At 38.2% G+C, this 127880-nt stretch overlaps 5 protein-coding genes across 7 annotated transcripts; 1 reads left to right on the forward strand and 4 right to left on the reverse strand.

The window, feature by feature from the left end:
- Positions 1-2773: 2773 nt before the first annotated feature.
- On the forward strand, positions 2774-4725 carry LOC131683326 (uncharacterized). 3 transcript variants are annotated; one of them, XM_058965204.1, is made up of 4 exons: positions 2774-3124; positions 3185-3316; positions 3456-3527; positions 3590-4725. In XM_058965204.1, the coding sequence occupies exons 1-4, from the start codon at positions 3079-3081 to the stop codon at positions 3607-3609; spliced, it is 270 nt and encodes an 89-aa protein (XP_058821187.1). In that variant the 5' UTR covers positions 2774-3078; the 3' UTR covers positions 3610-4725. The 3 variants fall into 3 exon arrangements, with proteins under 3 accessions (XP_058821187.1, XP_058821185.1, XP_058821184.1); XM_058965202.1 differs by having other exon boundaries at positions 3594-4725; XM_058965201.1 differs by having other exon boundaries at positions 3456-4725.
- A 1550-nt stretch (positions 4726-6275) lies between these two features.
- LOC131680474 (uncharacterized) lies at positions 6276-80543 on the reverse strand. The gene is made up of 2 exons (XM_058961185.1): positions 80066-80543; positions 6276-6563 (listed from the first exon to the last, which is right to left on the reverse strand). The coding sequence occupies exons 1-2, from the start codon at positions 80096-80098 to the stop codon at positions 6276-6278; spliced, it is 321 nt and encodes a 106-aa protein (XP_058817168.1). The 5' UTR covers positions 80099-80543.
- A 1344-nt stretch (positions 80544-81887) lies between these two features.
- LOC131680475 (uncharacterized) lies at positions 81888-82607 on the reverse strand. The gene has a single exon (XM_058961186.1). The coding sequence runs from the start codon at positions 82605-82607 to the stop codon at positions 81888-81890; it is 720 nt and encodes a 239-aa protein (XP_058817169.1).
- A 456-nt stretch (positions 82608-83063) lies between these two features.
- LOC131680476 (uncharacterized) lies at positions 83064-84477 on the reverse strand. The gene is made up of 2 exons (XM_058961187.1): positions 84390-84477; positions 83064-84160 (listed from the first exon to the last, which is right to left on the reverse strand). Exons 1-2 carry the CDS (start codon positions 84475-84477, stop codon positions 83064-83066), a joined length of 1185 nt encoding a protein of 394 aa, XP_058817170.1.
- A 3788-nt stretch (positions 84478-88265) lies between these two features.
- LOC131680477 (uncharacterized) lies at positions 88266-90366 on the reverse strand. Its single transcript, XM_058961188.1, has 2 exons — positions 89964-90366; positions 88266-89911 (listed from the first exon to the last, which is right to left on the reverse strand). The coding sequence occupies exons 1-2, from the start codon at positions 90364-90366 to the stop codon at positions 88266-88268; spliced, it is 2049 nt and encodes a 682-aa protein (XP_058817171.1).
- Between the last annotated feature and the right edge of the window lie 37514 nt (positions 90367-127880).

Below are 127880 nucleotides of genomic sequence, written 5' to 3' on the forward strand. Positions count from 1 at the left end.
TGAACGCATAACTTGAATATTAGTAATAATTTCATGTCTGTGCCATACATGTAGTTATTGAGAATCGCTAGAATTGAAAATCTCGCAAACTAAGGGAAGATTTGCATCAACGAGGCAACTGTTTTAGACAGAGCCGTCAATATGAAGCAGCTAAGTGGCTCAATCATACAGAAAAAGTTATAAATATAGATGTGCCGGGTGTCTGTTTGAATTGGTTGTTGCTCTTATGCCATACGAGCAACATCATGGCTATAGTGTCTGTACGGAATAATAAACGGGATTTTCGGCAGTAACTGGCACACAGTTAAACTGTGCACAAATTTTTCGGGTACTAGAACGGTGTCACAGGATGATTTGCAAAGTGGGTGGGTGGGGTGTTTTGGATTTAGTACCATACTGCAGGGTGCGACCTGTGTACTGCTTGAGTTTGCGTTTGAAAAATATATATTTTTGTGCTTATGTGTGCGTTAGACTGACGATGTTTTCGGCAGTTTAAATATTTAGATATATGTGACACGTTTTTATCGTTGAGGAATGACAACATGCTTCTGTAGATATTTCTAAAGCATGGGCGGACGTAATTGGATTTGCGTCTACAGAAAGGCGGGCGCTGGTTGGAGATTTTGCTGGGCGAGGAGACTGAATTATGTTAGAGCAGTGTTACTTCTGATTTGTTTTCCAATGTTGCGAAATAATCTATAGCGATTTTTGGTAGTCAACCCAAAAGTAATGCCATTTGACCCAGAGAAAGTACTGATTGGTTTTATCATAGGCTTGCATTATTATTTTATGTCGATTGAATTCTTTAGGGCATGTTCAGCAGCGTAGTATTTTATATGAGAGTTTCAAAGTGGAATTAGAACGGCCACAATCATATTCCCAGCAGAGCTTCTTTATTGTTGATTCGAACAGTTTTGTTTCGAACTGTATAACTGGTATGCTGCCGTTCTTTTTGTTGCTTCATTTGAAATACATTTGAAGCAGTTTTTAATATATAAAGCGTATTCAGCACATACACTCCATAAATTGGAGAAAAGTATTTCGAGTCAAGTAACGACCTACGGACACGGGAGTGGTTCAGTTGTAGTGTCATATTTTTTACGGATCTATAATACAAGACTAAAAATTTTAAAACTAGTGCTTACTCTTCCAGCAGCACTTTGAGGCGGGTCATAGCAACAAGTTTAGAAATATATATTTTGATTGTGTAACTGACTAGGAACTGTGCTAGTTTGCACAGATAATCGAGCAAATTGCACAATAATTATCGTGTCCTCCCGGTACGAAGCAGTTCTTCTTTGCAACATCTATAACAATTGTGCGCCTAATATATGTAGCACAAGTAATTTAACAAGTTTTGTTGGAAATAAGAATTTAAGTTACAATTGTGCAATTGACGGGAAACTTGTATGTTCTACAAACAGTCCAACAAATTTTACAGTAATTCCTAGTTTTTCATTCTATTTGACAACTTCCAAACGTTCAAATGGCCAGTGACAATAATTGGGCTAAAATAAAAAGAAGTGGTGCTTTTCAGAAGAAAAAAGGATTATGATAAAGCAGGCAGTTAGTTATATCGTGAAGAAGCACAGCGAGCATGATGAATTAAATATCAGTGCAAGCAAAGAACCATCAACTTCTGAAATGCAAGAGAGGAACAATCAATCGTTTACAGATTTCGATCAAATATTGCACGAAAAACAAGAAATCGAAAGTAGTATCCAAGACGAATACTAGAAGATCGACGACTTTAACTCATCCAAAAACAACATGTACGAATTCAGAGAAGATCTCAAAACATGGGTCATCGATCATCAGATAAAACATACAGCGGTAAACTCGCTTCTCAAAATCTTGAAGTCGAATGTTCCGGATAATGTGCTTCCGATCGATGCAAGAACCCTCATTGAAACACGTCGTACGTGGTACTTATTGGCATTATGGATTGCATCAGGCGCTAAATGTGCTAAACAGGAGCAAAGACCAAAATTTAGAAAAGATTTTCTTAAATGTAAATATTGACGGTCTACCAACAAAGTAGTTTGCCCACGAGGCGACAGGACATACGCCACAAAAAATATTCACTATTGGCGATTCTACGTTGAAACCGCTCACAGATAGCGCAGGAAGCAAAGTGTTGCTGATTTCATTCTGTTCTGTCATAGTGCATATATTTTCTGTAAACATTGGTAAAAAATAACTTTTAAACACCAAATCACCGAACAATTTGTTGATAATTGTTTATGAAAAAGAAGGAAAACCATCAATTTATAAGATGAAGAGTAAACATCTTGCGAAAAGAGTGTAAAACGTGATGATTTCTAATATTATTCACAAAGCTATATGTGTGCTGTTCCGAAATGTAAATTGTTGAGCACCGTAGCCGCCGCAACATCATTTCCCATTCCTCGTAAGTTAAGCTAAACCTTTATAAGATGGTGTAAATTCATGAAACTCCCCAGATCACGCGAGGAAAAATATATCCGGCTAATAGGAGCTTTGTATCATACACAGCCGATCCTTCTCTCTGGTAGTCTTCACTGAATCTCCTACGTAGTCCAAAATATGAAGGAGTTTGGCATTGGAACTGATTGGGTCTCGGTTTCGAGTTGGAACTCTATTTACAGAACGATTTTTTATAACCACAATAATACCCCTATTACATTTCGAAGAAATGTATGAGCCAAATAGTTGCAAATGGCTGTTATTTCAGAATAGTTGCAAATAAAACTAAATTTCTTACTCGTTTCATTCATATTTTGGCAGTGGTAAGCTTTTTCCGAAAAGAAAATGAAGTTTTAGTAGTAAGCTACGACTCACTTGCGGGTGAAAAAAGCAAACTGTATCACTTTGCCAGTTCATGAGCTGAATCATAGGTGTCGCATGACTAATTTTGGTTTTGCTGCAAATCGCCAATAGATTTTGTTCTACCTATTCCAACGCTGTTGCTGTTGCCGCGTTGAAAGAGGTAGAACAAAATCCATAGTGAATACTTTTTGTTGCGTGTGTCCTATCGCCGCGTACGGCTCAAGTAAAAGTTCGACATCATTCTGGCCAATTCTCGTTAATATTCATGAGATGGAGAGAATTTCTCCGCAGATTGTAGGAATATTCAATGGATCATGTAGGAATAGGTTATGTAAGCAAATCAAATAAATGAAATGACGATTTCTTATCTTTTCAGCTAAGCCAAAAAGCGTGAATGCATTTTTGTTGAACATTGTATTACAACGAGGAATACAAACAAATAACCGCAAAATTCAGGTAGCCTTGAGATGGTTCATTTGCGATACACCAGCTCGAGCAATGTTGAGAGGTAACTTTTATAATAATATACCTATAAATTACGAACATTTGATTTTGCGAACTTGATCAATCGGGCTATAACTTTAGTTGTCGAAACCTTTCATATTTTGAACAAATATATTTTTTATTTTGCAATTTTTTTTAACTAGGTGTTATTGGGCATAATGCTTACGCATCTTGTTTGAAATATACCACTGACGGTGAATACTCCCATGCATTCGGTAAGATGATTTTCCTTGAGTTAGATGCACCTTTGAGAAACGATTTGGTGTTTCGTTCTAAGATAGACGAAGGTCACCATAAAACTACCAGTGTTCTTGAAGATATAGATGGACTGGACATGATAAAGGATTTTCCAATTGGGGATGCTCTTCATTTAATCGATCTTGGCATCATGAAGAGCTTTTTAATTGAATGGAAGACAGGCACGCTGAACAACACTAATGCCAAGTGGTCCGCATTCCAAGCGCAACAAATAAGTGATTACATGACATCGTGCAAAATGCCCGTGGAAATTCGGTGACCCATGTGCGGACTAGAACATCTGGCACGATGGAAAGGCACAGAATATAGAACGTTGCTTTTACATGTAAGCATAATAGTTGTAAATAAGTATTTTGATTCTAAAGAGATATATGAAATTTTTTAACATTTCTATTGTGCCATCCAAATTTGTTTGCGTCAAAATCAAATTGATGCTGATTATCATATAGCTAGAGCTTTGCTAAAAGAATTCCTCGGTGGAGTAAAAATGTTGTATGGAGTGCAAATGTTCTGCAGCAACATGCACAGTCTATTTCATTTGATAGATGATGTGGAAAGATTTGGACCATTGGGCTCATTTGATGCATACCCTTTCGAATCTAAGCTTTATAGTATCAAAAGATTGATCACAACTGGTAATCTACCACTTTCCCAAGTTGCTAAACGAATCACTGAAATGCAGCAAAACTTGCATAATAAGACACTCTTTGATTCTGTAATAGAAAACAATGAACCTCTTCTAAAAAGAAGCTAGATACAAAGGCAGCTCCAAGCGAATTACTCAATTACATCTTGAAAAAAGCAGTTCGATTTATACGCAGCATTAACATTTTTTCATTAATACTAATTCCAAAGCAGATTGTTGGATTCTTACAAAACAACACGAAGTATTAAAGTTGACTTTTATTTTGCACGATACTGCATCAGGAAAAATTATTCTATATGGTAATTCTCTTCAAAATCAGTTCGATTACTTTACAAAACCCATTAAATCGTCAGCTCTCCAAATTTACGCGTCAGATTCAAGTTTGAGCATTTCCAAAATTGTATCGTTAGATTAATTATACTCGAAAATGGTACTCGTAGAAACGAAAGGCAAAAATCTACCAACTTATGTATTCCTACCGTTAATTCATACTTTAAAATAAAACCGATGTGCACAGTACAAACAACGACTACCAATAAAATCAATTACATATTCAAAATGTTTAGTATGGAAATCAAAAAATAAATTAATCAAGTATAAGCATCCAAGCGTCTCCTCCGATCATTCCAATGCCATGCATCGATTTTTCATCCTTCCAACCAAATGAAGCACCGTTCTTCTCCATATATCTGATGAGTGAACACTTAACAAATTGTATTATACTAGTCCAATATGATTTATTTCTAAAGGATTCTCTTGAATACAATACAACCATTAGTCTTCTTATATATAGTTATGTAACACAAAACAATATTGAATCAATCTTCACGTTTTACGAAACTATTCGGTATTTGAATAATAATCTGAATTGGATTCAGATGCATCTTCAATGTTGCTATCGTCGGTGTGATTCAATTACACAATTTCCTTTGAATTATTTGAATTTTTGTTAGTTTGTAGTTTTTATTTTCCAGTATCTTGTTTTTGTCTTACTTTGGCCGCTGAATTGCCATCGCCCACATTACCAACGCCTTTATGTTTTCTTATGAAACTAGCCCACCGTTGCTTATTGCCTGATGAGAATCTTTGTAGCTCAACATTCTTCATACGCAAAAAAGAAGCAAAAGATTTTTCATTGCTTTCCTGGGTACCTAAATTGAAAATCGGCTAAGCGAACAACATTGAAAACAAAACGAATAAAGTTTAGGAAATTATCGCGGAAGCTTTCATTGTGGCCGACAACACTTCCGTCAGAATTTTTCTTCAGTCGAGGTATTCCTTGCCAATAATACGGTTGAAGTACAGCTGGGGGGATAACCTTACGTAAAAATGTTTTGAAGAAAGGTACCCCTTCACGTTTTCCGGTCAGTTCAAATACTGTTTTATAATGCTGGAGTAAACGGGCTTGAAATTTCTCGTCTTTCAACATGCCTTCGAGCAACACTAAATTCTTCACATATGAAATTGTTAGCAGTTTCTTGCACTGCTCCGAGTGCTCCGGAAGAAGGTTTTCTATGGGGTTGGCACAGCTGGTTTTGGTTATAAACTTTTCAATATTGGTCATGAAATCAAAAATTTTTGTAATTATTTTTTTTTCTTTTTTTATTTCGACTATGTTAGTCACATTTTCTTTTTTAAATTTTAATGACATTCATTTAGCTAGAGATTGCTGCGTAGGGAAAGTTATGAAAATTAGAGCCATACTACTCAAGTGAGAGCAAGGATGTGAAGTAAACAGATCGGAAAACTAGAAGTGGCAGGGTCATTATAATAGGCTTAATATCGTACGGGCTTAATCTTTGTAATTAATCCTTTGACGGCGCTTAGTTCGACCTGCATTGAACCGAGGCTTGTGCGAATTTTATCCAATTCAGTAATATGCAGCAACGTACCGTCTTCCAGTTGTATATAGGTGGTGACACTACCTCCATTGTTGAACTGGAATTAAAAATAAGGTAACATTTTTATAGAATGAAATTCAAAGAAAATATTCACCTGCAACTGGGTACCCTTCAATGAACTGCCTTGATTGGAAGTCATCGAATGACCAACACTCAATCTATGACCGGGAACCGGGATTTTTTCCTCCGATAGGACGGACATTGGTCCTACCTGACCGTCTGATATGTTGTTCTCTTGAAGATCTGAGATCGTTTTCACCGATGAATCGAATCAATATTTGACCTTGGTTCGAAATGAAGATCATCAGTGCAGCGAGCATCCATTGAGCAGGACCTACAGTTGTGGCCATCGATGCAGCAATAGTCGATTCTACCTTTGGCTGATTCGAGGGACCAGGAATCTGCAATTCCGAAACGGATTGTACAGCATCGATCCCGTGCTGCTTCTGAAGAGAAAAAATAAGTCAACATTTTAAATAGAATTATATGTTTGTTGTATATTACCTCTGCATGTATTTCATAATATTATTACTAAATACTATTCTTGACCAAAAATGACTTATTGATAAGGTGTTATATTAAATGAAAATAGTGCACTTATAGCCCAAGATATGTAGAGAGAAATAACTTATGGAGGAAAAACCTAAAGTAGATTTGAAACTAGTGTAACCAAAAGCCTTTATTTTCAAAAATCTGTAAATATCTGCAACCAAACCAAAAAATCTGTAAATATCTGCAACCAAACTAAAAAATCTGCAAATATCTACGTAATCGAAAAAAACTGCTGCTAAAACTAATGTGGTTTTTGTTTGAGGCGAAACTGAGTCAGTTCCTAACCCCAACTGCTGTCAAAATGTATGAACTGACAGCGGTTGGGGTTAGAACCTGACTCAGTTTCAGGTTCAAGCGAAATCGTCATAAGTCTGCGAATTTGCAGACATGTCTGCAAATCTGGCATCTCTGCACGACACACGCAACGCAAATTACACGGAAACGAAAAACTACCTAAAATTGAGTTCCTTTGACTCAATCTCGTGGTATCGTGGGGGAACTTAAAATTAGGTAAACCGTGTTGAAGGTAGTTTCCATTTAACCACGGCAAAAATTACAACTCATTGATAGGTTTTTTATACTCAAATTTAAGTTGAATTCACCTAATTTTGAGTATACCCCAAACAACTCAAAAGTACCTTCCTCCACGGAAGACCTCGACTGAGTCGAATCTCTCGTTTTGTTTTTGACAACACTAATAAGTGCGAAAGCGGCGCACAACTCAAAAGTAAGTTAAAAAACTTATTCTGCAGGTTGTTTTATTTAACCGTGTAGAAAAATGTCAATGGCGTCAACAACCTAGCAGTGTGTGCAGTTTCATTTGTTTTGTTAGCGATTGGAATTTCTAATATATAAATAAAACACTTTGTACAATTGTTAGAATTTCTATAATAATAACTTTTGTAACCGAACGAATACATTTCGATTCTTTGAGATTTTCTTAATAAAAATGCAGACATTAATGTTTTGCAAAGAATATTGCTTCTACTCTTATTTTGGTGTATGGCGGTGCAAGATATTTTCTACATATGTACATGAGAGTGAGACATCATTTTTCATCCATTTTCCTAAATTTATTTAGGGAAAAAGTTCTATCTCAGTTGCATTCAAGTGTTTGTGTTACTGCTTATACGATTTGCTTGTGTAACTCATGTTTAGTGAAAAAAATGATGTTCTATCTTTGCTGCATTCTATGGATTATGATACCGCTAATGAAACTTATTTGTGGATCTCAATGTCTGAAGTGAATATTATTCTATTGAAATACTACTCAAATGCAAAGTTTTTAGAAATAGGTTAATGGTTAACATTTTACTATGACATGTATATACATGTAAACAGTACTAGCAAACTGTTAAAGATGTAAGTTGAGTTCATTTACGACATAAAGTTGCCATTGAGTTTTACAATATGCCGTTACCAATGAACTTGCGATGAATAAAGTTTATGCTTAACAATTGAATACTTTACGGTGACGTCACAAATTAACTCGAGTGTTCGTCACAAAAGAAGTTGAGTGTTTATTTTTGTTACTTATACTGTTTACATGGATTTAGAAAAATTCTTTGCGATTTGCTTCGAGCAAATCTAGTCGTCCACCAAATTTTTCTAAGGCCATGTAAAGTAATAGTGAACTGCCAAGAAAAGTGAGGTTAATTGTATCAGCAAAGAACCTAATTGCCTCCCAGGCTTCAAGTTAATGAGTGCATAGTTAAGGTTACCATATCCTTTACTAATGCTGTTTTGCTTAACCCCAAAACGGAGTCAGGGTGCAACTCCAACCACTGTCAGTTCATACATTTTGATAGCAGAGGTTGGAACCAAATTATATGACCAATCATGAAAATCCATGAAAATGATTGAATCGTTATGAGTTTTCGTACAAGAATGGTAATTTAAGTCAGTGGAACAAAATGTTGCTGATTATACGAATAAACACTTCATTTGCCGGAAACCTAGGATAGCATAGCTAAAAAGCTTTACTAAACGATATAATTTTTCTAGCATAGCATAGCATGAATTCCGACGTCAATCGGGTGAGAGATTTCCGATTTTGCTTATCTGAAGGGTTACTGATTTGTACTGTTCAAAAAATGTGGATTAGTTGTGTCGTGTTGAACTCGGATACTCACTACACTATTTATTTCGGTATGCTTTGTAAGGTTTCATCCTTATGAATTGGTACAGGCACAAATCGTAGGATGGAGTTGCAGAATTGAGCATATCCATTGTCATATCAGACTTCGCCACAATCTACAATGACGTAGACCCGCTCAACTCCACACACTTGGCCACGTCCTTACAAGCGATTTTATTTCATAATAGTCCTATCACCTACTTAAGGAAAACGCTCGGAACCGAAACAGTTTTCATAGATGACGGAGATTTCAAAAAGGCGAAAAAATGTGATCTGGAGATTATATAAATATGTTACCAATACTTACTATTCTCATGTTGGTTTGGGTGGCGTTATGATGAATATAAAGAACTAGCTAATACACATCGAGCGTTGCTGCGATTTTCAATGAAATAGGAGGAAAACATAATTTGTTCCAAAGTGTCATCTGGCGGGCAGATAATCTCCAACTAATAGCACACAAACACGCCCCATACCAAATACCTACTGTGTGCAAATTTTTACGGAAATCGGTTAAGCCGTTTGGGAGTCTATAAATCATATACATACAAACATTGACTTTTATATATATACTAGCTAATACCCATCGCGCGTTGCTGCGACTTTCAACGAAATAGGAGAAAAACACAATTTGTTCCGAAGCGCCATCTGGCGGGCAGGTAATCCCTAACCAATAGCACACAAACACTCTCCATAACAAATGCCTACTATGTATGAATTTTTACGGCAATCGGTTAAGCCGTTTGGGAGTCCATAAATCATATACATACAAACATTCACTTTTATATATATATATATATATATATATATATATATATATATATATATATATATATATATATATATATATATATATATATATATATATATATATATATATATATATATATATATATATATATATATATATATATATATATATATATATATATATATATATATATATATATATATATATATATATATATATATATATATATATATATATATATATATATATATATATATATATATATATATATATATATATATATATATAGATAGATAGATAGATAGATAGATAGATATGATGTATATAAAGAATATGATAATAAAATATTATTTTAATGTCGACTGGCATGTACCAATTCATAAGAATGAAACCTTACAAAGCATACCGAAATAAATAGTGTAGTGAGTATCCGAGTTCAACACGACACAACTAATCCACATTTTTTTAACAGTACAAATCAGTAACCCTGCAGATAAGCAAAATCGGAAAGCTCTCACCCGATTGACGTCGGAATTATTCCCTCGGTAACTTTACTAAACGATATAATTTTTCTCTCCTAAAATTTACTTTGATTAGGGATAATGTGTTTTTTGTCAGATTTTCCGACAAAATTTAATAATTTTCGCGAGAAAAAAATTGTTGTTTTATTAGGTGTCACTTTTAACATGGAGGGGCAGATCACTTGTGATGCATTTTTAAAAATCAGCGAAATTAAATGCATTTATTTCCATCAAAATAGAAATTCATAATGTATTTTGCGTTGCGCGCAATGTTTTTGCGTTGCGTGTAAGACGTCAAAACTCTACAGAAAAACTAGCCCTACATTTAACAAAACGTCGAACAAAGTGGATCAGCGTAGGACGTTTGTTAAACAAACTTTTCTGCGAGGGAGTGCAAAGGTGATGCAAAAATGGAAATTAAATGCATTTTTTCTAATTTGATGCAAATTTGTTATACATTCTTAGAGTGATCTGCTCCTAGGAGCACACTGTTGATGTGTAAACCACGTTGGAAAGGAAAAAAAATACTTCAAAAGATTTATTATTCATATAATTCAAGCAATACTCAATGTAAATATCACAATATTGGCTGTAATATTTGTGAAAATATTTCGTATGATTTGTATTATATTTAATTCAACAGAATATTACGATAAATTGATCAAAAAAAATTATGGAATCATAGCATAATAATAATATTGCAATTTATCAATGGCGCATGAAAATTTCATAGGTAAAATCATATGTTTTACAATAAAATTGCAGTTCATTGTGAACTAATTGTTCATAAAGTTAAAAAAAAAAAACAATTTTTATTTTCCTTTTGCAATATGATACTTGATAAACGTTTTTCTTAAAGAACATGCGAAATTTTTCTAAGGTGTATATTTTTCCAGCAATCGTGGAACATTTTCTTTGGAAATTAAGTCCGATTTGTTTTTGTCAATATTACACCGGGGAGTCAAACAAACTAAATCGGTTTTTCCAGCACGCATGCTCAATAAAGCATATTTTTATGAGTTGCAAATTCGATTTTCATGTGGCAAATGTTCCTACTTGTGGGTCATGTTCAATACATATTATTAAAGCTAGGACATATTGATGAGTTGCTCATATTAAAGCTAGGATATATGTATTGATGAGTTGCTCATGAAGTTTCGACAAGCAAATGTTACCTCTTTGCAATATATCAAACTTCTCAAGATGTTTAACAAGTTGCACACGTATTTGAAGAAATTAGTACCATGTTTCATATCATACAAACCTGTTACGCTTTTTCCGTGACACAGTAGTTATTAAAAGTGTTACACCAGATTACTAGATGTGTTTCACAATCAATTAGGAATATAACAGAGTAACAAAGTGTGCTACTTGGGACCATAAGCGTTACTCGACTCAAAATTGTTTGCCCAGTTTATCCAGTCTGAGCATCTGTTCTGCTTACTGGTACTTAACACACAGTTATAAACGTGTCTTAAATTAAGCAACAAATAGAACGGCGGCGTATACTAATTTAAATTTTAAAATAAATATTGTAAGAATTATAAAACAAACCGCAATACTAGGGATGTAACTGTTTCAGTTCTAGTTTCACGTTGAAACACTAATATAAAATAAAACGCTGCAGAACACGCTCCTTTTTCATTGTTTTAGTTTCAAACTGGAACCGGCTTAATAAAGCTGCTATTTTTTAAATAATTTCATTATTTTGGTCGTTAGTCGATTAAGAAGTACATAATCTAAATATTGTTTACCTAAGTTCATTATTGAAAATTTAATTGGAAGATAAAATTTCGTATTTCGCGCAAGATCAAAATATTTCCTTTGGTATGAGTCAGATTGCTCATCACAGTCCTCAATATGCAGCTATTCGTTTTATTTTTTCTAGACAGACCAGCCTATTTTTGTCAGCTGGTTCAGCTAAATAATACCAATCAGCTGGAAACTGGGTGTTGAAGCGACCATTTTATTTCAAGAATGAAACAAAATAAAAAAAAATAATAAAGGCTTTAATTTTTTTTTTGGGTTTCTGAACGTTTTCAATTCAACTTATCACGACATTGAAGAAATCTGACACTATCGGTGTTGCTTGACAGCGAAGAAACCATAGACCTAAGGTTTTGTGACAGCATCTTTAACGTTGTATCGGAAGAGTTAAAATACTTTACAAGGTAAAATAACCAATGTGAAAATATGTAGAATGTTGCATTGATTTAGGTGAATTCCGATATTCTTTGACATTTGGGTCATTCTACCAGTTATGGAACATCGTAAAAATAGTTATCAATTTTAATATTTTGAACCTGGAAAACATTTGTTATAATTATTCCATTTCCGCAGTATTGGCAACACTGCTTTGATTATCTAACTCAAGCCGATGCATATTCCGATCCCTCCCGACTGTGCGTGTTGCAGAGATTTGTTCGGACCTCGTGACTTTACAATGTGTGTTTCCTGTTCGTTTCCTGCATTTGATCTGGAATCGAAACACGTGGAAGGTATTCAAGCTGATGGCATTATTAATACGGTTTCGGTTATTGCATTTGGCTATGGTTTGGATACTGGTCTAAGCTTTGAGGGCGAAATTTTGTTATACAATCGAGAACACTTAGTGCTTAATTAATATGCGAACAGGCGGATTCAGTATGCATTATTTAGTTTATAACAATAATCAATAATCATTCAACTACGGACAAATGAAATATAGATGAAAGAAGAACAAATGCGATACGCAATACGGCTAGGTGACCGTAACTTGGCGATTAATCATTTTTTTTTCATTATTTGCATCCTTTATGTAAAACTCGTGAGCTAAGGAAGATTTTTATTAGATAGGTTTTTTTGCAGCACTGCAGCTAAACGTCGCGTGTATTTTTTTTCACTTCGGTTTTCGGGCACTTTTCCGTTGGAAAACCGTCGGTTCCACCTAGTTTTCGTACCTTCTCGATAAGAAAATTGTCCGCGTCCGCTTTTTTTTCAAATTTTCGAGCAAAGTTCCGATCGGTCGCGAAGTTCTAACGTTTTTCTTCAATTGTTACACATAGGGGAGACTGAGGAGACTTGATCCCCTTTTTTATTTTTCAATCCTACTCCGTGGAATGATACAAAAACTATGTATTTTTTGTAGTTTTATATTGTTCCTAGGGTTGACTGATAATCATAAAAAAAATTACATGGAAATATTATACTGGACATGAGCTATGAGCATTTTTGGAAAACAACAAAAAACTGGAAAATTCTTTGACTAGTAGAGACTCGATCCCTAATTTGGGGACACTTGATTATTTTTTGAAAACGTGTTTAAAAGAGCATGTAGGGTAATAAGCCTATTTTTACCCTTTTCTATTATCATCCTACCCATCTGAAGCCTTTGGTTAGAGCAGCGTCTGCCATCTTTGCTCAACGCATTGGCTCCAATGGTGTGCAATTGGGGTACTCGATTAGAGTTTTTGCTGCGCTCAAACAGAAGATTTTCACCATTCTCAAGTCAATTTTGTTATTATATTGGCTCTTAATAAGAGGCGAATGACCTTAAGGCTAAAACCTCTATAATCAAAATAAAAAAATGGCTCATACTAACAAATCAAAGAAGCTGAAATAACAAAATTAATAATGAAATAATGTGGTACCCTCCCTAATAGGACAAAAATAGGTACCTAACCCCATTCAATGTTATAAATGTATTGTGGTATTGATTAAATTGTTGTGATTACATATTACTATTTTTGTTACTACATATTACGCATCTCTCACAAGATTTTTTTACGAATTCCCCATATCTCTGTGCAATTATTTGAAAGCTGTCGTTATTATGGTTGAGGAACGTCAAATGTGGGATGCATGCTTGCTACGTATGCTGTAGTAAACAATTACAGTTAAGTTTCTGTACGATGAAGCGTTCATTTTTGACAGTATTTTTTATTATTTTATGGCAACAATGACTTCAATTGTTCTGGTGTGAATTTGGTTATTTTCAGTGGTGTGTATGAAGCATGGCGAAGGGGATCAAATCTCCACAAATTTGAAGGGATCAAGTGAACCCATAGCATCTATTTCAGCAAACTTTAGTACAAGTATAGTTGAACAAAAAAATCAGCTCAATCATAACGTATTCATATAATTGACATTCTCCTGTAATTCTGTATGCAAAAGTATAGTATGTAGTGGGTGACTTTATCAATTGTATAAAAGTTTGAAAATTTAGAAAATAAATCTTCTTCAGTTCTTCTGAGATTTTTTTCTTTGAATCGGTAAAAATTCGGTAACACATGTCCAATTTATTTTTTTGTGTTAAAGAAACTTATGTTTAGATAAAACTGCGCAACTTTCTAGTATATACGATTAATGTATTCTGATCCGCCTTTGAGTTACAATGATGGGATCAAGTCTCCCCGGGGATCAAGTATCCTCAGTCTCCCCTAACCTCTTTTCGGATACAGGCAAAGCGCTAGCCGAACTGTAAAATTTTTGGAATACGTCAGGCATAGTAACTTTATCATAACATGGCCAAGGACATTTGTTCTGCCTGTGGACAAGAAAATCCACCAACGAGAAGATGTAAAACGGGAAAAAAATCAGCGATTGGATGGGTGTGCTGTGATGACTGCAGCGAATGGTTTCACGCAACCTGCGTTCGGATCGGAGCCTCACTTCTAGCACAGGCAGAAAACTTCTGGTTCTTCTGCGAGAAGTGTACCGTTAAAGGTTGCCTGATGTGGAAGCAATCTGCGGACATCGTCCCTATCAATCCAGTCAGCCCATCCAAAACAGACGCACAGATTTCGGAGTTGACATCTCTTATTCAAAAGCTGCAGGTAGGGTTGGACACGCTCAGATCCCAACACAAGAAGTCTATCGATCGTCTCCAGAACAAACTCAGCGAAGCTGAACAACAAGACGAAAAGTGCACATCGCACTTGCAGGCGCCAACACAAATTGAGGAAAAAACCGAAACCATCCAATCCGGATCTAAGCTGGCAAACATCTATTCACAGACCGTAAACGGATTTCGTATTTCAATTAACAAAGTTCCTTTTCGCTAAGGGGAGAATGTATGGGAACTCGTGCGAAACTTTCTCAATTTCCTCGATGCTCCTGATGCGATGCTACAAGTAACAAAATGCTTTCGCCTCGACGGTAGAAAATCAAAGTGGACGGATCGAACGCTTACTCCTGCCATCATAGTGGTCTTTGACTCCGTCAAAAAAAGAGGCAGTGCTTCGGCTTTACTTCGAAAAACACAAAGCAGTGACCCTTTGTACACTTAAATCCAATTTTTCATTACCGCTACACAGTGAACGAAGTCCTGTTCATTTAAGCCTTCAGGATCCGGAACTTCGCGCTTCGAATGAAAATTAAACACCAAATATCATCCGTGTACGTCAAGAATGATCGCGTATCAATCAAACTTCCAGGACATATACGCTACACCCCCGTGAAAGACCTACACCATCTTCTCGCTTTGGTTGGACCCGAACCTGCTGGAAACGAATCTTCAGTATTTTTCGACGCCGAATCTTCGGGTTTCGCCTCCTCTGAATAATCAATCCCGCCACTATGCCGCTGACGTAACTATCCAAATATGACAAGCAACTATCTAAACAAACTCCGCATTGGATACTTAAATGTTCGAGGATTGGAACGCCATATAGATGGCGTGAAAATCATACTGGATCAGACCACTTATCACTTCTTCGGACTATCAGAAACAAAATTGAAAGGATCATCTCCCGTAGGACCTATTCACATTCCCGGATACAATTTTGTCCGACACTCGCTTCCATCTAAAGGCGGACGCGGTGCAAAAACCTGCGGAGGCGTTGGACTGTATATTCGGAAAGGAATCAAAGCTACGACCATCCTGAAATCTGCATTTTATCCCAACCTTCCTATCGCCAATCGTGTTGAGTATCTGGCAGTGCGGGCGAAACTTAATGATCTGAGCATCTGCATAGTTGTGCTCTACAACCCTACAGCCAGCAATCAACAATTTGCTCAATGCTACGAACGCCTTCTGCTTGACCTGCAAGACTTCACACCTGACCGTCTGTTTATCGTCGGTGATTTCAACATCAATGTGGCAGCAACACAGCAGAGTCCAAACTTGACGGCTCTCAATCAAATCCATCAGGCTTTTGACTTAGCAGTGCTCCCCACATCAGCAACTCGAATTACTGAACGCAGCGCAACGACCATAGATCTAATGATCACAAACGCCCCTGATACAATCACGACCTGTCGAACTTCTTGTGCCAGCACAATCTCCGACCATGAAGCGATCTATCTGATCTCGAACGTGAGAGTCCCCAAACCTGAACAACAAAAACTCAAAATACACAATCTACGCCGCATCAATCCTATACGGCTTCCGGCTGATTTCATCAGTAGAGACAGAACGGACTTTTACCACTGTAGTAACGTAGATGCAAAGACTGAAATGTTAACCAGAGAACTGCGAACACTCCTCGACAGTCATGCACCGGAAAAAACTATAACTGTTCGAGATAAGCGCACACCGTGGATCACAAACGAGATAGAGCAAGCCATCAAAACCAGAGATCTCGCCTACGTACTCTATGCTCGAAATCCCAACAGGCTAAAGGGCGATCCACAGTGGAACGACTATCAACAGAAACGCAGCAGAGCAGCAACCCTCATTTCTTCGGCTAAAAGGAGATATGGACAACGGTACTTCAGTCCTGATCTACCCGCACAGCAGTTGTGGAACAACCTTCGTAGGGAGGGAATCCACAATAAGAGCAAAACCAACATCAACTGTGATCTGAACGTCGGCGAACTCAATAAGTTTTTTGCCGAAGGACATCGCCAACTTGGTAACAACAGAGCCCAACCGACACAAACCATACAGGCCTCATCCCATCCAAATTCAGCCGCTGAGCCTAACAAAGTACAGTTCCATTTTCGTGACGTGGATGCAAGTGAAGTTAATCGGCGTTTGCATGAAACAGAGTCCAACACTGTAGGCAAAAATCTGCGAAAATGTAGTCGTTTTCAAGATATTTTAAATTTTGTTTAGACAAAAAGTAATAATTCGTTAAATTACGCCCTTTTCATAAGTTATTCGCGTTTCTCCACTTCTCACCAAAATATGTTACAAACTCATCAACTGGTTTGACGAGTGTTTCTAGATTACATCTATCGGTAGCAACCCATTGTTCGAAAGTTATTTCTCCAACACAACGTTCCTCCAATTCTTCCGAAAAATTGTGTTCAAACATTGAAAGATTTGGACAGCGGTCACATTCACGAAGATAACAATCTTTTGATCTTGACGATGCACTACACAACATTTTTTCGAAATACAACTTGTAATCTTTTTCGAAAGAATATTTTTGTAGACTATGGAGCATTAAAATAATATTCTCGTGAATCGTACAAACACAAATGTTATGAGAACCTGAACTTCCTAATAGCTTGCAATTCTTCGGTCTCAATGATGCAAATGAACTAAATCCAATAGTAAATTCACTAATTTCCTTAAACCTATTAAAAGCCTCTTTCAATGGACAAATTAACAGACGTTTTTGTACATGTTGACGCTTACCATCCTTTTTCACAGAAACATAGTCGTTTAGCCCAGACATGGCTTTGCTAATCTGGTCGCTATCATAGAACTCCAACACCGTGTTTTTTGTTTGTGAATCCAAAGTATGAACCATCTTTTCGTTGTTGTTGTTCTTGTTGTGATGTTTTCCTTCTGCTAACAACCTAGCTTGCAATACAATGTGTTTGTTTGCATGAAATTCATCCATTATCTTTTGATTTGACCAACATTTTGGTAAAATAGACAATAACCTCACTTGATCGTTTCTTGAACATCCTGAATCTGCAAATCTCTCTTTCAGTTGAGAAATTATATCATCAAGGTCAGCAGCTTTCGTTTTTAATTAATCCAGCTCATCATTTTCTACATTAAACCCGAATAAATGTTTTCGTATTCCATGTGAAATATTCGAATATTTACTATTGGAATAATTGACTTGTTGAAGCTTGTTTATTGCTATTGGTGAAACGTTGATTCCCAGGACTCCTTTATTGAATATTTCAATGTTATGTATTCTGGAATAATCCTGCACATCGCTTTCCTGAGTAGATTGATGAAACCGATGGTATGTCTACCGGATCATATCCTGAAGGTGATGATTGTGGTTCTGTAGTGTAGATGCTCGGTAACTGCAGATATTTTATATTGTCAGAATTGCATGCCTGCAACCTGCAAGTATCACATATAAAAACAGACTCATCCAATTGAATTTTACACTCTGTGGATTTTAAAATTCCAATAATTTTTTGCGTTACTTTGCGAAGCTTCGATGAACACCGTTTACTAGGAAATGGCTTACAACACCTTACTTTATTGATATCCATAATAATTTGCTCTTGTTGACACCAAAACACCGTACTGACTAAGTCTCTTTAATGTGTTAACCTATTTCAATGTAAAATATAGGTAAGTTTTAATACATGGTTCATACAGGTATCAACTATTTTGCTTCAGAAAACATTGGCAGGTAACATCTATATCCTCCTATGGTTTCTCCAGAATAAAGAGTAATTCTCAAATGTGCGACTTAAATAACGTATAAATTGAACTAATATCCGAATATTATCAGCTTGGCGCTGAAATCATTTTTAGAGAATTCAATTTCTATGTAGTCAAATAATTTTTTTTAATATTTTCCTGTAGTTTTTTAATGGTTCGTTATACCGTCATGGTGTAAAGAGGAAAGTTGTAGAATGTATTATGACTATTACGAAAATCGTACGATTGTTGATGGAGAAACACGAATAACTTATGAAAAGGGCGTAATTTAACGAATTATTACTTTTTGTCGAAACAAACTTTAAAATACCTTGAAAACGACTACATTTTCGAAGATTTCTGTAAAGAGCATTTTCATTTGAAATGACATTTAGAATCACAATCGATAAAAAAATATATTTTTGTCTGTAAAATAGTACAGAATTGAAGAACATGTACAAAGTTATTGTTAGAAAAACTTTTTTATTGATAACTTCTCCAAAATGAAATTTGACTTAAAATGTTTCTTTTTTATTTAGGTTTTCGCTGGCAGAAAATAAAAAATTAAAAAAAGGGTTTTTTTAATTTCAATTTTTAATATAAATTATAAATTTTTTGAAAATCGGTGCATTTTTTTCGATGTCTAGAAGAGCAACACCAGTGGAATAGCCCTCTGAGATATTTGCCTTTATCATGTTAGTTACTCTCACAAGTTGATGAGTAGTTGAATGTCCAATACGAAATCCAAACTGCTCAGGAAGAAAAATAGATTTCTCATTGACATGTGACATCGTTCTAGATAGGATGATTTTTTCAAATAATTTACTAATAGAAGAGAGTAAGCTAATTGGTCGATAGCTAGATGCTTCTGCTGGGTTTTTATCTGGCTACAAAATAGGAATAATCTTGGCATTTTTCCATCTTTCAGGGAAGTATGCTAATTCAAAACATTTGTTGAATATTTTGACCAAGTATCTCATGGTGATTTCGGGAAGGTTTTTAAGAAGAATGTTGAAAATTCCATCATAACCTGGAGCTTTCATATTTTTTAACTTTTTCATGATGGATTTGATCTCATCATAGTTTGTTTCAACAATATCGTCTAGAGACAATACTTGATTTGAAACGTTTTCAAATTTTTGTAAGACATCGGTTTCAATAGGACTCACAACGTTGAGATTAAAATTATGGACGCTTTCAAACTGCTGAGCAAGTTTTTGAGCTTTTTCTTCGTTTGTTAGAAGTATGTGGTCACCTTTCTTCAAAGCTGGAATTGGTTTCTGAGGTTTCTTAAGAACCTTAGAAAGTTTCCAGGAAAGTTTAGAATTTGGCTTGATTTGTTCAACCTCTTTCGCGAAATTTTCAGTTCTTAAGAGTGTGAATCTATGCTTAATTTCATTTTGTAGATCCTGATAGATACATTTCATAGCAGGATCACGAGAACGTTGATATTGACGTCTTCGAACATTCTTCAAGCGAATCAGAAGTTGAAGATCGTTGTCAATGATAGGAGTATTAAATTTTGTCTGTGTTGTTGGTACTGATAAATTTCTAGCATCAACTATAGATATACTTAAATTTTGTAATGCCGTATCAATGTCAGGTTTATTTTGTAAATCAAGGTCATGATTAAAATTATTCTCAATATAAGTTTTGTACCTTTCCCAATTCGCTTTGTGATAATTGAACACTGAGCTAATGGGATTGGAAACAGCTTCTTGAGAAAGTGAAAAAGTTACTGGAAGATGATCAGAATCAAAGTCAGCATGTGTAATCAATTCGCTATAAAGGTGACTTTGATCTGTCAAAACCAAATCAATTGTTGATGAATTCCTTACAGATGAATAGCATGTAGGACGATTCGGGAACAAAATTGAATAATAACCAGCAGAGCAATCATTGAAAAGTAGTTTACCGTTGGAATTGCTTTGAGCATTATTCCAGGCTCGGTGTTTGGCGTTACAATCACCGATTATGAAGAATTTCGACGGATTTCTTGTAAGTTTTTGTAGGTCTCTTTTCAAGAAATTAATTTGCTCGCCAGTGCACTGAAAAGGCAAATAGGCTGCAGCAATAAAAATGATATCAAGATCAGTTTCAACTTCGATACCCAAACTCTCGATCACCTTGGTGTCAAGAGACGGCGTAACGGAATGTTTGATCCTGCGATTAACCGCTATTGCGATTCCTCCGCCGAATCCAACAATTCGATCAAATCGATGAATAACAAAATTAGAGTTACTCTTCAATTTAATATTTGGTTTTAAAAAAGTTTCGGTCACAACGGCTATATGCACATTATGTATCCTCAAGAAGTTGAAAAATTCATCTTCGCACGTTGTTAATGAACGAGCATTCCAATTTAATAAATTTAAATGATTATTTAAAGTCATTATTAAACTTTAATTTCATTACAATTTTGTTAGCAAATTCCCAACCCGCTTGAAAAGCTTCAAACATGGAGGTAGAATTTAACATGGCAATCATCATAGGTAACATAGACTCCTGTAGGTATATTAATTTTTCTTCCGATGCGCTACCTAGATCCATTGGACTAAAGGAAGCGTTGGGTGCAAACGAGATTGAGGGCGTGGTAGTTGTAGCCGTTATTTTGGCATTGCTACCTGCCACTAAAGCATAAGATGACACACCATTGTAGGATGGTGTGACGAAGGTAGAAGAATCTAATCTATTTTGAATCGGACTAGTACGTTTGGGCGTGTTTTCTTGAAGTGTACTTGAAGAAGTAGGTACATTTTTTATTTGTTTTTGTTGTCTTGAAAGAAAATTTATAATTTTTTCTCGAACAGGACAACCCCAGAAATTCGATTTATGATTTTCGCTACAATTAGCGCTTTTGAAACTTTTTGTGGTTTTTTTCACCGGACAAGTATCTTTCGTGTGCGATTTATCACCACAGATTATACATTTGGAATCCAAATGACAATTTTTTGTGCCGTGCCCAAAGCCTTGGCATCTACGACACTGGGTCAGATTTTGAATTCTGCCCCCATGTCTTCTATAATGTTCCCACTTTACTCGCACGTGGAACATAAAACGTGCTTTTTTCAAATACTTTCAAATTATTAACCTCATTACGGTTAAAATGAATTAAGTATAGCTCCTGGATAATTCCTGAGCGTACTGGCATGTCATCGCCGGTAGCCTTTCTCTTCATAAGAATAACTTGTGAAGGAGAAAAGCCAAGTAAATTATTCAATTCGTTGGATATTTCATCCAAACTTTGACCTTGAAGTAGCCCTTTCAAGACAGCCTTGAATGGTATAGCTGTCTTGAAATCATATGAATAAAATTTATATAACTTCTCCGTAAGATACTGGAGTAGTCGTTTGTGGCCAATCAATTCTTCCGCTGTATTTCGACATTCTCTTCTTCGGCCAATCTGAAAAGAGACTTTCACGTCTGGAAGGAACGTCGAAAGCTCAGTTCGAAAGGCTTTGAAGTCGGAGATCATCACTGTTATAGGCGGAGGCGATTGCGTTTTCTTCTCATTGGCATGGTTTAGCTTTAATTTTTGGCACACGGCCTTTCTGGGAGGACCCAGGCATGTTGGAAGAATTAAATATTTCTTTAGGCTGAATTGTTCTTGAAAAATGTTTTAGTCTTGAAAAACACTGATTGAGTAGAAAAAGTAGGTAGTCTTGAAAAAGACTAATTGTCGAAAAAATATAGGTAGTCTTGAGAAAGACTGATCGTGCGAAAATATAGGTAGCCTTGAGAAAGACTGTTGCTGTTGAAAAACTCTAGGTAAACCAGGAGCTATCAAGATTTGTGACCGGTTCGAACGAAGGTTCAAGCCGGTATGAGCTTTCAATTCGGTGATACATCCTTTACTTCATACCAAGCTGCGCCAGTGAATTTAACCCTCTAGTGCCCAAATTTTTTTTGGCTTGAAAAAACTTTTGGAGGTGGGCCTCGTGATGAGAAAAACAAAAATAATGTTGAAAATTCTTGGAAGTAATGGGTTTTTCATTAAGACCTTAAAATAAGTAGGCCGCCTAGAGGCGGTGTTGGGCACCTGGGCGAATAAAAAGCAAAAACTTCTTTTTCTTCTAGTTACTTCAACATAAGCGAATACAGATGGTTTCTTATATTTTGGACTCCATCAGAACGCAAAATACCTAAACTGTAAGGAGTATTTCTCTAGTGATTTGGTTGTTTAATTATTGACTTCTAATTTGTAGTAGGGGAGTCCAGGGTCTGCTGGCGATGGTTTCACTTATCATGTTTTATGTTTTTAATTTAAGAAGATCGTGTAAAAGTGAATGCGTTGCATAAAAGAGCGGACTGTTGTCTGCATTACAGAATTTTAAATATGTGACGCGGAAATCTCGCCAATTTACGACTATACGCACAATGATGCCACCTGGCCACTTTTGATGATAAAGTATGGATCGCGTGAGATGTTTTTTGAATAAAACTGCAAATCAATGATACTTGTTATTATTTTTCAGCCTCAATGCTCGTGCATTTTAATTTCGGCGCACAATTTGTATTCAAAAGCTAAATTTTCGAAATTTTTCAGGTGAAGTTCCGAAGTAAACAAACAAAAAAAACAAATTTTACTTGTGGTTACGTATATTACATATACCGAGGAAAGTTCCATTCGCGCGCTATCGAAAAATCTAGACATTCGTGGAATAGCTTTGAACTCGCCCTAAATAACAAAAATGTTGAAATTTAAGAACGTTACTTAGGGTAACGAGTTAGAGCGGCGTTAGCCATCTTTATTAGACGTATTGGTTCAAATGGCGATTTTTGATATCATAATGGTTCATAAGAAGAAAGCAAATATATTGATGCCAATTCATACGCATTACATCAATTGTATTCCGAGTAATTAATGAAATTGTGAGGCACCCTTCCTAATACGAGTAAAGTAGGCTCTTCACTCTAATACGCTCGAAAACTCAATATCACTTACAACGTGTACGAAACAGAATTTAATGCAACATAAACACATTGGAGAATGGATTAAACAGTACTTGAAGTTCAGAACTAGAGACAGCGCCATATGTCTAATACAAAAGGAGAAAAAAAGATTCTCTCAACTAGCCCAAGACTCCCCTAAATATTATTAAATGATAAGAATATCCATATTCTAACTGCAACATTCACCCAAAGTTTTCAAAACATGAGTTTTTTCAGCTAAAATTGCACATAATACTGGTTTCGGTACGATAAGTAATCACTAAAAACTAAAAAAAATTTCGCTCAGTGCCCAACACCGCCTCTAGGCGGGCAAAGTATTTTACCAAAAAACCTAAACTTCCGAATTATTCCACTAAACCAATTCACATCTACAGTGAAATGCTAGTAACAGGCTACTCAAAAATTTTTTTTTTAGTTGTTGAAATTTCCAAGAACAGTTAAAATTTGTTTAATGAAGATTACTACTAAACACAAATAGTTTTTTTCCACGTTTTCCTCGATGGATGGACTATTCCCCAACCCCAAAAAAACGCAAGCCATAATCTTCAATAGAGAAGAACTATCTCCCAATTCGGACATAGTGTTTTGTGGCGAAGCGATTCAACTTTCGGAAGCGGTAACTAACCTTGGCCAACAATTTGACACCAAACTTAAAAGGACAAAACAAGCCGTCACTATAAAAAATTTCAACACTGTGCGTGTTTTTCAACGCTTCTCACCAGTTCTTGCTGTGGAGACGAGAAGGAAATTGATCCAAGCAGTAGTGATGCCAATCCTTACCTACGGTGATGTTATTTTTTATCCTGGAATATCGACAGCGCAAAAAAAATCAGCTGCATCGCTGGTTTAAAGCGGCCATCCGTTTCGTCCACGGATTACGATCCAGAGACTCCACGCAAAACCTCAGAAATACAATTATGGGATGCGACCTCCATCAATACTTCCAACTTCGAGTCTGTTGTTTCATGTGGCAGGGCTACCACGGACAGCTTCCCGAATATCTACAACAGCATCTGCAGCGAGGAAGAATGGAGCGAGCCAAAACCTTCGTAATTCCACAACATGCATCGAACACTAGGAGAAGCGTGCTGAGGTGCTTCTCTGTGGAATCGTCTGCCGCTTGCCGTTAAATCGATGCCTTCAGCAACAAGCTTCAAGAAAGCAGTTAAGAGAATAAGCAACTAATCTATACTTATTCAACGTTTGTTGTACACCTTGTTTTCCACTGTCATATTATCCTTTATTTTTCCTTGACCTGAATCAATGTTAATATAACAACAGGTTACCGTGTACAATATAGTTAACAATAAATTACAAATGTTTATAGTTTAAGATGTGAAGGTTAGGTTTTCATTTTAAAATACAGTGATTGAAATTCATATTCGTACACCTCTAGTGTATTTATTTAATGTTGTTTTTTTCCTTTTTTATTCACGACTTATAGTGAGTCAATCTTTTTCCTTTTTTATATTGTAACGACATATAATTAGCAAGAGACTGGAAGGTGAAGTATTTTTCAAATATTAAGAGCCATAGTACTCAAGGGAGAGCAAGGATTTGAAGTAAGAAAGTTTAGAAAAGCGTGGAGTAGGGTCAATGAACAAGCTTAGAGTTTCCCGGTTACTTAGCTTTTTGTCTTCTGCAGCGCAGGAGTCAGGATCTTTTGGCATTAAATGCGAATCACCTGAGTCTGCGGCATGTCCGGACAAGCGTAAAGTAAATTTAATGACTTATGCTGTCGGAGCCGAGCATCGTTGTTTCATAACTACTTGCGCATTCGAGTAGAGGTATTGTTTGTAAATATGATAATGAAACCACCTTATGGTACTTTTTTCATTTGTAATCCAAATTGTGAAAGTGTCCGTATACTACACATAAAAAATAATTATTTAAAAAAAATTTAAGTCCTGTATTCTATTTTTTTTTTGTTTTGCTTTGCAAAATATATGTTATACTACAGAAAAGCGTTCATTTGCACAGTTTCCTCTACGTCAATTTAAGAAATTCCCTTAAAATTTCGCAATGGGTAGAAAGGGTATACTAATTGTCATTACGGAGCGGAAAGTAATGAACACTCATCAACATGAAATCTTTCAAATTGTTGAAAGGCTGCGTCCGACTTTCCAACAAGTTGGTAAAAGGATCGATGTGGTGGAACGTAGAGCAGATATTTCGAAACCAATTTACGTTGAGGAATGAATGATTTTTATTTAGAAAAAAATGAGAAAATCGAGAAATTAATGTTTATATAAGCCAGGGGTTAGTTGGCGGTTGGAGTAAGTTGACGGAATCCCATTTTCTCCGTTTCTAATAGACATAAAACGCTGTCTCTCGTTGTGAACCTCAAGTAATGTGAAACGCATTATCCAATGTGTTTTTGTTGCAAAACATTTTGGTTAGTAGAAGCTGTGGTTGATATTGTGATTTTGAGCTTTCAGTTTCCGCCTATCTATAGACAAAAGTATTTTTTAAATCCTTTTTCATAAAACATGCTGCTGGGGTAAGCTGGCGCTGACGCACAGGGGGCAAGTTGGCGGTACTATTTACAGTGCAAAAATAGTCATCGAATATTTTCATTTCTAGAATTCCCTCCAAAGTAAGGGAAACCTTTTCTTGTGTCTCTCGTCAATGCAGGGGACAATCATTTCGGACAATCGACTGAATAACTTCGAAAACTTGCTTTTGAATATGGAGTGCGCGTCGAAGTCAAAATAACGGGGTATTGAGACTGAAATATAATAAAAAGTGTCGAATAATATACAGTTTTATTGAAAAGACAATTGTAACATTTCATAAGAACCACTGATGTAATCGGCTTTACATTTGATTGCTTATTTTCCGGTATTCCGCCAACTTACCCCATACATACCGCTAACTTACCCCGGGGCTGGAGTAAGTTGGCGGCTTTTCCGCGTCATATATTTTTGTCTCTAGAAATTAAGACAACGTATCAATCATTTTCACAAAATTCAGAGATGTTGCCATGTTGTTAATGTAACATGTTCTATTTTGCAAGATATATCAAAATGAAAGCGGTAAAAAATGAAAACTGAAAACACCACCAACTAGCCCCAGTCTTCCCTACATTCCAATGGGTTACATACATTTTTGTGCGCGAAATGTCAAGAAAGTTTGAATTTACGTAAAGACATAAAGCATTGATTTCCTTACATCAAACTTATAGTATTTTGGTAGCACATTTTTCAGTGAAACAAATAAGCATAAGCTTATTAAAATATAATTGATAATTTGATGAGATCTACAACCTATACTAGGTCTCTTGAAAAGTACAAAATCACTGTAGCACCGTGTAATTAGTTTTTTTTGCTAAACAACATTAAAACACTATCAGAATATTGGAAAGATTGTAAACTTTGTCTACAAGTCCAAATTCAACATCCTTGACTCAAATGGTCGTTTTTGGATAGAGAAAGCTCAGACCGGAATGTAAAAAGCCATAAGCGGACCCTACAGGAGACCGGAATATTGTCAATAAAAACTATTGACAAGACAGCATCAATACGTCAATCCAATTTGAATTCTACAGGATCAATATTTTCAAAACGGCTTTACACGATCAATACATTGATCAATAATAGATTTATTGCCAATATTGCGCATAGGGTTTGCTATATAACAGCAGCTACGCGCAAGGACAGTGGAGTAATGGTATGGGGTATTCAGGGCCGCAGAGAGAAAATACGGGCCCGGGGGGTCCAACGTACGGGCCCCCACCACTATGAATAGCCTAAGTATAAAAAAGTTAATGTTTGAAATCTATTGGAGTTTACTGATATTATGTATACTACACTGAAATTTTATATTTATGTACCAGTTTTTTCTCTAGTTTTTTTTCTAGTGCCAATGAAGGACAAAAACGTAGTTTTTTATACTTTGGGAGTTTTTCAATACCTCTTCGACAGTTTTGGTGACTTTGGAAAGCGCTATTTTTGTCAATAGTATTTATGAAAGTAGGGAAATGGAAAGATTAAAAATATAGTGATTACAAAAATTAAAAATATCTAAACGGCGATCAACGGCAAGAGATAAAAACAATAGGAAAACTAAACATTAAAAGAATGTACAGAAGAGCTAAAAACAACAAAATCAACCAAATAAACAAACTAATGTCAATTGTCAAAAAACGTACAATCGAGAAAAACCAAAGCAAAACCTATAAAAAATTGATTAAATAAAACAAGAAACTAGAAAACATATTGCGAAGATTAAAGAAGTCGAACATTATTGAACAAATGGTGAAAACAATGAAAACAATGAAAAATAGATAGGAAAGTAGGAAAACTTTAAGAATCAATGAAAACGGAAAAAATACTAAAAAGAATACAAACATTAACATAAAAAATGCATAAATCTGAAAAACTCGCTGATTCCAGAATTACAAAATGTATTTAACATTAAAAACAAGACATATTTAAAGCAATAGAAAAAGTAAATAAACCGTTAAGAATGCATAAAATTAGAGGAGTATATATAAAAGACAAGAATAAAATATCCATAGAGAAATTAAAAAAAAATGGACGAGCCGGAAAATTTTGAAAAACTGGAAAATTTGAATGATAAAAAGACGAAAAAGTAAAGAAAATTGGAAGTATTGAACAAAAACGGAGCAAATAGACAAAATGGAAAACAAAAAATAGTAGAAAAAGCCAACGTGGTATACTATAGAAACACAAAAAATGGAGAAATTAATACGAAAAAAATGAATAAAATGGATTAAATTATTTAAAGAATAGAAAAAAAAAGACTAGAAATGGAATTTGAAATAAATTCAAACAACGAACTAAATGTAAAATGAAGAAAAAGTGCTCATAGTGTCAAAAAAGATAGATTAAATGTTTTTTTTGCGAAAATAAAAAAAAATCAATGTAGACGTATAGAAAAATAATCAGCAGAAAAAGTACTTTCAAAATAGGTTAAATGGAAAAAATGATGAAATAACAATAACGAATTAAATCTTAAGAAAAAGGTATAAAAATAAATAAAATTATATTAAATGAACAATTGGAAAAAATTAAACTACGAAAAACGGAAAACTAAAAACTAGAAAATAAGGAAGAAAATAGAAGAAAGTTAAAAAATATAAACAATAAGGCAAATTGGAAAGAATTTGAATAAGTAAAATTGCTTTTGGAAATGCAAAAAAATATGAAAAAAGGAAGTAGAAAAAAGTTATGATAAGATTAGATGGAATGACAAAAGAAACAAATAAAAAGCAGGGTATTAAAATATGAAACAATAAGAAAAATAAAATAAGGAAAGCAGAATTTTCTCGAAAAATGGCTGAATTCGTCTATTTTCAACCATCAAAGACAGCGGTCACGATACTCAGTGTGCTCCTGCTTCTGTCCGAGCCAGTGCAAAGCGAACGAAAAAAACAGTTACTTGTGTGCATTGTTTGAAGAACAAAGGATACCGTTATTTGTATTCTTGGGTGATTTTTTAAGATGACTGAGTCTCATCAACAAAACGTAATTATTCGGCCTAACACAGTGGCGATTGACTTCAGGTCTTTTCGCATAAGAACAAGTATTCGTGATGTGGAACATCTGCTGAAGGTGAAAATGCAGCTTCGGTTTTCGGAAGTCACCTCCATACAGCTCGAACGCGTAAGGCATGCGGTGCTGATAACCTTCAACCAATTTACCCAGGCGAAAAGATTTATTTCGCAGAACCACTTGAAACACGTGCTTGTTTGTGACAACGTTGAAATCATAATCTCTATATACATGGATAATAGAAATATTGAAGTTACATTATATGATTTATCTCCACTTACTTGCAAAGCAGCAATTAAAAAATTCATGTCGAATTTCGGAGCAGTGGAATCTATTACGGAGGACACATGGAGAAACTACTTCCCAGGTATTTCAAATGGTGTCTTTGTGGTGAGAATGCGGGTGGACCAACCCATTCCCTCCTACCTTACCCTGCAGTACAAAACAGAAGGGAGTGATACAATTACACAGCGAACTCTTTGTATATATCAAGGACAAACGAATACGTGCCAGTTCTGTGAACAAAAGGCACACTACGGACAACCCTGCCCAGAAACCGCTGAGGAAAGCTCACCTGCAGAAAGAAATGCCAACACCCAAGCTCCAATATCTTCACCTGAACCGCAAACGGTTGCCAAATTTGTGGCTACTGTTCATGCAATAATGACAACTGTAAAAGCTGCGTCAAGTACTTCAAACTTAACAACTAATACCACCAGTGAAGAAACCACCACCAAGGATGGACTGTTCACATTCGGGAACCGCAAGGGCAAGAAGCCAGGAAGAACATCTGATCACGAGCATCAAGGCAGTAATCAAGAGAGACATGGATAACCCCGAAATTGGCGAGAGAAGGAATATCTTCCCGACGCGAAAAAAGATCTCCGCTCGCAATAGCAAGTTGCGCGCACGGGATCTTACAGGCTCAAAATAAAATTTATTGATATTTTTAATGTTTACATATTGTAAATATATAATGGCTCCTCTAAGCTAACGCATTGAGTCGCGTCAAATAAACGAATTAAAAAAATGCGAATAAAATGAAATAACAGAGAAAAAACTATAAATTAAAATAAGTGATAGCGATAGCAATAGAAAAAAAGCTAAAGTAAGGAACGTAAAAAAGATAGATAAAATAAAAGTATGGAAATAGATAAAAAGGCAGAATCTTAAAATTGTAGAAATACAAATACAATCCACAACTTTAAAAAATAGATCAATGAAATTTTACCAAAATAAAAAAAATCCATGTAGAAATAAAAAAATGGAAAAAATGAGAAACATGGATCCAATTTCAAATAAGGGTTGTGGTTGGATTTTACGCTATGCTGGTTTCGAAAACACCCATAATCCTATAAAAACATGAATTATTCTTAAAATATTTTACAAGAATGATGCAACTGATTTCTAGTAAATAGTTCAAAAATAAAAATAAAATCGTTTCGTTCAGGAAGCGACGTTCAAAATCACTCCTCCAAAGCGAAAAGATTTTTTATGCGGATTTAACTTGCTACATTTGTTAGCTAATCTTGCTAACTAGTTGATTTAGTTTGGTAGCAGAGTTAAATTCGAAATCAATCAAACACAATTTAGTAATTTAGTTGAACGTATGCTTCTTAGAATCATTGGCAGCTGCCGGATAGTGAACTGAGAGATCTTCTTTTCATGCTCTATGACATATAAAATTCAAAGTAAAACTATTAACACTATACTCGTCATGAAAAGGGCTTGTTGTGTACGCAATTTGCTGTTAAAATGAAAATGGTTGTAAAAGGTCTTATTTGAAAGAATTGTGAAACGTATTTTTTCCATCCCTAGCCTCTTTGCAATGATCGTATCTGAATATTATTTTTTATGGATTTTGTAACAACGAACGGTAAACCAAATATATTTAATTTTAAAGTTTTGGATTAATTTCGAATTCTTTTGGTATATTAAGAGTTTTTGATGACTCATTTGACCAATTGAGCTCTCAAATAGAGGTAGTGTTATCACCTCTAGTGGTACTTTGATCAGCAGAGTTTTACTGAGCAGGGGTAGACTTCAAGAGACACATGGGTATGCGTTGAAATCAATTAGAATTTCGAATTAAAGTAATCACTCTACAGAATTTTGGAGCGCTTCCATTGCTTTTTATTGTATAAACCGCTTAAAACAAATAAATATGCACTGTTTTATTTCTTATGTTGCTCGTAGCACTAGGAGGAAAAATATCTTATTTTCTTCACATTTACCGTAGAGTGCAATGTTTGGGTAAAGCACTCCACCTTTCTGTGCCGTTCACATTTAGTTGTATGTTTTTGCATTTGTTAACAGTTTTATTGATTTAGTTAGGTGTAGTACTTCGTTTCCTCGGACATTCACAAAGAATCTAAAAGCACCAGCCACTCTCGCTATGAAGGATAACCCGAGCGAGCTTTGCTCTGCTCCTCAATAAACAAACACGGGGTGTGAAATCACACTTCAGTTTCTTTCGAGAATCTTTGTGAGGAAAATTGATCCATTGGAGCAAAGGTTCAATGGGGTAAAGTAAACCCAAATAGCACTTTTAAAATAATATTTGTCAACGCCAAGAGGGGCCCTCCTTAACAATTAGGGCCTACAAGCTGAGGATGATGTTTGTGAGGACTGGGTGCTGGGCGATTCCTGATAGAAAAACGCTTTTAATCCACCTAACAGTGTGATGAGACATTTCTTATAACTCTTATCACTCTCTTCGGATATTATATCGTTTGAGAACATTTAGAACTTGATGCTTCGCGATGTTTTTGATAACACATACTACATGGGATAGTGGCAGGACTCAGAGAATCGCTCACATCAGCATAGGACAACATCAGTGCTAGAAATCTCAAACCAAATCAATGGAAAAGCGAAAAAATGGCCCATAAAATAGACATACAAACAAATTATTGCTAATGCTCTGTTAATAAAATATCTAAATTCCTCAATCAATGCATTGTGGTGGGAGAACTGAATTTTCTTAAAGGGGTTATGTATATTGTACTGAGCCAAAAAATCGATTTTTGTTTTTGAATCGAAATAAAGTTTATACTTTACTCAAATTTCCAACACGACTGAGACCTAAAAATCAACGCTTTTTCTGGAAAAAAGCGATACTAGCAGTGACACCATTCAAAGAAAATCAACAGTGAATATTTCCAGACTTGGTTTTATTACCTATTTAAGAACTATTGTGTTTTTTACATCCTAGATTGCATGATTCAGTGATCGAAACCCAAAACTTCATGAGGTATTTGAAATAATTAAATTAAAATTTGTGTTTGCCATTGAAATTGACAAAATGATAGTATCGCCCCTTTGACGATTGTTTACTTTTTCGGTCCCACCTATCAGCATTGAAGTATCGCCCTTGCGTTTTTTTACAATACCAATTTTACAATTGTTGGGGGTTTGGTGAAAATCGATCTTACTGTCCAAACGGCATTTTTCCGAAATCTCAATTTTTGAAGTTTTAAAATTATGCAGAATTAATTTTTCAGAAAATAGTAACAGAGTTCGTGTTTTTAGCGAATTTGTTGAGACTTTATTGTAGTCATGAATATTAACCTGAGAAAATTCACCATAAATACTTCTTGGACGATATACCGTCAAAATTATTTTATCAAATGATGCGCTGTTTAACGTTTGTAAAACTCATCGAAGATACTAAACTTCCGAAATTGGCGGTTTCAAAATGATGTTATCTTGACCTTAAATTACTGTTTTAAACATTTGATCTATACATATAATTGGTCATACAACAAAAATCAAATTCTCATCAAATCGATCAGGACCTGCTGGAGTCGAATGGAAATCGTCATTTCTCATAAATTTCTCTCTACATTCGGAAAGTGTTATCCTGGATATTAATCATATTACGTTTTCGTCTCAACTCGACGCATTCCCAAAATAAAAACCTGTTTTAATCCACCTAGTGGTGCAATTGTGCTTTTCTCATTTGTTCAGACTACGATTCCATGGCGGGTTATGTTCAATACAATGGTGGAAATGAATATTACATGTTCAGTACGATTTGCACATACGTACAATGGATCGACAGCCACGATCTTGAGATACTATGTGATACTGAAACATCGCTTGACCGCCGCTGGTTTCAAGCGATGTTTCAGTATCACATAGTAAGATCCGGGAAGTACGGGTCCTGCCGAAAATTTTCAACTTGTTAAGAAATTTTAAACTAGTTTTAATTTTAAAGTGAGGGATCACTGCATACTCCCTCCGGGCCGGTATGATTGACGATTTTTAGAGTGATTGCATAACCTTTCTATATGAGAAAGGCAAAAATGTACCAAAGTCCAAAAAAATCAATTTTTGTCAAACATTATTTTTTTCGAGTTTACATCAAATCTCGATGTTTCATGCATTATAAAGTCATTTGGCATCAAAAATACAAATTTGATTTTGAAAATTTTTCATTTCAGTTTATATGGGAATTTGCTGTGTGATTGCACTCTTCAACTCGTAACTCCGGAACCGAAAGTCCAATCAATAAAAAAATCAATTGCAGCCGATGGGAAGGTTGTACCTTTCATTTGAGACTAACTTTGTGCAAATCGATCCAGCCATCTCTGATTAATAGAGGTCACATTTTTTTTCCACATACACCCACATACATACACACACAGACATTTTCCGATCTCGACGAACTGAGTCGATTGGCATATGACACTCGGCCCTCCCGGTCGGGATTAGATTGACGAATTTTAGGGTGAATGAGAAAGGCAAAAACATTTTTGCAAATGTTGAAAGTTATGCATTTTTTGGTGCGCAGTTCTATGTTTCATAGACATTAAATCAATTTTAACTTCGCTTCCAATTAAATAAAGACCCTTATTACAGTACATCTCTACAAAAACGAGCTCAATTTGAAAAGAAATCTGAGGATTATGATTGATTACAGAACTCTGGAATTTTCTATTGGAATGTTTTCAGGCAGGATTTTGATATTGATGCAATTAGACAACTGTGAAATCAAGACCAATAGATCAGTTACATATCAGGACCCCATTCCGACAATTTGTCAAAAGTCCTCATTATGTTTACAACAACAGGATATCAATGCACGGATCAGATAATTGTTATTGTAAAATTGAATTAAATCAGTCTGCAGCAATAAATTTTCAACTTCAATCCAATATTTTTTTTTTGGGTGTGGTGGAGGGGTGGGGGGGGGGGGTTGTATGGTGTTAAACCCCAAAACCTTCTCTTGGCTACGCCGTTGCTTGGAGTTATTTATTTCGCTTTTCATTTTCCGATATGTTTCAGATCGATCCGATGGTCATGAGTTAGAAAAATTGCAGTCAGAAAGTTCGCACAAATGAACATTTTTGCACTGATAAGTTATCAAGTTCCTTCCAGACAACTTGGAAGTGTTCGGTGATTATTTCTAGCGGTTGTAGATAGTAAAATGAAATACAAAATTCGTTTTATCGAAATAATGTTTGGCTTATTGCAATGGATTATTACTATATTGAACAATAAATAGGCGACAAAGAGTAATCCACAAACAACAAGCCATAACTTTTAAAGTATTCAAAATAGATCTTTGAAGTCTTCAGTAAAGTTATTCGCAAAAGTAAGAGCTACAAATTTGCTGAAGACATCATTTTGATATAATCACTTCCAAGAAAATTTATGAAAATATCTCACTCATAGGGGGATTAATCAGCAAAAGCGCAATACCAAAAGAAAGGGCATATTGCCTCCATTAAATTCACCGAAGATACTATTGACCTAAAATAAGCCGTTTCGGCGTTAAAAATAGATTACATGTTTTTGGTCATATTTCTGGCAATGGGAAATGATAAAAATCTTTCGTCCGCATTTAATGTTAAATATCTCTTTTGATAATAGTCCGATTTCAACAATCTATAGCTTGTTCGAAAGGTATTCGTTGAAGCTATCTAAAAATATATAAATTGTTAATCTATGTTGTCAATTTCGGCAGATAATTCAAAAAAACTGCAAAAAACGCCATTTTTACGCATTCAAACATTCATATCTTGAAAACTAAACATCAGAATCAAAAACAAATTAATAGCGTTCATACTGTTTTTTAGTTCTTTCATTTAAAATTGGTTTGGATAAGATCGGTTCAGCCATTGCTGAGAAACACGAATGAGAATTTGTCCGTTACATACACACACACACACACAGACACACACACACACACACACAGACATTGTCCCAAATCGTCGAGCTGAGTCGATTGGTATATAAGACTCGGCCCTCCGGGCCTCGGAAAAAATCTTGAAAGTTTGAGCGAATTCTATACATTTCTTTTATAAGAAATGTAAAAAGGGCAACGCAAAATTGCAAAATAATCCAATGGATTCTTCCGGGCGAATTCGGATGTACCTGAACGAAGACACGGAATTCGCCTCCAAAAACCGATGTGGCAACCCTAAGCAGGGTTTTTTTTTTCGATAATTACTTTCGATACTAATCCAGCGCTTTCGAAGAATGGAAATTCAATAAATCAAAAAAACCGATTTCATATTGGCGAAATTTGAACACAACCTTATGACTTCTAATCAATCCATTTAATTGTTTATCCCTTACAAGTCTGATCATATTTTTGTTTCGATTATAGACATTTCAACCTTAAGGTCATTCGCTTCTTCATTCAGGTTAGAAATTTTCCTATAAAAAAATTGTATTCCTGTGTGCGGGGTTGGGATTCGAACCCAGGTGAGCTGCGTACATGACATTGAATGTACAAATTCCGCTATGCCCGCTCGAGTCTGATCTTGTTTCGATGCGAGAATTAGGTTGGTATAAACATAATTGATATCAAATATGCAGTTGTTTAGAATATTTGCTATTCTAGTTACCTCATACACAATATATTGAATTTTTAATTGCATTCCCAAATAAATCTTTGTCGAAAAAGTATTTGTCAAAATTTTTGTTTCTGTTAAAAATCCGGGCCCCCTTCAGAACTCCGGACCCGGGGTGAAACACCCCGGTCCCCCCCCCCTCTCGGCGGCCGCAAAGAGATGCCGCACATTTCTAAAAATCGATCCTGCATCAAAGTAAACCATAATTTTTATTAATTGTGACAAGTTTCCAAAATACTGTGAAATGGTTTTTGTCATGAAAAAAAACTTTAAATTGCAAAAGAAAAGGTTATTGCGGGAGAAATGCCGTATGTGCGGGTGAGACGCCGCACCGTGGACACAAACTGAAAAATGATGAACAAAAGTATTTTTAGCTCTCGTTGATGCTTTTGTGATTAGGGTGGGTGCTCCTATAGTTGAGGTGTACCAATAGTTGCAGTAGTGGGTTATACGCCTAACTAAGATACCAACCATCAACAAATATTTTTTTATCGATTCATCGCACTAAAATTATGCGACAATAAAACTGTTATCCTTGAAATTTGCTCAAATAACTATTGAAAAAAATTATTTTCTTAGAATTTTGAGCTCCCTTGCACCTATAGTTGATGTAGTGTACCTATAGTTGCAAGTCCCATAAGAAAGCAATGGGATTTGCAACAATAGGAACCGAAATTAGCGATTGCACCACTATTGATACATGTGTTCCTATAGTGGTACAAGCGGTTTTGAATACATAAATTGGTTACTAAGCCATCTTTATATTTTTCCTATGAAGTAGGGACTGAAAGCTTTCGTTTAATGTAATTACATTGCCCATAGGTCTATTAATCGATTTTTTATCAAAAGTTTTCCTTAAGCATGCGACTATTGGTACATCCACCCTAGGTGTGTTGAGCTGAGTTTCACGAAGTTTGATTACACCTATAAATCGGCTAGCACCTTCACTTTTTAAAGGGGTACTACCATTTCAATTTCATTTTTTATTCAATTTTTTAAAAATATTTTTCTTTCGTTACCTTGTGTAACGGTTCAGTTAGAGTAACTTAATTACAGGTACTACATGTGTACGAGCGATATATGACGAAAATCGTATTCCGAGTTGGCAACACCCTCTCAGCTTTTAAAGAAACTTTCTGTACATGAAGACTTTGTCACAAAAAGCCACTTTGCATACTTTGTTTTTCCAAATATGATCTAGACTGTCTTTTGAAAAGGGTCAAACTTTTTTACCAATTTTTTTCAAATAGCTATAGTCTGAAAATGACAAATCCTATAAAAAATGTTGTAGAAGTGGTTTTTAGTCAAATTTTCGAATAAAAATATTGAAAAAATTCTTCATTGACTCCTATACTGAAAAAAATCGATTTTAAAAATTTAAAGTCGATTTACAAAAAGAGCCCATTTTTGATTTGGATAAAATTTTGTTCCAAGATAGATAGTTATGTTCCCTACCTACTATCAAAAATTCAAGTTGGGCACTTTCAAGGAAAAAAAAGTTATTTGAAAAAAACTTTTCCTTGTCCAAACTGAATTTTTTTCTTCAGTGTATTTTTATCGAAAACTAAACCAATGAAAGTCATAATCAGCTCAATCAATTAAACTCAGATTGTGAGAAGATATTGTCTAATTTAGCAACTAAGCATATTTTTATTAAGGGCTTAATACTTTTTCATTTTTCATAAGATCGAAATTTTTTTATTACTTTATCTGAAAGTACAACTCCTTGAGAATGTTTTCCCAAATTTTTATAAAGATCCGAGAAATAGTTCGAAAGTTACAGCGCTTTCAAGCGCGCTTCGTTTACCAAGAGCAGTAGTAGTTTGAAATTTTATACTCGCTTATCTTGAAATGTCGTCTTACTAAAAATGGTTTTTCCGTGATTACGATTGCCGAAAAACTACTCAATAAATTTCCTAAATTTTTTTTTCAATTATTCGTAATTAATTTTTATCGTACGATTCCGTTTTTAATCATAAATTTTTGCTTCATGGATAAGAATTTTTTAATACAATTTTTAGAGCTTAAAACAGCGACTTTTTACTAAAAACGTTCTCGAATGCAGGAAAAAATTATTTTTTATTCAACTAATCGTTAAGGTACGAGGAATACTCATATACTAATGGATTTTTTTTTTAATTTTGGGATTTTAGATGATCTATTGGTCTTCAATCGTGATCACCGCAAACCTCCTAAATATAAAATAGTTTCGGGGAAAAAGCCATAACTCCGCCAATTATCAATTTATTTTCATAAACTTATGCTTATTTATTTCACTGAAAAAATACTACTAAAATATTATAAGTTTGATGTAATGAAATCATTATTTCTTTATTTAAATTCAAACTTTCTTGACATTTCTTTCATTTGAATTTTACATAATTATTCATTTATTTTTATATGTAACATTTGTCTTAAAAATATCTTCATGCATGCTATTTTGTATTATTTCTATACAAGGAAAATATTTCGGGTTCATCTTCTGAATTAGAATACCCTTTCGTCTCTACTTTGCCACCAGGAATAGGCACAAAACTATGGAATTATTGAGTTTCAGATATTGTTTTGGCGTTATTATACAGCTCTTCGAGTTCTTCTGACATTTTGTTGTACTGTTCAGTGAATATGTGACAGCAAATTCATTTTGTGATATTTTTATCAGTTTGTTCAACGCCTATTTATATAACTCTCGGGGAGTAGTTATGGTATTTCCATAGTCGCGAGCAGGACTGGCTGGTTTTGCCATTCGCTTGAGAGTGCCACTAATAGCATCACAGAGTCCTTTTCCATGGGATGCTGCAACAAAATGCCATCCTGCGCTTAACTCATACTTTAACAGGAATCTACACAAGCTTGCGAAGTTTTCCTTATTTTTGTATTGTGCTGCTGCTCCATCAGACATAAAATAAATTTTAGAAAAGTTTGTCAATTGTTTCATAAAATCTATCAGTTATGGAATGATTTTTGTTTGGGTGAAAACAGAGATATTTTCGAGACACACCACTTTTTTGCGGTATGAGCGTACGGGGCTATTCGGACCCCCTATTCCGTCAACCACAGTTCGGCGGTTTGCGGCTGCGCACACCATTGCACACGCTACAGCAAAGAAATACATGGGCCGCCAATCGACAGCTGTGACATACCAGATTAAGTTTTTGTAAGGCAATTTTTTTACCTCTTAAGGAGTATCTCTTGTAACTAATTCATAAGTAAACATAATTCCATTGTAAAAAAATTAAAGAAGAATTGTGGTCTAAATTGTCTGAAAAAAAAAGTTTGTTGTGTCTCTGACTTGCTTGTTTGTGATCTGAGCTGCTGTCGATTATCGTTTAAAATCATTGCGTAATCGCTCTCTACTTTGTACTTAGTTATCTTTTCTTGACTCCAGGTGGAGTGCACTCTTTCCGGATCAAATATTTGCATAATCGGTAGTATTTGATGATAAAAATTTTCTGCGTTGTAAAACGAACGATCGATGTTTGCTGCCATTTGACACTACTACATCTATACGGTGATACAATTAGACACTACAGAACGTAAGTCGTCACCCGCCTAGTATTGGACAAGTCGTGCTAGCTGAAGATGTTTTGTTGTAAATGTGCTCTGCCTATTGCGGCCGGTGACGAGATGATTGCCTGCGATGGATTCTGCTCGGATCAATATCATGCCAAATGTGCTACACTAACAATAGCAGAGGTAAGAAGCTGCAATAAGCACAGGAATATCTGGTGGATGTGTAGCCCCTGTACAACGATCCTGGTCGATGTTCGCAAGATTCAAACTTTTCGAGATAAACGTGAAACGATCGCCGATGCCGCTTCACTTACCCCTGCTAGTGCTGCTACTGTGTCTGTTAATGTAGACACTCAAACAGGAAAACCCAGTGCTGGGGTGGCATTACGCATCTCGATTCGACCAAAATTCTATCGACTCGACCTTGTTTCGCATTATGTATTTCGAACCGAGCTCAAAAGTAAATTTTTGTTCGAGTTCGCTCGAAGAAGTACTAGATTATCGAGAAGTGTTGGCATTATGGAACCAAAACAATTGAACTCGAAAGCGACTCGAGTCGAACGTATTTGCTCGATAGTTTTATTGCTGTCGACTGTCGTTCGAGATTATGATGTGTTTTTATTTCACGTCACTCTTTAAATTGGTTAACAATCGGAATACTTAGAGGATATAAAATTACCAAAAGGTGTGAAAAGCTCCCACGTACTTTGAGCTACTTTATGTTATATCTATTTTCACCATCAGGAACATACTTTTTTTTGGAAAAAGTAATACTAAATATTGCTAAGAAATTATCCTACACCAAGTAATAACAAAAAAGTGTTAAAACAAATCGAGGGAGCAAAGTGAAGACACCTTTACTTGTCTAATCGTTATATGATAGATGTAAAGAATCACAATCATTCTTGATTTCAAAGTGGTGATTTAAACAATTTTATATTCTAATTGATGCATTTGTTACCGACTATACCTCAATTGTTTTCAATATCACAATATAGCCTTGAATTCAATGCCATAATGTACGTTTTATACACCAACAGAATTAGGTGTTATATCGTTAATGCATGAAAATACAGAATATTATCTTATATAGCAAAGAACTTTGAATCAAATTGAATTACTAACCGATTTGAATGCATCAACTGATTAAAAATTATATCATCTACGATTTCTGGAAACACTTCATTTTGATTGTGTTCTCCCCATCTCTATAGTTGTGTACTATAACATAGGGTTACCAACCGTCCTTATTTTAATGGACATGTCCTTAATTTCGATGATTTGGGAAAGCGTCCTTAATTTTACTTCAAATGTCCTTAGTTTTAACCTCAATCCATGTTATATTTGAAATCAATTAGATTAAATTACTCAAGCAAATGAAACGTTTTACTCGCCATTTTCGTTGTTCACTTCTTTATAGTCTTTTCATTTGTTATGTTCAGATTAATTATTCAAAAACATTGATTAATTTTAGAAGAAAAATTACAAACTAATAGTTTTCATGTTTCTCATCTTGTTGAGCGCTGACAGAAAAAAAACTACAAGGGGCAGCCCTATGGGGTTGCACGAGCTGTAGACGTAAGACTATACTACTTAATATAAAATATTTATTTTCTTAGTACGTTTATAGTAATAACAAATAAAACATATTTCTTACGATTGTTTTAATCACAACCAATCAACATCGAATGTTACATATTGAACCAAACCTTCTTGGTTATTAGGTCATTTCATTTGTAGTAGGTGATTGAATCCGACTAAACTTATTTAAGATGATCTGAAGAAAGAAGACAGAAAACTGTGACCGAACTAGCATAAGATTAGCTTGTAAAAACTTTTCGGTTGTGTGTGGTAAAAAAGCCGGACCAGTGAAGAAATATCAAAATTTAGACAATATAATCACATTTCATGTATAGACCAAGCATTCTAGTTATATTTTGCCATTATTGTAACTTTCCCAAAGTACGCATAAAAATATAGCGAATGCAGTTGTCTTAATCATATATCGAAACTATAAATATACAAGAATAGAAAACAATTTTATATATGGACAAGATGCGTTTTTGCAACGGATTTTCAAGTAGCAGTGTATTCATTCATAAATAGGTTTTGTAGTATGTACCTATTAGTAAAATCAAAATACTATAGGCTGAGTGGAAATGAATCACGTGATGGGGAAATGAATTGATCGAGCGTAGTTAATTAGCTTTCGTTGTGCACTTTAGTAACAAATTAGATCTACCTACCTACACATTCGCCTCAAACATTAAACCCAAGCACACAAAGCAAAATGAATGAACGCTGATGATGATTGGTAGAGCGAAAGAGACAACTAATACCACGACAATATGTTAACCGTGTTTGCAAATGGAGCTCGCGTGTACAAACTATTTTGTGTACGAATAATTATACATAAAAGTGTGCTGGAGACGAGCACAACACAAAAGATAGCGTAGTGTTTGAATGGACAAGCTCAGTTGCATTCACTGGGTAGCGTACCTCCACAGGCAGTGAAACGGACTTCTAACTGAGCTACACTGGCTGTGAAAACACACAGCGCAGTGATCTGCTTCGCCTGTCGCTCAACAGGCAACTGAGCGTGTTCTGCAAAATCCATCCGTTTACATAGTCGATGATGACGTCATTTATATAAGCGTAGCGTGCTAGGTACACAAATCTGGCGTGCTGGACTAGGGAAGCGCTATCTTCTGTGTGTAAATGCGCGATATTTTGACTAGGATGTACATTATTTAAATTTTTAATGCCATGATATCAAAAACCTTTGGGTTTATCTATTGGAATCTATTCTTAGAAGTATTTCGGGGCGATATGCGCAAACAATTTGAAAATTTATCGTGAGATGGCTGAATTATATACGTTTAAATTGGACCATTTTTCTTTACATATCATTTTTGTAGAATTTGCAACGTGCACCTCTATATCGAAAACAAAGACGTAGTCTTACGTCAAAAAAAAACGATTTGTCCTCTAATTCGAACCATCGAATTTTAAACAGCTATCACTTTCTAGCACAGTCGGCAAGTATCTTAGTTACTTCATGGACTTTAATCAATAAGTTCTATACTTAAGGAAAAACTTTGATTTTTGGAAATGAAAATGAAATAGGAATTCTCGTACTAATATCCATACCAATTTCAAATGTAACACGGGAAGCCACGACCTAATATTCTGCATAGTTTCTTAGGACCCCAGAAGAACAAAAAAGCGCTGTTCTAAAAAATATTGGCAATCTTTTCTTAACACAACTCAACCAAACACATTTTAGTCAAAGACGAGTCAAATTTGTTAGTCTCGGTCAAAATTCAAGATGTCCTTATTTCGCTTTCAACCCATTTGGTAACCCTATATAACAAAATAATTAACTAACAAGTACACGGAAAACCTCGCAAACACGAAAACGAATTTTTATCTTGACTATTTCAATTAAAAATGGCTATTTTAACGAACTAGTTTTGTAATTTTTTGCGTCATCAATAGCTGAAAAAATTGTTGCTTTTGGAAGCTATCAGTTTCCTGAAAAAACCCTGAAAACCAAAACTTTCAAGCAAAATTAGCCATTTTTATTGAAAAGGGCGGTTTGCTCGCTATGATTATTTTCCAAAAGATTTGATAAAAGCGATTTCTGCAGATAATACATTCCATCATGCGACTGAGGTCCGAATAAGAGACACTACCAACTAGGCATTACGATGTTTCGGTACTTCAACTTAAACAGTCAAACAGATATAGGGTAAAAGGGTATAATACGCCCCACCGGGGCTAAATTCCCCTCTTCGATTCCCAGGATTCCTGAATTATCTAAAAAGTAAAAATGATTGATAACAGTATCGTTTCATGAAATCAACGTACTAAGTTAGTTTGGTATTTTCAATATGTTGCAAAACAACAATATACGCAAAAGTTTTAAAAGAGCTACTTATATGTAAGTTTCCCCTTTTTCCAACAGCATTACAACCAATTATAAACAGTCGAATTCGATAGAACTATTTCAAGTAGTTTACTAGAATATTATAGTTACTATCAGTTTTTAGCTTGGCTTAAAACTATGTGTGTGTGTAGAATTATTCATGTATTCACAACAGCTCATCACCGGCCAAAACGCCCCACCCATTGTGGTTGGGCATACTCACCGATTGCTGTGGGGCATACCGTCCTCTTGTTTTGAGGCATATTACACTTTCACCGGGGGCATTTTGCCCTGGGTGAAAGAAAAAACTAGAATTTAGGCATCTTTGAAAAATGTTTAATAGTACTTGTATCAGGATGTTTTTAATAAGAAATGAAACGGGTACTAATTTCTAACTAATATAACAATGAATTAGAGTCGTTAGTGAGAAGATCATAGCGTCGAATGGTGAAATATAGCTATTTTTCTTTAAGGGGGGCGTATTAGACCTGTTTACCCTACTAAAATTTTGTGGTAAGAAGTTCAAGAATACAGTTACATCGAACTAAAATAATGCCCAAGCATTGAAAAAGGTGGTGAGGGTGAGTGACGTGAACAAATTATGAACATGTTTGGGTCAATTTATTTACCACTATCACTATTTTTATTCTGTGAAACAAAACAAACTGCAATTTTGTTTACACTGAAAAAAATTCTTAGGTGGAATTAAAATTATCATACGATGAACAAAATCATTTTCTGCAACGAAACATTTTCGTGCATCTTAAATAGTTCGTTTCGTCTAATTCACGAGCTGAAAAAATGGCTTCTAGATGAACGAAAAGTTGAGTAGTTTTACATATTTAATGTACGGGTCACGTCAAATTAACAACTACAATTCTAATTCCTACCAAAAAAATTTCTTTCATTCTTAGCACAAAATAATTGATATCTATTTTTTTCAAGTTATGAGTTTTTGAATTTTATGAATTGGACCATTTTTCAACCACTGATAACTCGGAAACTTTTAGTTGTACGGAAAAATTTATTAATAATAAAAAGTGCGTTTTCGAATGAGCTCACCAATAAAAGTCTGATATAGTTTTTTGTTATTCTGCAAATGTTAGAAAAATATTGATAAAACAAGCTTGGACTAATAAGTTTTTTATTCTATCAAAACCTTTATAATTATATTGAGAACCTTATTACTTTACGAGATATTTCAATAAAGGCTGGCCCATAACATAGCATTTAATGTGAAATTGCCCTTTTTAATGTTATAATTGTTTTATCTCGCAAAACATTTTGAGATCCGCTGCAAAATTTTTGCACAATATTTTTAACATGATTTTTATTATTAAAAAATAAGCAAAAAAATTGATCCAACTATAAAAAATATTCTCAATTTTTCCGGCAAGCTCGGGCGAAAATGTAACTTTTTAAATTTAATATTTTTTCCTTACATCAAATACTTTTCGAGCTACCAGCGATTGAAAAATGTTCAATTTTTCTAACTTCAAAAGTTGAAAGCTCATACCTTGAAGTAAATATTATATTCAGCCATAACAAAAATACCCGTCAAATATTTTTAGCTAAAGAATGCAAGAAAAAAATTTGGAATGAACAAAAATTTTATTTGTAAATCTGACGTTGATTGGCCCGTACGGCGCATAAAAGTTATCATCGATGTCTAAACTATTTTTCATGAATGAAACGAAATGATTCGTTTTTTGTCAATTGTTTTATATAGTATATTTATTTTTACATAGTAAATTTATTTTTCGTACATAAAAGGAAAAAAAAAACGTATTTCTATATCACATCGGATCTTTTTGGATCGATGTTTGACAACATCGATTTTATTTCAAAGTTCTCACCCCTATTGTGTACTAAAAAAAATGTTATATTTGCGAAACTTATTTATATATATTTCGATAACAATCAACTAAAAACTAAATAAATTAAAACAATTCTTAAATTTTACCAAAGTCGGTTTTAAGAAACTTATTCGTAGCAGAATTAAAAATAAATTTTCTCAGTGTATACTCTTATTTGACAGCTTGTGCTCGATCAGGCAGTCGAAATCTAGTACTGCAATCTAACAAGCTCGAACGCTTGGTCGAATGCGATACGTAATGCTGCAATTTAGTCGAAACGACTTCAAAACGTTTCGAATCGAGTTACTCGAATCGAGATGCGGAATTCCACCCCTGATTTTATTGAAGAAGTGTCGAATATGAAATATGCAATAACTGCTATTCAAGAATCGATAGCCGAAAGTACCCGCTCGCGCGATGATAGATTTTTATTCGCTGAAGAAATTTCACCACTGGCTCAATCAATACCGCAGATGTCGTCTACTCGTTTACAACAAGGGTGTAGGGTTGTTCGTGAAATGACCAATGCTTCGGAATCGAGCAATCTTTGCTGGTTATTCTTCACTCGCGTCAAAAATACAGCGAATGAAAGAGATATTTCAACCTTGGTTGCCGAATCGCTTGGGACAAATAATGCAATCGTGAAAAAGCTAGTACCTGAATGGAAGGATCAGTCATCGATGCCATACATTTCATTCAAGGTAGGAATCGACGCGAGATTGAAAAACGCTGCATTATCTCCATCGACGTGGCCAAAAGGAATCTGTTTCCGAGATTTTTACGAGAAATTCGAAATTTGGGAGCCGCCGCAACGCTGAATTTTGTTATAAATTTTACTATGAAATATTGCTTAATGTTGTGTAGTGTTGTTTCTTTATTTGTTTTATTATTATTTGTAATCAAGTAGAGTTAGACTAGTTTAAGAAACAGTTTGTGTGGCACAAAGAGTCAAAGACGAAGAAAATATATAAATAAAGGACTTTTGACCGGTAACTTTTTTCACATCTATCCACCTAAAAGAGCGATTTGCTTAAGTAGATCCGAATAGCCCCGGGTTCCCTTATATATATATATATATATATATATATATATATATATATATATATATATATATATATATATATATATATATATATATATATATATATATATATATATATATATATATATATATATATATATATATATATATATATATATATATATATATATATATATATATATATATATATATATATATATATATATATATATATATATATATATATATATATTAGGGTGACAATAAAACGACCATTTTTGAAATCACTAACCTAGCGTCGTTCCAAATCATGAAAAAATGACACTGTCCAAATTTGAGCGAAATCGGTTAACCCTAACCCCTCCCCCAAAGAGCTTAAAGTTTGTATGGGATTTTTGGCCAAAATGTATGGGGAAACCCTCGCACTTCACAAAATCGCCGCTAGAGGTCGCTGTAAACTTCCGATCACTTACCTAGGAAGAAGTTAAGCTTTTGAAGATATGCTGAACAAGTTTGTCGAAGACTGCAAGACAATCCAACCAACCGTTAAAGAGTTATTAACGTTTAAAGTTGGATACTGCTGCTTAACATTCGCAAAGGGCGTACTCCGTTTATCTCATGTATGTGAACCACGAGTGAAGGTGGGACAAAGCTAGGAAAAACTCATATATCTCTGAAATGTTGAGAGATAGAAAGCTATGGTGTTCCACAAAGTTGTAGAGGAATAAAAGGACTTTTTGGTTTCACTAGAAAGTTTCAGGATTTCTCCGCAAGGTGGCGGTAGTGAGCCAAGCAATTTAAAGGGAATACTCTTATCTGTACAACGGTAAGAGATGGAGCATTTGAATGTTCTACAAAGTTGTAGAGTAGAGTTCGTTTAATTTACCAACTTAAGTCCCGCTTCCGCAGGGACTGTTAAAACTAGAAGAAAGCTGAACTGTGGAATAGGCCCGCACCCTATTCCACTAACTGGACGTGATAGAAAATTGACTTATCACGTCGACCACAGAACAAGAACTAACCTTTATTTATCCAAATAATCTTACAGAGTTGCGTTTATGATTGGTGCAGTGTGCACCGCCTCATGGCCAGTCCCTCTTGGTGCCGAGTGCACCAGGATCGCTGACTAAGCGGGCGTCGGATGACGCCGCTCACCATTTAGACTGCTACACAACGTTTGGATTTAGGCGAGCTCGCCTCGTCGCGTCCTCCAATTCCTGGATTCTTTTGGCGTTTCGCCTCCATCGCCAAATGATGATGGCAATAATCACTGCCAGCACCAGTAGGCCGTCTATAGTGTATCCGGCCGCTTCGTGTGTGGATATTTCGTTCTCCACAGTGATATCTGAGCTCGATCCGAATGGCCACATTGTTGTTGGTTGATGTTGCTATGAATGGCACCGCATTGCCGCGGTACAATCGAAGTAGACTCTGGGGTCGGATTCAAATAGTTGAGTACGCATTTCTCACCGACCATGCGCTCGAATCGTTGCTGGGTGGTGCCTGCTTGCTGACAATGCTCGGGAGGGCACATTTTCCGCTGAGCTGGGCCTTCTTGTCCAGCATTTCGTCGTTGGGTTCGATTATAGCGAAGTTGGGATTGCTGACTTCTATTCGTGTCATGCAGCAACTAATGGATTTTGCAATTGGCTACTTCCATTTTCTCCCCCCTTTGGGGCGAAGGCGTAGGCGACCGTCCCAAATGGCTTGAGGTAGAAGGTCTTCTTCGTGCTCTGATATTTGGTTGACTGGCCTTCGTTCGATGCTGATGTCGGCTTCTGGTAATTCGAGTGGTAGTGGAGCCAATAGCCGAATATTGCGCTTGTACACGTTGGGTCCCACGCGAACCGTGGCGACTCGAACGATTCCGTCTGCACCCGGATGGGTACTAGTGACTATCCCCATAGGCCACTTTGCTACGGGGTTGTTGTCGTCTCCTATGAGGACAATTTGTCCAATTTCTAAATTAGGCTGCCGTTTGGTCCACTTGGCTACGCAGCGCAGGTGTTGCAAGTATTCATCTTGCCACTTGTTCCAGAATTGCAGGGTTTGGCGCTGAATGCGCTTCCAGCGTATTGAAAGGTTCCCGTTTTCGATCAGTTTGATTGGTATGGGTAGAGCCGTCATGGGTCTCCCGATGAGAAAGTGACCTGGGGTTAGCGGCTGTGGCACGCTGGGGTCCGACCAGACCGCGGTTAAAGGACGAGAGTTCATTATGGCCGCAACCTGGTACAGCACAGTCTGCAACTCCAAAATGTTGAAACAGGCTCCACGGGCTGCTGCGGCAAACAAGCGCTTCGCGACTTTGATATTACCCTCCCAGAGCCCTCCAAAATTGGGGCTTCTAGGTGGAATGAAGGAGAAGTTTATTCCCTTGTCAGCTGCAGTTTCAACCAATTGGTTCTGGAAATTCTCATCATTGTAGATTTTTCGGAGTTCAGTGAGCTCTCTGCTCGCTCCGACGAAGTTTCTCCCGTTATCGGAGTAGATTACCTCTGGCCTGCCGCGCAACGAAGTAAATCTCATTAATGCTGATATGAACGCATCGGCGGATTGGTTTTCCACCACTTCTAGATGCACTGCTTTTGTAGAAAAGCATATGAATATGCATACGTATACCGTCATCCTCGTCTTAGCCCGTGGGCTTGGTAAAACCTGGAACGGGCCGCATAGATCGACTCCGGTATGTGCAAAGGTAGGTGATGGAGTCACCCTTGCTCTGGGTAATTGGGCCATTTGTTGTTGAAGTTTCCGGGGCCTAGCACGTGCGCATAAGATGCACTTGTTGATAACAGCTTTGGCTGTTTTTCTGAGGTTTCGCATCCAGTAATACTGCTGGAAATCTGCAATGATAGTATCCATTCCTGCATGGAGGTTTCGCCTATGAATGTGGTCCAACACAATTTTCCCGAAGAAGTGTTCTCGAGGGATCAGGATTGGACTTCGTTGATTTTGGGGCAGATCAGCGAGGCTAAGTCTTCCCACGATCCGAATCAGTCCATCTTTGATGACAGGACAGAGATGTTGAAGAGGGCCTTGTTTGGTAGGAACCCCTTTATCTTCAAGGTGAGCGAATTCTTCCGGATAGCTGAGACGTTGAAGATGCTTGATGATCAGGCGTTCGCCAGCTTCTAACTCACTGGCAGTTATGGGTCCGTTTGAGAACTCCCTGATGATACCGCGGCCCCGGATAATTGCAGATTTGGCCATGAAATTATTCAAAGTCCGCTGAAGGAAGGCAAAGTGCTTTCGCGTTCGTCGAAATGAATTGTGATGAGGATACCTTGCTATTAGGTCCTCGGCTTCGATGATGATGTTGTCGTTGGCAGAAGAACTAACGGTAGTCATTGGCAAAGCTACGAGTAGCTCGGCGGGTTGGCGATTTTGCAACACGTAGGGGGTGGCATGCAACCACATTTCTCTTTTCATGTTCAGTAATTTTCTCACAGAGATGCCTCTGGAGACTATATCCGCGGGGTTCTGATCTGTAGGAATGTAGTGCCAGTCTCTGGAATTAGTGAGGGACTGGATCACGTTGATCCTGTTTCGCACGTATACTTCGTTGTGGGGAGCATTCGAGTGGATCCAAGCTAATACGATTTGTGAGTCGCAGCAAGTGTTTGTGGCACGAGATGGTACAATTTTGATGATTCGGGTCATCAGCTCTGCTAACAGTTTCGCGCCTAAGAGCTCTTTTCGTGGATGTGTGACGTCCTTCAGTGGAGCCACGCGCGATTTTGCACACAATAAATTCATGGATTCTTTTCCTTGCTCATCCTGGGCGTAAGCATAGATCGCACACCCATAGGCCAGGTTGGATGCATTGGAAAACCCGTGCAGTTCCAAGTGCACTGGATTACTAGGAATTACTTGGCGTGGTAGCTCCAAGTCAGACAATTTCGGCAGCGTTTTCTTAAGCTGCAGCCATTGATGTAGTGATTCAGAAGGAATTTTGTCGTCCCATTTTAACTTAACTTTCCAAAGTCCTTGGAGAAGTATTTTAGCGGTGATGATTATCGGTTGCATGATGCCTAATGGATCGTACAGCCTCAATATCTCTGAGGCTAGTTGCCGTTTCGTCATGCTTTCTATTGTATTTACCTGATTATCTGCGATACAGCGGAATGTGTCGTCCTTTGGCGACCAAGCAACGCCCAGGGTTTTTATGACGTCATGATCTCCGATTCGTATTTTCTTCTCTAGATCCTCGTTCGACACGTCGGCGAGAATGTTGACATCATTGGATGCCCACTTTCGCAGGGGAAAACCTCGCTTCATCAAGGCTGATTCTACAGCTTTTCGTTTTTCTAGTAAATCGATTGTAGAATCTCCCCCCATCATAAGATTGTCCACATAGAAACATTGCTGAATGATGTCTGCAATTTCAGGCTGTTCAGGTCGAATTTCCTGTCCGACCTCGTGAAGTGCTCGGCATGCTAGGAAAGATGATGCCGCTTCCCCGTATGTTACCGTTTTCAACCGGTATGCTTGAATTTCCTCAGACGGCGATTCCCGCCAAAGGATGCATTGCAACCATGAGTCCTCCTCGTGAATGTTCACCTGACGATACATCTTTGCTATGTCTGCGGTAACTACCTTGTCGTGGCATCGGAAATCCAAAAGCAGATCAAATAATTCACGCTGAATCACGGGTCCACTGTGTTGGATATCATTAAGTGATAATTGTGTTGACGTTTTTGCGCTAGCATCAAAAACTACCCGCAACTTGGTTGAGGTGGAATCTGGCTTAATCACGCAGGAATGTGGTATGTAGTACCCGATGCGGGAAGTGTCTCTAGGGTGAACAGTTTCCATGTGATTCATCGAGAGATATTCCGCAAGAAATGCTCGATATTGCTCGTAAATTTCTGGGTGATAGGCTAGGCGATTCTCCAGCGAAAGCAGTCGCCTTTTTGCCTGTTCGAAAGAATGGCCTAATAACTGCGCCTCGCGCTTTAGGGGTAAGCGTACTACAAATTTTCCATCTGGCCCTATGGTTGTATTTTTTCGAAAATGGTTTTCGCAAATATTCACGCTGTAGCAGGGCTTCGCTTCCGCAGAAGTCACCTCTTCCAGCGTCCAAAATTTCCTGAATAGAACTTCTAGGTTCTCACCGTCGTCATTGGCCTCCGGTATCGATTCGACATTTGGCATCTTTGTTGTATTCGGGTTGGCTGTAACAATCGCCACGGTAGCCTGCCGAGGAGCTTGCAAAGAGGCTAATCCGCCAACTAGCCATCCAAGCGCAGATTCCTGAAATATGGGTCCGCTGCCGAGGTTAATAGATCTAGGTCCCATAATTTGAAAGAAGACTCGGGATCCGAGTAGAATTTCCACTGGTTGCTTCCGATAAAAAACGGGGTCTGCTAATTCAATGCCTGCTGGGACTTCTATGTCCTGCTTGCGCAATGTGATACTAGGCTGGTCCTGCAAGAGACGAGGGACCACCATCATATCTATGATTGTGGCGAAGTTGCCACCTCTGGATGATATCGAGGTCGATACCTTTCGTTGTGCGGTTATGCCTCCGTTTATTCCATTTATGGCCAATAATGTCTCTTCATACGGTAAGTTGAGGATTAGGGCAGCATCCTCAGTTATGGTTTCGACCTGACTACCGGAATCTAGCAGGCACCTAATTTGGTACCATGCGTTTGCTCCCTTCACTTTTATGGTCGCGGTAGCCAGGAACACGTAATTATGTAGTCAATTCGAAGTGCTGGTTGAAGCCGTGGCCTGAGTAGTCGATCCGTCGGTGATACTCTGCTTTTGATCTAGAGCTTTCTCTGTGCTCTCTAGGTGTAGTAGAGTGTGGTGCCGTGCACCACATTCTTTGCAATTGACGTTAGAGGAACACTTTTGTACATGGTGTCCCCACGAAAGACAGTTGTAGCACCGCCTCGCTGCCGTGGTAGCCTCCCACCGTTGTTTGATGGACAACTTGTTGAAAGGGACACAGTAGAAAATGCTGTGCCCTTTGCCGCCACAAGAGAAGCAATTAGGTTGTTCCTTTTGGGTTGGAGCCTTTGTGGCTGAATCCTTCTTTGTGTTAGCTGTGATCACTGCTGCAGTCTTTTGAGGGCGGGGCTTCTGCGAAGAATCTTCGAAATTTTGGCAGGCGAGTTGGTTGGCCCGCTTCTCTAACTCGGCCTTGAAATCTATCCATGTATATATTTTTTGAAGATCCAAGCTCTCTTCGAGCTTGGATAACGTGGAAGCGTCTAGCTTACCTTTGACGGTTGCGATGATTAATCCGTTTGCGACGCAATCCAATACGTGGTTGCGCCCTCCGGTGATTTGATGAGCGGCATGGACTGTGGTGTCCACCGCGTCAATTAGTGCCAATATTCCCTTGGCACTGGGATTTGTAATGCTCTTTACTCGCAGTAGTTTTGTGAAATAACCTTCGAAGGCTATTCTGCGTTTGTAGAAACGCGCTTCTAACTTTTGCCAGGCATCGGCAAAGGAACTTCTCGAATTTTCCAATGCTTCGATGGAATTTTTTGCGGGTTCGAAATGCTCGAGACACTTGCATAAGAATGCGAATTTATCCGCATCCTCGCTCAGCGCAGATATGCGCTTTTCAAACCGGCTCTTGAATGAGAGCCATTCGGTCGGCGATCCATTAAACCGTGGTAAGTCGATTCTTGGTAGATGGTCTGATCGACCAGGAGGCTGCTGAATTGTCTGATCCAGCAGAACGTTAGGCTGGTTTCCTGGGGGAGCTGGTCTCAATGCCTCAGCCAATTCTTCCAATGCTATCTTAGCGCCAAGGTAAATGGCCATTAGGGGCTCCCTTCGAGGTTGCGCGCGCGGACCTTCTAGTCCTTCCAGTTTTAGCAGGACACCAGAGGCCTGGTCATACAGGCCGTCCAACATCCCGATGGTTGTCTTCACCTGCACCAAAGAGTGGGGCAGCTCTTTTAGTTTCTTTGCGTCGCTCGCTATGTTTTTCAAGCTATTTTCCAATGTACACAACTGATTTTTAGTGGTTTCCACCAACTCCAACACCTCTTCTTCTTTTCGCGGCATTTTGTTCTGTTTTTCACTCGTCTCCGCACGGGCGGCACTTGAAAACTTTTACACTTTACCGCGCACCAATGTTAAATGCCCGGGAAGTTATTTTTCAGCCTCGTCTAATTATTTTGCGCTCTATTTACCCAGCACGGGGCCACTGCACTTGAGACAGACGGGCTTACAACTTTGTTTTGTTCAATTAATTATGATTGATCCACCGCACACGGGTGGGAGCGTTCTTCGTTCAATTTACTTTCCACAACCGCTGCCTACGGGTGGCAGTAGGATTGATTTTTACGACTCTTTTTGCTCTCTTGGGTAATGCTCACAACACGCATGGTTCGAGCCAACTGCAATTAGATACACTTTTTCTGGTTCACTACACTTTTCGCGTCGAATTGAACGAATTTGCACTTGACTTCTATCTGCGCAAATAAGGAGTGATCAGCCGGTGCTGATCACGTCGGGGTCACCAAAAATGTTCGTTTAATTTACCAACTTAAGTCCCGCTTCCGCAGGGACTGTTAAAACTAGAAGAAAGCTGAACTGTGGAATAGGCCCGCACCCTATTCCACTAACTGGACGTGATAGAAAATTGACTTATCACGTCGACCACAGAACAAGAACTAACCTTTATTTATCCAAATAATCTTACAGAGTTGCGTTTATGATTGGTGCAGTGTGCACCGCCTCATGGCCAGTCCCTCTTGGTGCCGAGTGCACCAGGATCGCTGACTAAGCGGGCGTCGGATGACGCCGCTCACCATTTAGACTGCTACACAACGTTTGGATTTAGGCGAGCTCGCCTCGTCGCGTCCTCCAATTCCTGGATTCTTTTGGCGTTTCGCCTCCATCGCCAAATGATGATGGCAATAATCACTGCCAGCACCAGTAGGCCGTCTATAGTGTATCCGGCCGCTTCGTGTGTGGATATTTCGTTCTCCACAGTGATATCTGAGCTCGATCCGAATGGCCACATTGTTGTTGGTTGATGTTGCTATGAATGGCACCGCATTGCCGCGGTACAATCGAAGTAGACTCTGGGGTCGGATTCAAATAGTTGAGTACGCATTTCTCACCGACCATGCGCTCGAATCGTTGCTGGGTGGTGCCTGCTTGCTGACAATGCTCGGGAGGGCACATTTTCCGCTGAGCTGGGCCTTCTTGTCCAGCATTTCGTCGTTGGGTTCGATTATAGCGAAGTTGGGATTGCTGACTTCTATTCGTGTCATGCAGCAACTAATGGATTTTGCAATTGGCTACTTCCAAGTAGCAAAAAATATTTTCTTTTCTCATTTGAAAAATGAAGAATTCTACCACATGGTGGCGCCAGTGATCAAAATTAATTCAAGGTAATACTCCTATCCATACAATGGTAAGAGCTAGTGTAATCTGATGTTCTGCGAAGTTATACAGTATTTCAAAGGCTTTCGTGTCTCGTTATTAAAATTGGAATAAGGACGCATATATACTGTGTGTATGAAGCTTAAGGGGTTACATACCTTTTTTATTTTTCAAAAGATCGAATTTTTTTATTACTTTATCTGGGAGTACAACTCCTTAAGAATATTTTTCCAAATTTTTATAGAGATCCGAGAAATGGATCGAAAGTTACAGTGTTTCCAAGCGTGCTTCGTCTGCCAAGCGCAGTGGTAATTTTAAACTCGATTATCTCGAAATACCGATTTTAAAAAATGGTTTTCCCGTGATCACGATTCCTGAAATACCACTCAACCGATTGTCTTTATTTTTTAAATTGATCGTAATTAATTTTTCTCATACCTTAACAATTCCTTTTTTATGTTTGTTTTGTAGATGAGAATTTTTTAATACAATTTTAAAAGCCTAAAACAGCGATTTATTAGGAAAAACGTTCACGAATGCAGGAAATATGTTGAAATGTAGTCTGCGGTTATTCAACTAGGTCGACTAATAGAAACCGACTAAAATTACAATTATTTTGTTCAAGATGTGTGGTTCGGTGCACGAAATTAGCGGTAACCAATCACGAACTGGTTTTAGTTGGATGTTGTAAAATCCGTTTTTTTCGGCTTGGTGCATGAAGTTAGCAGTAAAGAATGACGAACTGGTTTAGGGCGGGTGATTAAAATCCGGTTTTTCGTCGTGCATGCTACTCTCTAACTATCAGAAATGAAAATAATTTCCTCTGCTGATTCATCCACCAGCCGTGAACAGTTCACAAAAAAAAAATTCCCGGTATTGTGCAGCCCTTGGAGAACCCTGTACGCTCTAAACAGCTCTACACAAAAAATTGAAATAAAACTGTAGCGGACCCACATTTAAAATTTCTCATCATTTCAGTGTCCGCTTGGTGTATCATATTGAAGGCTCTGACCGAGATGAGCTGAAACTTTTCCCCATTTCCAAGTAGTTTTTTTCGAAAGATTTTTCAAAACAGGTTTTCGTTATTAATGCATGTCATACATACCTCAAAATTTTATACAACATTGTTGAGCTTATTTTCGACAAATTCCGAAAATTGATTAATTCCATGCAGTATGATATGAAAAGATATGAGCGTTCCAAACCTTATACGATTTTCATCCCGAAATTTTGAAAAGGGCCCGTATATTGAGTGATAAGTCGTTAGCCACGACAAAAACGGAACAGCACTTCATAGTATGATGGGTTCCGCAGCGGTACAATTTTCGAAAAAGTACACTTTTATTGGCTTACTTTGGGGTCCTAGAAATAATGTCACTGTTGAGTTACTTAGTACTTTGGAATGGACAGGGATCCAGAATGTAAATTTAGCAGGAATTTTATCTTTTTGCTAAAATTAAATGATTTAGCCTTACAAAATGTTTGGCAAAGTTGTTGTACTTTACAAGCCCTTTATTTTGCTTTAAACAGAAGCTAGGGTGGTTCTAACTTTAGAAATATTTAAAATGAAACTTTTGAACGGTTCGAGACAGAGTTTGACTATTATCGATGAAGTTGTAGAACAACACATTTTAGCCAAATTTGCTGAAGACACGCAGGCTCTAGCTTTTATACTTTCCATTGCCCGACAAATCCAAATGTAAGCTGTAAGATGTTCCTTAAAAACGGTTTTATTTCTGTAAAAAGTTTTCATTTTACACTAAAGTACCCTATGGACAAGAGTACAAGATTATTTTAAGGTGCATAATTTTCTTTAAAACTCCAGCTACCAAAAAATTTTCGTTTGAAAGGTATGAGAACTTTTTTATAAAAAAAATATAACTTTTTCATATAGCATTATCTTCGATTAGGACACTTAACATTAAATACCGTTGTTGTCATATGATATAGCATGATTTGTAGTATAGATCGCAAAAAATGGCAATACAATATTTTTTACGTCTTGCAATATTTACTCATAAAAGAGTTTATTTTTAGTAAAAAGTATATATAACTTTCTAACGAGAGATGCTAGAGGTTCGGTGCATTGAGACAAAATGCTCTCCTTCAAAATATCTGAAAGTTTTTCTTACGTGATGCTTATGAAAAATTAAAACTGCAAAAGTTATATAAAGAAAACCATTTATTAAGAACATCCTATTTTTTGGTAAATTTCTTGTAAAATGGAAAATACACGACATAGAGTTCCAGTATCTTCGACCAAGTTTTTTAAAATTTTATTTTCTACGAAGCTCTATCTTGAACAATTTAAAAGTTAATTTTAAGATTTTAAAAAATTAGAACCACCCACATTAAAACGCTAGTTTCTATTATTCAAAAGATATAAGAACTTATAATATCAAAAATAGAATTTTTGTAACCAACTTTATGAACTTTTAGAAAATAACGTATTCGTTGTTTTTTGCTCAATTATAACTGTAGTAATGACCTTAGTTATACTAGAAAAAGAATTATTATTTGTTTGCCCCAATGAGTGATATTGTTATTGTTGGCGAAAAAGTGCTCACAACTCATCAGCAAAAATAGTTAGATATAGTAGTTGCCATGAAACAGGTATAAATAGTTGCCATGAAACAAGTTATTTTTCTTAAAACAATCTTAAAGTTGTCTGTAGACTACTTCACTTTTAAATCAATACCGCAAAAGTTATTTGACTAAAACAGTTTTTCTGATAAACACTAACAAACACCCTAACCTTCAATATTAAAATAAAAGTATAAGTTGTAAAATGAAAAGTATGATAGGTAGAGCTCACATGTCTTCAGCAAACTTTTCCAAGATTTGTCGTTCTACAACTTCGCTGTAGGTTATTTGGCTCTAGCTGGAATAATTAAGAAGTTATTTTTTTGATCTTGGTACAATTACCCTATCTGTTTTTACATATCTTACAAAAGAAATGCATTGGATTCGCTCCAACTTTGAAAATTTTTTCCGAGGCCGGAGGGCCGAGTCTCATATACCAATCGACTCAGCTCGACAAATTGAGACAATGTCTGTATGTGTGTGTGTATGTGTGTATGTATGTATGTACAAAATGTCATGTAATTATCTCAGCAATGGCTGAACCGATCTTAATGTAACTAGTTTCAAATGAAAGGCCTAACATTGCCATTTGACACTATTATTTTTGATTTTCGATATGTTGTTTATTTTCTGAGATATGGGCGATTTTGTTAAAACTCAGCAGGTTTTTTGCAAATAACTTTTGAACAATGCAATATTGTCCCACAATCTGCACACACACTGGTGTTCTAAGGGTAAAACTAAACCGATTTTGAATATCGGGGCATGAAAACACATCTACGTGATTCAAGGAATTCGATGTTGAGAACATTTTGTGAATTACCTTTATAATAAATTAACTTTTTCTCAAAAATCAATATATAAGTTCACTTCAAAGACAAAATAATGTGTTGACAAAAAAACAGTGAGTTCTAGTATTTATCCCTTGGATTAGGTATTACGTTCAATCATGAGGTAAATGTTGCCCAGCAAACCAGCAATCGTATATAAAAGTTTACAATAAATTACAAATAATGACAGACTAAATCAAAATTACAAATAGCGCAAGCAAAAATTATGTTTTGTTGTAAAAAGTTCACATAAAATGCAAATCTGTGATCGAAATACAATGTTGACTTGAAGTTATTTATTAGTCCACTACAAAAAATTGTACATGCGGAATAATAATGTATAGAAATTAATTTCCAATTGGATTAAACTGCAAAATCGTTCAAAAAATAGTCACCTCCTTATAGCACTTCGCGAATTCTCTGCCAGACTAGTTCAATATTTGAGCAATAAAAAATGGCTTGAGTACAGAATGTGAGTTGTGGTTTGACAGGTATAGAAGGTATCGTTGGAGTGCCATATTTAGGTTGGATAATGGTATTTTTAGATCGTAATCACAAAACGATAAAAATGATCAAATATAATCGTTGCTTGACAGTGTATAAATAAATGAGTACATAGCCGCTATGCTGGGAATACGAAGATCTCAGGTTCGAAACTGGAAGTAAATCGTAGCAGGTAATTTTAATAATTGATGTTCCAGTAACTCCAACCTCACCCATGAAAAACATATCTACCAGTGTGGGCGTAATTGTGTCTTATAACAGAATTATGGAAATTTCATCCTGATTTTTTATTTTCATAATATTATTTTTAAAAAAATACTTCTTGTTACCACATTGTGGACCTTAAGCTGCATAAACCTTCATGTGTGATTGTAAAGTTGATCATATATAAACTCAAAATGATAAGCTAGATGATTGTATAATGCTTCTGATGAGATCAAAATCCGTCGTAAATCACATAGTTCTACTATACCGAATTGTTGTACGTATATGGCCTCCACTTTTGTTCACATAGAAGAGATCTGTGCATTTTATACAATCAATTCATATCGTTGAAGAGTACAGTTAATCAAATTGCAACTTATTAAAGTGAATCAAAATGTTGGCTGGGTGGATATCAATATACGGATCAACAAGTTATTCACCTAGTAGTGAGATAAAAGATTTCTCATATAATTGTACTCGTGGTGTCACCAAAAGCAATTGTATGTTTGAAGCCCAAAAATCTAGCGAAAATTTAGCTCTTTTGCAAGATTTAGGTTATACTGCTTATGGCGCAAAAATTAGTACTTACATTATTTATGATAAGAATGTAAGAAATCAATATATCATAATAATATACCTATAAAAATAATGTCACTGCATTAACCATCATTTGCCATTCCTCACACGCCCCCCCCCCCTCCATCTCTCTCTCTCTTTCTCTCTCTTCTATCGCATCTATCTAGCTATTTCTGTATCCATTTCTAAGTTGTGTGATAAGATCTTCTGCCAATCTGAAATATTTATTTTAATTGCGAAGGTTTGAGAAAACAAAACTATTTTTTGTCTGCTGCTACATCAACTCAACTTTAATTCAATTGTATTCAAAGCCTGTATCTACACTATAATTAAGGAAATTCATGGCTATATCAGAAAAATGTTTGGCTTAACTGGGTAATATGAAAATTTGAAAAATGTTTGGCTTAACTGGGTATGACGATGAAAATTTTCAAAAGAGACATTCCACGTGCGATATTTAAACTATTCGTGTCTCTATTGAATTTTGAATGAAACATATGCTCAAAGACTGAAGCTGAAGCCAGCAGGATTGGACTTGCCATCAACGTTTCGAAGACAAAATACATGAAAGGAAGAGGTTCTAGAGACGACAATGTGAACCTCCCACCCGAGTTCGGATTGACGGTGACGAAATCGAGATGGCCGACGAATTCATGTATTTGGGCTCACTGGTAACCGACGACAATGATAACAGCAGAGAAATTCAGAGACGGATCTTTGCGGGAGATCGTGCCTACTTTGGACTCCGGAGGACGCTCCGGTTGAACAAAATTCGCCGCCGCACGAAGTTGATTATCTACAAGACGCTGATTAGATCGGTGGTCCTCTACGGCCACAAGACCTGGACTATGCTCGTGGAGGACCAACGCGTCTTTGGAGTTTTCGAACGAAAGGTGTTGTGTACCATCTATGGTAGCGTGTAGATGGAAGACGGAACGTGGCGCAGGCGAATGAACCATGAGTTGTATACATTCGTTGTATTGGTACGAACTTTCATGAAAATAACGGATCAAAGACCAAAAATATCCACAAATTAGATCCAGGAAAAGAAATCTCCCAAAATACCCACTCTCAATGGGGGATGCAACTACAATGTGTCTTCTAGCTTATCATCGTCCATATCTGAATATACTGAGTAGTTTGAACCATTTCTTTTTCACAGTATTGGTCTGTATAGGACTTATTTATCCATATTTCCTGCACGAGAATTCCGAACGAAACAATATGAAAGCTATAAGGATGAATGGAAAAAGAGACTGCATTGCAATCAACTGAATGCACGGCTTTTATGCTATCGACATAGCCTAGACAATTAACACTATTTACTTCAACGCAAATAAAAACTTTTAAATATCTACCTGTCTCATTCACGAATCGCATTCTCCCTGTCGTTCTCTGTTCAAGGGGCTTGAAAGCACATGTGACCTTATCTCACTTTACTATATTCAATACTGGACCAGTAAATTCGATTCAGAACATAATTTTTTTCGGGAATATGTGACCAAAAAGTAAACTTCGAATTCCAAAGCAAATTGAACGTTCCAGGTTCCTGATAACTAATTAAGGTCCAACAATAAAGTAGAAACACCAGATAATCTTAAAACGATGCCGTCAAGTAAAGAAGCATGAAAACAAAAAGAATAAAACCAAAAAAAGAAGCCCTAGAAAGTCCATTGCATATTTATTAGCCTTTTCTCAGAAGATGGGATTTTCAAAAACATTTCAAAACATTCTGATGCAATGGTTCTCAAATTCGTACAATCCGGTTTATTCATTTTCTTTATTCAAAAATGTTTTTAGCTTCAAATATCATTTCATTTCATTTTAATTAATTATTTCATTCAGCATCTTTTTATTCGTTTTGCTCATCTGCGTTCATTTTACTTATTTTATTCGTTTCATTCTTTGGATTCACTCTGATCAGTTTATTCTTTTTGTGCATTTTACTCATATCATTCATTTAACTTATTTTATTCATTGTTTTCAATGTATGCATTTTATTTATTTTTTCCAGTTTATTCATTTTGTTCAGTTTCTTCATTTTAATAATCTGACTACTTTTTCAGTTTTAATCATTTCATACAAATAATTTATTTGATTCAATTTATTTCTTTATATTAATTTATAACCTTTTACCATTGTTTAATTTTTCATTTTAATCAATGCATTTTATTCTACTCATTTTCTTCTTTTTATTCATTTTATCACTTCAGCTCATTTTGTTTATTTGATTCGTTTCTTTTATTTATGCATTTCATTTATGTTTTACTTTATTCATTTTGTTCATCCATTCTTTTTATTCATTTGATCCATTTCATTAATTTAATTCATTGTATTCACTGGATGAATTAAATCAATTTGATTCATTCAATTCATTTGATTCATTTGATTCATTTGATTCATATGATTCATATGATTCATATGATTCATATGATTCATATGATTCATATGATTCATATGATTCATATGATTCATACAATTCATTTGAATCATTTGATTTATTTGATTTATTTTATTCATTTAATTCACTCGATTCATTTGATTCATTTGATTCAATTGATTCATTTTATTCATATCTTTAATTTTATGCATTTCCTGTTCAGTCATTCGTTTTATTTTATTCTATTTGTTAGTATGAGTCAATTTATTCTATTAATCTTATAACTATTTCTAAGCATAATCTTATTTTTTATTTAATAACCTAATCTAATTTGATTCGCATATTTTATAATTTTGATTAACATTAATTTTTCTACTCATTTTATGAATTTAAAAACCTATTATTTCATTTTTTGCTTTACTTTTAATTTCGGTCGTTTTGTTGATTTCTATAATTTATTCAGTTTATTCGAGATTTTATTCGTGCAAGACTAGAAACTGTTTTCATCCCACCTCTAGTTGTGTGCCTACTTCTCGTGAGTTCTGCAAACTAATCCAATAGTGAAATGTGTAAGAAATGTCTCATCTCACTGCTAAGTGGATTAAATGGTGGATTTTTTTAACAAAAAGAAGAGCCCACAAACAACAAAAACTTCTCCAAAGACTTATTAAGGCTAAGTTTAGTTTTAGAAAAATCTCAAAATTCCTGCTAAATTTACATTCTGAACCACTGTGGAATGGTAATCCTTATTTCTATGACCTCACATGGACTACAATTCCAAAGTATTGCATTATTTGAATTGTTCAGTTTGGAAGTTTTGTGTGGTATCAGGTACGACGAAAAATTGACGATCGGGTCTTCAAATGGGCGTAGTATCCTTTGCCTACTACCAAAACATCAGTCCTGTACTCGTATAACCAATATCATTTGAATTGGGTTCGCAGCACATGGCACGTCTTGAGGCGACCAACGAGCACCGACGACAACAACATACACTATATTCCTCCGGCGATGGCGAGCAACATGCGCGATGAACCGCATAAAATACCAGCTATCGAGACGATCCACCCATGTTAGAAGATCTGAGAAGCAAAATTCAAATATCTGGTGATGTGGTGATCTGATGGGCAGGTAGCGCAATTGGCATGCACGGTTTGCTTATTTGCAAAAATGGGGGTACTGAATATAATAGAAGCACAGCGCAAATCGGATTGTAGCCTACTTAGGTATTTATCCCAGGCTGGCAATATTCTAGCACAATATAGTACTTGAGCCCTGTAGTCCGGGTAAGAAAACAGAATATATTTCGAGCAGCCTGTTTCTAAGTTATAAGTGAGGCCAGATTTGATGAAAAAGTCACTAATTGGCATTCGAATGACCCTAGTAGCTCTCACCTATCACCAAATTATCAGCCCTGTAATCGTGCAACTAAAGCCAGTCTAACTGGATTCACAGCGCATTGTGTACGCTTCTTCTGCGAGAGGTAATAAACGAGCACTGACGCGCGGCACTATACACAACATCTCTGAGACAAGAGCGCTCTTAAAGTTAGTCAACAGTTAGTTAAAAAAATTAAAAATGCTATATAAATGAATGCAACAGGAGAAATATAAATGGGGATACGAAGAAATTTAAGAATATAGGTTTTATCATAGCATGATAGTCTTAAGAAAACTTTGTAACATGTTATGTATAATAAAAGAATCTCTGCACAAGAAATAGGAGTAAAAATTCGAAAAAATTAGAAAACATTCAAAAGGTGTATTAAAATATATTCATACTCACTAAGCGGCCTAAATTCTATTTTTACAACGAAACACGAAAGCCTTTGAAATACTATATAGCTTCGCAGAACATCAGATTGCACTATCTCTTGCCATTGTGTGGATAGGAGTATTACCTTGAATTAATTTTGATCACTGGCGCCACCATGTGGTAGAATTCTGCATTTTTCAAATGAGAAAAGAAAATATTTTTTGCTACTCTACAACTTTGTAGAACATTCAAATGCTCCATCTCTTACCGTTGTACAGATAAGAGTATTCCCTTTAAATTGCTTGGCTCACTACCGCCACCTTGCGGAGAAATCCTGAAACTTTCCAGTGAAACCAAAAAGTGCTTTTATTCCTCTACAACTTCGTGGAACATCATAGCTTTCTATCTCTCATCATTTCAGAGATATATGAGTTTTTCCTAGCTTTGTCCCACCCTTCACTCGTGGTTCACATACATGAGATAAACGGAGTACGCCCTTTGCGAATGTTAAGCAGCAGTATCCAACTTTAAACGTTAATAACTCTTTAACGTGTTAGTGAAGGAAAAGCCCACAAAATAATTATGCTATTCCATGTACTATTTCTCAGGGTTGTATTTCGACTCAAAAAAATATGGAAAATAATTGGAAATAATGCTCTTTAACCTACTATATTAAGCTTGTATTCTAAATATTTAATACTAACCTAAATTGCTAATTGTGACCCTAATCTAATTTATGTACAGTCTACTTACTAGTGTTTTGTGTAATGTGTTCGTTGGGGCCCAGAGACGGTTTCCTGCGATATCCTGCGGTTACTGGCTCCCCGGTTGTTGGGACGACTCTCGGGTAGGTTACCCTATAGCGGAGCGGTGCTGAGAATGAGCGCGCCTCGTTGCTCGGTGAAACGATTCGGTGCGGCAGATTGGATTTTAGGTTTCTGGGAAAATTGTTCGCCGGGTGATGGGCGCACTCGGACTCGATGGAGGTAATCAAATGATGTTTTATCCGAATTTATCATTTAAAATTAATCCGCAGTGCATGCGAACGATGACACTGCAATATGGTGATGCTATGGAGAATATGGTTTAGTTTACGATTTGGCTACAATTTTCCGTGCCGTTGGTGTTTAGTTACCTTGATCCTTCTTACACTCTCTCTCCAAATTTATCGAAGGCGGAGAGTTCCAAACACTGCGGATTAATCGAACAATTTACACTATGGCCTAGCTTTGCTTCCACAATTCGGTACTGCTTCGGAAGATTAGCCACACGTAAATGAACGAGAAATTCATCTCCTGATAGCCAGTTACCTCCGGGAAAACTTTTAGTACTTCCCGGTTTAGTTTTTTTATTGTTGGTAGCTACTGAACGATGGGTAGCAGCAGGTAGCCTCGGAATGTAAGTGATGTTAAGTGTGAACCAAGCTGAATATAATACCTACCAGTCTATACATTTAATTTGATTTTTATTTTGCTCTATTATTTCCATTTCGTTTATTTATTTAATTCATAGGTTCTCTTAATTTCAAATATTCTATGCTCTAGATTTAGTCGGAACCAATTCCTGGTTACGTAGCGTTAGAGTAGCATAATTTTAAATGTTTTACTTCGTCTATAATTGTGATTGCATGTAAACCCAAGAGACAGACAGTCATCGAACCATTGTAAACGATTTGGTCGGTTACAATCCTCCCGGACTCCATGGAGAAAAATCGTAGATTATATAATTATATAATCATTATTACTTTTTTGGTAGCCGATATGCGAATAGAACATTTTGCAGAGGTTTCATTGAAATTCGTCAGATAAGAGTCATTTAATTGGAACCAACCACTCGGAAAGACCAGAATTAGTGTAATTGTTCAAAAATAGGAACACAAAATTAATCGAAACCAGTTCCCTTGTCGTTTACCTTTCCCGTCGCTGATTGTTCATAGGACTATATTTTTGAAAACGACTCATTACCATTATCATCCTTGCACACTCTCGCACTCATTCATTCATGTCTTCTCTCAATCATAATTCATGCGACCATTCATCATCCGCATTCATACCTATTTATTCTAATTTTTGGGGTACCCTCTAAAAATAAACTCTGCTGACCACTTCACCAAGTTCCAGTTTGGAACGTGGAGGTGGAGTATGCGAGATAAATGCTTCTATCTCTGGTTCTTATTCGGCTCTCTCATAATGAGGGAGAGAATAGAGGTCAGAGAAACAGAAAGAAATTTAAGCTGTGTAAATCTTCAAACCGAGTGATCGATATTGTACATAAACCAAGAAATGAATATTCCTTCTCCGGAATTTTCAGCGATCCCTATTATTCCTGTACCGATAAATGCTTATATGACGAATCTGTTATGAGGTTTCAACCTGGCTTTAGATGTGCTGCTGGCCATACTCCCAGTTGCTTTCCTGATAAATCTTCTAATTGATATGACGAGGTTCCGATTTTGCTTTTAATTCTACAAGGCAAATACTGGCGACCGTATTTTGCATTGTAATGCTCAGAAGCATTAGAAAGTTTCATGTTTTTACGATACACAAGTTGCCCTGCTTGAAACGGTTTAGCGAATTTATGATGTCGAAGGTTATATTTTGAACGGGATAATTCGTGAGCCTTCGCGAGGTTTTTACTAACAAGATCGTAGGCACTGGAAAATAACTGCTTTCGCCTTTCATCCAACTCTTGATCTGAGAGAGATTCCTCGTTGCGGGCTCGACGGTGATCAGTACCAACCTCTGATAACTCATGCCCATGAGTAATAAAAAATGGGGTAAACCCGGTTGAGGTATGGATAGTTGTATTGATCATTAATTCAATTTCCGGAAGTCGCGTATCCCACGCTCGTTGATCTTCCTGAACGTAAGTCCTGATTGCCGTGTTTATGGTACGATTCACCCTCTCGGGTTGGCTTGAGAGTGGTACCGTGAATTTAGCCAGTGAGTTATGCTAAAGCGATTGAGTAGTTCTTTAAATTGTTTGGACAGAAAGCAGCTCCCATTATCGGTAATAACGATTTCCGGTACTGAGTTTCTGAAAAACCAGTTATTTTTAAGAATGGAACACATGAAGGAACTGTCAATCTTTTTGACTGCCTCAATCATGGTCCATTTCGAGAAGTAATCCGCGATGACAAGAATATATTGATTTCCCTGTCGACTTCGTGGAAGTGGTCCAATATAGTCTAAAGAGATTATCTGAAACGGACGAGAGGCTAAGCGCATGTTTCCCATTTCGGGGCAAACAGGAATAGCAGCGGCTTTCACCTCCTTGCAGGTTTGACACCGTTGCACGTACCGGCGGATTTCAGATGCCATTTTTGGCCAGTAATAACGGCGGCGTATTCTCGCCAAAGTTTTTTCATATCCTGGATGCATAACTTTGTCATGACATTCTTGTAAGATGTTTGTGATACACTGAGATGATGGAACGAGCTTCCACTCAAATCTAAAATCGTGGGGTTCGTCAGGAACTGAAATAAATTTGTAAAGATTATCGCCCTCCACTCTAAAGTCGACAAACTTATCAGGGTGTTCGGTAACCTTCGTTTTCATGGACATATGCCAATGGTCCGTCGAGGACGCTGATACCGCCGCAACACTCCGAGAAAGGGCATCCGGGACGATATTATCTTTGCCTTTCCTGTGTATTACGGTCATGTTATACTGTTGAAAATCTAGACTCCACCTACTGCACCGCGATCCCACCTTCCACTTGGAGTGCAGGATGTGGGTCAAAGCTGATGAGTCTGTTATCAGCGTAAAATGATATCCTTCGATATATCCACGAAAGGCATCTATTGACAGCAACGCAGCAAGGGCTTCCTTCTCGGCTGCATGATAATTGCGCTGGGGAGAAGTGAGTTTGTGAGAATAATATGCAATCACTTTCTCCCCGTCATCATGCTGCTGAGTGAGCACCCCTGCCACGGCTACGTCGCTTGCGTCGGTCTGGATTATAAATTCTCTCTCGAAATCTGGGCTAGTCAGAATGGGTGTCGTTATCAAGCATTCCTTGATAGCGCAAAAAGATTTCTCTGCTTCTTCATTCCATTTAATCAATTTTGACGTCGACCGGAGTAGATCTGACAAAGGAGCGGTTACTCCGCTGAAATTAGCTATAAACCGACGGTAATAGTTGGTCATCCCAAGGAACCTTCTGAGCTTGGTGATTGTAGTGGGACGTTCGTATTCCACGATTGGACGAACCTTTTCTGGGTTCGCTCTCAAACCACTAGTGCTCAGAAGGAATCCTAGGAAGGGGATCTCCGATACGCCAAACTTGGACTTTTGAATATTTATGCTGAGGTTAGCTTGTCTCAGGCGACGGGCAATCTCTTTGAGTAACTGAACGTGATGCTCAAATGTCTCCGTCACCACGACGATGTCGTCGAGGTAGACGAAGACATTTGGTTCCAGTACACCATGGCCTAATACTTTATCCATAAGCCTAGCCAATGTCGCGGGACTGTTAATTAACCCAAACGGCATTCTGGTGTACTGAAACAATCCTTTACCCTGCACGCTGAAGGCGGTGTATTTCCTCGAGGACGGGTCTAATGGAACCTGCAGGAAAGCTTCCGACAAATCGATGGTGGACAAATATCGGGCTTTCGGAAGCTGTCCTAAAATTCTTCCTGGGTGCGGCAAAGGATATGCGTCACGAACCGTATGCTCATTCACTTTGCGCGCATCCAGACAAAGTCTAGTTTTATTGGGTTTTATTACGGGAACACAATTGAGTGACCAGTCGGAATTACTAGGCTCTATGATCCCCGTGTCTAATAATCTCTCCAACTCTTTCGACACTAGCTGCTGTGTCTTAGGCGACATCACATAGGGGAATTGTCGTACCGGAGGACGATTTTTACATTCTTCCTGTAACTCAATTTTATGGGTAGCGAGAGCGGTGAGAGTTAACTCGCCTTCTTTGGCACCTAAAAATAGTGTTTTAATTTGTTCCATCGTTTGGACTTCTTGATCGCTAAGGGAGTCCGTTTTATCTATCGTGAAACAGTTAACTTGTGTTTCCTTTCGACCGTTTTTGATGGAGGGAAGGATTTGAAATTTTTTCCAGAAATCCATCCCACAAATGCATTTAACTGCCAGCTTGGGCACTACCAAAGTCGGCACAACTTTAACATTTCCGTTAAAAGAATACGGTAAATACAACTGTCCAGCCACTTTAAGTTGTTCGCCGTTTGCGGTACGCAGAACGATTGGATGGGTGGGTATAGATAATTTTTTTATCCTAAGAAGAGAATATATTGAATTATTAATGAGAGTAACATTACTACCACTATCTAACAGAGCGGTTACTTCAATGCCACACACCTCAACGGTAACATAGGGTCTGTTATCATTTACATGTGGATAAGAAATTTTCAATACGAAAGGGTTACCATCATATGCGTTGTCTGTTACCGGTTCCCAGAATTTGGGTGGTGAGAGAGGCGAAGTAGTTAAGTTTACGCGTCGGTCAACAGCGGGCGGCGGTTTTGGCCCACTGCCAGCTCGTTTTTTATGCAAAAAGGGCAATTATTCGTTGGGTACCCACGGAAACCACAATTTCCACAAAGTACACCTATAGGCAAAGAACATTTGATGATTTTATGCCCGAATTTACCACAATTGAAACAGCAATTCTTCGGGGGTGGACAATGTGAGGCTATCATAGTTTCCAATGTCATGACCGAACGCGACTGAGTATCAGCTGCTAAGGTCGATGACGTCGAAGGTAAATTATACAAAGGGGTGTTTGAATGTTTGGAGTAGTTAGTTTTCACCGTCTGAGCAGACTGTTGGGTATCGTCGGCAGAGTTTTTATTTTTTTGTTTACCATTTTTCTGATTGGGCTTATCTCCGAACTGATCTTCGATCAAGGCATGTACTGATTTATCAGCTCCGAACACCTTGTGGTATGCAGAAAAGTTCAAAGCATCAACCTTTTGTCCTGCCGCAACCAGCGTTTGGAGATCCGAAATAGGAAGGAAGTTCAATTGCTTTTTGTAATCGATCCTCATATTTTGTTGCAGGATTTGGACTTTTTCGAAATCAGGAAGTTGACTACTCATTGTCCTGAATAAGCGTTCCATCTCATAATAAAATTCGTTGAAAGATTCATTCTTCTGTTGCCTTCTTTGATAGATTTTCATTTTAATTAATGCATCTAAATCTGGGTGCATGAACGTTCGTTTTAGCTCAAGCAGAAGATGCTGCCAGTTTAACAGCCTACCAGTGGTACGCATAGTCATGTACCAATTCAACGCCGGCCCCTTAAATAGGTGCACTGCTGAATCAAATAATTCTCTCTCAGTTACATGTTCAGCAACTGAGAGCGCGTGAATATATTCTAGGAACTCATTTAATTTGAGACCTTGATCTTCCCCATCGTATTTGGTCATTGCCCATTTAGAAACTGGTAATGATCGAGATGAAGAAGAGGTTACCGTGGGAACATACGTTGCTGCATCCTGCCAACACTGAATCGGTACAGCTGAAGAGTGATTTCGCAGAGGTTGAGTCCATTTTGGTATCTCCCAAGAGTGATTGAAATCTTTCATCCCCTCGTTTCGCTCATATCTAAGACGGATATCATCTGCAGAAGGCCGTTGAAAAGTTGCTTTATTAACGGGAGGAAGAGAGTTTCGTGAGTCTGGAGCTCTCGGATCTCTCCAAAGTTCATTATTTGGTATTGCAGTATTTGTGAAACATTCAGACCTCAGCGGTTCCTCTGTTTCTTGATGGTGTGACACCATATGCATAGAAATATTGTCTGCACGATCGTGTGAACTTGGCACGTTCGAAACCCGTCGTGAAAAGGAACACTTGTTATTCTGACTAGTCGTCTCGGGATGAGAATGTAAAGGAAAATTTCCAAAAGTTTTATCTATAGGATTGCTAAATCGTACCTGACATGTTTGGGTAGAACGGTCTTCCACCCTCGTTCGTCGCCCCAGCTCCTTCTCGAGTTCCGTGACTCGCATTTGTAGAGAGCGAATCCATGTGATCTCATTGACACTCAGTCCTGCCACTTGATCCACGGAGGGATGCTGTGGAGAACTTCTCTCACTACCACACTCTTCACTATTAGATTCGTTGGGTTGCGGTTCACTTTGGGCATTGGGTTCTTCTAACAACTGAGATAAATTGGCTAATATATTTTCTTCTTCCACTACTTCCACTTGTTCGTCGCCTAATCCTGGATTTTCCTTATGCCCACAAAAATAATTATTTGCTAATTTTTCGACAACATCGATAAACATCAGCTGAAACTTATCAGTGATATATGATTGAAGCTTGGTGTAGTTTAGTAAAATTTTCACTCTATTTGCCAAATGCAAGAGACGCACTTTACATCGTTCTTGGCTACCTTTATCCCTACGTTCCAAAAAAGCCATAAGTTCGGCATATTTGGAATTACACGTCTTAATTTCATCGATCACTGGTCTCTTCAGGGTAAGAATCACTCGAGTATCCGGATCTTTTTCGTGTCGTAACCTGTCTCTCAAACACCTTCTTCTACGGGTTAATGTGGGATCATCACTAATAACTATTTCGCGAATTTCGAGCTCAAAGTTTAACTCGTCTTCTAACAAATAATCGACCCGTAATTCCCGGTACCACACTATGTGTGCCTTACAAGCGGGTTCGAACGAAAACCGTGTTGGAAGCATCGTGCCCACAATAATACTGAGCTCGTACTCAGAACGAGTTTCGGCTCGACCCAATTAGATGACAGAAAAGATATTCGACAGTGGATGCTAGGTAGAAAACAGTCCTTTCGACTGCAAATAACGTCGCGCTAACAACTGATACTATATTCTGGTGGTTCGCCAGCAGTATACTACACTCACGACACTTTTATCATCATCCGAAATGATTGAAAACCGGCAACATGTTATATCCACTTTTATCGCAAGAAAAAGACTTGATCGAAATTGAAAAGATTTCGATTTCTCCCCAGGTCTCCTCAAATGACGAACTATCTATGAATTTCAATGCAATCACTAATTCTAAAATTCTATATTTACGTTGGGCGCCATTGTTAGTGAAGGAAAAGCCCACAAAATAATTATGCTATTCCATGTACTATTTCTCAGGGTTGTATTTCGACTCAAAAAAATATGGAAAATAATTGGAAATAATGCTCTTTAACCTACTATATTAAGCTTGTATTCTAAATATTTAATACTAACCTAAATTGCTAATTGTGACCCTAATCTAATTTATGTACAGTCTACTTACTAGTGTTTTGTGTAATGTGTTCGTTGGGGCCCAGAGACGGTTTCCTGCGATATCCTGCGGTTACTGGCTCCCCGGTTGTTGGGACGACTCTCGGGTAGGTTACCCTATAGCGGAGCGGTGCTGAGAATGAGCGCGCCTCGTTGCTCGGTGAAACGATTCGGTGCGGCAGATTGGATTTTAGGTTTCTGGGAAAATTGTTCGCCGGGTGATGGGCGCACTCGGACTCGATGGAGGTAATCAAATGATGTTTTATCCGAATTTATCATTTAAAATTAATCCGCAGTGCATGCGAACGATGACACTGCAATATGGTGATGCTATGGAGAATATGGTTTAGTTTACGATTTGGCTACAATTTTCCGTGCCGTTGGTGTTTAGTTACCTTGATCCTTCTTACACTCTCTCTCCAAATTTATCGAAGGCGGAGAGTTCCAAACACTGCGGATTAATCGAACAATTTACACTATGGCCTAGCTTTGCTTCCACAATTCGGTACTGCTTCGGAAGATTAGCCACACGTAAATGAACGAGACATTCATCTCCTGATAGCCAGTTACCTCCGGGAAAACTTTTAGTACTTCCCGGTTTAGTTTTTTTATTGTTGGTAGCTACTGAACGATGGGTAGCAGCAGGTAGCCTCGGAATGTAAGTGATGTTAAGTGTGAACCAAGCTGAATATAATACCTACCAGTCTATACATTTAATTTGATTTTTATTTTGCTCTATTATTTCCATTTCGTTTATTTATTTAATTCATAGGTTCTCTTAATTTCAAATATTCTATGCTCTAGATTTAGTCGGAACCAATTCCTGGTTACGTAGCGTTAGAGTAGCATAATTTTAAATGTTTTACTTCGTCTATAATTGTGATTGCATGTAAACCCAAGAGACAGACAGTCATCGAACCATTGTAAACGATTTGGTCGGTTACAAACGTTGGTTGGATTGTCTTGCAGTCTTCGACAAACTTGTTCAGCATATCTTCAAAAGCTTAACTTCTTCCTAGGTCAGTGATCGGAAGTTTACAGTGACATCTAGCGGCGATTTTGTGAAGTGCGAGTGTTTCCCCATAGATTTTGGTTAACAATTCCATACAAACTTTAAGCTCTTTGGGGGAGGGGTAAGGGTTAACCGATTTCGCTCAAATTTGGACAGTGTCATTTTTTCATGATTTGGAACGACGCTAGGGGGTGTAGGTTGCGAAATTTTTTTTTAATATAAATCATTGTCACCCTAATCTGATCCCCACGGTAGTGACCACTTACCAATTGTAATTGCAATCACCACTGGTTCAAGACCATCGGCACCAATCAATGTTCTCTATGACCTCACACGAAACATTGATTGGAAGAGCTACGCTGCTGCGATATCCAAAACTGTCGATTCAACACAGGTACTTCCCCCGGAGGAAGAATATAAGTTTTTGTCCAACTCGATTCTCGATAGCGCGATTCAAACTTAGACGAAACGAGTACCCGACGTGAACACCCAAAAACGTTCTCCCAACCCGTGGTGCGACAAAGAGTGCTCAAACGTGTACGCGGAGAAAGCTGCCGCGTATAAAACCTTCCGGAACGACGGGTTAGTTGCTAGTTATCGAGTGTACGCGATATTAGAAAAGCGAATGAAAAATTTAATGAAAGCTAAGAAACGCAGTTACTGGCGCCGGTTTGTCGACTTGTTAACAAGAGAAACATCGATGAGCACTCTTTGGGGCACGGCCCGACGTATGCGAAACCGAAACAGTACTAACGAGAGCGTGGAATATTCAAACCGTTGGATATTCGATTTCGCCAAGAAAGTTTGTCCGGATTCCGCCCCGGCACAGAAAATCTACCGCGCCGCGTCGCCTTACAATACCGCGAACGAAACACCGTTTACGATGGTGGAATTCTCACTTGCTCTCTTATCATGTAACAATAAAGCCCCGGGGCCAGATAGAATCAAATTCAACTTGTTGAAGAATCTGCCAGACTCTGCCAAAAGACGCTTGTTGAATTTATTTAATAGGTTTCTTGAGGGTAACATTGTCCCACATGACTGGAGACAGGTGAGGGTCATCGCCATCCAAAAACCAGGAAAACCAGCCTCCGACCACAATTCGTATCGTCCGATTACAATGCTGTCCTGTATCCGGAAGTTATTCGAAAAAATGATCTTGTTTCACCTTGATAATTGGGTCGAAACAAATGGCTTACTGTCAGATACACAATTTGGCTTCCGCAAAGGCAAAGGGACGAACGATTGCCTTGCGTTGCTCTCAACAGAAATTCAAATGGCATATGCTAACAAAGAGCAGATGGCATCAGTATTCTTGGATATTAAGAGGGCTTTCGATTCAGTTTCGATCAACATTCTTTATGAGAAGTTGCACCAGCATGGTCTTTCGCCAATTTTAAATAACTTTTTGCTAAACCTGTTGTCTGAAAAACAAATGCATTTCTCGCATGGCGATTTATCGACATCACGATTTAGCTACATGGGCCTTCCCCAGGGCTCATGTCTAAGCCCTCTCCTCTACAATTTTTACGTGAATGACATTGACGAATGTCTTGTCAATTCCTGCACGCTAAGGCAGCTTGCAGATGACGGTGTGGTCTCTATTACAGGTCCTAAAGCCGTCGACTTGCAAGGACCACTGCAAGATACCTTGGACAATTTGTCTGCTTGGGCTCTCCAGCTAGGTATCGAGTTCTCCACGGAGAAAACTGAGCTAGTCGTATTTTCTAGAAAGCGTGAACCAGCGCAACTACAGCTTCAATTAATGGATCAAACTATTGCTCAGGCTTCAACATTCAAATATCTCGGGGTATGGTTCGACTCTAAAGGTACCTGGGGATGTCACATTAGGTATCTGAAACAGAAGTGCCAACATAGGATCAACTTTTTCCGTACAATAACTGGAACATGGTGGGGTGCCCATCCAGGAGACCTAATCAGGCTGTACCAAACAACGATATTATCAGTGTTGGAGTACGGATGTTTCTGCTTTCGCTCCGCTGCGAACATACATTTCATCAAACTGGAGCGAATCCAGTATCGTTGCTTGCGTATTGCCTTGGGTTGCATGCACTCGACCCATACGATGAGTCTCGAAGTGCTGGCGGGCGTTCTTCCTCTGAAAAATCGATTTTGGGACCTCTCATATCGATTACTCATTCGATGCGATATTCTGAACCCATTGGTGATTGCAAATTGCGAAAGGCTTGTCGAGCTTAATTCTCAGACCCGATTCATGTCCTTGTACTTCGATTACATGGCACAGAACATCAATTCATCTACGTATAACGTCAACCGTGCTCATCTCTTAGATACTTCTGATCACACTGTATTTTTCGATACATCCATGAAGGAAGAGATTTGTGGAATTCCGGATCATATTCGCCCACAAGTGGTCCCAAATATTTTCTATAACAAATACCATCAAGTCGACTGCGCCAAAATGTTCTACACTGACGGATCAATTCTCAACGGGTCCACAGGCTTCGGTATCTTAAACGAAAATCTTGCTGCCTCATTCAAACTCAATGATCCTGCTTCAATTTACGTCGCAGAATTAGCTGCCTCGGAATCATTGACACCCTGCCCTCAGACCATTACTTCATCGTTTCGGATAGTCTCAGCTCCATTGAGACCATCCGTGCGGCGAAGCCTGGAAAGCACTCACCGTATTTCCTGGGGAAAATACGGGAATATCTGAGTGCTTTATCTGAAAAATCTTACCAGATTACCTTGGTTTGGGTCCCGTCACATTGTTCTATTGCGGGCAATGAGAAGGCGGACTCTTTAGCCAAGGTGGGCGCATTAGAAGGCGACACTTACGAAAGACCAATTTGCTTTAACGAATTTTTCAGTATCTCTCGTCAGAGGACGCTCGATAGTTGGCAAACCTCATGGAGCAATGGGCATCTGGGACGGTGGCTACATTCCATTATCCCGAAGGTATCAACGAATGCTTGGTTTAAGGGGTTGGATGTGAACCGGGACTTTATTCGTACGATGTCAAGGATCATGTCCAACCATTACTCGTTTGACGCGCATCTCCGTCGTATAGGGCTTGCTGAAAGTAATCATTGTGTTTGTGAGAACGGCTACCACGACATCGAGCATGTTGTTTGGCTCTCTGCGCACTGTGTTGCCAGGTCCCAACTAATAGATTCCCTTCGGGCCCGAGGTAGATCACCCTATGTGCCAGTCCGGGACGTCCTGGCAAGCCGTGACCACCCCTATATTTTTCTTATCTATATCTTTTTGAAAACCATTGATGTCCAAGTTTAATACATTTTCCCCTCTCTCATTCACAGTAGAATCTCACCAACCTATCCCTGTATCTACAATATGGCATTGCTTCACGAGTCTTCGGTGCATACCCTTCTTGATAACCGTCTACCCAGAACATCATGACATACCTCACATGCGGATGATATAGAGAACATCATGACAGTATCAGAGTGCCAATAATTATCCGAAATATCGACCCTCCCCTCGCCCCTGCGATTACAGGCTGGAAACTACAACACTACAACAAAGTGTGCATATCCGCCACAATGATCAATCAGCAAACGACGATGTCAATTACACAATATGTATCCCACTTCCTACCTTTTTCCTTTACTTACATAAGAGGGGAGCAAGCCGCCCCTAAATACGGCTTTCCTTTCCCCCACTAACATGTGACATGTAATTAAAAAAAATGAATTATCGGCCTCGTTAAGCTAAAGCATTTGGGCCTAAATAAACGTATTTAAGATTAAAAAAATGGTCACCCTAATATATATATATATATATATATATATATATATATATATATATATATATATATATATATATATATATATATATATATATATATATATATATATATATATATATATATATATATATATATATATATATATATATATATATATATATATATATATATATATATATATATATATATATATATATATATATATATATATATATATATATATATATATATATATATATATATATATATATATATATATATGTATAGCAGTTTTTGGCTGTTTCTCCAACAATGAATTTATATAACTTAGGTTCGTTCTTGAAAGATTCATTTTGAAAAAGCATCAATTGGTTGAAATTTTTTATCCCAATATTGACATCACTACAAATCAATGCGTTAACGAAAATTATTGCCTTAAACTTTAAAGAATAAACCGAAGTAAATAATACTTAGATACATATTATCCGTTTTAATATATAGATAAATAGACTCATAATCATATATGTCACGGTATTAGGTTCGTTAGTTTGGGGGTATGCCTTATTATGAACCTATACCTGATGCAAATGATCATTTAATGACATTCCGAGGTGAAAAAGTACATTTAGCTACGTATCCTACGCCATCGAGTGCGGCATATCACCCGCAATTTTTATGCGGCATCTCTCCCAATTGCAGGATGCTCGTGATCAAAATACCTAATCAAAATACCTACCTGTTGAGCGAAAATATGTTGTTGTTAATACTTATGGAATTATAGAAGAATGAAATGCGTTGAAAAGCTCCAGAATGTCATACTATGTTGCGTTTCGGCTTCGCCTCTTCAGAAACCGACACTAACGTATTGTCGGAATAGATTAGGGCCGGCTTGACGCAAATCGCTTAAAACTAAAACACACTATGTGTTTCAATCAAACGACTGATCAAACGTGATGTCCCGTTCGAGCAGAAGTTCTGTTTATGCCGATGAGACACAAGTGAAGCCGAAACTTGTCTTGGCTTAGCAGGCCTATGCGAAAGCACTATGCTGTATTTCACCCTAAGGAGGAAAATTTGGTAAAAACCAAAATTTCTCACTAGGGTGAAAATTTGTTGGTAAAAACCAGTCTTTGTACAGGAGGGCACAAATCCTTATTTCATACTATGTTGCGTTTCGGCTTCGCCTCTTCAGAAACCGACACTAACGTATTGTCGGAATAGAATAGCGCCGGCTTGACGCAAATCCCTTAAAACTAAAACACACTATGTGTTTCAATCAAACGACTGATCAAACGTGATGTCCCGTTCGAGCAGAAGTTCTGTTTATGCCGATGAGACACAAGTGAAGCCGAAACTTGTCTTGGCTTAGCAGGCCTATGCGAAAGCACTATGCTATATTTCACCCTAAGGAGGAAAATTTGGTAAAAACCAAAATTTCTCACTAGGGTGAAAATTTGTTGGTAAAAACCAGTCTTTGTACAGGAGGGCACAAATCCTTATTTCATACTATGTTGCGTTTCGGCTTCGCCTCTTCAGAAACCGACACTAACGTATTTTCGGAATAGATTAGCGCCGGCTTGACGCAAATCCCTTAAAACTAAAACACACTATGTGTTTCAATCAAACGACTGATCAAACGTGATGTCCCGTTCGAGCAGAAGTTCTGTTTATGCCGATGAGACACAAGTGAAGCCGAAACTTGTCTTATGCTATATTTCACCCTAAGGAGGAAAATTTGAAACACATAGTGTGTTTTAGTTTTAAGGGATTTGCGTCAAGCCGGCGCTAATCTATTCCGACAATACGTTAGTGTCGGTTTCTGAAGAGGCGAAGCCGAAACGCAACATAGTATGAAATAAGGATTTGTGCCCTCCTGTACAAAGACTGGTTTTTACCAACAAATTTTCACCCTAGTGAGAAATTTTGGTTTTTACCAAATTTTCCTCCTTAGGGTGAAATATAGCATAGTCCAGAATGTCGCCAGCTGATGGTTTGGGAAAAAACTATAACTACGCATGTCGCTGCTAACACTGAAAATTTATCATCTCGCTCTCACATATGCTAGGCCCATTAGTTTGACACCTATTACCCCGGGTACGCATATGTCAAAGTAATGGGATACAACATGCTAGAGCGAGACCCCATGTTTCAGTCCGTGAATACATGGAGACAGTAGCGCTTTGCTCTCTCTAGTAGTTATAATATCTTTTTTTGGGAACCTTTCTTCTAAACTTTTAAGATTTTATTGTTGCTTTTTGAAATCATCGTAAAAAGTTAAAATAAACAGTTAAAAAAAAAGAAACAGTAAGGGACCATCCAAAAATGACGTAGCATTATATGGGGGAGTTTTGTATTTTGTGATTATGTGTGACGACGGGGTGGTAGGAGGTCATGTCATGCTACGTAGCTTTTTAAAGGGGAATAGGGGTTGACCTGATGTCACGACAATCTTACCCGTTTCATCTGACAAACATCGTCTTTTATTTTTAAAATTTTTTACGATGACAATGGGGGGAAGGTTACCGTCAAGCTACGAAATTACCAGGAGATATTCAGAGGTTTGTGACGAATGGTGTGCTATGATGGGAGAGCACGGAGAACGAAAATTAGCCTCAGCAACTAAAATCGTAGTTGAATTTTTGTTTTCTCCTAGTTATTATTTGAAACAACTAAGAAAAATCTAATTTTGCTGATTTGAATTTTTTATTTTCAAACCCCTTAAATAACTTCTAAATTGGTAGTTATAATTGCTGTTTTTCTTGTTGAATTTGAGGTAGCAAATATGCTGTCACTTTTAGCTTAGACACACTCCTCTTATATTCAATCACTAGTTTCGCAATATTTTCTGTTGAAATCAACTCATACACTCCTTATTTTAACAGCAATCGATATTGATTTCAGTAATAGTTTTTGTAGATTTCAACTAATGTTAATTGTTGATTTCTGTAAGTTTTTAGTGAATTCAATCATAGTTTTTATTGAATTTAACCAATATGTATGGTTGACTGTAACAATGGCGTTTGTTAAATTTAGCGTTTAAAGCTATTAAATATAGAATTTTGTTTTATTTTGTATTCAGTCCCGCGGATTGACTTTATTAATAACATTAAATGAGCTTTATTTTTTTTAAATATATATATATATATATATATATATATATATATATATATATATATATATATATATATATATATATATATATATATATATATATATATATATATATATATATATATATATATATATATATATATATATATATATATATATATATATATATATATATATATATATATATATATATATATATATATATATATATATATATATATATATATATATATATATATATATATATATATATATATATATATATATATATATATATATATATATATATATATATATATATATATATATATATATATATTCCGTTCCATTGACTTGTTTAATCAATCAGAGGATAACGGAGTTCATTCTGATTGCAAAAATTGTATCATGTACAATTTATCATACAATCGAAATTCTGTCGACAACAAACTACTGCATCGTGGAAAACCTTGTGCTCATACTTAGTACGCTGAATTTAGCAGAGCTGCTAAGAATATCAGTCGCATGTACCTTGTAGATATGAACTAGTTCTGTGTACAGCATTGTTCTTCTTGTGATCTTTGAGCAGCAATATTTAGTCGCTTCAATGAAACAAAGAATATTCACTGGTACTGTTTTAGCGACCTCGCCTTTGTTCGCGCGCGCGTTTTACCGGGTTCTTCGGACACTTTGAAACTCTAATTTTTCACTACTGAAAAACACTTTTTATTGCGCGAACGAAAAACACTAAGTTTAATTAACGGAGCGAAAAGACGATCTTGTCGTCACGGTGGTTTATTTGATCTGATCTTTCTTCTGCCTATAGTACATAGATCAGCTGGCCGGCTACCGGGTCAAACACGATAGCAAAAAGCCTATTCGCACTCGACAATTTACTACCTGAACTCGTGGAGTGAAACAGGCCAAAAAGTTACATGGGAGAAAGCGAGAACGATCTGATCGCGACGTGTGGATCACATTGAGGATGCTCAAGTTTTCCTACTGAATATTTTAGTCTCTCGCTCGAACATATGCCGGCCGCCTTGGAATCTGAAGGATACAAATATAATTGCCTCCTACTCTAACTACTGCTAAACAAATTCAATTTTTCTGGTTTGTTTTGATTTCAAGTTTCTACTGCTACTGTATGCATAATATTATAATTTGCTGCTACTGCTGGGAACGTTGACCGTGACCCAATTTCGATGCGGGTTATATACTATGTCTGATGAAGTCCTAGTGACCTACTTTTTACGATTGTTATATACTGCAACTGCAATGATGATCTTGACACCGTAAATCAGCTGATTTTCTCCGTGCTGTGTCTGGATGCCGATTTAGTGTTTTGACTACTGTTTTTTCGATCGGTGACATTAGTGTTGTTGCTTCTCAACGGGTTGAACATCTTGCTATACTGGAACTACTGTTTGCATTTTCACCGCTTGCTCGCGGATGTGTATATTTCCTTTTACTGGAACGGTTGATCGTCGATGTTGGATGCGTTTGAAGCTTTTCTCATGGATACTGATGGACGGATGGACTGGTAGATTCGATTGGATGAATTAACGATTGTGTTGGTTCAGCGACTAAGCCGCCGACTGGCTGATGTCGTCCTTGATGGTACAGCGGACCTGTGCCGCCGGCTGGCTGGAATCGTCTTCGAAAATGCAGCGGATCTGTGCCGCCGACTAGCTGATGCCATCTTCGATGGTGATGATACATGTTGGGATAAAAAACGGGTGCTTTTTAAAAGGTAAAATGATACAACGAAATGACTTCCCTGGAACGGAGGCCCTATGGCCTCCGCGGTCACCCCTTGGTGACGATGAACTCCATCTTTCGTGCTGATTGAAGATAACTCTTGGCATCTGGACGGTAGACCTGGACAGATTGATCTACGATGATTGCGTCGAAGCTACTACGTTGGTGAAACCGCCTAAGCGAGCTGGCCATGCTCGTTGACGACCTCGGCGTAGAGCGGGTAGGTAGAATTGCGCAGTTCTTCCTTCGGAAATGGTTCTGCTGGTGTCGTACCTCGAAATAACCAAGCGTGATACTTGAGTATTAATTCTAACGTGGCGCGGCCGTGAGCACGCGCTGGCATCGAGCGCCGCTGCTGTGGTTGAACGGTCAACCGAACTGGAACTTTTTGCACGAACAGATGCACAAGACATGCATGACAACCACCACCGAAAACAACACAGTTACCTTTTCTCAGTTGAATGTGTAGGGATGTATAATGACTGAGAAAAAGAATTCAATTAGCTTTTTGAAAATTCAAGAAATGCATAACTTAACTGGTGTGCGGAGGCCTCCTGGCCTCCGCCGTTGGAGGAGTCTAGTTCTCCTCGGCTCATGAAATGAAGTTATCGCGGATGGGTAGCACGCAGACCTTCGAGATCGCTCGTTTATAACTACCATCCTTTATCTGTACCTTGACGACTCGTACGTTTTCATCTGGTCCTTGCTGAATCTCCGTCACTCGCGCTAGTTGCCATTTTAGCGGAGGTAGATTCTCTTCCTTGAGAACAACCATAGTGCCTACACGTATGTTGTCTCTTTGTTGTGTCCACTTTGTCCTGTTGTGAAGATTCGACAGGTACTGTGTCGACCATTTCTTCCACAACTGCTGCGTGAACCGCTGTGTTTTTTGCCAAGCCGAGAGTCGGTTTTCTGGTATCGCTTCAAGATCGGGTTCTGGAACTGCTGTCAGAGGTCGCTGTACCAGGAAATGTCCCGGTGTTAGCGCTTCGTAGTCGTCTGGGTCGTTACTAACTGGGGTGAGCGGTCGTGAGTTCAAAATCGCCTCGATCTGAACCAAAACCGTTTGCATTTCGTCATACACTAGAGTGTGCAAGCTGATCGAACGTTTGAAAAGCGACTTGAAGGATTTCACCGCGGACTCCCACAGCCTGCCGAAGTTTGGTGAACGTGCTGGAATAAACCGGAACTCTATTTTGTCGTCTGCTGCCTCTTTTGCGACAGCGTTCTGGAACTGTTGGCTGTGAAACAGCCGGCGAAGTTCATCCAGCTCCCGTTTTACACCGACGAAATTCTTAGCATTGTCAAACATAATCAAATCGGGTCTACCACGTCGAGATGTAAATCGCTTCAACGATGCCAGGAACGCTTGTGTGGTGAGGTCTGCGACTATCTCCAAGTGTACTGCCTTGGTGACTAGGCAAACGTAAACTGCGACAAAACATTTTACAGGCTGGCAACGTCGATGCGGATAGAGCAAAGAAAATGGTCCGCAGTAATCGACTCCGACTCTTCAAAACGGTGAACAGCGAGTTACTCTCTCGGGTGGAAGATCTGTCATGATCTGATCCTGTGCCTTGGGCCGTACTCGAAAGCAAGCAACGCACTCGTGTATTACCTGCCGTACCAGGTTTCTAGTGTACACTGGCCAGAACGGCTCTCGCATAGCCGAAATTAACAGCTGCTGCCCCGCATGGAATAGCTTTTGATGGTAGTAAACAACTACGATTTTTGTCAGCGGGTGATGAGGGTCAAGAATATACGGATGCTAGTGATTCGGTGACACAGCTGCATGCCGTAACCGGCCGCCGACGCACAATATGCCTTCTTTGAGAATCGGCTTTAATGAAATAATGCGTGACGAATCTCGCACGTGGGGTTGCTTGGACAAATCGGCAAGCTCCTGCGGAAAGCTTTCTTGTTGAGCAAGCCACACTAGCATTTGTAGTGCCTCATCGAGTTCTGATGTCGTGATAGGACTGTGTCTTCTGCAGTTGCGATTGACTGCTCGAGAGTTGAATCGGAAACGGCGAATGTAAGCCGTAATACGAACTAGCTCCGACAGTGACGATCGTAGTTTGAAAATCTCACTGGGAGCGGTTGACTGGAGAACCAACGTTGTGGTCTTTTCCTCCAAATCTGCTGACTCGATGTTTTCTTCCCATATCTCCTTGGTATCAGGTCGATACGCTTCTTCCAATAACAGCCAATGCGGTCCGTCAAACCAAGCATGTTGGTACTGAAGCTGCGCTGGGGTCATCCCACGAGAGATTATGTCTGCTGGATTTTCTACACCTGCGACGTGTGTCCAGGTGCCGTCTTTCGTGATGTGCTGGATCTCAGAAACTCGATTCGCGACGAACTGCTTCCATCTTGACGGCGATGATGATAACCAGCACTTAACGATCATCGAGTCCGTCCAAAAGAACGATTTTGCCGAAATGCGAAGACTCTGTACGACCTTTTCGTACAAATGAGCAAGCAAAAGTGCTGACGATAATTCCAAGCGGGGTATAGACTGTCTTTTCTTCTTCTTTTTTAGGTTTTCAAGCGGAGCAACCCGCGACTTGGACGTCAAAAGCCGCACAGCTACGGACCCAGCCTCTGTAACTGTTCTAATATACACGCAGGCTCCATACGCTAACTCGGATGCGTCACAGAATCCGTGAATTTCCACAGCTGCACTGCTGCTAATACTTCCAACCCACTGGAGGACCGAGAGGCTATCCAAACCGGCTAGATTTCTCCGATATTCGTGCCAATACTCTTGTAACTCTGCAGTCAGCGGTTCATCCCAAGAACACTCCTGCTTCCACAATTCTTGGATGAAGATTTTCGCTTGGATAATGACTGGCCCCACGAGCCCTAGGGGGTCAAACAACCGTGATACGTCTGATAGCACTGTGCGCTTGGTAATTACCGCAGCAGAGCTCCAGACCGGGGTAGTGACTCGAAAGCGATCCGTACTGGGTTCCCAGACAAGTCCTAGCGTCTTGATAGTTGAGCTAGACGAGTCTAACTCCAGAATCGAACGGTCATCTCTTAAGTGTTCAGGGACATTTAGTAGCAGCTCTGTTGTTTGAATTCCACTTACGTAGTGAAAACCTAGCTGACTCCAGAAGCTCGACCAGCTGCTGTATCAGCTTCTTTCCGTCCTCCACGTCATCTACACCTGAGAGCATGTCATCCACGTAGAAATCCTGCTTCAGCACCTTTTTTTCTTTTTTTTTACAATGGAGAAGACCTTTATGTCCTAGCCCAGTACACGTGCTATTGGTAGGGTCCAATCTACCACACGGGGTTCACTGGGGGCGTGTCGGACTCGAATGGTGACCAGCCATTAATACCGACTAAACTCCATTGGGCTCCGCCATCATTCCTCCCAGGAACTACCTCTCGGTATTACTTCTGGGGGGATGTACTGTACTAAATGTACTCATTCACTCTCACTCACGCGTTCATACATCCTGTATGAGGCTTACTTGTGTGCTCTCTCAATCGCACTTTGATTCACTCTCAAACACTCCCACATGAGGCTGACTTTTGTGCTCACCTTTTACGTTCCATGCGAGGCTGACTTGTGTGCTCACCTTACTCGTTCCTTGCTAGGCTTACTTTTGTGCTCGCCCCACCCATACCATGTGAGGCTGACTTGGGTGCTCACCCTATCACCTGATTCACTCTCAATCGTGCCACTCTATTGTACCTTTGTCACTTCCCCTGGCATGCCATGTGGGACATTTTTCTTAGGCCCCACTTCTGACATACCATGCGAGGCTGACTTGTGTGCTCACCTTTTTCATTCCTTGCTAGGCTGACTTTTGTGCTAGCCTCTACCAACCTGTGAGGCTGACTTTTATGCTCACCCTTAACATGCCGTGTGAGACTGACTTGGATGCTCACCCTTTCACTCCTCTGCCACGCCATGAGGCATCGATAGCTAAGTTCCAACATACTACGCTACGACCCTCCCGTCTTGGCATGAGGCAGTCCATTTATACGCCTATACACTCACTCTTCTGTCTTGCTTCGGGGTGGCTGGGTTTACCCCTTACGCGGTTGCCATTCGCTGCGCCAAACCTGCCTCGGCATGAACAGACCATTCACTCCCTTTTTTGCGCTTGGCCTTTTTTGCTCCAGCTAACCAATCACTAGTTAGCCGTGCCCGTCGTCTGTTGCTCGGTTCGCCAGATTGCCTGTAGCCTACTGGCAATCTGGATGGTAGCAGCCGAGACTGCGTTCCACTTCTCCACCGATTGACACATCCGCTTAATAAGGGTATCAGGGGTTGTGTCCCAGCCACAGACGTCAAGCATTGCTCTTTTTTCGACGTCGAACCGATGACATATGAACAGTATGTGTTCGGCAGTTTCATCTACACCTGGGCAGTCCGGGCAGACTGGGACCTCCGCGTGCCCGAACTTGTGGAGGTACTGACGGAAACAGCCATGGCCTGACAGGAATTGTGTCAGGTGGAAGTGAACTTCCCCATGGGGTCTTCCCACCCAGCTCGATATGCTAGGTATCACCCGGTGGGTCCACCTACCTTTCGAGGAGTTGTCCCACTCACGCTGCCATCTGGCGACCGAGGTCACCCTGGTGCGCTCGCGGGCTCCCCTATTTCCACGTAGCTCAAAGCACTCCTCATCTTTCCGAATGACCAGCCCGACTGGCATCGTGCTCGCTATCACGCAGGATGCATCGTGTGATACCGTGCGGTAGGCAGATATCACTCTGACGCACATCACGCGGTAGGTGCTCTCCAGTTTCTGTAGGTAACTGGTTACCCTCAGTGCTCTTGACCATGACGGGCCGCCGTACCTGAGGATAGAAACGGCAACGCCTGCCAGTAACCTACGTCTACTGGAGCACACCTTTGAGCTGTTGGACATCATTCTCGATAGAGCCGCAACAGCAGTCGACGCTCTCTTGCACGTATAGTCGACATGGCTGCCGAAGGTCAACTTGTCGTCTATAATGACTCCGAGAGACTTCAGATTTCGCTGTGAAGTGATCGCGACTTCTCCTACATGGATAACTGCATGTTGTGCCGACTTGCGGTTGTTGACGATAACTACCTCCGTCTTATGATGAGCGAGCTCCAGGCCTCTCGCGCTCATCCATTCCTCCACCGTGCTAATCGCGTGTTCTGCGGTTAGTTTTACCTCAGGAATTGACTCCCCGTAGACCTCCAAGGTTACGTCGTCGGCAAAGCATCGGTCTCGTATAGCAGTACGCGGTTTTGGAAGTAACTTTCCAGGATCCGGTATAGACCCACCGGTAGGCTAAGCCGGTGTAACGAGAGCGCGATGGCATCCCAGCTTGCGCTGTTGAATGCGTTCTTCACGTCAAGTGTCACTAACGCACAGTATCGAATACCTTGCCTTTTTCGTTGGATCGCTATCTCGGCAGTTTTTATCACTGAGTTGAGAGCGTCCACTGTGGACTTACCCTTCCGAAAGCCAAACTGGTTGCTTGACAGGCCGTCCGTACGTTCCGCGTACGGGGTGAGCCTGTTGAGGATGATCCTCTCAAGCAGTTTGCCAGTCGTGTCTATCAGACAGATTGGTCTGTACTCCGATGGGTCGCCTGGCGGCTTCCCGGGCTTCGGCAACAGCACCAGTTTCTGCCTTTTCCATCTATCGGGGAAACGGCACTCGTCAAGGCATCTCTGCATAGCTAGCCTGAACATGTTCGGGTTCGCTATGATCGCTGCCTTGAGAGCGTTGTTTGGAACTCCATCCGGCCCTGGAGCTTTGTTCATTGCTAGGGATTTAGCCACTGCGAGTAGTTCTTCATTCGTCACTGGAACCACCATTTCGACCGTGCCCGCACTGTCTCGTAGTGCAGGTGGCCAGGGGCTTGTGGCTCAAGACGGGAAGAGTACTTCGATAATCGTTGCCAACCGGTCCGGAGACCGTTCTTGGGGTGAGGAGCCCCCTTTGGTCTTGGCCATCACAATCCGGTAGGCGTCACCCCACGGATTCGCGTTGGCACTCTCACACAGGTTGTCGAAACACGCTCTCTTGCTGCTTTTAATAGCCTTGTTAAGGGCCAATTTCGCAGCTCGAAACACTTCACGGCGGTTCTCTCTTGCATCCTCAGCACCTTAGCAGCTTCTGGGTGCATTTCTGCTCCTTTTTCCGCCAAACTTCGCAGACATTTCGTGGCCAGATACGGTGCAGACGCGGTTCCGTACGTGACTGTGGTTAGCTCGAACGCACGGATTGGCTCTTCTATAGAATCTCTCCATAAGATTCGCTGTAGGGATTGATCCACTACCTATACTCGAACCATTCGATACATTTTGGCGATGTCGGCAACAATTGCAAATCGGTGCGTACGAAAACGTAGCGTGATGCTGAGGAGAACTTCTTGAACAACGGGACCGACCATCAAGCCATCGTTCAATGAAATTCCTGTTGATGTTCGACAGGAAGCATCGAAAACTACTCGGAGTTTCATGGTGGTGCTGTCCGGCTTCAGAACAGCATGATGCGGTAAATAATACTTCTTCCCTCCATCGGTATCCTCGATTACCTCCTTCATATGCCCGAGAGTTGGATATTCGTGGATGAATTCAGAATATACCGTCTTCAGGTCTGGATTAGCTGCGAATCACCGTTCGAGTCTCATGAACCGCTTAAGTGCTGTTACCTTTAAATCTCCCAGTTTACTGATGACATGTTCCTTTTTTGGTAGTGTTACAACAAATCTACCACTCTCGTCTCTCACAGTAGTCTGCTCGAAAAACTGTTCGCAGGATGATTCTTCGACAGAATTAAAGCTGGCGGTACGACAAGTCTCCAGATCCCAAAATTTAGTAAGCTGCTCTTCGACCTCCGCTGTCGAGCAGACGTGAACCAATGAACCTGGTTCGCCACTTGAACTGTTAGGAATGCGTCCCGAAACTATCCATCCAAACACCGTATTTTGCAGAGTCGGTCCTGATGGTGTTGCTCTCTGTCGCTCATTCTTCCAAGTCCATGTAATACTCCGCCCCTATGATCAAATCAACTGGGCCAGGCTCGTGGAAACCGGGGTCGGCTATCAGAGTAGAATCTGGAAGATCCCACTCGGCAGGATTGCAACTCGTCGTCGGCAAAAGGACAGTCAATTTCGGTAGTACATGGAACTGTATTTCTGCGGCGAAAGATGATATAATCCTGGATCTGGGACTGATCTCTGCACTGATCAATTTGGTGGAAACTGATCGAGATGAACCGATTCCTTGAACTGACAAATATGTAGGGGATTCGTGAAACTGCAGCTTATTCGCAAAACTTGCTGTCATTAGACAGTGCTGAGAACACGAATCTAGCAGGGCTCGTGCGAGCGTTGTTCTGCCAAAACGGTCCTTGATTGTCACGAGAGCGGTTGACAGGAGTATGTTGTGTGTTGGTGTGATGGGGAGTGCAACATAATTTTGACTTGTGGTGGGTGTGGTTGTGGTTGGCTGTGTGTTGTTTGCTCGCTGCGAGTTGGCAGTATTAGTGTGTGTGTGTTGGTTCGGATTGTGTTGCTTAGTCTGTGACTGTCTCGGTTGCGGGTCTTGAGACGGAGGTTTCGGCTGCGAGTGTGGAACGGAGGATTTGGGTGGTCCATGTAGCATGGAGTGGTGCTTCTGTTGGCAATGACGACAGACTCCTCTCTCGCAGGAACTTGAATAGTGTCCAGGACGCAGACAGTTACGACACAACCTGTGCTTAGCAACAGCTTCGATGCACTCCGAAACCTTCATCCGTTGAAACATAGCACACTGGGAATGAGGATGCCACGATTCACTGCATAATGTGCATCTGTTTGATGTCTTCACAGCAGCGTGACAGACGGTTGATTTAGAAGAACGATGATCGATGGTCTGGGATTTTGCAGGAGCGACTGATTGAATAACATCACAGTGGTTGCGGAGAAAACTGAGAAGGGCTGCATACGTGGGAACCTCCTTCGAGTTGTGGTGAGTATCCCACTGGCGTAGCGTAGCGGAATCGAGCTTGGAGTACACCATATAAGCGAGAATGGTGGTCCACTCCGAAGTGTTCTGACCTATCTTGTCCAACATTTGGAGATTTTTCTCAAAGTCGCTTATGAGTTGGTTGAGTTTATCGTAGCTCTCCCTTTTGAGACCCTCAATGGCAAAAAGTGCATCTAGGTGAGCCTTCACTATGAGTTTTTTGTTCTCATAGCGGTTCTCCAATATTTCCCACGCAACAATATAATTGGCGGCAGACAATCCTACTGAACTGAGTTCTTGCAGTGCATCATCAGACAACGACGACCTCAGATATTTTAACTTATGCATATCAGTCAGCTGAGGATTGCTGTGAATCAGACTTTGAAAGGAATCGCGGAAGGTTACCCACTCAAAAATTTTGCAACTGAATGACGGCAGACGGATTTCAGGCAGCTTTACCTTCGAAAATTTCGGTACTTGGTGCGTACCAGAACCATCATCTCCAGCAATCGATGATTGATGTCCTCCCAATTGTAGTGGTGGTAAGAAATTCGGCAATAATGTCAGCATCGATGCTTTAAGCGCATAAAAATGATCCTCAAACTCCTGCAATACTCGATCGTTCTCATTGTCCAGATGTTCCAATACTTCTTGCTTCACATCTGGATCCGAATCGGCGTGTTACCTTCGAAAATTTCGGTACTTGGTGCGTACCAGAACCATCATCTCCAGCAATCGATGATTGATGTCCTCCCAACTGTAGTGGTGGTAAGAAATTCGGCAATAATGTCAGCATCGATGCTTTAAGCGCATAAAAATGATCCTCAAACTCCTGCAATACTCGATCGTTCTCATTGTCCAGATGTTCCAATACTTCTTGCTTCACATCTGGATCCGAATTGGCGTGTTTCGTCAATTCAGCGTCTTCAACCAAGAACTCAAGCTTACTACGAACTGCGAAATATTCCTTGTGGACCTCCTCCAGTCCTTGCATTCGCAGGCTGACTTGTCCGCCATCTCTGGCCTCTTCATAATGCTGGACAAAATGACGCACACCATCTAAGGATTTTAAAAGCTGATGTTCCCGTTTCCGCAGAGATCGTAACTCGGTTACCATTCTGACTCACTGCACTACACTATACTATCAAATTTTAATCACGGATATTTCACAGCACTCTCCACTTTCACCAAGTAAATTGACCGATCGACTCGACGTTCCATACTGTTACTACGCGAACCGAAATTGAGTCACAGCCCTCGTTAAAAGTTCACTGACCGCCTTTGTTTCTGAACTGTTCACCACGTTTTCTGTCTGTTTCGCAAAGTGTCCGAAAACCACTGCATTGATTCACTATCCTGCTCGAAGGATCAATGTTCGCGCGCGCGTTTTACCGGGTTCTTCGGACACTTTGAAACTCTAATTTTTCACTACTGAAAAACACTTTTTATTGCGCGAACGAAAAACTCTAAGTTTAATTAACGGAGCGAAAAGACGATCTTATCGTCACGGTGGTTTATTTGATCTGATCTTTCTTCTGCCTATAGTACATAGATCAGCCGGCCGGCTACCGGGTCAAACACGATAGCAAAAAGCCTATTCGCACTCGACAATTTACTACCTGAACTCGTGGAGTGAAACAGGCCAAAAAGTTACATGGGAGAAAGCGAGAACGATCTGATCGCGACGTGTGGATCACATTGAGGATGCTCAAGTTTTCCTACTGAATATTTTAGTCTCTCGCTCGAATAGCCTTAGTTTCCGAAGTATTAATACTTTTTTACCAACCCAAGCAGTTCCGAAAAAGGTTTCTGAAAAATAGGTGTTAGATTGCTCCATTTCCACGCGCTTGTATGTACTTAGTATGTCGAGTAGTTAACAAAATAGTATATCAGACTTCACAGTGTGAATGTTTTAACGATTTGCTCAGAAATTTGTGAAGCTATACTGCCTATGAATGCTCCTATAATGAAGAGACAGCCGAGAAAAACGCTGTTGAAGCTTCACCGTTTCACTGAGTGTTATAGGTGGGACTAACAAGGTTAGGTGATTTTCATGATATTTTCCAATTGGAGAAAAAACAAGCAACCGATATAAATGGAGCAGGCATGATGAATCCGTTTGCCAGAGGTGGGTTGGTGAGGTCACCACCACCAATAATAGCTGAAGTCATCCAGCAAGAGCAGGAGGATGGGAAGCCGAAGCAACAGCAACAGCAGCAACAAAAACAGCCGGAGCAGAGCGGAGTGAATTACACCCCACAAACGCCAAAGGTAGTGGTAGCGAGGCACTTGGTGGAGGAGCTTCACAAGTTCGTGGACACGAGAAACAATGTCCACAAAGACATTAAGGAGATGGTCATCAAAATCCGGAAGGCGCTACTGTCTGCTGTGAAAGAGTACGATACGGCAACGCAGAGGGCAGATTCAACTGAGCGAGCATCGGCGTCGGCTAAGGCCACTATCCTCCTAGCCCCTCCGAAACAGGGCAAGGAGAGGCAGATTGGAGTGAAGAACACGCCAGTTCCCATAACTCCAAAGAGGATAAGATCCTCGCCAGGAGACGAAAGACCAGGCGGGTCAAAGAGGCAGACGCTCGAGGACGCTGTTGCTGCCGAAGGAAAGGACGCCACCTTGCAGGGTGAAAGCTAGAGTACCGTTGTAGGTCGGAAGGAGAATCGCAGAAAAGGAAATCAGAACCCTTGGCTCATCAGAAGGCGCCTAAGGGAGAAGCCGTGCTCGTCAAAACAAATGACGAGACTACGTACGCAGCACTGCTCAAAAAGGTCAGAGAGGACCCGGAGCTGAAAGATTTGGGGGAAAACGTGTTAAGCGTCAGGCGTACCCAAAAAAATGAGATGCTCCTCGAGCTTAAGAAGAACACTACGACTAGTAGCTCTGCCTTGCAGGAGACTATAACTAAATCAATGGATGGAAAGGCAGAAGTTAAAGCCTTAAGCCCGGAGATGGTAATTGTGTGCAAGGACCTCGACGAAATAACGACGGAAGACGAGCTGAGAGAGGCTATGAAGCAGCAGTGCAAACTGGGCGAGGTGCACATGACGATCCGGTTAAGGAAAGGATACGGAGGAACGCAGACAGCGATGATTCGTTTACCGGTAACCGCTGCAGACAAGGCGCTGGAGGTAGGTAAAGTTACAGTTGGATGGTCGAGATGCCTACTGAGAGCCGCCCCACGAGTAAATAAACAAGCGGAGAAATGCTTCAAATGTTTAGGCTTTGGACATTTAGCAGGGGCTTGCAAAGGCCCGGACAGATCCGGGATGTGCTGGAAATGCGGAGAGACGGGCCATCTTGCGAGAGACTGCACGCAGAGGCCGAAGTGCTTGCTTTGCACCCCAGCGGAAGGAAATGACCATCAGACGGGTGGCTTTAAATGTCCAGCCTACAAGAAGGCGACTGCGGGCCAACGGTGATGGAGGGGACCCAGATAAACCTGAATCACAGCAACTGTTGTGGCAGTCTACGACAGAAACTATGTGCGATGTCGCTTTGATCGCAGAGCCTTATCAAGTCCCCCCTAATAACGATAACTGGGTGGCGGATAGATCAGGAACCGCTGTGATACAAGTAATGGTGGGAAGATTTCCCATCCAAGAAGTGGTAGAACGTTCATACGAGGGTTTCGTGATAGCCAAAGTCAACGGCATCTTCGTATGTAGCTGCTACGCTCCCCCAAGGTGGACAGTAGAGCAGTTCAGCCTAATGCTGGAGCAGTTAACCGAGCAGTTGATCGATCGAAAGCCGGTAGTCATTGGTGGTGACTTCAACGCCTGGGCTATGGAATGGGGCAGTAGAGTAACCAACACAAGAGGGTGTATCCTGCAGGAAGCTCTAGCGAAGTTAGACGTACGATTGTGCAATGAAGGCTCTGTTAGCACATTTCGGAGAGACGGGAGGGAGTCTATCATCGACGTCACATTATGTAGTCCCTCATTGACGGCGAACATGAATTGGAGAGTACCCCGCGGCAGTACAGAGATGGGTGACTGGCGAACGAAAGTGGAAGACGAAAGCTTTCAACAAAGACCTCTCTGTTGAGGCACTTCGGCCGAACGGCGGGATCGAGAACGTGGATGCGGCTGACCTAACAAGAAGGATTGTGGCGGCTTGCGACGCCACAATGCCGCGAAAACTGGAACCACGCAACAAACGGCATCCAGCTTACTGGTGGAACGAGCCGCTTAGTACGTAACGCGCTGTTTGTCTAAGAGCCAGAAGGCGGGCCCAAAGAGCAAGGTCGGAACCAGATAGAGAAGAGCGTAAGGCAGCGTTTCGGGAAGCTAGGGCCGCTTTAAAACGGGAGATCAGACTTAGCAAGTCAGAGTGCCACAAGGAACTATGCCGAGAAGTAGACGCCAATCCCTGGGGTGACGCATACCGAGTCGTGATGGCGAAAATGAAGGGTCCAACGACGCCAGCCGAAATGTGTCCGAGTAAGCTGAAGATAATCGTCGAGGGTCTTTTCCCGAAGTACGATCCAACTATATGGCCACCGACACCGTACGGCAAAGAAGAAGGAACAAGCACGGATCGGCAAGTGACTAACGACGAGCTAGCAGAAGCATCGAAGCGCCTAAAATCAAAGAAAGCCCCTAGTCTGGATGGAATACCAAACGTGGTACTGAAAGCTGCGATCCTGGCATATCCGGACATGTTCAGGATGGTGATGCAGAAGTGCCTAAATGAAGGCAACTTCCCCGAAATGTGGAAGGTCCAGAAGCTGGTGTTGCTGCCGAAGTCAGGGAAGCCACCTGGCGACCCGACCTCGTACAGGCCCAAATGCCTGCTGGATACACTCGGAAAACTCCTGGAAAGGATCATTCTTAACAGGTTGACGAAATTCACGGAAGGTGAGCGCAGACTATCCAAGATGCAGTTCGGTTTCCGCAAAGGAGCATCGACAGTGGATGCAATTCGGATAGTGCTCGAGAGTGCTGAGAAGTCATCTAAACAGAAGCGAAAAGGAGATCGATACTGCGCTGTGGTCACGATAGATGTGAAAAACGCGTTCAACAGTGCCAGCTGGGAAGCCATCGCTGCAGCGCTGCATAGAATGAGGGTTCCCGACTATCTATGCCAGATCCTGAAGAGCTACTTTCAGAGCAGAGTGCTGCTGTACGAGACGAGCGGAGAACAGAAGTCATTGCGTGTCACAGCGGGCGTTTCTCAGGGCTCCATTCTCCAACCCATTGGAACGGGATGTACGATGGGGTCTTAACGCTGCAGCTGCCTAGGAAAGTGAAAATCGTAGGTTTCACGGACGACGTGTCACTAACGGTGATGGGCGAGACACTCGAAGAAGTGTCGGTGATGGAGACAATAGACGCGATCGAGAGCTGGATGAACGGGGTAAAGTTGCAAATAGCTCACCACAAGACGGAGGTGTTGTTGGTCAGCAACTGCAGATCGGTTCAACGGATGCAGATCGACGTCGGAGGGCACGTGATTGCATCGAAACGTGCATTGAAGCAATTGGGAGTTATAATCGACGACCGGTTGAGCTTCAACAACCACGTTGATTACGCCTGTGAAAAGTCGGCGAAGGCAACGAACGCAATAGCGAGAATCATGCCAAACGTCGGCGGTCCGAGAAGCAGCACGAGACGTCTGCTATCTACTGTTTCGGCATCGATACTCCGATATGGGGTTCCTGCCTGGAGTGCTGCGCTGAAAACCAAGCGGAACTGTGAAAAGCTAAACAGGACATTCCGACTGATGGCCGTACGAGTCGCGAGTGCCTACAGAACAATATCGTCAGAGGCAGTATGCATTATCGCCGGGATGATCCCCATCTGCATTACCCTGGCGGAGGACGTGGAATGCTATCAGCGGAGAAATGCACGTAACGCTAGGAGACTGGTTCGAGCGACCTCGTTGGCTAAATGGCAACAGGAGTGGGACAACGCGGAGAAAGGAAGGTGGACCCACCGACTCATCCCAAATGTATCGGCCTGGGTACATAGGAAGCATGGAGAGGTGAACTTCCATTTGACGCAGTTTTTGTCCGGACACGGATGCTTCCGGAAGTACTTGCATCGGTTTGGACATGCTTCGTCACCCCTTTGCCCGGAGTGTGCGACTGTGCAGGAGACACCGGAACATGTGGTCTTCGAATGCCCTAGATTCGAAGAAGTTCGTAGGGGTATACCTGGTATGACAGTGGACAATATCGTCGAAGAGATGTGCCGTGACGAACATACCTGAGACGCTGTCAACAGAGTGGTCTCGAGCATACTCTTCGAGCTGCAGAGGAAATGGCGAAGAGACCAGCAAGAAGCCGCAAATCGGGTCTCGAGAGAAATTCCGCCGCCGGGGAACTCTCCAACTGTGTAGACTAGGTCCACCACCGGGGACCAGTTGAGTAGTACGTGAAGTAGCACCGAGTTGGGTCGTCGGGGCGCCTGGGAACCGGACGTCAAGCTTCACCGGAATCGCTGAACCGACCTCGACATCCTACCGGGTAGCTCGTGAGTAGGCTAGATCCACCGCCGGGGATTGGACGGAGTAGACCGCGTCGCAGAGCTAGCAATGGGTCGTTGGTGCGCTGGTGAACCGGAAGCTACGCCCCAACTGGAATCGCCGGATAGACTTCAGCACCTACTGTATGGCCCGTTGAGTAGGCTAGATCCACCGCCGGGGACTAGATCGAGTAGATCGGGACGACGCGGAGAACTAAATGGCTCACAAAAACGAACATCGGAATCAGGAGAAATCTACCGCTCGGTTGCAGGAGAATAGGCTATATCCATTGTTGGGGACTAGACTGAGTAGTTCGCGAATAAGTAAGGGCGGGAGCTGAATGGCTCATCGGGAAAGTAGAGCGAAACGGAACGAGAGGAAGCCAAAGGGCTCAAGAAATTGTGGTGCTATAACAAAAGAAGAATCGGTATCGGGAGAGCCTCCTTCGTCGGGGAACTCTCCGTCGGCGTACGCTAGATCCACCGCCGGGGACTAGACTGAGTAGACCGCGACGAAATACCACCAGTCACAGGTCGTCGGGGCATCAGCGAACCGGACGCCCTGCTCCACCGGAATCGCCGAACTGACCTCGACATCTGGTTGGTTGGCTCGGTTTCGGGAGAACTTCTCTCGCCGGGGAATTCTCCGTCGGAGTAGGCTAGGTCCATCGTCGGGGACTAGACCAAGTAGTTCGCGAACAAGTCTGGTGCTCAATGAGTAAACGGCGCTGAATGGTGCGAGAAGGGAGTTGCGGTGCTAACTGGCACAAGGGAGCCGAAGGGCTCGGTGAATTAGACAGTCTGAAGTTTGCCGCCCAGACTGTTCTCGTAGGGGAGGAGTACTAAGTCTCGAATCACAGCCAGCTTTCCGACTGCCATGCAGAACTTGCCAGTCTGTGTGGATGGTAGAGAATTGATGGTGTGTAGAGGAGTGGGGCTGTAACCCTGCGGAAGAAACGAACTAGTACGTAGTTGAATTAGAGTGTGTGCTATGCACATAAAAACCCCTCCCCGAAGTAATGCCGTAAGGTAGTGCCGGGGAGGAATCAGGTTCTGAGCAAGAGCAGTGGTTTTTAGCGGGTCGGGTAATGGCAGCCCAAACCCGTTCCCTGAGACATTGGGGTTTTTGAACATTTTTCCTCACTCAGGGTTTTCCTGGAAATTTTTTACTGCACTCCAAAAAAAAAAAAAGGATAGATAGATAGATAGATGGATAGATAGATAGATAGATAGATAGATAGATATCTCTGATTCTAGTTAGTATTTAAGCTCCAATGAGCGGCGCCTAATTGGAGAAGTCGTTTGAGTTCAACGGGGAAATTGAGCCGGACGAAGTGGCTGCCGACCCACCGTCGGTAGTGGCGACCTCTTGCAAGAAAACCTATGATCCACTCGTTTGCTCCGATTACTCAAACATAGGGGCTATGCTTAGTTCAGATAGCACGCGAATAAAGCTATGTGGAATAGCCACATTAAGTGACAGAATCAAAATAACTTTGGCAATGCTAGCAAATTGTAAACAAGAATAAACTTTTTATCAGCTGTCATGTCGACGAGTTTTGATTCGAGGCAATAATACGGGCCCTATAAAGTTTTCCGCGTGTTTTTATATTTTAATCATCTCATCGTCTTGCCTGTTATGGTCAGGGTGGCCAGACCTACCGATTTATCGGTAGTCCAACCGATTTTGGTCTTCCCTACCGATTCACAGACGACCAAGGCAAAACTACCGATATTTTGTTATCCTTACCGAAAACTACCGATTTTTATTGACTTTGAACACATCCTACTCAACATTCATTTTTTTGGGTTGGATTTGGTCTGAGATCTATGTTTTCAGTATTTTACAATTCTATGTCAACACTACGTTTTTGGGACAACAACCCGGCCTACCGATAACTACCTATAAACTTTTAGTGACCCTACCGATATTACGAATTTCTATCTGGCCACCCTGGTTATGGTTTTGCTTCTATTCTATTTGGGGTCTTTCATTAATTATGTGGAGGGTGTACCCATATATGAAAAATTGTGACATTTTATGACGTATGGAGGTCAGGGTAAACCAAAACGTGACATAGCTTCGATAGATAGAAGCCAAGATAAACAATTTGTGGCTTATTTACCATGGGAAAAACGTTAACAGGAGATAAGTGTGAACTACTAATGGGGCTACGTAACCATTTACCTGTGGCTGTGGTTCGATTTATGAATGACCATTTTACAGTTCTCAATTTTGCTTAGTCATTCCTTGGAAAAATAGTATCTTGTTTTGAAGATTTCCATCATAACCTTGTTACATGGCGATCCTTGAATCCTCGGTAAAACCGTAAGTATTATTTTATAGCAAATACCTAATTCCCAAGCGGATTTTTGATCTCTTGTTTCTACAAACTTCGCAATCAATTCTCAGCATAGAGAGCAGCATGACTAAGTTGTACGATCCTTTCAACACCAAAAATCCTTTAGGTCGAGACTTAATATGCAACTGGCATATATGGACAGTGCTATCTTAAGAATCATCAAGAAGTCTTAAAAATATATTGGCTCGATTGGCACGTTCTCCTTGTTATTTAGAGATTTATGCCAGGAATCGGACCACGGTGAGTTTTACAAGTGCAATTTTCAAGTGATTTTATTTTTGCATTGGTACTCAAACGGTGTAGTGAAAGAAGTAAATTTACTTATTACACTCAAACATGAGAGTATAGTAAAGTTACATCGGTGAAATACGACAAAACAAAAATATTAAACCTTGGAAAGGTGTTCAAGAAGTTATAGTATTTATAATACTAAAATAAATTTCAGAAAAAACTTGTACTTTACAATCAACATCAATTTTTCAATTTCTTTTACATGCTCTGAAGCATTTGGAATTGACTGATTTTTTTATATATAGCGTATTGTTGCATTGTTTTACTGATCTATAACTTCCAAGTTGTGCTATACAAAGCGTTTTTGTTTTCCACGGACACCTCCGAAGGTACCCGGGTTCTTGCGGACCCCACGGTCTGTTACGAAAAATATACTATTCACCCAGGAAAGAAATTCTTCCCAGATCTGTATTCTTTTCTTCTCTCTTAGCATTTTCAGTTTGCAGAATTATGTTGATAGATCTGAGTTGTGTTCAATGGATAATGTTTGTAGGTCGCAGTAAAATTAGACTTCCAATAGCTGAAGAACCTGATAACGCATTTGTTATCGATGATTAGTGCCTATAACCAGAAATAATTGTTTCTGGTTTCCTACGACTTTTCCTCAACTATAATCATACTTTCCTTAGTTCGATGGTGCACAGTATAAGATGCCAGCCATACTAACGATATGTTTAAAACCCGATCGGAAGAATTCTTAGCGTCAGTAGATTCCCAATAGCGCAGCCGTTGTCTTATTCGTTAAAAAGTAGCTGCTAAACCTGAAGAAACAGATAGTTAACATTGTGCAGAGATAGAATGCCATTAATCACTTGGTTTTCAATATGCGTCGTACTTTTGATAAAGTTGATAAAACTATCGAAACTTAATTAACACAACATTCATATTATTTACGCACGATGCTTACCCGAGAAGCTTTTTACTATACAGTGCCGAATATATAGATTTACCGCAAATCGCCATTATTCTATTTGGCAGCGTTTAATTATATGCAATGTACTGCAAATGACAGATTTAACATTATTTTGAAAACACCACAAATAAGTAAACCGAAGCTAAAATCTGTACAACCACTCACTTTTAGAAGCCGCTAATAATAAGAGAACAGCTTTTTGGTGTATGCAGTTCATATCAAAATCCTAGTTCTTGATTTCAACCAAACATATAGTTAAAATAGCAAATCAGATTTTTATTTTTTTTTCTTTTGCTGGATTGTGTCCTGGATTTTATTCAACTAAATTATTTTCCTGAAAATAAGAATGATTTCAGAAAAATATGAGCTGAATATCAACTAAAATAACAGTTGTTTTTTGACTTTCTTGTTAAATTTAACTAATTTGAAATCAGAAACTGAAATTAGCAGCAGAGCTGATTTCGTGCTTTCCATGAGGGAGTGTTAAAAATCACTCAAAAATGCTACGTCATTTTTGAATGGTCCCTAATTGTTATTTGTTACATCGATAAGGTTTTGAAGAACGAGTCACTTCCATTCGTTAAAAAAATTACGGGAAGGCACCATGCGGCTCCTATAAAGCGTCTGCATCATTTAAGTTGGTGAATATTCAATGCATGGAGCTATAAATAAAAATAAAGGCAATAAAAGAATGATTTCAACTGGACTAAGTCAAATAGTGATACCAAATAGGAACACTAAAAATGAAGTGAAGTTTTTCATTTTTCTGATTTAATAGTTTTTTGTTAGTAAATACCGTTTACCCTGTATTTACACAAGAGGATAGGGGGTGTTCGAACTCAACGGATGAAATGAGTACGGTGGTAAATTATGAACGGTTAAAAAGTGATCAACACTGTATAAACGTCCCAGCATCATTTTTTACAATGTTTTAATCATTTATCTTTTGGGATAGATCGATGTCGAAAGTCAGTTAAATTTGCACATTTTGTTCAGTCTGATTAAGATTTAAAACAAATGAAGAATGAAATGTCAACACGATTGGAAACGAACGTGCTAAATAGGAATTGGGATTTCATGTTTTGTTAATAAGTCCAACAAAAACCTTGTGGATGCACCGTTTGCCATGTGTGGGATGAGAAAATGGGAAAACAATATTTGATCAAAAACGTGTCGAACCACGCATTTCATGTTTCTCACTTTTTTATCGTCAAATCTAGAAGAAATCTAAACAAATAATTTGATAGTGATGGTTCGTTTGAATAAGTAATCCACTGAGGAAATTTTATTGCCAGTTTGGATTGTAATATTCTTCTTTAAAATCAATATACATTGATCGAGAGTACAGTTTTATGTAACTGAGATCCCAACCCGATCGAGAGAGTGAAAATAAACCAAATTGAAAGCGTCAATACTTGAATCAGAAATAAGGTAAATCACCTATTTTTGGCCTATTACGGAGGGTACCACACTATTTCGTTAAGTACGCGACCCACAATTGAGAGGCTGAGAGCAAGAGTGGGTTAAAAATTCGCTGCGAGCAAAAGTGGTATACGTTTTATTTAGAGCAAAACCGGTTTAAGTACCAGTCAGAGCAGAAATGGGATAAAAAAACCTTAGCGCAAAAGTGGGTTAAAAAGATATACCACTTTTGCCCTGAGAGGATATATATTCCATTTTTATTCTAAGAATGTTTTCAAAAATGATTTATCACCAATCAGGGAAAACCATCATCAATATGGGTACCATTTGAAAGGAGGTGGTTAGTAGATATGGGAAATCCATAATTACGCCATTTTGAATTCCAAGATGGCGACTTCCGGTTACCACAAAATAGTGAGAACCACCATCAATGTGGGTGTCATTTGAAAGGGGATGGTGAGCAGACATCGAAAATTGACCACCACCGCCATTTTGAAATCCAACATGGCGACTTCCGGTTACCACAAAATAGTGAGAACCACCATCAATATGAGTGTCATTTGAAAGGGGATGGTGAGCAGACATCGAAAATTGACCATTACCGCCATTTTGAAATCCAAGATGGCGACTTCCGGTTACCACAAAATAGTGAGAACCACCATCAATATGGGTATCATTTGAAAGGAGGTGGTTAGTAGATATGGGAAATCGATAATTACGCCATTTTGAATTTCAAGATGGCGACTTCCGGTTACCACAAAATAGTGAGAACCACCATCAATATGGGTGTCATTTGAAAGGGGATGGTGAGCAGACATCGAAAATTGACCACCACCGCCATTTTGAAATCCAACATGGCGACTTCCGGTTACCACAAAATAGTGAGAACCACCATCAATATGAGTGTCATTTGAAAGGGGATGGTGAGCAGACACCGAAAATTGACCACCACCGCCATTTTGAAATCCAAGATGGCGACTTCCGGTTACCACAAAATAGTGAGAACCACGATCAATATGGGTGTCAATTGAAAGAGGATGATCAGCAGACACCGAAAATTGATCGTTACCGCCATTTTGAAATCCAAGATGGCGACTCCCGGTTAACACAATATAGTGAGAACCACCATCAATATGGGTGTCATTTTATAGAGGATGGTCAGCAAACACCAAAAATTCACCATCACCGCCATTTTAAAATCCAAGATGGCGACTTCCGGTTATCACAAAATAGTGAGAACCACCATCAATATGGGTGTCATTTGAAAAGGGGTGTCAGTAGATATCGGAAATTGATTATTACGTAATTTTGAAATCCAAGATGGCGACTTTCAGTTACCACAAAATAGTGAGAACCACCATCAATATGGATGTCATTTAAAAAGGGTCAGTAGACATCGGAAATCGATTGTTACGCCATTTTGAAATCCAAGATGGCGATTTCCGGTTACAGGTCGGACTCGATTATCCGGGGATTCGATTATCCGGGGATTCGATTATCCGTGATTCGATTATCCGGGGAAAATGATTCGATTATCCGGGTGTTTTGAAAAAAATCAACTTTTAACCATAATGTCTTATTATTATTAAATAGAATATATTTTCGGGCAATTGGGGGGTCTAGGGTAAACCTCCTCTCAAATTTTAACCTACCTCAAAAATAGCTTATATATGAGTTATTCCGCGCAAAGTGACCTAAAAAAACAAAACTTGGAATCGATCTTCATGGATTGGAACCAGTTTTGAAGAAATTGTTCATTTAGAGCCAATATATAATAATCTAGATTGTTGTGTCGTTTAAACAGCCCCTCAGTCCATGGGAACACTCTTAACCGTTATGTGTCCAACGCGGTACCCGGATACCTTTTTAGGTTACAAGTAATGAAATTCCGATGTTTTATCCGTAGCTGGAAATTGAAACTTTGTGACATCTTAGAACTTCACTAAGTCAATAATAATAATAATGTTTTTGATATAGTAAGAAGGGAGTGAGGAGGGGCTCCTGAATTTTTTACTACGTCACAGGCCGACGTGGATACCCGGGTACCTCCAAAACTGAAATGCCAATAACTATGGTAATTTCCAACCAATTCTGATGCTTTTGGGTGTTTTGGATTCAAGAACTCATCCACTTTTAGACTTGGTAAAAATGAATCGGGTTATTTCAACCGTTTCCCGGGAATCCGGATTTCCGGAAGAATGTTCCAGTGCTTGGATACTATTCGTGAATTCCAATGGAGTACTAGCAATATGGGTATCAAAATTCTTGACATAGCATCAATAGGCTGTATCTCGTGGTATTGGAACCATTTGGTGATTTCACCCTGAAACGGACATTCCGGAGCAGGTTCCCGTAGGGCCGTGAATGGCCATTCCATTCCAATTCCATTTTTCAAACTACCGTAGGGTCCCGTAACAATAAATAACAGACTTCCGAGACAATTTGAAGAGTTTTGATGCTCATTTTGATAGGGCATTATTTAAATTTACAAATCATAAATAAATCATAGTACTGGAACATTACTCCGGAAAATCCGGATTACCAAGAAGCAGATTCATTCACCCAGTTCAATGTTACAGAATCCAAAAGTGGACGAGGTCCTGAATCTAAAAAATCTAAAAGTTTCAAAATCGGTTAAAGGAAGCCATAGTTATGAGCATTTTAATTTGTGGGTACCCTTGTACCCTCGTTGGCCTGTTATAGGTGTTTTTTTGTTGGACACATAACGGTTAATTTTAACAAATTGTTTAAAAAAATGTTTTTCTTCGAATTATATCTCTGGTACTGTTTGCACTAGAATCAATCAGCAAGATATTTTTTTTTTAAGATTTGTTTAGGGATTCCAAAAAATACATTTTGCTCGTAATACATCGGTTACTGTAGACCACATAAAACGTCATTATACCTACATTGCTCGGTCGGTTTCTGGCTATCTCTTGGGATAATGATGACATGCTTCTCAGGATTCTGTTTGGATACTTTTCAAGATTCTGATCGAAGTTTTCTTAGTATCCCAATGGAATCTATTTCAGAACTTCGATTCAATATTTATCCGTATTTCTACGGGTTTTTTTCTGAATTTTGATGCAGGAGTCTAGAGAAAAGCTTAGATAGAATTCCGCTGAAGATTATGCTTTATTCCAGATACTGAAAGAATCATGGTCCTATTATCATTGGAATCCGGTGTAATGTTCTAATGAATATCCTGCTTTGAGTTCCAGTGGACTTTGAAACAAACAATATTGCTCTTCTCCCATTATCCCCTTCAGTAAGTGATTCCTGCTCAGAATTCCAATAGCATCTTTAACCCGTTCGTGCCCTTCTGGTTGATGAACAACCATGTTTCTATATGACTATAACTTTTGGTTTTAATAACTGCGACTAAGATCTTTCATTTGGGCACTAAAAGTTATAAATATTAGCATTAGAACAAAAGTTATTACATTTAAATCTGATTGGGTTCCGCTGAAGCAGTGCTGCCAGGGATAGTTTCTGTTAATGGCGATAATGAAATTTTGGAATATTTTCTTAGCCTGGGAATATTATTGAAAACTGCTAAAACTTTCTAATTTAGATTGCCCTCAATTACCTTTTTCATGCAAATGGACTATATCGGAAGGTAAATATTGAGCAGCTGCAAAAGAAGCACCTTTCTTAAACCAGGTTTTTCGTGTTTCTTGACGCCAACAGTTTTAAGGAAAAATAGTTTTGGGACCCTATACGCGGTAGAAAAAAACTTGGTCAAGAAATGGTTAACGAGATTCTGAAAAGAGACCCGGCCGTCACTTGGGGGGGGTGGGTACCTTCAATTCTTGGGTACCTCAAGCAAAGATGGATGATAGGCTATGTAAAGAGGGCGCCAGCAGTGCTTCTCGCTGAAGAGCCCGAGAACCTGGTAGTCCTTTGCTAGTGACAAGTATGAGTGGGACAGTTTGTGAAGACTACATGCGTAGTTATTACCTGACAATCCAGTATTGGTCAACTAAATAATGCTACAAGGACAAGGACAAAGATCTCTTTGTGGGTGCGCAACACGCACTCTCCTAATTAGAATGACTAGACATGTTAGCTGTGATATGTGACACTCCACGTAAATTAAACTGGAGCCAAGAAACAGACAACCCCCAGTTTGCCTTCTAACTTTATTTTGTCTGGTATTCAAGTAATCGAATCAGTTACCTCGGAAAATCTAAGCCCTGGATAATCGAGTTTGATTGGTATTGCAAAAGACACACCTTATTAAAAAGTTTATCTTAGAATTCTTGTACAAATAGCTATAAACAACTGATACATATCGTTAACTCGTTACCAGTATGAATAATAAATGAAAACCAGCTGAAAATACAAATCACACCCTGAAAGTCTGAAAAAATCGACTAGGGCCGAAATAGGTACATTTACATTTACCATAATAGGAAAATTTACCCTGGTTATTTTATTTCCAATTTCTCCACGAATGAAGCTTAAATTCATGAAATAACGCAAAAAAAAAGTTTGATTCGATTATCCGGGGTGAGATTTTTTTAAAATCCCCGGATAATCGAGTCCGACCTGTACCACAAAATAGTGAGAACCACCATCAATATGGGTATCATTTGAAAGGGGTGGTCAGTAGACATCGGAAATCGACAATTAGGCTATTTTGAAATCCAATATGGTCACTTCCGGTTACCAGAAAATAGTGAGAACCATCATAAACATGGGTAACGTTTGAAAGGGGTGTTCAGTAGTAGCCGTTTTAGATCCGATTTTCTTTCACTGCAAACATTACATTGCAACAACACGGTTTTATGCCTAAATGATCGACAACGACCAACCTGCTCTCGTTTACAACATATGTACTCGATGGATTTACTGACGGATTTCGAACTGATGCTATTCACATGGATCGGTTCGGCCTTCGACAAAATCAACCATGATGTCGCAATAGCGAAGCTGCACAAACTCGGTATTCATGGACAACTTCTGCGTTGGTTCCTCGATGGAAGGCAATTCCAAATCAGCATTAAGGACTGTCTATCTGCACCATTATTCACTACATCCGGCATCTCAATAGGTAGCCATTTCTGTCCATTAATTTTCCTCCTCTACTTTAATGACATCAATATTAAATTACAAGGACCCCGCCTTTCTTTCGCCCATGATATGAAAATCTTTCGACAAATACGGGATAAAACCGATTCCGAGTTTCTTCAGAGTGAACTGGAGAGCTTTAGTACGTGGTATGACCTAAACAGAATGGTTTTACATCCGAGTAAATGCTCAATCGTTACGTTCACTCGGAAACGCTATCCGATTCAGTTTAACTACCATTTATTCGACTCGAGCACTCCAAGACACTCTCACGTCAAAGGTGGTGGAGTCATCATGGATGCAGCACCACACACTTCATACTTCGTGGATGAGGCATGAAGACAATAAAGATAAAACAACCCAATGCAAGAGCATGGGAGGTATGAGCCTAGAAGCGCAAGAGCATGGGAGGTATGAGCCTAGAAGCGACCGGGCCCACTATATGTTGGATACTGTCAACGTCTGTACATCAACATACGGATGCCACCCCCTGGATAAGAATGATCGACCCGCGCGAAATTAAAATTTTGTGATTTGTTTCTCGCATCAATAAAAATATTATATATGCAATTCCATATTAATTTTAGTGGTTTTAAAATAGGAAAAGAGGAAAAAAGCGAAAAAATGCTAATTTTCAATAAAATTGCTTTTGGCTCACTTCAATCCATTTTTGGGTTTATTAATATTCCTTGGATCTTCAAATTTTAAAGGTGTATGAAATGACACCCATACTGATGGTGGTTCTCACTATTTTGTGGTAACCGGAAGTCGCTATCTTGGATGGTGGTCAATTTTCGATGTCTGCTCACCATCCCCTTTCAAATGACACCCATATTGATGGTGTTCTCACTATTTTGTGGTAACCGGAAGTCGCCATCTTGGAATTCAAAATGGCGGTAATGGTCAATTTTCGGTGTCTGCTGATCATCCTCTTTCAAATGACACCCATATTGATGGTGGTTCTCACTATTTTGTGGTAACCGGAAGTCGCCATCTTGGATTTCAAAATGGCGGTGAAGATCAATTTTCGATGTCTGCTCACCATCCCCTTTCAAATGACACCCATATTGATGGTGTTCTCACTATTTTGTGGTAACCGGAAGTCGCCATCTTGGAATTCAAAATGGCGGTAATGGTCAATTTTCGGTGTCTGCTGATCATCCTCTTTCAAATGACACCCATATTGATGGTGGTTCTCACTATTTTGTGGTAACCGGAAGTCGCCATCTTGGATTTCAAAATGGCGGTGAAGATCAATTTTCGATGTCTGCTCACCATCCTCTTTCAAATGACACCCATATTGATTATGGTTCTCACTATTTTGTGGTAACCGGAAGTCGCTATCTTGGATTTCAAAATGGCGGTGGTGGTCAATTTTCGATGTCTGCTCACCATCCCCTTTCAAATGACACCCATATTGATGGTGTTCTCACTATTTTGTGGTAACCGGAAGTCGCCATCTTGGAATTCAAAATGGCGGTAATGGTCAATTTTCGGTGTCTGCTGATCATCCTCTTTCAAATGACACCCATATTGATGGTGGTTCTCACTATTTTGTGGTAACCGGAAGTCGCCATCTTGGATTTCAAAATGGCGGTGAAGATCAATTTTCGATGTCTGCTCACCATCCCCTTTCAAATGACACCCATATTGATGGTGTTCTCACTATTTTGTGGTAACCGGAAGTCGCCATCTTGGAATTCAAAATGGCGGTAATGGTCAATTTTCGGTGTCTGCTGATCATCCTCTTTCAAATGACACCCATATTGATGGTGGTTCTCACTATTTTGTGGTAACCGGAAGTCGCTATCTTGGATTTCAAAATGGCGGTGGTGGTCAATTTTCGATGTCTGCTCACCATTCCCTTTCAAATGACACCCATATTGATGGTGGTTCTCACTATTTTGTGGTAACCGGAAGTCGCTATCTTGGATTTCAAAATGGCGGTGAAAGTCAATTTTCGATGTCTGCTCACCATCCCCTTTCAAATGACACCCATATTGATGGTGGTTCTCACTACTTTGTGGGAACCGGAAGTCGCCATCTTGGATTTCAAAATGGCGGCAATCGTCAATTTCCGATGCCTATTGACCTATACGGATCCTATATTACACGATTTCTAAGGCATCGAAAAATTTAATAAAATTTCATTTCCCACAAATCCGAATAAGAAAATTCTGATTCTTTTCTTAGCGCAAAAATGGGTTAATATTCTATACCAGTCTTGCCCTGAAAATTTTGTCGAACCATTTTTGCGCGAATTAATATTTGATCCACTTTTGCCTGAGGTGTGATGACTATACCATTTCTGATCTAACAGAATATTTTAACCCACTTTTGCTCTGAACAAAATTTTAACCCACTCTTACTCTCAGCCTCTCAATTGATGTAATGCGTATAAATTGGCATCGGCATGCTTTGTTCCTAAGAAGCAATGTATTAACATTAATGGTCTGAGAATGATGAAATACTTCTGTCTGGGCACAACAAAAACTCGAATCGAATGCCCCAATTTTTGCAATACCATTTGAGCCAATGCGTTAAGCAAAGATGGTAGATGTTGCTGTAACCCATGGCTTCAAATTGGTAGGATGATTAAAGAATTATGGTAATAATAGGATTATCACCCTATAACATTAGAGTTTCAACTATGATTGCTAACCGAATAAAACAGGTGGATTGGTCAGGAATGTAATCGGAGTGTTATCGAAATGTAATTGTGAATGTTTTCTAAAATGCACATTTTGACGTTTCAGCATCAATGGGATGTGAATCGAATTAGGTAAACAGGTCTAATACGCCCCCCTTAAGCAAAAATAGCTATAATTTACCATTCGATACTATGATCTCCGCACCAACTACTCTAATTTATTGTTATTAGTTAGAAATTAGTACCCGTTTCATTTTTATTAAAAACATTCTGATACTAGTATTATAACACATTTTTCAAATTCTAGTTTTTTCTTTCACCCAGAGTAAAATGCCTACGGTTAAAGTATAACGTGCCCCACAACAACACGATGGTAAAGAGCTCTATGCAAATCATTTCACACACACTGCTTGGGGGGTTTGTTTTCCTCCAGCTGTCATATGTAAAAATGTCAACCTTATTAAACGTTTGAAAAAGCTAGTGGTGGAAAACTTATTCGGAACGCGTACAATACTGGTTGGTAAGGTTCCATCATGAAAATACTACGACCGAAAAGTTACTTCCGTTGAACACACTAATACAGTTACAGATTATGCAAAATTCCCAAGTGGGAAAAATTTTGGACAAGACCAATTTTTTTTGTGCATGAGGGCACATACCTTACATAAAGTATGGTTTTTTTTTGTTTTAGTGTTTCGGATTCTCCTCGTCAGTAACTAGCACCATCTGGGTGTCCAGTTAGACTATGTATCTGAACTAGTACCCAAATTAGCACTAGTTAGACACTAAATTCCAAAAAGTCACACGTCTTGCGTGAACACTAAACCACTGGCTTATACCGAGTGATGTCTCGATAGTAAGCACAGAGGTTCTGTTTGCCGAGGAGAATCCGAAACAGTAAAACAAAAAAACCATACTTTATGTAAGGTATGTGCCCTCATGCACAAAAAAAATGGTCTTGCCCAAAATTTTTCCCTCTTGGGAAATTTGCATAATTCCAGGCGTTTGGTACTTATACCAAAAGACAGTTTCGGTTCATATTTCTAGTCGGCAAACAGAACCTGTGTGCTTACTATCGAGACATCACTCGGTATAAGCCAGTGGTTTAGTGTTCACGCAAGACGTGTGACTTTTTGGAATTTAGTGTCTAACTAGTGCTAATTTGGGTACTAGTTCAGATACATAGTCTAACTGGACACCCAGATGGTGCTAGTTACTGACGAGGAGAATCCGAAATACTAAAACAAAAAAACCATACAGTTACAGATTGTCAAGTACTCAATGCTTCATAGCTATCGGTGAGTTTGGCCCACAACAATGGGTGGGGCGTTTAAGCCGGTGATGAGATGTTGTGAATGTATGAAGAATTCTTCACGCACATATAGTTTTAAGCCAAGCTAAAAACTAAGATAGTAACTGTAGCATACGCCCTTTGCTTATACTCGAACTTATACTTTACTGCTCGCTAAGCCAAAGTCAATAGAAGAAATCCACAGTATCCCTTGTTCCCTCTGTACAGGTTGTTAGAGTGTCTCCATTTGAGTTTCATCTGCTGGTAGAAAGTTAGTACCTTTACGTTACAGTTGGCGACTAGGAGAAAACATTCTAAAAAAACAAAAGGTAAAGTTATTAACATTTTTGCCCACGTTGGCACCATTTTTCTTTTACTGTGGCATATTTTGTTACAATTGTGTTTTTTTTTCTGGCGAATAGTATCTGAAAAGTGTATGAATCCGAAAAAAGTTCTAATATCCGAAATAAGTGATAAAATCCGAAGATATCTAGAAGATATCTAGATATCAAAGTGGTGAATACAGTGGTCCTTGAGGGGCCGAGAAAAACCCGTACACAATTAAACTTTTGTCTAACTATTATACTACTCCATTTTGCCTTTCTCATATTGTTTAGCCAAAATTCTAATAATCGATTTGTGTTTCACATTGGATTCTGGATTGGTGTTCCATAGGTAGACATTTTGTCACGCTTTTCGCGGAAGTAGAACAGTAAGCTGTATTATATTCCACAACCACCGACAAAGGCAGTTTCGATTAGGATGCGGTCGGCAAGGGTCGGCACAAATAGGTAGGAGACACATTGTCGGGTAGCTGAATTGCTGGTAACGAACGGTGAACGGTGAGAATTTGGAGTTTTGACGGGTGAGTTATTTTTTTTCTTTTCTTTTAAATTGTTGAGACGTTTTATAAATTTGATATATTTTGTGACTAATTGTGGGAATTTTTACTTGTTCCCTTTGCTCTAAAAAGTTAGAAATAATGGCGCATTTAAGCATGGCGTCGTCGATTGAACCCTATCATAAGGGTACTCCCTTTGGGGATTGGATCAACCGAGTTTTGCTTCGTTGCCAATAATGTAGAGGATGAATTAAAAAAGGCACATTTCATTACTCTCGCCGGTCCTCTTGTTTGTGCTAAATGAAAATTACAATACCCGGTTGGAAATTTGAACGATATTTCATATCCCGATATGGTAAAAAACTTAAAAGCAGATTTGATAAAAAGCCATCTAGTTTGGTTCAGCGGTTAAAATTTTCAAATCAAGTTCAACAACCCGATGAACCGCTTAAAGACTATATTTGATCTGTCAAGTTGCAAGCAGAGTTTTGTTGCTTCGGCACATTTAAGGATCAAGCGATCCGAGACCGCATTATTTCGGGCATAAGGGATGCTCATCTTCAAGAAAAGATCCTTAATGAAGATGAGGAGTTAAGTGCAGAAGCAACTGAAAAAATTATTATGACTTGGGAGATGGCGAAAAACAATGCCAAATCTTTAGGAATCGAACAAAATCGGAAACTTTTACTTCTATAAATACGATAAGACATTCTAGGCCATTAGTCTTCGAGAAGCTAGCAACTACGCTGGAGGCTAATCGTGCTGCAAATCAACAGGGAATATCTAGGGTACCGGTAAGAGATAGATTGGGATACAAACCTTATACTCGAAACAATTTCAATGGAAATTTTCAACCTAGACCGACCGAATGACGTAGAGAGCAAAACACAATAAAAAAAGATTATCCCAATTCGTTTGCAATTTTTGTGGCAAGAAGGGTCACATTAAAAGAAAATGCTTTAAATTGAAGAACATACATCGGGATACAGTAAAGTTCGTGGATTCGTGGAGTAATCCTGGCCCTAGCATAGACCGGAACCTGAGCGAATTGATCAACAGGATGCGGGTGGACGACGTTGAAAGCGACAACGACGACGATAAAGGTATGTTAGTGTCGTCCATAAATAAAATTAATAACACTTGTTTACTAAACATAATCATGGAAGATAAACCTATGCAGATGGAGGTGGATTGTGGTTCATCTGTAACTGTTATGGGAAAGAAGCAACTTGAATTAAATTTCACGATCACTCTGCAGAAATCGGATAAGAAATTATTAGTAGTGAATGGGGACAAACTTAAAATACTGGGGGAAGCAAAGGTTTCAGTTATAATTGGAGAGAAACAAGCACATTTGACCTTAATTGTACTGGATTGTACCAATAATTTTATTCCTTTGTTGGGGCGAGATAGCTTGGACCTGTTTTTTGCTAATTGGAGAATTTTTTTACAAACTCAATGGAGATAAACAATATAAACAATGGACAAACTACTGATATTGTCCGAGATCTAAAACAATCATATTCTAATGTGTTTTCAAGAAAGCATATAGCGTTCCTTATCGGTTGAAAGATAGAAAAGGTTATTACGGAGTAAAAACAAGTGAATGGGCTTCGCTAGCAGTAATTGTCACAAAAAATAATGCTATTAGATTGGTAATTGACTGTAAAGTCTCCACCAACAAAGTATTGGTGCCCAATACTTACCCTTTACCTGTTGCCCAGGATTTGTTTGCGGGTTTGGCGGGGTGTAAGGTGTTCTGCGCATTTGATTTAGATTTGGAGGGAGCCTATACCCAATTGTCTTTGTCGGAAAAGTCCAAAAAAATCATGGTGATCAATACCATTAAAGGGTTATACAGTGTAATTAATATACACATTTAATAGATTGCCACAAGGGGCATCACACATCAATTTTTCAACAAGTTATGGACCAAGTTCTGCAGGGAACACAAAACGTGTTTTGTTATTTAGATGATGTTTTAATTGCGGGTAAAGATCTACAAGATTGTAAGGAGAAATTGGAGTTGGTTTTGGCCAAATTATCGGATGCAAACATAAAAGTAAACTGGGAGAAATTTTTTTGTAACAGATTTACCTTATTTGGGACACATTATAAGTTAAAAAGCTTTATTGCCATGTCCAAGTAAAATTGCTACAATTAAAGAAGCGAAAGTACCCAAGAATGTATCAGAACTGAAATCATATTTGGGTCTCATAAATTATTACAGTAAATTTATACCTCATTTGTCATCAAATCTGTATTATTTGTATAACCTTTTCAAAGGTGAAGTTGCGACAAGGCATTCAAGGAGAATAAAAGCTCATTGGTTACAGCAAATTTATTAGAATATTATGATCTAAACAAACCAATAGTAGTTGTTTCTGATGCGTCGGGCTATGGCCTTGGAGGAGTAATTGCTCATATAGTAGACGATGTCGAAAAACCGATATGTTTCACTTCTTTTACGCTGTATTCGGCTCAAAAAAACTATCCCATTACACACTTAGAAGCTTTGGCGTCGGTTTCTATAATAAAAAATTTCACAAATACCGTTACGGTCAAACATTCAAAGTTTTTCTGACCATAAGCCCCTGGTAGGCATTTTTGGCAAAGAAGGTAAAAACTCTCTGTTTGTTACCAGGCTTCATAGGTACATTTTGGAAATTTCTATATATAATTTTGAAATCCAGTACCGACCATCTGCTAAAATGGGTAACCCTGATTTCTGATCGAGATTTCCATTGGCGCAGGAAGTTCCTGAAGAGTATGATGCAGAATTTGTAAGAAGTATAAGTTTTACGACCCATTGATTATATTAAAATAAGTCAAATGACACAGTTATAAATAGATGCCAACGAAGCAACCTAACGGACACTATTATTATATCTTTCAATGAATCCTATCTCTTTAGTAGGTATTGGTCGTTAGCTTTACTGATGACCGGTGTAAGGTAAACACGTGAGTATGTGAAGTATTCTTTTCTAACAGATTTTTAGTTAATGGTCAGTGATGTAACATTTATTTTCAAGTGCAAACTTGACGAGAGTTTCATGCAAAGACACCCACGCCTCTATTTCAAAGCATACACAAACAGTGCAAAGCATGCTCAGAATATTTTTGCGCGAAAAACCAAATCAGACCCATAAGGAGAGATATTCATATATCATTGGAATTGAAAATCAATGGATAAGTATTGAGCATAGTAGGGCATGATTTGAGATCTTCATCAAAATCAAATAAACCTTAAATCTTTTTATAGCTTTGCACGGAGAACCAAAATTCGGCTCAGATGCGAAAGCCTTAGTTGATTTACTGAATTGAATTAGTTGTTATTTAGGACAACTAAGAAAATTCTCAATTTGCTGATTTTGATTAGTTGTTCTCAATCTTCCTGAAAAGAGCTAAAATTCTAGTTGGAATTTCTGTTTTCTCTGCTGATTTGGCGAGAAAATGATGCTATCACTTTTAGCGGAGACACATACTCCATCTTCTCAACTAAATTTTGTGCTGCATTTAGTGATATTTTCTGTTATTTCAACTAATATATATTCTAAATTCAAAACTTTTTGGAATTAAAATATCTAGTTATTTAGTTGAATTCCTGAAAAAATATTCTAATTTTAGGGATTAATTTTGTTCAATCTAGTTTTTTCCTCAGTTGATTTCAACAAATATCAGTTTTGAATTTAAGCCATTCTATTTTTAAATTTAAAATTTTTCGTAGTTAAATTTAGAATGTCAATTTTTTAAATTTACTACAGCTTTGGTTAAATTTGGCGATTTTTCTACTGATTTCAAAAAATAAAATTCCTGCTTGTTAGACTTATATTTCGACATTAGTTTGATTCAGTTGAAGTCCTATAGAATACAATCAATATGGGTATTTTCGAAATGGTTTTGACGAGGGTGTCGGAGGACAATGTTTAGCACCATTTTTAAATCCAAAATGGCGACTTCCGATTTAACGAAATGTTCTTTAAGGGGGGGGGGGGGGTGTAAAGGTTTCAGCGTAAAAAAACACTTTTTTGCGAATTTTTTAGAACTTTGTGAGTAGCAAATTGATCAAAACTTTTGTACATTATAGTGTATTTTTTCAACAACATGGGAACATGCATAAATGACATAGCATTTTGGGGAGTAGGGAGGGTATACCAAATTTGTGACGAAGTGTGAAGAAGGGGATGGTAGGGTCAGAAGTTGTGCGACGTAGCATTAAGTTTAAAACCCATTGTTTAGAAAAAACAATTTAATGATCCTCCATTCCCAAGAGAAATGAATTTAAATTCAAACAAGTTACTTTTGATGCGGTTTTTCATGAGGTAAATTTTACGATTCGCGGAATTACAAGTTCGCAAAAATACGAAAAGATTTGTGTGCGGATTTAACTTGCTACATTAGTTAGCTATTGCTGCTAACTAGTAGACTTAGTTTGGAAGCTGAATTAAATTTTCACTTCGGATTTAACCAAACAAAATTTAGTAATTTAGATGCACGTACGCTTCTTAGAATCATTGGCAGCTGCAGGATTGTGAACTGAGAGAACTTCTCTTCATGCTCCGCTTGACAAATAAAATTCAAAACAAAACTATCAACACTATATTTGTGATGAAATGGGCTTATTTTGCACGCAATTTGCTGTTATAATGAAAATGTTGATAGAAGTCGTCCAACATTTTGAAAGGATATAAAATAATTGAAAAACATGTAATTTTTTTTCATCACCCGGGCGCTTTGCATGGGACGAGGGGGAGGCGGTAGGTAAATGCTACGTTATTTACGAGGGGGAGGTTAGAATTTTGTGACTAAATGCTACGAGGGGGAGGGAGGGGTCAAAAATCGCCGAAAAAATGCTACGTCATTTGTGTACGGCCCCCATGCTGTAATTTTTCTAGGCAAAACTATCGACAAGCAATTCGGTGACGAAGCTTTTTGTCTCTGGAAAAAACATGATTTGCGGTGTTACCTGCCATTCAAAAACTACTCAACCGATTTATTTCAAACTTTGCATACACATTCTATGTAAAAAATATCTAACTCCTACGTTGAGTTTTTGAGATAATTTTTCGATTAAAGAGGTGTTTACTAATAAAAAGGCGGAATTTTTCGCGAAACGAAAAAAAAATTAAATGAGTAAAAAAACCCTAATTGAAAATTTATCTTAAAAACTCTACGTAGGAGTTAGGTATTTTTTAATAGAATGTTTATGCAAAGTTTGAAAGAAATCGGTTCAATTTATATATACATATATATATATATATATATATATATATATATATATATATATATATATATATATATATATATATATATATATATATATATATATATATATATATATATATATATATATATATATATATATATATATATATATATATATATATATATATATATATATATATATATATATATATATATATATATATATATATATATATATATATATATATATATATATATATATATATATATATATATATATATATATATATATATATATATATATATATATATATATATATATATATATATATATATATATATATATATATATATATATATATATATATATATATATATATATATATATATATATATATATATATATATATATATAAAAAAAAAAGCTTCGTCACCGAGTCGTTTGTCGATATTTTTGCATAGAAAAATTATAACATGTTATTGAAATAATTCACTGTGATGTATAAAAGTTTCATGCTAAGTTTTTTAAAAATCTCAAAAAAGTGTTTTTTGTTCATGATGAAACCTTTGCGCCTGCCACCCCCCCACCCCCTAAAATATTGCGACGCGGAGGAACGTACACGTCCCTCCGCGTCGCAATGTTTGTAGGGATGTAAGGAGTATAACTAGCACAAAAAATATGTGAATTTGTTAATTACTTATTAGTTATAAACAATTAAAACTCGAAAATCTCGTACTTTACAATAAATTCGGCTGTGTCTGAACTAAAAGCCCTAGAGACTCAAACATTTTTTTGAAAGTATCTCAAACATTGAACTAAATAATATATTTTTTGCAGAATTTTTCGTAGGTCAGTTTTTTCGAAAAAGTGCGCATAAAACTCGATTAACGAGAGTTTTTGGGGTCACTGATTACGAACTAAACAACGTTAATTCACAAAATATTTTGTGCAAAAATCTGCCACTAGACCAATTACTAACAATTTATTTTTTTCGCTCAAGTGAATTTCACATGAGCAACAACTGTTCTGTTTTTAACAATGTTTCTGGTTATAAAATTCAGTAAAGGTTTTTGTTATTCGCCGTGCTGAATTTTCACAGCATATATACACAGCCCTGAAATAACAAAATAGCATTCTTTATCTATTTGGTTGAGAATGCTGTTTTCATTCCTAAATTCAACCACAAACAAAGTTGAAAATGCAAATTTTATTTTTAGTTTTTGATTTGTTGGATTGTGTCCTGGATTTTATTTAACTAAAACCTTCTCTTAAAAACAAAAACTTAATTAGAAAAATAAAAGCTGAATTTTAACTAAATCGCTTGTTATTTTTAGGAATTTGTTGTTAAATTCAACTAATTTGAAAACAGAAATAGGATTTAGCACTAGAGCTGATTTCTATCTTTCCGTGTGGCGGTAGCTATAAATAAATAAACCAATAAAACAAGAATTTAAGGCATTCTATCAAACGCCTTAAGATATGCTATCTTTTATAACTTTTCTAAACGCGTACGTTTATAAAATAGTACATGAGGATTATCTCTTAAAGAGCTATGAAGGGGTGAATTTTTTACAATGATATTCAGATTGGACTGAAGATCTAGAAACAAATGTATTAAATTACATCATTTTTAATCAGCAGTTTTCGATAAATTGCATCCAAACCCTAGCCAAATCTTTTCAATATACAAACAGATACGAAGTTAATGAAAAGTTAATAAAATTTACTTATGAGAAATTAACAAAAAAAACTTTTAGAACCACTCTAGGCTGCCCAAATTTCATTTTAGCGTCCCAATTTAATCAAAATGGAATTCAGCGTACTAAAATTACCCTTAGATCATATTTTCAGTCATTTCAAACTACTTTTGAGGTTTTGTCCAGCTTTTGTATAGAGTGGATCCACTGTGCGTAATCAAGGTCAAAGGTGGTAATATCGAGCAAAAATCAATTGATTCTAAATTTTTGTTTTTATGTTCAGATTCTATACTTTGAAGTTAATCAAAATAATATTGCAAACCAAATTTAAAACCCTTTTAATTTGGTATATTATCAAATAAAACTAAATGCTTATACTATATATATATATATATATATTATATATATATATATATATATATATATATATATATATATATATATATATATATATATATATATATATATATATATATATATATATATATATATATATATATATATATATATATATATATATATATATATATATATGTATATATATATCAGTAAAGCTAACGACCAATACCTAGATAGGATTCATGGAAAGATATAATAATAGTGTCCGTTAGTTTGCATCGTTGGCATCTATTTATTTGAATTTTTCTATACTGCAGATAACTGTGAAAATGTAGAAACACGAGCCATAGTTGCAAGATGGATAAGGCATACTTATATTTGTAACATGGAAATCGCCACAAACCCTGAATCTGCAAGCAGCGTTCAGAAAAAGAAATCCACTGGTGAATAATAATGCGTAACTTCATGATATCAAAAAATACCATGCGTCTCCATGAAAAAACTAATTTTACAAACGACCAAATATCAACCTTCGGCGCAAAACGGCGCAAGATGACACTATGATTTTGGAAAACACGATAAAATTCTACGTCAGTTGTACTAGATGAGGTCCTTCAACACGCTTTTACCGACCGATGACACTCTGAACATAAATAAGTCCGCATTAAAAAGCATAGTTATATTGACTTCATTGGTAGCTTTTTAAATACTCATTATTTCTCAAATAGAAATACACCATTGAATTCCTAAGATGATTTTCTATTAGTGTTGTGAAATAAAGTACCTATTAAAGCGAGGTGAATTAGAATGAATAAAAGCTTTTTGTCACTATCGCATGTATCGTTTTTTTCGCATGATTTTTCCACTTTGGTCGGCTGTAAAAAAAATTAAAAATTAAAATATTGCGATTTTGTAGGTTACAGCACCAGAGAATGTTGTCTTCTTTTAGGCGGGCAAAACACAAAGTTGATTAGTTGAATAGTTCCAAAACGAGAATGCCCGTAGACTCGAAAAAAATCTTGTTTCGAGAAAACGCTTGTCAATGTTTGAAAACAGTTTTTCGTGTACAATTTATGGTACTCGAGCTATTTATCTAAGAATAAGTGAATTTATAGGTTTCTAAAGGTACTAAACATGAATTTGAGGTTAGATTAGGAAAATTCAAAATGACGGATCCAATATGGCGATTTTCGGGGTCCGAAAATTTGATTTTGAAATGTTCATTGTACAATACATAATATGTAATAACTTTATTTAATTAAAATTTCAATCATTTGAAATTCAGAATGTGGTAAGAAAAAAACAGTCTCAGCAAGGGCAAGGTTTATCATACTTTGTTCGCGGCTGACATAGTTTTCGGCATGGAGCCACACCTTAGGTCTAGGTGTCTAGGGAGTGGATTAATTTTTGGTTGAGATGCTTCAACTCGTCGGATGCCACACCGCATCTAGGCTGATGCGATCCGAAGAAAGATAACAGGCCGTTATCAATTTTCTAGCAGACCACAACCAACGTTTGATTTAGAAAAAATCTCAATAGATCATTCAATATTGGTGTTAACAGAACGTGCTTGAGTAGATGCCAGAGGTCGATGTTAAAGGCAATTTCTAATTTCTTTAACTTACAGTATGTAACAAAGTATATAACAGTATAAAGTCGGCCAAATATTTGAAATCTAGAGATTAGCTAAACTATTTTGAACACAATGGTATCGCAAATAATTGGTTGCATTGGCGTGCACAAGGGGGGAGGCTAGAGGGGGGGGGGGGGCTATAGCCCCCCCTGATGCTCTGAAATTTTTTAAAATTTTAATGTGTATTATAATGTTGAGAACATATGAGAAACATGTCAAACTTACTGCATATCTCATTTTGTTTAAGAAAGCCATGTTATCTTAGTTGGCACAAGTTCGTTGAAATCAGGAATTTCTATTAATAACAAGATAAGGAGGAGGCGAGAGGATGCGGTAACTGAAGCAAAGATTCGGTTACCGACTAAAAAATACAAGACTGTTGGTAATCAATTTAATTTTTTGCTTTGACTAAAAATTATAAACTTTTTATTGAAAATGATTAACGCAGTCGGTAAAGGCGTATATGGCGATCCCAGGAGGTATTACATGGAAAGCGAAAACAAGAGAAACTTTCAGTTTTTTTTTTCTAAAACTGAACAGTAATATAATCTTAGATAAACTTTTGGAACTAAATAGATGTTATTTCTTTGGATAACAACTTATTCTGCTTCTAACTTTTTTTCATGATAACGAGGGTATATTAGCTAGAAATTACTAAGTAGGAAAAGGTATAAAAAATAGTTATGAAAGGATTTGGAATATACAGATAGGAAAGCTGTCGGTTCTCATGGTAATATGGGACGACTTTGCTGTTGCCGTGAAATATGGTAGATTTGAGCAATTCGTAGTAACTCTGCCTAAGCACGACTCCTACCAGCAGAAAATAAAAAAATAGTCTGGAAGATTTTAAGCCTGTTCCTACCCAAGTAAAAATTGAAGTTTTATAGCACGCTACAAGTGTAATCTTAGGTTAATAGTGTATACCGGAACGTATGTTTAAATTTCTTATTTCTTGGAAAGCATGAGATATATAATTCCGCCTTTAGGACAAAAAGTTTTGGGGAACGATCGTCAAGAGATTGCCTGATCACAACGTAGCAGCAAGTTCATAAGGCGATCAGTTCAGCAGTCACATGACTATCGGAAAACACACGAGGAAACTGGTTCGATGTGGATTGCCAACGAGCAACAGATGATAAAAATCAGACTAGGAGCTTATTGTCGCACTAGTTATATGTTAGAACAGTGTAGTGAGCTGAAAGCCACTGAAAAGCACGATCATGACAAGGGCTAATAAATTTTGTTATTTATGGACTAGCATGTTAAAGACAGTTTAAAATGTTTGGGACAGTTTTGGGCATGTAGCGCGCAGGAGAGAGCCTTGTTAAAGTGATCAGTAGACAGCCTGTAAGGCGTTGTCGACTTTTAGGGAAAGCTTTGCTCTCACTGGAGGTATGCAATCGAATGAAATATGTGTGTGGAGCGTGACTGGAAAGTGGCTCCTTGAAAATGTCTAATGCATTCGTGGTTCGCATCAAATACTCAATCGCTATAAATAGCACTGGCTTACGAAAAAAATTGATTTCTTTTCTAATCATGTTTCCAAAATGTATTTTGGACCGCTAACAAAGTTCTAAAAGTGTTTTCCTACAGAAAGAAAACTTTCTATTTTCTACTTGATTCTCGAGTTGCTCAGAAGTTTTTGTTTGTCATCATTTTTCTTATAGATTTATTAGAGATTCACCCAATACTATAGAGAATTTTTTTTTCAACATTGAAAAAGTAATTTTAGGTGAAAATCTAGGCCATTCACATACCTAAAAATAGATATCATAAAATGAAGCTAAAAAAATTTTAAGGTAAAATAAAAATTATTTTTTAAACTTAAAGCCTACATGAACAAAATATATCAGTGGGCCATAATACATTGCCAAATCCTGACGAGAATAGAAAGAATATATTTCGTAAATATTTTGATCTGATTACTCAAATTAAAAAAATAAATTTTGTTTTTTTTGTACGGTGGGTGCTCCTATAGTTAAGGTGTACCTATATAGTTGCAGTAGTGGGCTATACGTCTATCCAAGGTACCAACCATCACCAAATGTTTTTATTGGTTCATCACACTAAAATCATGCGTCATTAAAACTGTTATCCTTAAAATTTGATCAAATAACCATCGATTTTTTTTTAATTTTGAGTTCCCTTGCACCTATAGTTGATCTAATGTACCTATAGTTGCTAGTCCCATAAGAGATCAATGGGATTTGCAACAATAGGAACCGAAATTAGCGATTGCACCACTATTGGTACATGTGTTCCTATAGTGGTACAAGCGGTTTTGATTACATTAATTAGTTAATAAACAATATTTATATTTTTTTATGGTATAGGGATTGAAAGCTTTCGGTTAACGTATAAACATCGCCCATTCATCGATTTTTTATTAAAAGTTTTCCTTAAGTATACGACTATTGGTACATCCACCATATCTCACAATGAATTTTGCATGAATTTTTCCACCTTTCGAGCACGGTTCATTGTACTTTTTTATTGATTTTTATTTATGTTTGCTTTTTGTTCAGTTGTAAAACTTTTCATTGAAACATTCTTGAGTTTTGGATGTTCAAGAAAAACTTAATTGGTATTAAACCAAGGTTTATAGCAGGAGTCCTATTAAAATTAAAATAGCTCGTACGTTGAGATCCACTCTAATTTGTTAACAAAATTTTCCCAACATACATCCTGAAAATTTAAAAAAACAAGTTAGAAGCATTTGAAGCTCTATGAATGTAGAATCCTTGTGAGCTCTTTGCAGTCGGTTCTGGAAATTTTTGACTGCAATTTGCTTACAATATTGCAAAAATTTTGAAAACAGTTAATGTTTTCATAAATTCTCACGCGATGGAAAAAAGGGAGAATTTATTCTGCACAAAAAAATGAAAACCCGAGTATGATGATAAACAATAACCAAACATTTATATGTGCAGTACAACAGATTTCATGTAATCTTTGTCTGCTGCCCTGAATATGCCATTGTGTCGTCGTTTTCTTCAAATATAGGGCTATCAACCAATCGAGCTGGCCGTAAAGCGGGTCAGAGAGATGTATGATAAGGATCTGAACAAATTCAAAAAAACATTTGAAAGGGTAATGCAAATTTGACTTTAAACAGCTTCCGGAACAAAAGCTTTATGTTTCCAAAGATCACATGTTTCCAAGAAGTATAAAATTGTTGTTGCAGATTAGTTTTCCGGAAAAAGTGTATGATCTGGCAGTAAATTTGCAGTTATCGCCACAAAACTCCGATTTTCTTCACAACCTACAATATGAACCGAGTTATACATCTACGATTGTCTTAAAATAGTCTAGTGCTAAATTAGGTCTCCCCGGGGCCCTTCCAATTTTTTTCCAGATTTGGCGAGTAGCCACTACAGTAAGAATGCGCAATAGCAGTACCGGGATAATTATGTCAACGTCATTGAGAATATGAACTCCCCAAACTGTCCGGAATTCCATACAATCCATATCGACACACTCTATAAATATATAAAATGGAAACATGGCTAAGGATGCTATTTCAATGGCCAGATACTGGAAAAAAGCAGCCAGAGGTGTTGACCAGCAGCTTGTGCAGAAATTAAAGACAAGTATCAAGCCAAAAGTTCAAATTTTCATTCGAGAAGAATAAAAACCGCAAAAACCCACAATGCACAGTGGTCATAAACATGCGCAATTCAAATATCGATACTAAACTTGATTTCTAAAGAAAATTTTGGGTCGATGAAGCCGAATTTCACATTAAAAAATCGATTGTATCCACCTGACTGTGTGATATGACATTTCTTATTACACTAATCGTTCATATTTAATTACCATTATTTTTTGCTCTAACATTTTTTATAGTATCAAATAGTACATGTTTTGATGTGCTTGCAAAAAACCATGATTTTTCATTCAAAATTCTCGAAACTGCAGCTTTTGTGCTTGAATACCAATGTTTTGATATCGTTTCCAGTGAGCATGATATCTCGTGAACCAAATTGCAGACCAACCTTAAATTTTGGAATGTTGTTCGTGATTATGATAGCAAGCTCAAACAAAATTTCAAATTAATTGTGAATGTTTCCCTAATTTTTGTAAAGAATACAGTGTTTAGCCACCGTAAACATAAAGCTTTTCGCATAAATAAAAATACCCTCATTATAGTACCAATAATTTTAAAACAGAGCAACAGTTCATGACTTCAAATTTATTTGTGAATTAGAACTGCAGATATGGTATGAATCGCAAGGGGCTTTCCCAAAAAATCCGATTCGAGAACATCGTGGTGGTACGAAGTAGAGTGAGCTGTACAACGAATATTCCTTTCCAACATGTGTTTCAAAAAGTAGTGTCTAATAAATTAATATAAAAAGCTGAAATTTTGCGAAAATAATAATTTTATATAGCTTAATAAAAAAGGTCTGCAGTGACAATAAATAATATATTTTTAAAGACTTGCGCAGCTGAAGCCTAGTTTAAGTGGAACTAAATAGTCTAAAGACCATTTTAAAAGAAAAATTCGTGAGGGATATCGAGGAAAAAGCCAAATCCAAAGTTTTTAGTTAAATTGTTCGAATACATATGCAAACATACCTTTCTGCACTCCATATTCACCAAAACCCGATAATTATCGATCAATACACAGCTATTAGTAGCGTTTCCTGATAAAAATACTAATATTGATAACTACAGTTCGACAAAAAAAATTCTGACGACCAATCAATTATCAATAGTATTTAAATTATCGGTAAATAAAGAACCACCCTATGAATTCACCTATATATTAAAAAATCATTTCATTATTGGCAAAATTAAGTTTGAACACGGTGTTCCAAAAACCGTTATTAACAAAAAATGACCATAAATTTGTCATACGGCATTCGAAAGATACAGTATCCAAGCATCTTCTCAGTGAATTTCAAAATGATCCATCGAGGGATTCGAGAGAAATTGCAATTTGAAGTTTTATGACACGTTTCATAAGGCTACCAGCAAACACCCACGGGTTTGGTCCTATCTCTACAAACAAATTTTTTTTTGTTTACTTATTTAGTACATGGCATTCGAAAGATATAGTAATCAAGTATACCTCCTGCAAGTTTGAAAATATTTCATTGACGGAATCGAAATTTATAACGGTTTGGATGTGGTATGCGGTCATGGATGGGTTTTCTACCAGACTTCAATCGTGAATCCATATTTGTCCATTGACTATTTAGATCGTTTATACGTGTCGCGGTTTTTAAAGGAAAACCTTACCATTTAATTACATAAATATAATGTACAAAAGGTGTTATTTATATGGTGCACTGAAAAAATATGAAAATAGGGTTGTCTACCAAACGTTAAATATAATGTGAAAACTAAAAAAATGAATGAAAGTTGGAATGTTTACTTCAAAAGGCCATATCTCAATGGTTTGTTGACCGATTCTAATTATTTTTTTCATTATTGAACAGGTAAACGTTTCATTGTTAATTTACATTAAGAAGAATATGAAACAGAGTCATCTAAAGGCGATATAGTTGATCTCAACTATATGTATTATCATTATTTAGTAAATATTTTTGTCTTAAAAATAGCTGCCTATCCATTTTTATATACTAGTTGATTGCAATTGCTGTATAAACATCTGAATGTCAAATTCTCATGATAAGTTCAATTCGACAATAAAACTGACAATAGTTAGAGATATGAGCAGATGAACTTGTACTCATAACACCCACTTTGACCAGTTTTATTATCTGTCAACCCAACTAGGGATTGTACAAAATTTCCAACAAAAACCGTATCATAACATAAATTGATCTGAATCAGCAAATACCTTCATATTTTTTGAATTTATGGTTTTATTTTTCCATCATTTGTAGTTTGCGTTCGTTGCATTCAACCAATGTATAGGTCATCGTTTTGAATACAAAGATATTCACTAAATAGTGATAATACATATAATTGAGGATAATTATGTTGTCTATTGTTTGAAGTAGGCAATTCTATTTTATAGTCTTCTTAATGAAAATTAACGATGAAACGTCTACTTGTTCAATAATGAAAAAATAATTAGAATCGGTCAACAAACCATTGAAATATGGCCTTTTGAAGTACACATTCCGACTTTTATCCATTTTTTAATTTACACATTATATTTAACGTTTGGTAGACAATATATATTTTTTCAGTGTACCATATAAATAACACCTTTTGTACATTATATTTATTTAATTTATTGGTCAGGTTTTCCTTTAAAAACCACGACATGTATAAACGATCTAAATAGTCAATGGACAAACATGGATTCATGCTTGAAGTCTGGTAGAAAACCCATCCATGACCGCATACCACATCCAAACCGTTATAAATTTCGATTCCGTCAATGAAATATTTTCAAACTTGCAGGAGATATACTTGATTACTATATCTTTCGAATTCCATGTACTAAATAAGTAGACAAAAAAATTGTTTGTAGAGATAGGACCAAACCCGTGGGTGTTTGCTGGTAGCCTTATGAAACGTGTCATAAAACTTCAAATTGCAATTTCTCTCGAATCCCTCGATGGATCATTTTGAAATTCACTGAGAAGATGCTTGGATACTGTATCTTTCGAATGCCGTATGACAAATTTATGGTCATTTTTGTTAATAACGGTTTTAGGAACACCGTGTTGAAACAATAAAACATATATCCATAATCATATAATCGCGAGATAAAAACACGCTTTTGCTGATTTTTTTTTGTGTTATTGTACTATAGGGGGACCACTATGCAATGTGTCTTTTAACTACAATAAATACGCATTATTTTCTTCTAATAACGTTTTATGCTAAAGCATACTTCCAATTGAAAGCATCAAATTGTCTTTGCTTATTGCAGGATACATAAGGCAAATGTTATAACAAATATTTTAAAAAAAAATTCCAGTCAACTCACAACTTTAATTATTCGTAAAAAATTCCATGCATCAATAGTTTACGAGAATTATGTGGGACTGAAAATGGTCAATTTTATTAACTTCAAAAAATCAAATTGCAAAAAACGTGAGAATTGTATTGCGTCAAAGACCTCGAGAATTTTTTATCGAGGGACTTGAAAATGATTAATGTTAATTTTAAGCCTACTTAAAATGGGATGATAATAAGACATGGAAATACTTTAGTTATCTTTTTTGAAAAACCAATTTCTACATTTAAGAAATAAATGAAACAACGTGTATTCCAATAACAAAATAAAATAACTGTTTTACAATCGAAGCGTTACCAGAAATCTAACTGATGATGAAGGCTTAACATAACTGAATATTTTTTTTAGCCTTTAGCCCCCCCCCCCCCTAATGGAAAAGGCTACGCATGCCTATCTTAAAATCTTAAAAATATGAAGAGTTGTTGGAGGCCAAAAATTGTTGAAATTCCTGTAGACTCTTTATTTGCATCTGACATCATAATCAGGCTCAAAAAGAATTATTAGTTTTATTGGATTGAAGTTCGCTTTTCCAGATAAGCTTTCAAATATCTCGGGGTCTAGTTCGACTCTAAAGGAACCTGGGGATGTCACATTAGGTATCTGAAACAGGAATGCCAACAAAGGATCAACTTTCTCCGTATACTAACCGGAACATGGTGGGGTGCCCACCCAGGAGACTTGATCAGGCTGTATCAAACAACGACATTGTCGGTGATGGAGTGTTTCTGTTTCCGCCTCGCTGCGAACATACATTTTATCAACGTAGAGCGAATCCAACGTGCTGGCGGGTGTCCTTCCGCTAAAAAATCGATTTTGGGACCTCTCATATCGATTGCTCATCCGACGCGATATTTTGAACCCGTTAGTAATTGCAAATTTCGAGAGGCTTGTGGAGTTCAATTCTCAAACCCGATTTATGTTCTTGTACTTCGATTACATGGCACAAACTATCAATCGTTCTTCATACTATCCAAACTGTGTCAATCTCTCCCATGCTTCTGATTCAACTGTCTTCTTCGACACATCCATGAAAGACGAGATTCGTGGAATCCCGGATCACATACGTCCTCAAGTGATCCCAAGCATCTTTCATAGTAAATTTCGAGAAGTCGACTGCAATGAGATGTTTTACACCGACGGGTTAAGCCTCGACGGCTCCACTGGCTTCGGTATATTCAATTAAAGCCTCACCGCCTCATTCAAACTCAATGATCTTGCATCAGTTTTCGTCGCAGAACTTGCTGCTATTCAGTATGCTGCTATTCATTGATACTTTGCCCACCGATCATTATTTTATCGTCTCGGATAGCCTCAGCTCAATCGAGGCTCTCCGTTCAATGAAACCTAGAACACACATTCCATATTTTCTGGGGGCCTGCGTGCTTTGTCTGTAAGATCGTACAAGACTCCCTTAGTTTGGGTTCCCTCACATTGCGCCATTCCAGACAATGAAGAAGCGGACTCTTTAGCTAAGGCGGGCGCTTTACAAG

Source organism: Topomyia yanbarensis, chromosome 2 (assembly GCF_030247195.1).
Source record: "Topomyia yanbarensis strain Yona2022 chromosome 2, ASM3024719v1, whole genome shotgun sequence".
NCBI lineage: Eukaryota > Metazoa > Arthropoda > Insecta > Diptera > Culicidae > Topomyia > Topomyia yanbarensis.

What these genes read in the sequence shown, in the direction of transcription:
- LOC131683326 (XM_058965201.1), top strand. Translation starts at nt 3,079, where the DNA reads ATGGAGAGAATTTCTCCGCAGATTGTAGGAATATTCAATGGATCAT. An exon ending in AGGAATATTCAATGGATCAT is followed by an intron (nt 3,125 to 3,184) that starts GTAGGAATAGGT and finishes TTATCTTTTCAG; the next exon opens with CTAAGCCAAAAAGCGTGAAT. An exon ending in AGCTCGAGCAATGTTGAGAG is followed by an intron (nt 3,317 to 3,455) that starts GTAACTTTTATA and finishes TTTTTTAACTAG; the next exon opens with GTGTTATTGGGCATAATGCT.
- LOC131680474 (XM_058961185.1), bottom strand. Translation starts at nt 80,098, where the DNA reads ATGCTGTACACAGAACTAGTTCATATCTACAAG. An exon ending in AACTAGTTCATATCTACAAG is followed by an intron (nt 6,564 to 80,065) that starts GTACATGCGACT and finishes TTTTCTCTTCAG; the next exon opens with AAGCAGCACGGGATCGATGC.
- LOC131680475 (XM_058961186.1), bottom strand. Translation starts at nt 82,607, where the DNA reads ATGTTTGACAATGCTAAGAATTTCGTCGGTGTAAAACGGGAGCTGGAT.
- LOC131680476 (XM_058961187.1), bottom strand. Translation starts at nt 84,477, where the DNA reads ATGCTCTCAGGTGTAGATGACGTGGAGGACGGAAAGAAGCTGATACAG. An exon ending in GTCAGCTAGGTTTTCACTAC is followed by an intron (nt 84,161 to 84,389) that starts GTAAGTGGAATT and finishes TTGACCCCCTAG; the next exon opens with GGCTCGTGGGGCCAGTCATT.
- LOC131680477 (XM_058961188.1), bottom strand. Translation starts at nt 90,366, where the DNA reads ATGGTAACCGAGTTACGATCTCTGCGGAAACGGGAACATCAGCTTTTA. An exon ending in TGCTGGAGATGATGGTTCTG is followed by an intron (nt 89,912 to 89,963) that starts GTACGCACCAAG and finishes ATTCGGATCCAG; the next exon opens with ATGTGAAGCAAGAAGTATTG.